The sequence below is a fragment of the Carettochelys insculpta genome, chromosome 11 (assembly GCF_033958435.1).
Source record: "Carettochelys insculpta isolate YL-2023 chromosome 11, ASM3395843v1, whole genome shotgun sequence".
NCBI lineage: Eukaryota > Metazoa > Chordata > Testudines > Carettochelyidae > Carettochelys > Carettochelys insculpta.
The window spans coordinates 39,334,208-39,478,386 of record NC_134147.1 but is presented as its reverse complement, the minus strand read 5'-3'; the positions used below and the strand labels follow the sequence as shown (position 1 = coordinate 39,478,386).

Below are 144,179 nucleotides of genomic sequence, written 5' to 3'. Positions count from 1 at the left end.
GGTGCAGCTGGGCTGCGAGATCAGCGCCTTCCTTCCTGGAGGACTGGGGGCTGCAGCAGCGTGCGGCCAGCTGCGGAGAGGCCAGGGGAAGGGGGACCTGGGGGCAACGAGAACTGATAGGGGGCAGTGTGGTGCAGTCAGGAGACATGGGAATGGATGGGGGAAAAGGGGACAGGGAGGAAGGATCTGGGGGGTGATGGTAGCCGATGAGAGGCAGAGGGGTGGGGAGGAGGGTCCTGGGGAGGCGAAGTGGTCATCATGGGGAGCTTTGGGGACATGTGGCGCCAGGGAGGTGCAAGAGGCAGTGGGACCCTACCCACGTTCTCCATGCCCCACTGCCTTGTGGGTTATCCTGGAAAGGAGCAAGGCTAAGGGAGTAAACCCTGACAGAAAATCCGGAGGGGAGTCCTAAGGCGGTTCTGCGCCAACTTCTAGCATTGACCCGGCAACGCTTGCAGCTGAGCTGGTACCAGACGTAGAGGTTATCCTCGCCTTTGGATTATATCAGTAAAGCCGAGAGGGGAACACTGCTGTCTGGGCAGCCCAGGGTCCCAATAAGTGCCCAAGCTCGCGCCTGGAGAGGTACTCCAGCATCGCTAACAGCACTGAACCAACACGGGAGGTACCAGATACCGGTTATAAGCTCTTGCTCGACTGGCGTAGAGAGCGAGTGCCAGGGGTTGCCTCCGATGGTGGGAGAGATCGTCGCATCTCACTGGACAGTCACCGCCCGCCTCAAGCTGGGCAGCCCCCAGCCAATAGGGTACTGTCCTGCCACAGTTCACCCGCCTCACTGGGTGCGTGAGGCTTAAGGTTCCCAAACCTGACAAGTGACCTGAAAGCTGAGCACCAGGCAAACCAATAAGAAAATCAACAAGAAAAGGAAACCATCAAAGTTTTAAGCTTGCTTGCTGGAATGTGCGGACCATGCTGACAGGTCTGACCGAAGATCTTCAGGATATCAGCGACACCCGAAAGACCGATGTCATCAATGAGGAACTGAAGAGGCTCCAAGTTGACATTGCTGCTCTGCAAGAGACATGTCTTGCAGATTCGGGATCTCTAAAGGAAAAAAACTACACCTTTTTCTGGCAGGGTAAAGCCCGTGAAGAACCCAGGGAGCATGGTGTTGGCTTTGCCATCAGAAACACCCTTCTACAAATGGTGGAATTAGTCATGGGTGGATCAGAAAGACTCCTTCAGGTCATACTTCAAACTCGTGCCGGTCCTGTCCACCTGATCAGCGCTTACACCCCAACCCTGTACGCCGCACCGGAAGTAAAAGACAAGTTTTATGACTTGCTTAGTGCTGCCATAGCGCAAATACCTGCTCACGAACAACTGTACATTCTGGGTGACTTCAGTGCAAGAGTTGGAGCCAATCATGACTCATGGCCTTCCTGCTTAGGCCACTTTGGTGTGGGAAAAATGAATGAAAATGGTCAGCGTCTTCTCGAACTTTGCACGTACCACAATCTGCATCACAAACATTTTTCCAAACCAAGCTAAAGCACAGAGTGTCATGGAGACACCCACGCTCAAAACACTGGCATCAACTAGACGTGGTCATCGCTGGACGTGATAACCTCAAAAACATCCTTCTGACACACAGCTATCATAGTGCTGACTGCGATACAGATCACTCGCTAGTTTGCTCCAAACTCAAGGTGATTCCCAAGAAGCTGCACCGCTCTAGACCAACTGGAAGTCCCCGCATTGATGCCAGAAAGACGGGTAACTCGGAGAGAGCTGAAAAGTTCAGAGCGACCCTTGAGGAGAATCTGCACAGCAACCCTGGGGGTGCCGATGTGACATCCAGATGGCAGCATCTGAGGGATACAATGTACAACACGGCCTTGTCGGTGTTTGGAAGAGCTAGAAACACAAATGACTGGTTCAAAGTTAACTCCAATGAGATGATTCCAGCCATTGAAAAGAAGTGCGCTGCGCTCCTGGAGTACAAACGCTCACCAAGCCAGAGTACCCTGCAAGTGCTCAGAGCAACCAGAAAAACAGTACAGCAGACGGCCAGGTGCTGTGCCAACAACTACTGGCTCGAGCTCTGCAGCAGCATCCAGACCAGTGCTGACTCTGGTAATCTCAGGGGAATGTAAGAGGGCATCAAGAAGGCATTAGGACTCACCCAGAACAAGATGGCACCTCTGAAATCCAAATCTGGAGAAGTCATCACTGACAAAGCCAAACAGATGGAGCGCTGGGTCGAGTACTACTCCGAGCTGTACTCACGCAAGAACATTGTGGTCGACTCAGCCCTCGATGCCATCGAACTCTTACCAGTAATGGACCAACTGGACCAGGAACCAACTGTGGATGAACTGAAGAAAGCCATCGACAGCACTGCAGTAGGAAAGGCCCCAGGCCAGGATGGTATACCACCAGAGGTAATCAAGTGTGCCACAGACACTCTCCTGGAATCTTTACATGAGCTGCTGTGCCTGTGCTGGAGAGAGCGAGAGGTTCCGCAGGACGTGCGTGATGCTAACATCATAACCTTGTATAAGAACAAAGGAGACAGAAGCGACTGCAACAGTTACCATGGAATCTCCCTCCTAAACATCACTGGTAAACTGTTCGCTCGCGTCATCCTCGGCAGACTCCAGAAGATAGCTGACAGGGTGTATCCTGAATCACAGTGCGGTTTCCGTGCATAGAGATCTACCGTCGACATTGTCTTCTCTCTGAGGCAGCTGCAGGAGAAATGCAGGGAGCAGAGGAAGCCACTCGATATTGCCTTCATCGACCTGACCAAGGCCTTCGACTTGGTCAGTAGGGATGGACTGTTCAAACTGCTCCACCAGATAGGATGTCTGTCATGCATACTCAAGATGATCCAGTCTTTCCACGAAGACATGAGAGGAACCGTCCAATACGACGGCACATTATCAGATGCTTTCAGCATCAGGAATGGCGTCAAACAAGGATGCATCCTTGCTCCGACACTGTTCGGGATCTTCTTCGCACTCTTCCTTAAACACGCCTTTGGATCTTCAACAGAGGGCATCTTTTTGCACACAAGATCTGACGGGAAACTGTTTAATCTTGCAAGGCTGAAAGCTAAATCTAAGGTGCAGGAAGTCCTCATCAGAGAGATGCTGTTCGCAGATGACGCTGCTGTCGTGTCACACACAGAAGACCAGCTTCAGAAGCTGCTGGATCAGTTCTCCAAAGCATGCAAGGACTTCGGGCTCTCCATCAGCCTAAAGAAGACAAATGTACTTGCTCAGGACATTGCTGTTTCTCCATCAATCAGCATTGACAACTATACATTAGAGGTCGTCCATGAGTTCGTTTACCTCAGGTCCACCTTTACTGACACCCTGTCCTTGGAGACTGAGCTAAATAGGAGGATTGGTAAAGCAGCCACAACTCTGTCCAGACTCAATGAGAGAGTGTGGAATAACATCAAGTTGTACACTCACACCAAAATGCAAGTCTACAGAGCCTGCATCCTCAGCACCCTGCTTTATGGCAGCGAGACTTGGACCCTGTATGCCCGCCAGGAAAAGAGGCTGAATGTCTTCCACTTGCGCTGCCTCAGGCACATCCTTGGAATATCATGGAAGGACAGAGTGACCAACACCGCCGTCCTCGAGCAAGCTGGAATCTCAGCCATGCACACCCTCCTCAGGCAGCGTCAGCTCCGCTGGCTTGGCCATGTCCACAGGATGAATGATGGAAGGATCCCAAAAGACATCCTGTATGGCGAGCTAGCCTCTGGCAAAAGACCTCCTGGACGCCCCCTGCTGTGCTACCAAGATGTTTGCAAGAGAGACCTCAGGGAAGCAGACATCAAGCCAGACAGCTGGGAGGAGCTGGCAGACGATCGCAGCAGATGGAGGCAAGAACTATACAAGGGCCTTGAAGGATGAGTTGAGGATCATACAGCTAGCAAAGGAGAAGCGAGCCCACAGAAAACACAGCAAGGACCTGCCAGACACCCATTACATATGCAACAGATGCAGCAAGGCCTGTCACTCTCGTGTGGGTCTTCACAGTCGCAGCCGACGCTGCAAATGAGGATGCTAAATGGAACCACAAAGGGCGCGATCCACAGTCTACGTAGACTGAAGGATACTGCTACTACTACTACTACATTAAAGCGCTCTGTGTAAATCACAGCCATGCGAGTGCGGGGAAGGAGGGGTGCTGAGGCTGCAAATGCAAGTCACGTTGCCTGAATTTTGGGGCGGGGGGGCAGTCGTGATTTACTTCTGGCAGCAGTAGGCTAAGAGCTGCGTTGATCCCCTCCCGCAGCCTCTCCAACTCCTCCTTTAAGAAGCGCCTGCAGCAGCCAGCCAGTGTGCACAGGGCTAGCGGAGCGGGGCCCCAGCTCCTCCAGTATTTCAGCACAAGGCAGCACGTTGCTTTCCACTGCAAACCTCAGCCCCGCGTGGCCTGGGCCCGCAGCCTCTGAATTAGGAGGTATTGTTCGCTGCCGAGCAGGCTCCTGGCTCGCACCAGCCATCAGCCTGGAGTTCTCCTTATCAGCCAGCACATTCATCTTAATTAACCGATCGACAGCGGCAGCACCTCCCTCCTGCTCCCCAGGGCCTCCTCCAGCTCCGCCGGTGCATGCAGCCCTGCTGCGGCGCAGACTTCACCGTTGCTCCCCTGCAGCGCGAGGGGAGGCACTGCAGCGCCTTCTGCTCCCCAACGTTCTCCCGTGACAGGGGTGTTGCAGACACCCGATGGGCACCGGGTGGGGCTGCCCCAGAGCCCAGCCCCAACTCACATGCGGGCCTGGTAAAAGCGCTGGGCGTGGGCACAGCACACGGAACTGCCTGTGAGGTGCCTGCTGGGAAGTTTGCACTAAATTCTCCCACCCAGGAGTGGGGTTGGACCCATTCTCCCACCCAGGCAAGAAGCAGGAGATCTGGTCCCTGTATTCCATGGCTCACCCAGGCTCTGGCAGCAGCTGGTGCCTTCTGCGTAGAAGGCTTCAATGTTCTTCCCACTTATCCCAGGCTTCTTGCTGATCACGGCTTCCAGCCAGGGCTTCCTTGGCCAGTTCCCCGACCCCCCACCGTCCCGCTTCTCCTTGGCCTGCAGATGGCGCATAGACGGCAGAGCCTGGAGCTCTAGAACCTTCCACAGGCATATCACTGGCTGCCGTTATAGGCCTGACCTCCTTGCACAGGTGCTGGTTCGAGGCAGGGAGCCCCACAAGGACATGGGAAGGTTTGTGGGGCGGGGGTCTATGCCATAGACATTACTGCCTGTCCTGTCCTGGTCCGTTGGAGGGATGCGATCTCTAAGCCAAACCATGTCTCCCCCCACCAGCCTCCATTCGCTACAGCAGTGCCTCCACCCAGGCTTGGCACTGATGGCTCAGGTGCTCCTGGGAGCAGGGTGGTTAGCTGCTGGAGGGTTTCGGTAAGCCAGGCTTGCTTTGTGCTGGTACCAAGGACCAGCACCCCTGGACCCCCAGGCATGGGATTGGCTGATTGGGGTGGGGGGTAGGGGACCAGCCTCTCTCTATTTTATTTATTTTAACCAAAAAGGCACTGGCAGGAACTGTCCATTTCCCCTTGGCCCTGCACTGCTGATGGCCAAGGTTAAGAGTCTGTTGGGGGTATCTTTAGTTACAGCCAAGGACAGGTTACAGGCAATCACAGGAAAGTGCATGCACGCCTGCAGCCTGTCCTTGACATTTACTGAACACGCGAGGGCAGAGGGGCTCCAGCCCTGCTCCTGTGGCAGGGACGGCGCACTACCACATCAGCCCCAGGGGGGGCTCATCCATCCCCCAGCCCCTGTTCTTGGGGGAGCCCTGGTGCTGGCTGTCTGGCAGCTGTTTGAGTGACAACTCCCTACCCCGCCCCGACCACTGCTCTGGTGGCCTTGGGACCGACTGTGGCCACTCTTCTAGCAGTCCCTGCTCCACTGTCCTGGGGCTGGCTGCCAGTCAGCTGTTCTTGGGGCCTCCAGCATCCTCAGGCTGAGACCAGCTGCTGCCTTGCACCAGAAGAAGTCACGCAGGGACCAGAAAGTCACGGAATCCATGACGCCCATGACAGAACTGCATCCTTATTCGTGGGCCGTGTCTCAGACAACTGCTGATGACCAGATTTACATTGCTAAAGCCTACCTTAGCATCCCTTGGCTTGAAATCACTTGGTTGGCCAGCATGTTGTAAATTCTCCCAGCCGTATCTCCAGGACAAAAGCAGCCCTGAGCATCCATTGGTTCCAACGCCCTGCTGTTCCAGCCTTTCCCTTTTGACCGCTGGCTGCAGGGCTGAGGCACTAGGAGACAAAAGAACGCTGGAAGGGTGGGACGTAGTTCATCTGAGCTGCTCTTGTTTCTGTATGGTACAATACTCCAAAACAATAGTGCCCCAGAGTCCGCGATCCTTCGTGCCACACCAAAGAGGTAATAGAAGCTATGAACAACAGCATGTTCCAACAGGACAGGCTACTAGGGCAAAACTTCCTGCTGGCTAGAATTTGGGCTGTAAAGCCTGAGGGTGAATCTATGCATATCAGAAGATGGACACGCTGAGGGATGAGCTGACAGGGTTTGGTTTAGCATTCCCAGTAGGGCCACATTAAATTGAACAATCGGGGCACCCCCAGTCGACGGGAGAGATTCTCTAATTGGCCTCCAGTGGTGGGCTACACAGTTGTTGTAGCTGGAGCTTATTTAAATCGACTTTTCCCCTAGTATAGGCCTTCGTTAGGGAAGCCTTTTCTGTCCTTCTGCCCACCCCCACTAGGCTCCAACCCATGATGGTTTTCCTCCGGCAGGAACAGCCATTTAGGAGTTTGAGACAATTTTTGTAACTTAAAAGGACAAGAGTTTTTGTCACAGGTAATTTGATAACAATATGAAGAAGCTTGAGGCTGTCTTCTAAAACCAAGAACTGAAAGTGCTGCAGCCACAGCCATCAGGGTCCTAAAGAAGTGGTATGATCTTTCAGAAGTAAATTTCACTGGGTGCTACTGGGAGCTCAGCATTTTTGGAAACAGACTACAGGGCTATGCTTTAGCCATCCACTTCCAGGTTAAACCCTTTTCCAATGTGGGAGGAAAAGTGCAGCTGAAATCCCAAGTCTTTGACATTAGGTGTTATCCAGCCGCAGGAGCTCTACTCATTAAAAAGGTCATAAAGGATTTTAATATGCTGCCTTAGGGTGGTGTCTGGTCAGCATCTAACTTGTCTTGACAGACTATAATGGAACTTTTGTGAGCGAGAGGCTCACTGCTGACAGAGGGATAGCCGTGCTAGTCTTATTGCCTGGATCGCTGATGTGCTGGGTGTTAGTAGGTTTGGACTGAAATAATCCTTCGGCTGGACAGACGGAGCTGCTAGGCTCTGAGGGCTAAATAAAGTACAGAATCAACAATAAAACTTGTATCAACATGGCTGCTTCATTGCTCTGTGAATTGCATTAATTTAGACAGACCCAGGATAGTGTAGTGCCATGAATACACAGAACCGGATGTATTTAGCTCACTAGACTTCAGTGAGCATTTGAGTCATAAATGTGGCTTTATAAAAGATCCCAAAAAGCTCACCAAAAGACATGCATTACGGGGGGGGGGGGGGGGAGTGGGGGGGAGATAGCACAGTGCTTTGAGCGTTAGCCTGCTAAACTCAGTGGTGTGAGCTCAGCGCTTGAGGGGGCCATTTAGAGATCTGGGGCCAATAAACTTTAAAAAAAAAAAATCGGGGGGATGGTCCTGCCAAGAGGGCAGGAGACTGGACTCAATGACCTCCTGAGATCCCTTCCAGCCCTGTGAGAGGCCTATCTTCACATATTCTATTCTAAGGCCATCAGGTCAGTCCTTCCACAGGAGTCCCGGGCCAGCTACTGAGCCCCATCTTGCCTCCCGCTCCACCAGGTTCCAGGCCAAGGCCTCTCAGAGCCAGCCTAGCTGAGCGCCAGCTCCGGGGTGTGGAGTGAGCCGTCAAACTGGGACACCAAAGCCACCTGCTAAGAACCAGACTTTACTGGCAGCTTGTTGCACGCTGCCAGCTGAGCAGCCACCACTTTTGTCCTGCTTTTCCAGCCCATCCACCCAAACGAGCACGAACATCTTCCTACGCCATCACCAGCTCTTGGTGCCCACCAGTCCCCCTTCAGAGGTGAACCACATACATGTCCCAAATCCCATCCCTGCGATTTCTCCCAGGGCCATCGAGGTGCCAGATTTCCACGTTCGTTCGGCCAAAGTCTGCCCACCGCAAGGGCAGGCTGCAGAGAATGGCTGCTGTTGCTGTTATCCATAGCTGCAGGCGACCGCGCCAGGGCCATGCTGGGGCAGCTGGGGGCGTGACCTCACGGGTCAGCCATGCTCCTGTTGTCTCCTGGGGGAAGGAGGCGGATGAGGGACAGTAGCACTTGGAGCTCGGTGCCTGTGGGACAGAAGCGGTTGGGCCCTCAAACCCTGCAGCAGTGATGCTCCTCAAGAAGAGGGGGTGCTGGAAGGAGGAGCCCCAAGTGTTTCAGGTGCTAGAACAGGCTGGGGAGCTCTTTTTGGGTGGGGGAGCCAGTGACCCACTGAAAAACAGGTTGGAGACCACAGAAGTGACACTCAAAACAAACAAAACCTCATGGATAAGGGACTGGACTGGGGAAATAAAAGAGCAGGGGAGGGTCCCCTCATGCCCCACACACACCAGCCCCAGATCCTAGGGGCCAAGGGCTACTAAATTTTGTGGGACCCTGTAGGCTCTGGGGTGGGGCCAAAAATGAGGGGTTCAGTGAGAGAGGGAACATGCAGGAGGGGGCTGGGAGGTGGGGATCTGGGCTGGAGGTGGGAGAGCTGGGAGGGGCTGGGGGAGCCGGGTGGGGATGGGGTACAGGAGCAGCTGGGGGGTGGGGGATCTGGGCAGGGGAGGGGGTTGGAAGTGGGGGATCTGGGCGGGGGAGGGGTACAGGAGGGGGCTGGGGGTGGGGGATCCAGGCAGGGGACCAGTACTGCTGTCCTCTCACTGCCGTCTCTTCCTGGCTGGATTTCCCTTCTGCAGCACCTGGCACCTGAGGCGCAGCCCTGCTTAGCCCGAGGCTCTTGGACAGCACCACAGGTTCCACCTCCGGTTTTTAAACGCTCTGGGACAGATTCTTTCCCCCTGCCAAAGCGCGGGGCTGCTGGCGGGAGCCCCTCCCGGAGCCAGGTCCACGGCTGCTCACCCTGCTGCGAAGCGCCCCACGGGACCAGCCCCAGCTGCCCAGGACTAGTGAGTGCTGCCGGCTTCCTCGGCATGCCGGTGTCCCTGCACGACCCTGTGCCGTGCCCCTGGGATGAGCCACAACCCGCCTGGGAGCTGCTGAGCAGGGGAGTAGCGGGGGGGGGGGGGGGGGACTGGTTTCTTTGGCAACCACAGGAAAAGCGGGCTGCGATTTTCTTGCTCTCACTCGCATGACTTCAGCAGCCAGGAACGGGGACCCACAAGCATCTGCTTTACGTTACCGCTGCCGAGAGGACTCGGCCCCACACTCCAGCTGGCTGGCTGCACGTTTGTTGATGGTTTGGCACAGTAAGGCAGCAGCGTGGTCCGGCGCAGGGCACGCACACCGCGAGGCTGGGCAGGGCAGCGGCCAGCGCTGCAGGCCGCCAGCACACGCTGGAGCAAGGTGGCCCTGCCGAAGGCCCCGATCCTGCAGCGTAAGCCGCGCGGGCAGATCCCTGAATGTTGGGCAGAAGAGCCACTTGTAAGTCAAAGGCCTTCGTTTCCTTCCGGACCTTCCTGCTTCGTAGCATGAACGTAGCAGCCCCCGTGCCAGAGAGGGCCCAGGCCTGAGGGGAGACGCAGCAGCCTCTCCCATCCATGCAGCGTTGCGAACCTGTGGCTGGCCGCTTCATGGCCGCGGCCAGCTGGGCACCATTTTGCAGGTAGCGGCTCAGATATGGTTACATCCGTGCAGGGCCCTGCTCGCAGGAGGCACCTGGCCCACAGGGTCTGGCTCAGGCAGCCCACGGGGTGGAATGCGCCTGTGGACAGCAGCCGTTAGGCAGGCGTTGTGGCAGGCTGGAGGCAGGGCCGTCCCACACCCGCTCGCCGCATCACTTCTTGTCCAGCCGCTTGGGCTCCTCGGGCTGCACCAGCATCCCCACCATGGCCTAGGCCGACAGCACTGGCCCCACTGCTGGCTCCTGGGCCCTGGGGAAGGGAGCAGGCAGGGCTCCAACGCCCCCATCCGCTCCCTCTGCTGTGATGCAGCACATACTGCAGAGGCAGAGATGAGCGGCTGTCCCCTTGGAGGTTTCTTTGCTCTTATGCTTACCCAGGGTGTGCCAAGGGCGGCCACTTATTACACTCACATCATCATCTCGTGCACCCATCTCTGGCTGTTGCTCCCATGGGCAGGCCAATGCTTTGGCTGTAGCCCTTGGGGAGTGCTATGTTCAGTGTATTGCACCTAGCACAACGGGGCCTGGCGTCCTGGTTTAGTCTGGCCTCTATTCCCTGGCTAAACAACACTGGGGCTACACCTCTATAAACAACAGCACCTTTCCTTTACTTACTGCCTAGCATAGGCCCAGCCTTCGCCGACTGCAGATACACAGGTCCAGCTACGGCAGTCGTGTAGCTAGAATCAACTCATTAGCAACCAACTTACCTGGCCGTCCTCACAGAGGGACATTGACGGGAGAAACTCTCCCACCAAAGTCCATTACTCCTCGCGGTGTTGCAGAGCGGTGTGCGAAATTTAACTCCAGAAGCTCCACCCTCACCGGTTCGCTCTCCCATGGCATGTAGCCACACCCTTACCCAGTGCACAGACTCTGACCGAAAACAACAAGAAGTCCTGGGGGACCTTAGAGACTAACAGATATTTTGGAGCATAAGCTTTTGTAGGCAAAGACCCGCTTCATCAGATGCATGGGCGGGGTTTCAGAGGGGTATTTAAAGGGGAGTCCCAGTAAAAGGGAGGGCCAGAGCTGACAAGGTCTAATCAAGCAAGATGGAAATGGCCCATTATCAGTAGTATGTATCAAAAGAGGAAAAACCAAGTCAGATCAGACAGGGGGAAATGGCCCATTGTCAGAGTCTAATGCGGAGCTGTAACATCCAGGGCAGAGAAGCTGGTTTTGTAAGCTGCGAGCCACTCCCAGTCTCAGTTTAATCCTTGGTTGATGGAGTCAAATTTGCAAATAAATTGCAGCTCAGAGATTTCTCTCTCCATTTGATTTTTGAAAAGTATCTGACTTATTTTTTCCTCTTTTGATACATAGTACTGATAATGGGCCATTTCAACCTTGCTGAATAGACCTTGTCAGCTCTGGCCCTCCCTTTTACTGGGACCCCCTCTGGAAACCTCCCCCCACCACCCATGCATCTGACGAAGTGGGTCTTTGCCCACAAAAGCTTATGCTCCAAAATATCTGTTAGTCTATAAGGTGCCACAGGACTTCTTGTTGTTCTCAAAGATACAGACTAACATGGCCACCTCTCTAAGACTCCCTGACTGTGTAAGATGTGCCATAGCCCCCATGGAACCTGCTGGAGCAGCCCTACGATCCCCCTGGCTGGCCATGTCGCTGGACCCTAACACCTGGGCTTGGCTGCTGTGCTGTGGATGCGACTGCCTGGTGATGCTGGCTCGTTACTAGCTGGGTTGTGGATCAGCAACATCCATCAATATGACATTAGAACAAGCAGCAGCAGGGAGCCAGGGTCAACATAGCAGTAATTAGGCTGTCCCCTGCTGTTTGCTTCCATGCTTGTGGGTTTAAGACCGCCTGTTAATGTTCCTTAATCGCTGTATTATTTTTCGGGGCTTCTTAAAGCAGAGCAATGTGAAAAGGATACAGGAATGTTGGGAATTCTTTTATAAGCACCTACAAAGCCCTATTATCGGGATTCAAGAAGGACGTTTCTAACAGCATCATAGCTAGCGAGTTCCTTTCGCCAGCGTTTTAGAAAGTTTGTCTTGTTTAGGGACCTGGGGTTTTAGGCATTAGCCACATGACTAGGCAGCAGAAAGAAGAGGCACCTTGGCTGGGGCAACCCACCTGTGGGATGTCTCACAAATAACAGCGTGTAATCCTGACCCCTTGGATGTCAAGCCAGGATCCTGCCCACTTCACTGCTCTGTGCCTCAGTTCCCCCTCTGTGAAATGGGGATGAATGTGCTTCCCAGCCTTGTGAGAGGGTGGTGAGGAGAATTATGTCACAGCCCGGGGAGGGCTCAGATGCTAGGATAGCAGGTGCATAGGGCTATTTGCTGGGGCTTAAGTTGCATACATTTCTTTCCCCTTTGTCTTGACACTACTTACTGTATCAAGCAACATTAAGCTCTGCTATTCCCCGGGCTGCTTCCCACATGGAAGTGGCCTATCGGGTTTCCTGGGGAGCGGAACAATAGCTTTCTGTGGAATGCTGCTTCCCACATAGCAGGAGCAGCTGGAGGTCCGTAGGAATAAGAACAAAAGCCTTCTTTGGAAATGTGAGGGGCTTCTAAGCCAACCTACGCTGGGCGTGCAGGGGCAGAGCCTGAGCTCGAGGCTCACCAGAGTTCTGAGTGCTGATTTCAGTGGAAGCGTTTGTGGACTAGGATTTAATCACAACAGAGCAGCTGAATATGGGCCTCAGAGAACTTCCGAGGATGACGTCCTTCCTAGCGGGCGGGATGCAGGGAGGGATTTAGCCGTTGGGTAGCGTTTCATCGCTTGGTCAACTCCTCAGTCCGACTTGTATCGGATGGTCCACCAGAATAGGCATTTTCTTGAGGACTTGTCCCACGTGAAATCTTACTTGGAAGCGAACGAGAGGTTTGCAAAGGGGCTTAGACCCACACTGCTCATGAGAAGCTACAAAGACGCTGCCGGCTATTTTTTTTTAAACCTAGAGACGAGCCCCCGCTGCCTTGTGCCATGTATGCACGGCCGCCACGCTCGGCTCTCCTGGTGCCTGCAGAGTACCGGGAGGTGTTTGAAAAGCATGGCGTGGTGCCAGCGGTGCCGAGCTGACTCGCTCGCTGTCTGTAAGTGGAAGACGAGTTTGGGGGTGTGTTCAGATGGCTGTGGTGGGTTCTGGCAATGAGACACTCACCTGTCCCTGATTTGAAAGCAGCTTCTCCACTGACCAGTACAGGTCCCACCTCCCAGATTGGGATTCTCTAGTCCAGTAGTCAGGCCAACGGATGTTACTGGACCAGAGAGCCTGGGCCATGAAGCTGTTTGGAGGCAAGCCTGGCAGGGCTTATTCACTGGGGCCAGCGCCCATGGGGCTGGGACTGCGGCAACAGCCCGACCGAGGCTGAAGCTGGTGCCACTGGGTCTGTGACCAGCAGCCTGGCCAGGGCTGCAGATGGCTCTTCAGGGCCGGTGGCTGGGGTCACAGCCAGCAACTCAGACATGTCTGGGATCAAGGCCAGCACTGACTAGTCTGGGGGAAAAGTGGCTGCAAGGGCTTGAGATGGAGTTGCGCGGAGGCAGGGGAGGCCAACGGGGTGCGGCACCAGTAGCAGGGAGGGGCAGCAAGATAGGGGAGGCACAGGGAGACCACCCTTCATTTGGCAATTTCCCTCGGTGGAGACCAGTCAGGTCCCGAGGGTGCCGGCCGAGGGAGGTGCAGCCCATGCAGTGGCCTCATGCTGCTCTTGTGCGAGTAGCACCAGGGCACTTGTGCGTGTTGTGACGGCACAGGAGAGTGAGTTTCCCCGAAGCCTCACCAGGGGAGCACTCATCGGATGAGCACTAGTATTTGTTCCACCAGGATGCAGCAACTCTTTCATCTGCCAACTTCACTGGATGTAAATACGGGGAAAGTGGAGGAGAAGGGCCACCGTTCGCAGTGGCCCAAAAGTCCTGAGTCAGTCCTGGAGATGCACATGAAAATGGCCAAGATCCATATGCAGAAACGACAAGGAGTCCTGTGGCTCCTTAAAGAATAACATATTTATTTGGGCATGAGCTTCTGTGGGGAAAACCTCCTTCGACAGATGCACTGGAGTGAAAATTACAGAGGCAGGATTATATCTGAGACGCTTATCAAGAGTAGGACCAGTGTTAAGGAGGCCAGCTGAGTCAGGGTGGATGGGGGCTCAACCCCCAGCATCTAATGGGAAGCTGCAACTACCAAGAGAAGGAAAATCGCCTTTGTAGGGAGAGAAACGTTCCAAATCCTTCTTCAGTCCTAACTTGCTTGTGTTGAATTTGCAAATTGCAGCTCTGCTGTTTCCCTTCGTAGTCTGGCTCTGAAGTTTTTCTGTAGGACAACGGCTACTTCCAAATCCGTTACTGAGCGTCCAGGGAGGTTCCCCTTACAGGGCTGTGTGCAGTGCAGTTCCCGATGTCCGATTCAGGTCAATTCCTCCTTTGGAGCAGAGTCTGTCCGGTTTGGCCAACGTCCGTGGCAGACGGGCATTGCTGGCACACGATGGCGTGTATCGCGTTTGTAGATGCGCAGGTGGGTGAGCCCAATAGTGCGGCTGAGGGGGTTAGGTCCTGTGATGGTGTTGCTCATATCGATGTGTGGACGGAGCTGGCAATGGGGTTGGTAACAGGGAGTGCTCCCTGGGGTAGTGGTTCTGTGGCGTGGGGCGGGGCTGCTGGAAGCCAGAAATCCTTCAGGTAACAGGTGCTAAAGCCAGTGACCTTCATTAACTTGCCAAAAAAGCAGGTTGTGCCAAACCCAAGAGAGCTGCTGCCGGAGTCATGCCTGTGATCTCCATCCGCCACCTGCTCACTGAGCTCATCGCCTGTCTGGGGACACCCTACGGCCATTACGGCTGCCCTGCTGTGCCCTGCAGCTGCCCAAAGGCTGCAGAGTAGGACTGAGTTCTCCAGCTGGCACCGGGTGGGCGTAATGTTTACTTGGGGGGGCAGTCCAAGAATTGGGAAAGGGGGTGGGGGGATTGGATTAAACCCCCCATCCCGGCATACGGTGCAGGAGGCTGCTCAAAGCAGCGGCTGGCAGCTCTGCACCTGAGGTGGTCTGGAAGCTGGAGCTGGCCCACGGGCCTTACCTTGCCCACCCCTGGGCCTGCAGCACAGCGCTACAGCACTGGCTCCGCGGGCCGGTGAAACCGGTGCTGCTTGGGCAGGGGGTTCGCCAGCCCCTGGACTGACAAATATGTTGCCAACAAAAATGCCAGAGGCTGCAAAGCCCAAGTCACAGCTCCACAGAGCACTTGCCACCGGGCTGAAAGAAACCACAAGCCATACCCCCGAGGCTCCTCCCCTTCTAGAGCAATGGCCTGCAGGGCATGACCATCCACCCATCAGTTCGAACTCAGCTCTATTCAGCCGCCTGGCTGGACTGACCTGGGATTCGGAGCGGACACTGGCTGGCCTTAGCACGGCAGGCGGGCTGGGTGCGGCGGTGGCTTTTGTCTCCCTGGAGCCATGTGGAGCCAGGTTAGGGGGCTGCTCCTATAAAGACCACTCACATGTGGAGCTGCAGCTGCTCTTCCCGATGACTTCGATGGGTATTAAAGGGGCTGGTTCCCTCTCAGGACTTGGCTGCTGGATACTAAGAGGATGAAAAGCCCTGATAGCTGCCTGTGCGGCTTTTATTTCAGGGGCCACAGGAGGGAGATGCCTGCCCCGGCAGCCCAGCTCTGTTAATGATTGCCCAGTTGGAAGAGCTGAGAGTGAGCTGGAAGAGGTGGAAAGCGCCCACTGCTCAGCAGCTCGGCTTTTATTCTGCGGCTGGTCTTTGATGGAGGGAGATGGTGATACAGGCCAGGCAGTGGAGGTAGGTTTGGAAGGGATTGCACAGCTGCATGGGAGCAGAGCAGCTTGGCTCTGGCGCTGCTGGAGAGCTGCAGTTTACATTGGCACGGGCAACTAGACCCATGCAATAGATCGCTCATTGTACAGTGGCGGATTTGAGAGGTCCAGCTGCAGTGCAGGCGAGGAGGGCGGAGAAGAAGGAAAGAGCAGCAAGAACTGCCCTGTGCCCCCCAGCACCTGCCCCTTCGGGTGATAAGATCTACGGCGCCAGAATTGGGCTGATCAGCCATCAACTGACTCACAAGTAGGAGGGTGACATGAAGACGTCCCACTTATGGAGCGACTGCCAAGAAGAATGGGACAGTAATTGAGAGCCAGCGTGCGGTGACGTGTCTTCCCAACGATGCGTCTCCCTTGGTCAATGTTAGGGCTAGGGAGAGTCTGGCCCAAGGACCTGGCCCTCCATACTCCACCCTTCCACCTCTCCCAAGTTATGGCCATTAAAGACCACTGGCACCGAGAACCCAGTTCTGCTAACCCCACGTTGTCCAGTCAGTTCCACAGAATACTTGGTGGTTGCTTCGTTTGTACAGACAGAAATCAAGGCAGAGTCAATTCAGCTTCTTTTGCCCAGCTCCAGCCTTCTCAGTGTGCTGGCATTCCTGGTCCTGTCCACACGGTCCAGAGGAGCTGTTGGGGGGGCAGAGCTGGAGGTTTGGGGAGCTGAGCTGGGTTTGGAAGGTCAGGACAGCTGGGATTTTAGTAGGGGAGACAGTCTGTGGCTGTAACAGCTGCCCTCAATCACAGACCTGCCTAAAGCTAAGGGGAGAGCTAAATTCCCCTTCATTCAGGCTAAATGAAAGGAGCAATTACCTCCCTTGGCGTAGTGATGGCTGAACTCCAGAGAAGCCACAGCCCGAGGCAGTGGGCTGTGTGGCAAGGCCTGAGCAAGAACTGTCTCCGGCAGGGACCTGGCTTTCTTGGGGACCACCTGAAATCAAAAGGGCTAAGGGAAAGTTTTGCCACCTGTGTGTTTACAAGAGGCAGCAAGCCGGCACTCTAGGGCTGCGTCTGCGTGTGCAGGTGATCAACAAAACACCATGGTTTCCAGATGCTTACCCCCACCCCCAGTGCCCCAGTGACAAAAGCTTTGCCAAGCCAAGCACAAGTGTGACTGCTGCTTGGGTGGCGGAAGCTCTCCCGCCCACAGAGCGAATCCTGCTCCTGACGTGCTGACAAACCACCCTCATGGGCGCTGACTTGGCCTCGCCTCTAAACCGGCATAGTGTAGACAGAGCTCCGCAGGGCCTCAGTCAGCCTGGGGCATTACCAGGGGAGTGGGGGCTGGTGCTGGCAGCAGGGTGGGCTCTGTCCCCGCACTCCCCAGTGGCAACGGGAAATGGAGCATGCTGGGCCCTGCCCACGCGGCTGGCAGCCGGGCTCAGGGGAGTGCAGTGGGCTGGGGCCGGGCCGCTCCACTGCCTGCTGCTGCCTTGTGTGCAAGGGGGGACCCAACCCCTGCTGCTGGCTGCAGGGCCCCCTGGGTCACATCACCGGGGAAGGGGGCTTGGAGGAAGAGGAACAATGGGAGGGTGTGGAGTAGGGGAGGGCAGGCCTCAGGCTTTGGGGAGGGGTAGAGGGGGGCTGGGGTGAGGGTGGACCATGGGCAGCAAGAAGCTGGGGGGGGGGTCTGAGGCCTGGAGCTGGGGGGGGTTGTCCCCCACTCCCCACCCCTTATGGATGGTGCTGACCTATCCTAGCAGCCAGACCGCAGGAGCAGCAGTCAGGAGCCTCCCCCGGGGGGCGGCCGGGGGCTATTGCTCCGCGGGGTACAGGCCACGTGAGCAGCGGAACTGCCGCGCACTGTTTGATCCCGTGTGTGCAGGGACATAGGCCGTGTGTATGTGCTGTGGAAACAGCCAGACCCGCCTGGCTCGGGGAATCACTTCCTGGCCTTCCCACCAGCCAAGACCCTGCACACAGGCCAATATCAGGCCCGAAGAGCCAAAGTGCAGCAGCTGCCTGCCTCTGCGGGTGCCTGCAAATCATTAACGAGGGTGAAAGCTCCCTTGCCCTTCCAGGTCCTAGAGGAGAGGCACAGAGGCAGGCTGGCCCAGTGGATAGGGCACTAGCCAAGCGCGCTGCATTCACAGCCCTATGTGACCTGCGACTTGTCTCCATGGCAGCGTGAGCTCCAGAGGTAAGGCCAGCGTTGCTCTAATGGTCCAGGTGCAGGCGGCTGGACGAGGCTGGACGGAGGAGACGACCGCTCCGCCGCCGCCCCAGCAGACAGGAGGTGGGCACAAGACGAGCGCGAGAACGAGGGCCAGCTGTGCTCTGCAGCGTTGCTCAGACAACTTCCTGGGTCGAATGGTGGGTGCGGTGTGATCCAGGGGCCACAGGGTCTGTCACTCCGGCCTCTCCTGCAGTGCCCAGCACTCCGCTTTTTGGAGGCCGCTCAGGACCACTGATGGTGGGACAGGGAAGGGGATGGGCAGCTGCTCCCGGACCCAGGGATTTCAAAGGCAGCAGTCAGACCTCCAGGCAGCACAACGTAGGTGCTACCGAAGAACTGGCCAAGGAAGGCTAAGCCTCACCCAGCCCAGCCCCTTCTGCCTGAGGCCCCACCTCTTCTGGGAGGGCCGGGAGCCAGCCTCTTTATCCTTCCAGGCGTCTGGCAGGTCTGCCCTCCCCCCTGATATGCCTTTACTGGCTCCCCAGTGTAACGTGGAAGCACGGGTCAACCAGAACCCCAGATTCTAGCCCTGCAGAGCCTTACAGCTGCCCTGGCTGGTCTCCCGCCCCCACAGACAGGCTCTGGTTTGCATGAGGCAGTGCTTGAAACTCCAGCCACTGGAGGGCAGGTGGTGTTGAGGCTTGACCGCTCGCGAGGCGGCTCCAGCTCGCCCCACCCCTCAGCCGCTGACTGCCTCTTGTGACCTTTTGAGGAGTGACACTTGTGACCTTTTGCAGAGCAGACGAGGCCTCGGTGCTTCAGCTCCTCCCCGTAGCAAGGGGTAAGTAAATACGACTTCCCCTCCTCACCGGGGGCCGCTCATTTTCCAGGCAACTGGGAAAGGGAGGCCTAGAAGCACCAGCCGATGGAAAGAATGGCTGGTCTTCCCTGGCAGGGCTCGCTTTCCTCTTCCGCAGCGTGGCTGATCACCAGGCGCCGGGAGGGCGCAGACACACCCTGCTGAAGAGAACTCCTGCCAGCTGGCAGGGCTAAAAATGGCCCTTCCATTTTTGCCTGGTAGGCCCAAAGGCTGTCGGGTGGTTTTTGCGTTGCTGTTCTCTGGTTTCCCTCAGCAGGGTACGTACAGCAAAGGGACAGGACGGCTCGAGCGGCTCTCGTTAGCCACACGCGCGTGTGCGCTGCTACCAGCTTCCCTCAGCCAAGCCAGAAGCAAACCAGCGCCTGGTGTGGGACTAGTGCAGAGCCCTGCCGAGGGACCAGCTCCCACAGCAGCAGGAGCAGGATTAAAGAGTGGGCCTGTGCAGGGCTGGAGAGCAAGCCCCACTGTGGGCCCTGGTGGCCCTGAGGACTCGGACCTCCGGCTGTTTTCACACCACGGCCTCTCGGCAGGAACCACCAGCGATTCCTAGAAACAGAGCCAAGTTGTCTGCAGGCAACAGACTCCTCCGTTCTGAGCCGGAGCTGCCAGTCATCACACCCCACCCATGCCTGGCGCCTTCCCAGAGCGCCCTCCCCCTCCGCCAAGTGTCATCACATTTCATGATCATTTGCAGTCAGGCAGGTTTCCCATCACTCATTTTCCTCCTTGCTATTGTATTGCAGTGACTCCCAATTAGCGCCTTGTCACAGCCTGTCACACACCCATCAAGCCCAACACTGCAGCAACAATTACACCCCTCTGGGTTTGCCAGCACAGCGCTCGGCTCAGCCCAGCACCCAGGCCAGGGTGTGCGCAGAGCAGTTCCTTAACTCCAGCCCCTGGTTTCCTTGACACGTTCACACCAAGGGTATTTCTGCTGCAGAACTGGCGAGCAATTGGAACAGCCCCACCGCCTCCTGCTCCAGGGAACCAACGCTGCCGCCAGCACATCAGCACCAGGGTACGATGACGTGGTTTGGCTCAAGCCAGCTGCTCACCCACGGCTGAGCACCTGCAGCCCCCGGCCCAGCCATGTCTTTTGCAGCCAAGGCCAGACACACGCCGGGAGCACCCAAAGGCCTCGCACGTTGTCCTGGGTGGCACTCGCTGGCAGGAGCGTCAGCATCGAGGACACACACTGGTTTTTTGCAGTGCTGGTGCAGTTGGGATGGCCCCGGACTGTGAAAGACATGGCGCCAGCCCATGCTTCTATTGGTGCTGCGCACCACATGCCTTGGTGCACAGAACAAGATTTATTCCACCCATGGATGGAAAAAAATTAGAGGGAACCCTGGACTGGATGGATGGTGGTGGGGTCAGCTCCATGGAAGAAGATTGTAATCAACAGCTTTGGGATTTGTTTGCAAATATCCACCAGTTTTGGGCACCTCTCTATCCCCAGCCCCCACACACGATCGCTCCCAGCTCACTGACACGCTGCTGGGGGCGGTTGTAGGCATGGCCAGGCACAGCTGTGAAGGTGCTGGCAGGCTTGGAGCTGCATCCTACTGGCCTTAGGGCACCTTCCCTCAGACAGTCTGTGATCCTCCTCCAACAGGCACTCAGCCAAGCAGCACATAGCACAGCAGGCACTCAGCAAATTATGAGGGGGTGGGGATTTTCAAAGATGTCAATGGGAGACAAAGACCTCAACCCCATTGAACATGTGAGAATACCCACCCCCATCCCACCCCACCCCACCCCACCCGTGTAACTGGCTTACAAGATAGTAAAGCAGCCCTGGGTATCAGTCGCTGTCTACGTCTAACCTAGTTCCTTCCCCAACAGTGCTTGCTGCGCACACAGCCAGCCTGCCAGCCAGCTCTGCTCTGCGGTCTGGGAGCCCTGCCGCTGGGAGCTGTTTGGGGTGTGGTTGTCCACAAAGTGCAGGTTTTCCTCCCAGCTTCTGATCGCAGTAAGTCCCTGCAGCACCTCCTGAGCCCAGGGGCTGTCTGGCCCATCACTGGGGCTCCAGCTGGGCGAGGTTGTAGAAAGCTGCTTGTTTTGGGGAATAAAACAGCCGCAGCCGCCCCATTTATGTACAAAACAACCCGGCAGCCAGGCAGCACTTTAAAGACTAACAAAATAATTTATTAGGTGATGCGCTTTCATGGGACAGACCCACTTCTTCAGCTCCATCTTCTTCGTCTGCCCCACGAAAGCTCATCACCGAATAAATCATTTTGTTAGTCTTTATAAAGTACTACATGGCTGCGGGTTTGTTTTGTTAGGATACAGACTAATGCGGCCACCTCTGTTAAAATTCCTTCCTGTACCGTATGCAAGGTGGTGGTGGTGGGAGCGTTTCCCTGGCAGCTGAACAGCTATGGTACAGAAAGGCAGCAGAACACCCTCCGTGGCCCATTATTTAGCCTGTCTTGAGGAAAGCAAAGTAAAGTGCTAAATGGGGGGGAGGAGGGGACGGCTGTTTCTGCTTCTGAACTGCTGTGCGACACATTTCACCAGCTAACACCCCAGCAGCCCAGGGGAGGATTTACGCCTGGGGAGGCTGTGAATGAGCCAGAGCTGCGGTCAATGGGAAAAGACCATTGCTTCAAAACTGGGAACGTCGTTCTGTGATCCCTCCTCTGAAGCTCCGTCAACAGCTGCGAATTCGAACTGCTGCAGCTAGGAGGGCAGGTCTTTGTCCTCCCTCAACCTGGAAAGCGTCAATATCGTGCTGCCCTGGGCCAGAGCTACTGGCACCTACAGGGCGAGATCTGTGCTGACAGAGAAGTCTGCTCTCTTTAGCTTCAAGGTCACCAGCATGCTAGAAAAATCACTTCACAGGCAGCTACAGTTATTTTATTTTAGAAAACTACATTGGGACCAGCATTCTCTGCAAGCTGAGCAGTTGGGAAGCCATCCAGAAGCCGCAGCCAGCAGCCTGTGTTTCTCCTGGTGGTGCACATAACACAACTTCTTCTGTCCCGGAGGGAAAAGCCTGATGGGGAGCCTTCTGAGAACTGACTTGTGGAGGAAGGGGGCTGTCTCTCTCTGCCCCAGTTCAGTGGTAACAGGGTAGGCTCCAAGCAGAATAGTTGTGATGATTATCCAGACATATCCGTTGCCAGTTCTTACTGCCTGACAAGCCAGCCCAGGTGGGTGAGCAGATGGAGAAATTTGGAAGTCACAGCTTTCTTCACCAATTCACCCTGTCGCTGAGGAAGGCCTCTGCAGCTCAACGCCTGTTTACATTGCAAACCATAGATTTTTAACTTGCCAGCGCAAGATGTAATTAAAATACTCCAACGGCTCTACCATATTCTGTGCTGCTCTGGGCGCTGTGAAACAGCGAGTTGCGCACAATGTGCGGGGTAATGCAAAGCACATGTCTGCATGTCGCATTCCTCAGGCAGACAATCTGAAGCAAGCCGTGTAGCAGAAAGCCCCATAAACAGCAGATGAAAGGCACAGTGTGGCACCAGGCAAACAACTGTTTTGATGCATTAATGGTCCTTCCTCTTCTGCTGGGTGCAACATGCTCTCTCTCTGCAGCGCGCTCGGGGTGTGTTAGGTTGCATCCCCGCAGGCCATTCTTTTTTCCTTGCTGGCTTTCTCCAGCAAACTCCCCTTCAGCCTCCAGCAGCCTTTCAGACCCTGTACATTTCCCTCCTCCACGCTGGCCAGCTCTAGGAGCTCCAGCCAATTAATATGTCCTAAAAGCTTCTGATGTGCGGTTTTCAAGCGTGAATTACATACGAAATTTCACAGCATTTAAGTGAACTCTCAGGTGACTGATGTCCAACCTTGCTGACTCACCGGCTGCCAGGAGGAAAGGCAGAGCAGCTGCTCCAGGGAATCCAGGACAAGGTGGATTTTCATAGCATAACACTTTCTAGCACTTCACATGTAATTTTAGATGTTATGAATGAAAACCCTTCTGAGCAAACAGGAAACACACACGCTGGCACAGCCTTTCAGACGCATCGGGGCAGTATCCTCCATGCTGAATGATTAAGAAAAGGAGAGAGATCAGTGCCCCAAGATGAGATTTCTTAAAACATACAGTGAATTTGGGGATTTTATGTGACTTCTTGGTTTTTGATCCTTATTTTTTGGGGGTAGGGGCAGGGGGTGTAGTTAGTTAACATTTAAAGACGATCCTCTGGAAGCAAGAGGGCTCGAAATTTTGTATTTAAAGGAAATGAGAGTTTCAGCACCAGAACTAGCTGGGACCTTAAAGAAAGGAGTAAATATGAGACTCACGACAACATCATGAGCTGGCAAGATGCCAGCTGCCATATTTTCCAATTAAAGCCAAAGAGCAAAGCAAAGAAACAAAGCTTGGAGATATTGCTCTGTATTTTCTCACCATCATGCGCTTGGCTGTGACTATATTGTTGGGCCTTGTAAGATACACGTCACACCTCATAGAGCTGGAAGGGACCTCAGGTCATCGAGTCCAGTTCCCTACTCTCTTGACAGGATCAAGCACCATCCTGGACAGGTTTTCCCCGCCCCCCCCAAGATCCCAAATGGTGTCCTCACAGATTGAGCTCAGAACTCTGGGATTAGCAGGCCAATGCTCCAACCACTGAGCTACCCCTCAGCCAGCTAAGTACTAACCTTTTTCATTTTGGAACATCTCACATTGGTTTTTGTCACCATTTTACTTACACCCCATTCCCCCCACACCATTCCTTTTGCAGGTACTACTTAAGGCAAATGTTTGTCTCTCTGATGCCTGTAAGTTAGATATAATGTAACAGGGTAGAAGATTTCAAAGGATTGAACCACGTTAGATTCAATCCATCCCTGGAGAGTGAGTTCTTGTATAAAGCAAACATCACCAGAGTAAGAAGAGTAATAGGTCGGTATTATTTGGTTTAACAATCATAGAAGTAAAAATAGGATTACAAATCATATAACTAGTATAGAAGAAAACCACCAACGTACAAAACACACACACACACACACCCTCTCCAGGCAAACATTGTAAATACATTATTTCTTTGGTCTTTCAGCAACTCTGCACAATAGCACGAACAAATCAGAAGTCTCATAGATCACAGTGTCTTCCCTCAGATGTGGGCTTCTGATCATCTTTCTTTTTCACAAGTATTTGCTGGAGATTAACTGCGCAACCTGAGCTGCAAATCCTCCTTTCCTTGCAGCTTTCCATGCTATACTTCCACCAACCTCAAGTGTTGGAAAACTCCTTTGGGCTCAGTGCCCTATCGCAGAAGAACCCTCACCACTTGGAGGCCACTCTTCCAGGCTAGCATCTAGGTAGGTGGGCAGCTAGTGATGTCTTCAGGAGCCTCCTGAGCACATGGCTACCACATAAAGCCCCATTCTGAGACCAAATACACAAAAGGCCAGACTACTTCTTTGGGATAGACTGATGTTCTCTGAGATGTGTTGCTTGTGTCCATTCAATAAATGTGTGCATGTTCACCAGAAGTTTTGTCCTCAGCAGTACCCACAAGGGCCATCTCCAGTGCCCCTGGGAGTGGTGCACACATACCATCTTATATAGGATGCCAAACAGGCCCCCTCCACCCTTGGTTCCTTTTTCCTGGAAACTCTGACAGTGGGAAAGGAGAGCAGGATGTTGAATGGACATGAGCAACCTATCCTGAAAAGCACCAGTTACAAAACAGGTAACTGTTTTTGCTTGGTTGGGTGCTCGCTCACTTCCATGCAACGTAAGTGACTAAGCCAGAGGTGAGCAAATTTTTCACACTGTGCCCTACTTTTCATCCCTGCAGTTAGCAGGGCTCCCCAAAGCTGTCCAATGTCATCCAAACCGACGGACATGTCAGTTATGTTCTTATAAAACTTCGGCGCATGTAAGAAAATAAGTATCTAGAATGTAAGAACTTTTAGACAGTACATAAACGTGAATACACAGGCATAAGTCACATATTTCAACATCTGTAATGAGAGGGATGTGTCCGAGACCCAGCAGCTGACAGTGCTGCAGCCTCTTTACCAAATCTCATCCCCACACTTGCAACGCAGTTCTGCAAACACGGCATCTCTTGGTCGTGCTGTGTGAAGGCCTAGTGCACTGTGAACGTACGACTGGCACCCCTCCTCAGTGACAGCCCTGAACTCCTTCCTCAAAGTTTCCGGAAGGGTAGATTCAGATTTGGACATGGTCTGCCACATTTCCACATCAGCACGGGACATCAGGGCTTGGTGGTTTCCCAAGTGCTCCTGGAGCCTAGAGGATGGACGAGTCTGTCTGACAAATTGGTTAAGCCTCTCTGAGTCTTTGTTGTTTGCTGTGCTTCCTGGTTGCACGTGGCGTGCCTGGTGGTTCACTGCCTCCACCACAAGAGAGTTGGGAGCTGGTCGTGTATACAAGAGCTCGTGCCCTTTTGCGGGGATAAAGTACTTCCACTCCGCCTGTTTGAAGAAAGGGAGCTGGGAGGAGCGAGGCTGCCACAAGGCTTTTTGCAACCCTGTCACTTAGGGGCAAAGCCTTCCTGGAAGGGGCCACCAGGCCAAATACCACAAAAAGGGTGTCCGCAGGCTCTTCTAGGCCTCAGCCAGAATACTCAGAATACCATCATTTTCAGGAACTCCTGGTAGGCCCATGAGTTGTCCTGCAGTACCACAGGGGAGGGCCCCATTGGGTATGAGAAGGCCTGGGCTGACAGGACCGCCCCCCCCCCCCCCCGGCAAAGAGGTGGAGGTGCAAGAGGTTGCTCCTCTGTGTCTTCCTACAGCTGCTATTGTATGGCCCATACCTGTTCGAAAAGACCATGCCCCCTTCAAGATCGTTTCAAACTGGGCATGCAAAAATGGAGGCATCCAGCCTGATGTGAGAAAATCTTGGGACACTGCACTGAAGGAGGCTACGCATAACGGATGGAGTTAAACCAATGGAGTTACACGCTCCAGATGATAGCACATAGCAAGCTCTGCCAGTCAGCGATAGCCACACGTTTGTATAAGTACACAGAGCGGACAGCGCTGAGTTTATTGACATGGAAACATGCCCAAAGCCACTGAGAACAGAACTGCACACTCAAAGCAGAATTTAAAAAGAACAGCACATCCTCCCGCTGCAAGCTGTCCTTGCATTAAGTGGAACAGAAGGATAGATAGCACGATGCTGTTTGAGTTCACGTACTCCAACCAACAGTACCTCAGCAGTGTTTCCAAACAAGCTGCTGTCTGCTTGCTTTGCACCTACCTGTTAAAGAAACTGGAGTTCTTTTGTCAGCCTGGCAAGGAGGGACGGGAAGCAGCTACAATCCCAATGACAAAAGTGGCAGCAATTTCTTCTCGGAAGGCAGCGTCTCCAAGGGACTCTGAAGGGTTTGCCTACAATCTGGAAGGAACATGAACCCTGACTTCTGGTGTTTCTTATTTGATGCGGAACTCCATGGTTTGTAACCCAACACCTTGCTACAGCTGGGGGAGGGAAAAACTGCCATTCGTCACATCTGTCACCTCTTTTATAGACAATTTTCAGGTGAAAGCCTGCAAGCTGCAATTCTTGCTTCACTGCACTAGAAGTGATGCTGGGCACATGTAATTAATCACTATGAGGGTGTCTGTGTAGTTGTTAAATAGAGTAATTCTGCTGTGGGTTTCTAGTACTTACCCAGTCTTCAGGGGTATCTTTCTGGGTTAATTATCCTGTTAGCTTCATTATGACTTTTTTGTTCATATTTAATTAGTGAGGCAAGTTCTTTTAACAGCAAATGCCACCCTCACACTCTTACTCACTGTATTATTATAAAGCTAGAGCAGCATTCCTGCTCATTTCGTGCCATGTAAAGACTGTTTGATGGTGCATCTGATAAATGGGCTACACAGCCCTGGACTGAAATTCACATGGCTTGACTGCACAGATCTTTCAAACTGGTTGGAATCTATTCCTTCATTAACCACTATTTCCTTTTATGAATATAAAATTATGCAATATTAGGGCACAGGCAAGTTTCAAAACATGGCTCTTGGCTACTCAGCCTGCATGCTCAGACTAACTCAGTGAGTTTGTGGTTCTGTAATGAATGCTGAAAGCCAACATCAGGACCTAGAAAGACTTCTTCTAATGTAGATCACAGCTGGTGCCTTTTTGGTGCATCTGTCCATATTCTTCTCTACAAAGCCAGTAAAGAAAAGATTTAAACTTAGCTGATGTACAAGCTTATGAGTGTTATCACATTTATTTTGTACGATGAAATAGTAGACTACTATTTTCTAATCATGTCCAACATACTACCTTAAAATTAGCGACATTTTAAGGCAGAAGTTGAACTGTTGCTAGGATCTAGAGTCCTGCATGCAAATACATCTGGCTCCCCCCACACCCCAACCCCTCCTAGAATCAGCAGGTTAAAAACACTCATTTGATGCATCTTTCGAGCTGAGTAAATTTCTCAATAAAAGTGATCCTGTTACTTCAGTCCTCACCTTCTCCTTTCTACTGTTACTAGCAGAGCTTACTTGAGGCTCCATCCTGCAAATGATTATGCTGACGGAATTGTTTGAAGGCTCAGGCCTTAGACTGTTATTTGAAGCAAGGCCTGTTTCTTCACATTTTTTTCTGCAATACACCAAGCAACAATGCTTCTGGGCTCTCTAAAACTACTTTCCTGTTGCTACCTACCTGTGCCACACATTCTTCTGAAACATTTCCAAGACAGATTAAATATTTAAACAGATTGCCTCTGTGGACAGTTTTTTGTTTTTTTTTCTTTTGGTAACTTCTAGTTACACTAGTTAGTTTAATAGCTCTCCACGTGAATTAGGACAAGAATTTTAAGGTGAGGAGATTGCTATTCTGTGTACTATATGAGTCCTAAGCCTTCCAATTTAGCATTTTTCCTGCACAGTACTACTAAATTACACAAATCACTTTAAAAATAGCAGTATTTTATAAGCCAAAAGTGTATCTAGATATCCAATTAAAGTCTTATGAAATTTACTCAGAGAGTTTGGTTCTTTGCACTAAGCTTCACGATAGATGCAGAAGTAAAACACTTTAATCCAAATTCTGCAAACACATCTGAAACTTTACTCTAGCAATTAGCCAAAGTGAGCAATATGGTGTTACTTGCATGAAATTAACCATGTGCGTCAGTGTTTGCAGAATTGGAGCACAGCAACTGTCTTTCCCGTGTGTCATTATTCTGTAAGTTCTGCAGAAAAGCAGCTAGCTACAATAATACAATCTCTTCACCTTGTCTGAATACTGGCATCTCCCAAAGACGAGAGCTTTCAGATTTAATTAAATTTTACTATTTTATTTGTGAAAAAACTACAAGCAGAATTCATAAATAGACATTTCTATTTAAAGCAGAAAAATGATAAAGTGGCTTCTAATAACAGTCGTGCACATGCCAGTAACAGGAATATATTAACATCTTTTATTTGCTAGACAAAGAGCAGTGTCCAATATAAATTTCCCAAAAACATTTAAGACCTGTGAATTTCTGACCAGTTCACAAAACCACCATTGACACTTTAGCATGAAGATCAAAACAAACCTAACAGGACTGTCAGCTCTAAAGACTTTACAGAGCAGAGAAACTTTCAAGAGCGTTATACAAGCTGTCTTTCTGGGCAAATGAAAAATATAGCTCGTATAATACATTAACATAAAAATTCACAAGATAAGATTATGTTTTGACATACTTAAACAAGCATTCTATATTTGTCTCCAACAAACAATGCTAAGGAAATAATGTAACCATCTTTACACAGTAAATTAAGGTTACAAGTCATACACAAGAACAGAACTGCTTGCGCATTAAAAACTGTTCAGCTCCATTGTCATACTCTAAATGTTGGCTCTTAAAACCATTTTTCGGTTACATACAAGCAAAGGTTATTATATAGTCAGCAATTAATAAATTTTCAATAATTTACGTTTCTTGTAGCTTAAAAAAGTAGACTGAGAATGATCTTAATAAGGCAGGTGAAAATATCTCAGTGGAAATAAACTCACAGAAGCTACTGCCAAATTTCAAATCTACCCAATTTGAAATGACCGAAGTGTTTTGATTAAAATAAATAATTTGTTTCTGTTAAAATTATTTCACTTTTTCGTTTGCACGACTATGTCAAACTGAGCAAGTCAGGCAAGCTGTGTTTGTGTGTAAAAGTTGAAAACTTGCAAACATTAACACTGTGCTTTTCTTACCTGCTTTCTGTGCCACTGAATACCAAGCATTTCTGGTCTTTGCTCTACACTAGTGTCTTTTTTTTTTTTTTTTTTTTTTTTTTTTTAAAACATGCTTCCTGATGATGGCAGGGTAAACTGAAAATGCAGAGAGTAAAGGGAATTTCATTTCCAGATACATGCCGTAGGGGTGTCATCAATTTCAGAAATTAAGCATAAAAGTAAACACTATCCTCCAAATCCACAATGCATCCGCTAAAAATGTGGCCCGGTTGGGTTTAAATGCTTAGCTAGCAATTTCTGCTAAAGGCAGATTTTCAGTTCACTTTTACCAAAGCAATCTTCCCCTCCATCCTTACAATAAGCTAATTTATTGTACAACCAAAAATTCTCTTACTGAGAGGCACACCCAAAAAAATCCAAAGCAGATTTCACTGATTTAATCAGTAGCCTCTGAGTAGCTGGTCACTGTGGGTTAAAGCTTTTTGAAATCATCTGTGGGTCCATTCATTTAACATGAAGCAAATTTCTGGTACATACAATGCTTTTTTGCACAAAGTATGACAGCCAACAAAGAACACAAGCAAGTGCGTAACTGTAAGCATCAAATGTGGCCAAAGGCAGTAAGTGGGACTAGACGCCTGCTTATATGCTTTGCTGGATCAAGCCAAATGCATTCAATCTAATTGAGTCTGGCTCATTTATAAAGCAGTGCAAAATATACAAGTTCAGGGGCATCTTCAGAAAAATCTCTCTTTAAAAAAATTATTCCAATATATTTCCGTAAAATAAATAAATATGGCTGACCAGTTTACCCTCCCTGAGACCCTTAAAGGAACATTAAAACTTGAAAAGGAATGTCTTTGCAATGTTCCACTAATGTTCAAATGTGGAGTGAGAAATTCATAGTATTAAAACTATGTATAACATATTGTCTCGATGCTCATAGGTAGCATCTGATTTCCTTTGGTTTTTCAATAATTATTTTAAAAACGCAGTTTAAAAAAGGTAAATATAGCTTTTATCCCGGTTATAAAACAGAATTAAAAGGGGTGCCCAGGTTAACATGCTCCGAATAAAACTGCAACTGTAAAGGCACTGCTTTGCAACTTACACATGCAAGCAGAGCTGAGAATGGATTAATTAAACACAGAATAATTTTATTATTAGTTTGAAAGGAACCTATATGTCTGCTACTCAAAACCAAGCTGATTTTAAAATTAAATTTCACTCAGTTGCCTCCACGGACAGAAATAATTTTTGCCAAGCAGCTAATTCACAATGAAAGAAGCTGACGCCAAGTTACCGAGAAGTGGCCCTCTTTCCAAGTGTAACACCCTAAAGCTAGCCTCTCAATGTTCAATAGAGATATGGACTCTGTGCGTGAAATTACTGCAAAGCACTCTGGGCCACATAATTTTAAGGCTAAAAAGACAAATAGAGCTTGAATTAAAAAAAAAAAAAAAGTTTTCTTTCACCTCTTCAGATTATTGTTTTAGCAAGATAATGCACACAAGGTAAACGCAATGCTAACAGACTAGGAAAAAAGTTTATATTCTGAAAGATAGGTAGGAAGAATGAAAGAGACACAGACCATCAACATGAGCTGCACTTGTGTTTGGCAAGTGATCATGAAAGTTTTTCTCAACTGCAGCTTCCACAGCAGAATATCCAGAAGTGTTCAAACATTAACAAGCCTATATATGTCATCATCATCATCATCAGATATGCTGTTCAGAAATTGCTCTTGGAATACAAACCCAACTCACACACAAAAATAATCCCTACAACAGAGGAAAGAGACAGAAATTAAAAGATTTGACTAAGACAGAACCAAGCCACATCAGATGGAAACACAATGGCTTGGTTCCCCAGCTCAAGAGAGCTTCCAGCTTTAGGGCTCGCTACTGCCTGGACTTCTAAAGCAAAGAGCTGCCCCACAGAATTTTAATGTCACCTCAGTCGCTGACGCAGGTCTGGACAATTGATGGAGTCCATGAAAATTACAGAATACCACATTTCTGTGTGATTGGCTATGAAAGAAAAAGCCATGTCGGCAAGCAACCACAATATACATTAAACGCAGGGCGTTCTGAAACCGGCTTGCTTACTTTTGAATAAACACACTCCAACTGGAGATGGACTTGTGATTTGTCATTCTGAGTTATTCTATTGGGAATGAAGACTAGGCTATCTGGAAGTGTCTTCCCATTATAAATAATGATGCATAATAAAAACTATTTATTCAATACTGTTTAGCCAAAAGTTGAGGGGCTGGGGAGAAGAGGGAAGGGAAATTAGGTCTCATCTAGGTTTAAATCTTCTGAAACACACATTTGTCTAAGCCCGGTTCCATTTCAGTATCAGCACTTTCACAAATGGGAACTGTCCCAGATCTTCAACTGTTCAACATTTTTGTTTCACTTCACAGTGTTTCAAGCACCAGCGTTTCCATGTATTGGTTTCAAATAACCCTTTATATATATTTATTTATATATATATTTATATATAATTTATATCAAAACTGATAGTACACAGTATAACTGGAAGAAGAAAGAACTGAACTTAAAGGATATGCTGAAGGAGGATGGAGTTTGTGAATGCAATAAATAAAAGTCCCCTTCCCCTCCCGCCCCCCACCCCCCCCAAAAACAGAAAGTTGTAATGTTCATGGAAAATTGTGCACAGCAGATATTATAAAAAAGTAGATTCAGGAGCACATCCAATTATAAATGATTGTTAGGAAAATTATATAAAACAATGGAATACATAAAAGTGTCAAGAGTAATTGTCAGGGTGCGAAATTCCTTGGTGGCCAGATGCCCATGACAAGCAGAAATTTTCCTGGTTGCATCAGTAAAGGGTTGATGTCCAAGAAAGTGTATGTTCAAGCACAGAAGAGGCTCTCCAGGATTGACTCTCCATGGGCAGGTGGAGTGTGTGAATTTCATACCCTGATTCATAGTTTTCTACAACTCCATGTGCAATTTTCAGAAAGATTCATCGTTGACTGCTGACATATCGCCCTTTGGCGTGGAGGAACGGGAAGAGCCCTTGTCTGTGCTCTCAGAGCCAGAGCTGCTCTGATTCTGCTGTTCTGATCCTGCACTGGAGGTCACTGTAGATGAAGATGTGGAAGAGGAGCGAGTCTTTTCTTTAAAGTCTGTGATAATTACTGTGACATTCCCCACCGTGACTGCCAGCTGTTGTGCGGTACTTCTGTCCACATTTTTCAGCCTGGGCCTAAAGAATAGGAAAGTGGGGGGGAAAAAAAAAATTAAAAGAAAAAGAAGTTTATTAGAGACCATATTTGAGAAACAAATATTCTATTAAGTGACATGTTCTGACAGATCAGATTAGCTTGGAAGCGTGTGCTGATACCAGCCAGCCCAGCACACAGTGCTGTGTAGTATCATGCAAAGAACCCAAGTGTGATATTTTGCTCCCTGCAACATCACAATGGGTGACGGCTGCAGCAGCAGCCCCCTGAGGGAAGGGCTGCCTTGCAAAGCACAGCAGAACAGACTTGGATATTAAATCATTCTGTTAGTCTTGAAAGTGCTACATTACTGCTGTTTTGTTTTGTTAGATGTGGAAGTGGGGAGTTATCTTCAACACCATCAGCCAGAAGGACCAAAGCTGGGACACGCCTATGGAACTGGGAGACAGATTTTCAGAATCTCCTCCCCATGAGAGAGATGAAAAAATTCTGTTATCTGAATTCTCTATCTCATCGCCTGCCTGGACATTCTAAGACAAGGCTGTGACTTTGCAATACAAAACCACATTAAAGATTTTGAACATGGACATTCATTCCTGTGTGGGGAACACTGCAGCTGTAAACAACTCAGGAACTGGGACAACTCAAATGTGTTGAGATTATGCAAATAAAAGTCTCCATCAATCCAAGTATAAAATTGCTCAAAATGCTGCCTCCAGAAGAAGGCTGTTAAGTAAAACCAAGGACATCTCTCAGTGTTAGCTCTTCTCTGTCAGGAGACAAAACAAAGCAAACACAGTGGTATTTATAGCTCGGGATTATTTCAGTAATGTTTTGTGTGCTCTTGCTAGCAAGTGAGAATGTTGGCGGATGCCATGTCTGCTTCAGTTACTACCTGTGATTTACAGTCAACTCTTTCCCCTTCCAACTGTGGGTCAGACTGATGAAGCAGAACTGTCCCCACTAGGCAAATTAGAGGGGTCGTTCTCCAGGCCTCAGATAGGACTTAGCTCACTAGAAATAGCCTTTTTTAAAGAGATAGAGGACACAGGGGTTTTTCTTCAGTGTCAGTCCCCAGTTTCCCAACTGGGCAGAAAATAACTCCCTCTTCTACATGTGGTTCATATAGGGTCAACTCAGAAGAGCGAGTGAACAGGAAGTGGACCTGATCTTATATTTTTGATGCATATGCATAGCGTAGGGAATTTGTACATGATCCCAGTGCTACCCCTTTCAAGATAATCCTTTAAAATCACTGAAATAGATCCAGATTCTATAAAAGAAGCATCTAAAGTAGAGGCAAGAGGGATGACAATTGATTTCAAAAGGAAAATAAGTATATTCATGTAAATTTCAACCTTTAACAAAGCGATTGTAAATTTCTCACTCTAAAATTATAACTGTTTGGATAACAACCTGGCACAAAATAACTGTTTTCTTTTTCCCATCCACTTAGTCGTTATTTTTTTCAAAACAGTAGGTGCTGTCAGTAAGTTCGAATGTGAAGCCACACTCACACGTATGTCTATGTGCATTTACACACCCAAGAGGTTGAGATTTGAATATGTAACCACAGACTTTGATGAAATGATTAACGTAACCTGTCTTGTGGTGGGGATTCTAAAAGCTAACTAGCTCAGCATATCAGGGCAGTTCTGTCAGCTTTCGGACCTAGTAGGCTGAAGCTACCCTAATACTGATAGATCCTTTGTATCTGCAGTAAATATTCCAGGAAGTGTAGTAGGCTTATTTATTTTTCTTCCCCAAAGCCCCATTTCCTATAGGAAACCCAGTTCTTCCTGTAACTTCGCAAACTCATTTGTTTTTTTCATGTACTCAGAAACATATCAAAATCCTGGCCCGGATCTTGCCTCCGGGATCCCAGTGCAGAGGTCTCTGCCTGCGCCCTTTCTTTGCTTCCGGGGAGCTGGAACAGAGACTGGTGCACTGAGCAGATTATTCCCTCAGGGGTCTGCTCAATATGGCCCTAAGCCAGTCAACTTCTGCTCAGAATAACTCCATGCTATCAAACCACTTCTGGGGATTCCTGAACAGCTGCACCTGGGAGACACCCTGTCAGCATGGCTGCACTGGAACATACTGACAAGAAAAGAGGAGAGAACTGACATTTGAACTAAATGAAGCTTAAAGCTGCATTCTCTCTTATACAATTATATTAAATATTCAAAAATAGCTAACACATTCAGAGATTACGCCAACAGTAGAGCCCTGGCACAGTGGGGATCCAGGCTTGGGACCAGAGGGGCCGCTGGCCTCATCTACAACCGGAGAAGCAACTACCGGTGTCATCACAATGGCATCTTACGCTACCTGCAGAATAAGCAGGTAGGCAGGGCACATGTATGCTTACCAATATGCTTTAGTGTCAGACGATGTGGTAAAAATGGCAGTGTGTGCAGTCTACATTAGTGCTCCTAAGGTAACTATCGCCAGTGGAGTTGAAAGGGTAGCAAGAGCCATGGAAGGACTTGTGTAGACGGACTTGCCAATACAGAAACTTGGAATATTCATGATATTTTAAAACGGACCTTAAGTCTATGTGCAGTGTTTCACTCCTGCAGTACAATTCTGTGGAGTTTCTATTAAGTCTGCTCTAGCAGGACCAGATCATATTTTTGCATGGCATCCTTTCTGCCTTATATTGATATAAAGTGGTGAGCATATCAACAGGGCCAAGGGGAGATACCACATAAAGCAAGATACCCTGGCACTCCCGTTGGTAGGATATCACAGAAATGTGTGTGCATTTCCCAAAATTCCCAGACATTTTAAATTCCCAGTTTTCTGACTAAAGTTAAGAGATCTGAGCAAGAGCAAAAACTGGCAAGTGACAAACAAATACAAGGGATCTTTTAAAAAGAGTAGTAGGATTAATTAGCCTCATCCACAGTAATAAAATGAAGACGAAAAAACGAAAACAGATTAACGATGGGGGTGGGAGGAATGGTAAAGTTATAAAATAGTTCACCAATGGAAACAGCTGTATTGTCACCTGCACTAGACATATTCAAAATTAGGCTGGACACCACCAGTCAGGGATTATTTAGGAATAATGACATCCTAACACAACTCATAGTGAGGATGGGGGGGGGGGAGGGGGAAATCCCAAATGTATGTTGTATGCTCCTTAGGTTCACCCAAAAATGCTGTATTGTGACCCACTCCTTGGGCTTGTGTACACTAGCTCTCTCCTTTGAAGGGGACATGCCAATCCGCCCAACTGGAGGAGGCTAATAAGGTGCTGCGATGCCTATGGAGCACCTCATTAGCATAACGGCCACCACAGGAACTTCCAAGTTGCTAACTCTGCAGCACTGACAGGCGGGGTAGCTGTGGGCACTTTGAAGTACATGTTGACCTCTGAAGTTCCCTTACTCCCAAAACGTTTGGGATTTTGCCTGTGTGTTAGTCCTGTCCTCAGTCGGACCAACATTCTAGGTTTCTTACGAAATAAAAAAATTTATCTTTGGACAAAAAGAAAGATAATGAATGCCTGATTTTTTTTAAATGAATCTCTCATGTGGTCCCCTAAGAACACAAAGAAATTTGAATTCTTCTCATAACTGCAGTGCTTGAATTAGAAGGCATGAGTACCGGCATCTATAACTTACCTACTCCTTACACTGTTTTTAGGTATAAATGGACAGAAGGCAAGAAGAAATTGGCAGGTGCCCTTCTTTGACGAGATTAATATCTATTTTCTACACAGCAGTTTAACTGCCTAAAAGTAACAACCACCACAAGTAACACATGACAGCTTTACCAGAAGGCCAAGGACTGAGTATCTAGTGAGTCAACTGCTTCCACTGTTTGAAGCGGCTCTTTTCCAGGTAATCACTCACTTGCACAGGCAGAGAGGAAGCTTATACTACTGACGTTCATGCCATACCAAGTCTGTGGATGAATCACACTCTTCGGTCTCCAGGGTTGTCTACCCAATTAAAACAAACGCACTACTTTGGAGCAGTCAGTTCATTTCTCAGATGTCATGATCTAACTAAATTAACATCAACGAATTCTATACTGGAAGTTACCTTGAAGTGTGATTTGAGTCGCTGGTCTTTGTTGTAGTATTCCCAGATTGTATACTGTTTGCTTCACTAGGAGGATCTTTTACAATATCTGACTTTGGTCTGTAAAAGGAGGAAAAATTATTATAACAAGTTTTCTAGTTGATTCGCGTGCACTATTACCTGACAAGAAAATAATCATTGACAAAGCTTAATCAGCAAATAGCTAATCATACACCTTTATTAGTATCCCTGATACTTACTTAGTCTTTTTGTTGGTGTTCTTCTTCGTAACACTTGGACTGATTTCTTTTTCTTTGTCAGGCTTTTCTTTGTCTTGCTTTTCCACTTTCTCTTTCTTCTCCTTTTTAGGTGGTGGTGGTGTGGCATATTGCTGGGCAACTTGTTGAGCAACCAGTTGAGAGTTTATTCTAGGTTTTCTATAAAGAGGGAAACAATAAGACCCATCACCAATGATTTCTTAAAGGACATGTCATTGCAAATGTGGCAGAAGCACCAATAACATCTGTTTCATCATTCATGAAAGGATACTTGACTTGCCAGCAATGAGTCCCTCTCTTTGTATCAATTATTCCCAGCTACCAACAAGTAGGAATATTTCCAACTAAAAATCTGACAGCCCTGTGAACTGGAATCTTAGAGGAGGTAACCACAGACCATTAACTCTTGTCAATATTTCTAATAAATACTGTGTAATGTTCTTTTTCCACATGCTTCACAAACTTACACTCTTAAATCTTTCAGAGTTAAATGCACAGAAAGCTTTTAAATATCCCAGCCTTAAAGTGCTGTCTCATTTTATAGAAGAGACATTAATAATATGTTCAATATTGAAAAATAAAATTAGTAAGGTGTCATGCACATTTAGATTTTCAGAATAAATTCTATTTCCTTGAATCTTTGGACTTGGACTGGACAACAGAAAAAAAGCAACAGAAGGTTTACTGATAAAAAGTAACTAAGATTTACTGTGTTCCACCAAAGGCTGAGATTGTAATTCATTGCAAATAACAAAACAAATGGAACATTCACAGTACAATTACTGTGCCAATCTCCAGCTGGCACTCACCCTTAACACAATTGTTTACTCCCAAGTGTTCAGTAATCTTTACAATGTATAAGAACAGAAATGGAAAGATGCTTTTTCTGGAATACAATAAGGTTCTCGAAGACCCTAGCGAGCTGACTTGCTGTAACTGGCATCAAAAAATCTAAAAGGGTCTATTGCTGACCAGATGAGGGTAAAACCTGGCAATGTGAGGTGACATGGTGGTTTCTACTGTGACTAACAGGACATTTGATTTTTTGAGAGAGGTACTATGATTAAGGTGGTTTGCAGGCAGAAAAAGAGAAAAGGCTACATCAAGGAAAGGAAATAGGAAGAGAAGAGGTAAATGAATTACTCATCTTTTTAAGCAGCTTTTCATTTCAAATGTTTCATGCAGAAATCTAACCTAACAGATGTAGTTAATAATTTGCTGCTGAGTGCTCTCAGCAGAAATTCATATATTCATCCCTTCTGCAATCCTCATTCATGCCTTCGTCATCTCACACTTGACAACTGTAGTTTCCTTCTCTCTGGCCTCTCCAAATTCTAGCATGTGTGAAAATTCTGATGTCCTCATACATTCAAAGCAGCATTAACACATCCTCTCTATTGTCAAACTCCTCCATGGACCTCCTATTTTTATTTCGGGTTTCAGTTAAAAACTATTCTTGCTTGTAAAGCTTCTCTGTGAACGTCCCTTTGGACAAACATTTTCAAAAGCATTTAAATGTCTTAGGATCCTCAGTCTCACTGAAAATCAGTACAACTCAGGCTCCCAAATCACACAAGGGCTTTTGCAACTTTTACTAGATCTACTCTGGTCTAACCTGCCTTTCTCTACTTCCTTACCTAGCACCATCCATCCCTCACTCTTTGCAAACTCCTTGAATAGAGAGAGCATTCACCTTTGTAACTCTAGCTATCTCTAACAGTCTCCTACAGACTGCTAAACTCTTTCTAGCTTTTGCTACCTATTGTTTTTCTCTCCTCATCCTTTAATTCTAGATGTTTAATTCTAGATACACTGAGACAATACTTTTATATGAACAGAATATAAAAATAAAGTTTAGTGTACAGATATTAGCACATTTAAAAATTAATTTTTTCATAAAAGCAGAGTTAGATACATTTTAAACTTATCCCCCATAGATATAGGTGTGCAAGATTCAATCAAAACCAAAAAATAAGACTCCATAAATTATTGCACTCAAGCAATATATAAAAATTTTAGAATGTTTTACCTGACCCTAAGTAAAAATAAATAAGTGACTATAACTCTAAACTAGCCATAACTTTACAAGAAAAACAAACTGCAATATTTGCTGAACGCAACTTTTTGGGATTCAGACATCTCCCTAGTAGCATGCTAGAGCAGAACTCGATACTGAAACTAACTAGAAACTAGAAGTGAAATTAACTAGTCTATTTTTGCTGTCCAATCTGAACTGAACACAGAGTGAAACAGCACAAGTGGTAAAAGATAAAATTTAAAGATCCTTCCAGTTTTAATAATGACATCCTAGATTAATGAAATGCAAGTTTTTTTTTTTAAAAAAAACCACATATAAACTACACACACACAGGACCATTGGTAGGAGGTTATGTGTCTGAAATATTTTGAAAACAACTCTACATAGCACTGTCTCTACTACCCCATCTCTACTATCCTGTACTTATCTAGTTTGGGGTCTGCTTATTTAGTCATACACAGACACAGTACAGGAGTAGAGATGTAAACGTTTAACTGGTTAACCAGTAAGCCTCATCCTAAATGGAGGAGATGGATCAGTTAGGGTTATCCGATAGAGGGTGGAGTAGACCCCTTCCCGACATAGGTGGGTAGTTGCTCCAGCGCCAGGTTGCTGCTGTGGCCGGGGGCGCTCCAGCTTGGCTGAAGCAGTCCCCATCTGCTGCAGCTGTGGATGAGATTTGCTGCTGGATGGGTAGGCTGGGCTGGAGCATCCCTGCCCATGGGGTGCTCAGGGCTGCTTCAGATGGGGGGCTGCTCCGGCTGTCCTGGAGCACCTTCTACCCGCAGCAGCGCCACTGGCATGGAAGCTTCAACCAGGCTGGAGCAGCCAGGGTCTCCAACACAGCCTGTGACCACATTAACTGGTTAAAGCTACTGTTTAACTCGTTTTATATAGGATTTTACATCCTATATATGGGCATTTTTACTTTTTGTTCCCTCTTTCTTTTCTTTTTGCGTGTGCATGTGTGTGCACGCGTGTGTGTGTGTGTGTGTGTGTGTGTGTGATGTTTCAGTATTTTTGCTTCCTAGAGGGTAGAAGAGTATCTACCTAAGGGCAGAAAAGTATTTTTGCTTCCTAAGAGTTTGTCAGCCCAATAATTTAAATAGTAGAAGTTAGAGCTCTGTAGCTGGATCAGAATTCAAAGATGACTTGGTTGTACAGATATACAAAGAGAAAGGTGACTGTGCATGTTGTGATGACCACCGGGGCCTGTCTCTGCTCTGTATAGCTGGTAAGATCCTGGACTGCACATCCTTTACAACTGGCTTTCACTGTGTGTTCAAAAATGGTATCATTCCTGAAAGCCAGCGTGGATTCTGTGTTGGTCAAAGCACTGCCAATATGATATTCACAGCCAGACAGATACAAGAGAAATGTAGAGGACAACATCAGGACCTCTATGCAATCTTCATCAACTTGACAAAGCCATTTGACACAGTCAAAAGAAATGGGCTCTGGAAAATACTTGAGTGAATTGGCTGTCCTGAAAAATTTATCAGCATTGTTTGGTCTTCTCAGGATGTCGTGCTTGGTCACGTCCCAAACAACGGAGAGACATCGGCACCTTTTGAAATATCAAACAGTACAAAGGAAGGATGTGTCCTTGCTCCTCTCCTGTTCGACATCTACTTTTCAATGATGCTGTTAGCTGATTTTAAGGACTGCCCATGGGGCATACCTATTCAGTTCTGAATAGATGGCAGTATTTTCAATCTCCGGAGACTTCAAGCTCGCACTAAAGTAGTTACTACAACTATGTGTGACCTTCTGTTTGCTGATGACTGTGTGTTGGCTCATTCAGTGAAGGATGCACAGGAGCTTTTTGATCATTTTGTTATTTCTGCTCACTGCTTTGGATTCAGAGCGAGCCTCAGACAAATTATATCTCAGCCTATTTAGAAACGTGATGTATCCTAGAAAGTTTTCTTTGTACAATCATTGCTCATATGGACTGCAGTATTCACAAGGCCTAAGTTATGAACAATAGTAGACAACATTACATCAAACAGCCTCCTTATCAATAATAGTCCTCAGAGGGAATAGAGGGTAAAACCTATTGATTTTTTTAATCCAATGTTTCCCAAGCTTAAAAGATTGATGTAACCCTTTGGACGCTTTGGCTTTATAGGCATAGCCCCTCTCCCAGTGGCACCCCAGTGCTTATCTCCTGATTTTCAGTAATTTATTTTCTGCCGCGTACCCCTTAAAATCCTTTCACATACCACACTTTGGGAAATACTGTTTTAATGGAATATTGGAGGCAGTTTTGCATCTTGTATTTTAAATAAGGATTCTACAGCTGTGACTGCATAACAACTTGTGGATGTAAACATGACAAACAGAGCAGTCTGGTTATGCATGCACAAATCTTGCTGACTGAACTGCAACCTACTGATCTTTTAAATTGTACATAACTATAGAATTTTGCAACTGAAAATTTTCCATCTTGCTGGCTCAGGGGAACCAACACACTTGCCGGACCCCTGTGCAAGGTGGCGGGGGAAGGGCACTTCCATGCTGCAGGAAGGGACAGAACCTCAGGGAAAAGGGATGAGGTAGGGCAGCCAGCCATGCAGACTGCCTCTAGCAGTTCCAAGAACCACCCATCGCATGCCACATGGCTCTCTGGAAGCGATTTAAAGGATGCTGGACTCTGGCCACCCCCACACTCACGGTAATGGCAGCCAGGAGCCCCAAAAGCCCTTCTGAATCACCAGGTTCAGGGCAATTGCCCCCTTTAGGCTTCCACCTCCCAACTCTCCAGCAGTGGGCCTGCATCAGCTTGTACTACTGGATGGAAAACATGTTCACACATGGTTTCATCTTCACAGCTCTTCTCCAAAATGGATCTCGCAATAAAGTAAGACTTAACAAATCCTCTTCAAGACTGACCTCGCTGTTGCCTTTCCAGTAAGGACTGCAAGTTCTAGTTACTGTGCTGCTTACATAACTAACTAAATCAGAAGCTCTTACATAATTTGTGCTTGTACATTTTGTCCACACATCATATTAGGGAACTCACACTCCAAGAATCTCACAGAAAACACTGTTTAGTAGCACTCTGATCAGTTCCTTCATGTTAGCCAAATGTGGAATTTTCCTCCAACTTTAACAGCTGGCATGCTCACATATTGGTATATTTATTTATAAATCCTCCCAATCCACATTCTCTATTGAGGAATAACAGTACAGCACCATATAATTTGAATTATAGCGACTTGAAAGGGGCACTATAAACTTGAAAATATCATCTGCCTCTGAGGACTGTCACAGGTAACTTCCACAAGAAAGAACACAGAAAACAACACAATTTTTCATAAGATTTCATATTTTTTAACTCTGTGCACTTGACAGCACTGTATGTACAGTCAGTTTTACTGTCTTGGGGATGGTCAGTGACATAATTCTCATGCACAGCTCCAGCAAGGTCACATACATGCTCTTCCCTACTCCCTGCAAGAGATTTTGTGTGACTGAAGAGCTGCAAAAACCAGACTAATTTAAACAAAAATACTTAATTTTTTAACAAGTTAGCATGAGAGCAGAATGACCTGAAAAGAAACTGGTCTCCAACATACATTTGTTCAAAGAAGAAAAAAACTACCTGAAAAGTGAAGATTAACTGTTTTGTGCCCAAATCCTGCTGAGACAGACAGGAAATTGACCTTAACACACTTCAAATATCAACAGAGAGGAAGCCCTGCTAGTAGATACACTATCAAAACAAAAAGCAGTCAAGTAGCACTTTAAAGAGTAGCAAAATAGTTTATTAGGTGAGTTTTCGTGGGACAGACCCACTTCTTCAGACCATAGCCAGACCAGAACAGACTCAATATTTAAGGCACAGAGAACCAAAAACAGAAAGCAAGGAGGACAAATCAGAAAAAGATAATCAAGGTGAGCAAATCAGAGAGTGGAGGGGTGGGGGGGGGGGAAGGTCAAGAATTAGATTGAGCCAAGTATGCAGACGAGCCCCTATAGTGACTCAGAAAGTTCTCATCTTTCTGAGTCACTATAGGGGCTCGTCTGCATACTTGGCTCAATCTAATTCTTGACCTTCCCCCCCCCCCCCCTCCACTCTCTGATTTGCTCACCTTGATTATCTTTTTCTGATTTGTCCTCCTTGCTTTCTGTTTTTGGTTCTCTGTGCCTTAAATATTGAGTCTGTTCTGGTCTGGCTATGGTCTGAAGAAGTGGGTCTGTCCCACGAAAACTCACCTAATAAACTATTTTGCTACTCTTTTAAGTGCTACTTGACTGCTTTTTGTTCAAATATCAAGATCCTGTTTGGGTGCCAAAACCAAAACACAAGGTGATCTGGGCTCTAAGCCTTCTGTCCAGCAAAGATGCTCAAGGAAAAGGCTCGACTGGCACCATGAAACTGAGGAACCACTTGATCAAAATTCTTTACAATAAGCAAAAGATGATTAAAAATGAACTCTCTGAACTTGAAATTCTCATCAACAATCAGGCATCCACGCAAGACCCCACAGAAGGAGGCTTTACTTGTACTAGACAAGAAATTTACAAAACACACTTCCTCTTCCTACAAAAAAGAAGAGAGAATGAATTTTCTAAATTACTTCATACTTCAGGGTATTACTACTACAATAATGACAACTCAACTAACAACATTGTTAACCTTTCCAGCTACCAACTCAGTTCAGCAGAAGAGTCGCTCTTATCCCAGGGTCTTTCCTTCCGCCCTACTTCCTCCACGAACTTGATACAATTCTGTGGTGCCCTTGAAGCCTTCTTTCGCTGCCCCCGTCTAAAGAAATTCTTCCAACACAACTTTGAACAACAGTCTGACTCTCTCGACCCCCGCCCCCACCAACACCAAAAGAATAACAACTCTATGTGGACTCCCCAACGGTTGTAGTGAAAGTCTGTATTTCTATGTACAATGCTTCCGCAACCATGCTCAGACTGACATTATACACAAACAATGCCAAATGTGAGAGACAGTCTCACCTATGCTGAGTGCTATGCTGTCCAGAGTCTCAAAAATAACCCAGGCATTATAATCAAACCAGCTGACAAAGAGGGTGCTGTTGTCATCATGAATAAGTCAAACTATGAACAGTAGGCAGCCAGACAACTCTCCAACACCACATTTTACAGACCTCTCTTCTCTGATCCCACTTTGGAATTCCAAAAGAAATTACAACAACTACTTAAGGAACTCCCTGCTGCTACCTGGGACCTTATTCACTCAGACACACCATCTGAGCCCCATCCTGGATTATTCTATTTCCTTCCCGAAATCCACAAACCTGGGAACCCTGGACGACCTATAATTTTGGGTATTAGCACCCTTACCACCGGACTATCCAGTTATGTGGACTCTCTCCTCAAACCCTATGCCACCAACACTCCCAGCTATCACCGAGATATCACTGACTTCCTGAGACAATTACAAAACATTGGAAAAGTACCTGACAACACCCTCCTTGCCACCAGAGATGTAGAGGCTCTGTACGCTAATATTCCACACGAAGAAGGATTACACGCCGTCAGGAATACCATCCCTGATGTCACCACAGCCAATCTGGTGTTTGACCTCTGTAACTTTGTTCTCACCCACAATTATTTCCAATCGGGGGACAATTTATACCTCCAGATTAGTGGAACTGCCATGGGCACCCGCATAGCCCCACAATACGCTAATATATTTATGGCTGACCTGGAACAATGATTCCTCAGCTCCCATCCCTTATTACCCCTCCTCTACTTTGATGACATCTTTATGATTTGGACCCATGATATAGAGACTCTAGAAGAATTCCACAGAGACTTTAACAATGTGCACCCCACCATCAACTTATACCTTGATTACTCCACAAGAGAGATACATTTCCTGGACACTACAGTACCAATCAAGGATGGCCTAATCAGTACCACTCTCTACCGGAAACCCACTGATCGCTATACTTACCTACACACTTCTAGCTTCGATCCTGAACACATAACTAGATCCATTGTTTACAGTCAAGCCCTTAGGTACAATCACATTTACTCTGATCCTACTGACAGAGACCAAAAATTACAAGATCTTTACCAAATATTCATAAACCTGAATTACCCACCAGGAGAAATAAAAAACAAATAGACAGGGCCAGACCAATACCCAGAGAACAGCTCCTCCAAGATAGGCCCAAAAGAGCCAAGAACAGAACACCACTGGTCGTTATCTATAGCCCCCAACTCAAACCACTGCAACACATTATTAAAGACCTACAACCTATCCTTAGTCAGGATGCCACACTCCAGAAGGTCCTAGGTGACAGGCCTGTTCTCTCCTACAGACAACCTCCAAACCTTATGAGGATTCTCACCAACAGCCACAGTCTATGCTGCAGGAACACCAGTCCTGGGACTTTTTCCTTGCAACAAAGCCCACTGCCAGCTCTGTCCACATATCTGTTCCAGGGTTACCATCACTGGACCAAACTAGGTTATTCTCAGAATTACAGGCACATTCTCATGTTCCTCAACTAACATCATATATGCCATCATGTGCCAACAATGCCCAGATGCTTTGTATACTGGACAGACTTCAAACTCTCTTAGACAAAGAGTTAATGGGCACAAAACAGACATAAAAACACTTGATCCACAAATCGGTCAGCCAACATTTTAACGGAGTGGGCCATTCTGTTAATGACTTAAGAGTCTGCGTCTTACTGAAGAATTTTCACACTACTTTGGAAAGAGAGGCTGCTGAACTTTTTCATATGCAAATTCAACACATTAACACATGGTCTGAACCGGGATGGAAATTTTATGGGTCACTACAGGGGCTCCTTTGCATACTTGGTTTAATCTAATTCTTGACTCTCCCCACGATGATTTTTTTTCTGATTTGTCAGCCTTGATTACTATTTTTGGTTCTCTGTGCCTTAAATATTGAGTCTGTTCTGGTATGGCTATGGTCTGAAGAAGTGGGTCTGTCCCACGAAAGCTCACCTAATAAATTATTTTGTTAGTCTTTAAAGTACTACTTTACAGCTTTTTTGTTTTTATGTGCAATTCTAGTGTCTTTTACGCAAGCCTGATCTATACTATAAAATTACCTAGCTACAGTTGCCCAGAGGTGTAAAAAATACACAACCTGAGGGACATAGTTAAGCCAACCTAGCTCCTGAGCATAAACAGTATTGGGTTGACGAAACAATGCTTCCATTCACATAGTCCTGGTCTACACTACTGCAGACAAGACCTCAGACAAGGTTCTCACTCACAACAATGAATGTATAAACACAGCCTGCGTGAACTAAAAAGAAATATCAGGATTTATCATTATCAGAATTTTCCAGATCCGAAGTAGTGGGTCTTGCGCATGAAAGCTCATCACCTAGTAAATTATATTGTTAGTCTTTAAAGTGCTATAGGACTGCTTTTTTGTCCCCTCCCTGCTTTTTTTAGCCAGAATGTCAGATTAATAGCACTTATACATGACACAGGTAATGTACTGCAATATCCCCCTGAAACAAAAATTAAAACAGAAGTGATATTACAGGAATGTGTGAAGCTACACTCACACAAAACTGTTACACGTTAAATACAGTGGTAACTGCAATGTCCTACCTGTTTTTCAGCCTAATCTGAAACCTCTCAGAAACACGAAAGTAAGATGATAATGCATTTTAAGGAACATTCACAAATCTGTTGCAGAGAATTTTCCCTTTGACTTAGCTGTCTGGTTAGGTTGCATGGCCAGCACAAGAGGCCACCAAATATTTTTATGTGCCTCCATGAGATTTTGTCCTGTGCCAAATCTGGTGTATTATGAGGTGGTAGCCTATGCAGAACAAGTGTTTACTGACACATCGCATTTTAGGAATCCTTGAGGCAGCAGAAGGGATGGGTGGTCTTTTCCATCCTGCTTTCACTGTATCCAAGTTGAAGGTGATTTTTGCAGGGAAGCTGACAGACGCTTGGAGCTGATGATCATATTCGTGAAAAAGCACTGAGTGACCATTTGAGATGAGACAAGTTTACTAAGGAAATGTAGTGGACCTCTCAACTCAACTTGAACTGGCTGGAGACCACTGATAGGAATGAAAAGGTAAACTAATATGCTAGACTAGCATAAGGAACATAACAAAAGGAAGATATGCTCCTGCCAGTACCAAAAGAGAGGCTGTCATTACGCTTTCCTATTTCAACTGAACAGATCCTTAAGACTGAAAGTAACTGAATACTGTAATGAGAGTTTAAACCACCAAAGCAGGAAGGTTACAAAAAGCAAAAGCACAGAGTACAAACAGATGTGGATGCTACTTTTGAGCAGCGAAATCTCACTTTCCTCTTCAAGAACAACTACATACAAGTAGGAGCTTTCCTGTATTTTGACTCTCTGTACCTTTCCCCTTTGCATCACTTGATGCCATGACTCATTTCTAATATATGAGAAGAGATTCATTTGGTGCCCAGTTAGGCAAGTCAGATACTTCTTTCCCAAACAGGCTTTGTTTGGAATCTGTTGTCAGAAAACACACCTATACATGACTTTGTAATCAGGAACTCATTCCATACACCCCAGATTCCTGTATTAAAAATATAAATCTTAAAATGACATGCGAATTTCACAACACCTGCAAGTTCTTTAATATTTCCAACATATTACTACTCTGGTAAAAAGACCAAATTCTGACTCAAGCATCTAAAACATTTACGTTTTTCGCAAGTCAAATACTAAGATCTTGGTTATTCCTTACTTGGCCAAATGCCTACTGATTTAAGTGAGAGTTTTCCTGGGTAAGGATTCACTGTCAGATTTGACACTGGTGTGACTAACACCACATAAGATAAGATTCCACTTTCAGAAGCAAGTAAACTTGAGAAATAATACCTACCTTCTTCATTTAAGACACTAAACAAAACCAAATCAATGTATGTTTTGAAAATTATCACTGGAGAGCTGTAAAATATTTCAACTAAAATTAGTTTGGCAGCCTCTGGTAAGCTGTACTTCATGTTACAAAACAAAATGTAACCCGTAATCTTTGTAAGAAGACAATCTGAGGCATGATCAGGCAAGCTGAAATATAATCACCACTCCAGAAAGCAGCTCTGGCATGTAGGTCTAACGAATTAAAAAAATGTATTACCAAAAAATGATACCCATGATGATATTTTTTGATCATGCAATAATTGAGTTTCATATCATCATAGATTCTAAAGGCTAGAGAAGATTGTAGCCCAATGGGGTTTTCTAGTTCAACCTGTCTGACACAAGACAATTTCCTTAAAGTAATTCTTAGACTGTAACTTTTAGAAAAATATCCAATCTTCATTTAAAAACTGTTAGTGATGGAGAAACTATCATAATTCTTGGTAAATTATACCTATGGTTAATTACACTCACTGTTAAAAATTTACCTCTTACCTACAGTCTAAATTTATCTATTTTCAACTTCCTGCCACTAAATCTTTTATACATTTCTCTGATACAATGAAAAGCCTGTTTAAGCATTTGTTCCATGTGTAGATACAGAATAATAATCAAGTCACTCCAAAATCTTGTCTTTGTTAAAAAATACAGATTGACATGTTCAATAGTCTATGTTTTCTAAGGATGTTTTCTAATCCTTTAATCATTCTCCTGGCTCTTCCCTGAGCCCTCTCCAATTAGCATCATTCTTCTTTAACTGTGGGCTCCAGAACTGGATGTAATACTCCAGCAGCTGTCACACCAGTGCCAAATACAGAGTTAGTGTGTCTTGATTTGATTTTAATGACTGAGTGGCACAAAATTCTTCAGTGGAGAGCTTAGTGCACATGTGTATAATTTCCAAGAGTTACTGATCCATGCTTTTGGGACACTAGTAAGTTCTTACACACAAGAAGCTCAAGAGGAACCCAGGGAGCATGGTGTTGGCTTTGCCATCAGAACACCCTTCTACAAATGGTGGAATTAGTCATGGGCAGATCAGAAGGACTCCTTCAGGTCATACTTCAAACTTGTGCCAGTCCTGTCCACCTGATCAGCGCTTATGCTCCAACCCTGTATGCCACACCAGAAGTAAAAGACAAATTTATGACGTGCTTAGGGCTGCCATAGTGCAAATACCTGCTCGCGAACAACTGTACATTTAGGTGACTTCAATGCAAGAGCTGGAGCCGATCATGACTCATGGGCTTCCTGCTTAGGCCACTTCGGTGTGGGAAAAAAGAATGAAAATGGACAGCATCTTCTCGAACTTTGCATGTACCACAATCTGTGCATCACAAACACATTTTTCCAAACCAAGCCACAGCACAGTGTGTCATGGAGACACCCACGCTCGAAACACTGGAATCAACTAGACGTGGTCATCACTAGACATGATAACCTCAAAAACATCCTTCTGACATGCAGCTATCATAGAGCCAACTGCGATGCAGATCACTCGCTAGTTTGCTCCAAACTCAAGGTGAGACCCAAGAAGCTGTACCACTCTAAACCAACTGGAAGGCTCTGCATTGACGCCAGAAAGACAGCAAACTCAGAGAGAGCTGAAAAGTTCAGAGAGACCTTCAAGGAGAATCTGCACAGCAGCCCTCGGGGTGCCAATGTGACATCCAGATGTCAGCATCTGAGGGACACAATTTACAACATGGCCTTGTTGGTGTTTGGAAGAGGAGCTAGAAACACAAACAACTGGTTCGAAGTTAACTCTGATGAGATGATTCCAGCCATTGAAAAGAAGTGCGCTGCACTCCTGGAGTACAAACGCTCACCAAGCCAGAGTACCCTGCAAGCACTCAGAGCAACCAGAAAAACAGCATAGCAGACTGCCAGGCGCTGTGCCAACAATTACTGGCTCGAGCTTTTCAGCAGCATCCAGACTAGTGCTGACTCTGGTAATCTAAGGGGAATGTAAGAGGGCATCAAGAAGGCATTAGGACCCACCCAGAACAAGATGGCACCTCTGAAATCCAAATCTGGAGAAGTCATCACTGACAAAGCCAAACAGATGGAGCGCTGGGTCAACCACTACTCTGAGCTGTACTCACGCAAGAACATTGTGGTTGATACAGCCCTCAATGCCATCGAGCTCCTATCAGTAATGGACGAACTGGATCAGGAACCAACTGTGGATGAACTGAAGAAAGCCATCGACAGCACTGCAGTAGGAAAGGCCCCGGGCCAGGATGGTATACCACCAGAGGTAATCAAGTGTGCCACGGACACCCTCCTGGAACCCCTACATGAGCTACTGTGCCTGTGCTGGAGAGAGGGAGAGGTTCCGCAGGATATGCGTGACGCTAACATTGTAACCTTGTATAACAACAAAGGAGACAGAAGCAACTGCAACAATTACCGTGGAATCTCCCTCCTAAACATCACTGGTAAACTGTTCGCTCGCGTCATCCTTGACAGACTCCAGAAGATTGCTGAGAGGGTGTATCCGGAATCACAGTGCGGATTCCGTGTAGAGAGATCTACCGTCGACATGGTCTTCTCTCTGAGGCAGCTGCAGGAGTAATGCAGGGAGCAGAGGAAGCCACTCGATATTGCCTTCATCGACCTGACCAAGGCCTTCGACTTTGTCAGCAGGGGTGTACTGTTCAAACTGCTCCACAGGATAGGCTGTCCATCACAGCTACTCAAGACGATCCAGTCTTTCCACAAAGACATGAGAGGAACCATCCAATATGACGGCACATTATCGGATGTTTTCAGCATCAGGAGTGGCGTCAAACAAGGATGCGTCATTGCTCCGACATTGTTCGGGATCTTCTTCGCACTCCTCCTGAAGCACGCCTTTGGATCTTCAACAGAGGGCATCTTTTTGCACACAAGATCTGACGGGAAACTGTTTAATCTTGCAAGGCTGAAAGCTAAATCTAAAAGGTATGGGAAGTCCTCATCAGAGATATGCTGTTCGCAGATGACACTGCTGTAGCATCACACACAGAAGACCAGCTTCAGAAACTGCTGGATCAGTTCTCCAAAGCATGAAAGGACTTCAGGCTTTCCATCAGCCTAAAGAAGACAAATGTACTTGGTCAGGACGTTGCTGAACCTCCATCAATCAGCACTGACAACTATTCATTAGAGGTCGTCCACGAGTTTGCTTACCTCGGGTCCACCATCACTGACACCCTGTCATTGGGGACTGAGCTAAATAGGAGGATCAGAAAAGCAGCCACAACTCTGTCCAGACTCAGCAAGAGTGTGGGGAATAACATCAAGTTGTACACCCACACCAAAATGCAAGTCTACAGAGCCTGCATCCTCAGCACCCTCCTTTATGGCAGCGAGTCTTGGACCCTGTATGCCCGCCAGGAAAAGAGACTGAACGTCTTCCACTTGCACTGCCTCAGGCGCATCCTTGGAATATCACGGAAGGACAGCGTGTCCAACATCGCTGTCCTTAAGCAAGCTGGAATCCCACCCATGTGCACCCTCCTCAGGCAGCGGCGGCTCCGCTGGCTTGGCCACGTCCACAGGATGAATGATGGAAGGATCCCAAAAGACATCCTGTATGACGAGCTAGCCTCTGGCACAAAACCTCCCGGACACCCCCAACTGCGCTACAAAGATGTTTGCAAGAGGGACCTCAGAGAGGTAGACATTGAGCCGGACAGCTGGGAGGAGCTGGCAGACGATTGCAGCAGATAGAGGCAGGAACTACACAAGGGCCTTCAGAAGGGTGAGATGAGGGTCAGACAGCTAGCAGAGGAGAAGCGAGCCCACAGAAAGCACAGTAAGGACCTGCCAGACACCCATTACACATGCAACAGATGCAGCAAGGCCTGTCACTCTCGTGTGGGCCTTCACAGTCACAGTCGATGCTGCAAATGATGATCCCAAATGGAACTACGAAGGACACGATCCACAGTCTACGTAGACTGAAGGATGCCTACTACTATACACACATATCCTCCAATGCACTGCACATATTAAGGGGGGAGCTATCCAACATTCTGAGATCACGTGTCGTTTACTATTTAGATATAAGCTGTTCACACTTTGGTTTTTAGACATTCACCGAAATACTGAAAATAATCAGGATTTTTTTTAACTTTGCAATTATAACATCAGGAGCCACAAAGAAGCACTTACAGAGCTGCATGCAGCACCAGAGCCGCAGGTTGCAGACCCCTGCAATATATACAAGTGCTACAAAATTCCAACCTGCCTTGTGGGTCTCACTGTTTCTTCAAAGGAAGCAGAGATGTCTCATATGCAGTATACCAGAGTACAAAGCAGGCTGTAGGAGCTGTTCATAAAATAATCTGTTCCAAGATCATAATAGAATAAAGGAGCACTCTTTTAATATCAATGCACTGCAAAAAGAGGGTAGACACTAACCCTTCAAAACATTACTTCAAAGAGCAAGTTCTATTTTCTCAAAACCTTGTTTGTTTTTTTCAAATATAAAAGCAGCAGAAGTTTCAGAATATGTTAAGCCGTGTGTGAATGCTGGATCCAAGTATTCATGCCTTTACATGTATTATGAAACACACTTCTTGTGACCCCACTGTCATTTGTAGAAATCAGAACTCTCCTTGTATAAATTTGTACAACATTAATGACTTCAGTGAATGTATACCTATATGAGGGGAGATTTTAGTTTCAGCTGTGTATACTGAACACTACACCCAGAGGAAAAGGTAACTGGATGGCTGCAGAGCACTAAAAGATAACACAAAACATTAACAGCAATAGGAAGAGCATGAATGACTAAAAGCACAGCAAACCAACTACTTCAAGAAAATCCAGGTTTTTTTATTGTTTCAATTGCCACTAGCCAAAAGTAAAACAAAAACTAACACAAATGACTTTTACTTGTAGATTATAAGTAACAAGAAGTAGTTAATTAGCCTAAGAAACCCAAGAGTCTGATACATACGATCAGAAAGAACATGGCTTTCTTAAGTGGAAAAAAAAATACTGTGCAACAGCAACCTCCAAGACCCTGTCTCCTTTAGGGTAATAACCCAGACAGAGTCTGGCTCAAGTACAATTCTGCTTTGCCATATAGACAAGAACCTTAACAATGTTCCATAATTGGATCATGGAACAAGAATGTTATAGCCAGTTCCCTTGACAATTATAACCAGAGTGTAAACAGGGCTTTAGTTGTTCTTTATACTACCATACCAATATGGAGAAGTTATTCTTTAGATGTAGAAAAAAAAAAGTGAATTGATATAAATCTAAAATGTAATATATAAGGAAATACAGGAAAGTTACCTCAGGAAAGCTGCATATAAAGCTTAAGTATCACCGATAACATTTTCCTAAATGTAACAAAATGTCAAAGGGGAAAATCATTTGACAAAAGATACATAATATTCCTAGTTAAATCAGAAAACCCCAAACAATTTAAAGTACATTTAAGCATTACACAATAAACTAGTGAATGATATCAAAGCACCACTTACTGATTCAAACTTTTAGCTATGTGATAGCAACTGAGCTGGAACACCTGTTTTTGTGAAATCAATTTTTCTGGCCTCAATTTTGTATGTTGTCTCATCCGTTCCTTTTACCAAACTATACAATCATGATGCTTGTAGTTAACATTACACACCAAGCTGTATCAAATAACTGAGGAGTGTTCAATAAAACTTTAAATTTCATAGAACTGAAACAGTTTACAACCAAAATACAAATTATATGGGGATGCAACTTTAGATCCACTTTTGCAAAACTGAGCCAACCAGCATTAAGGAAGTACACATAGTAAGGTACATTAACACACTTCCTAAAAATCATCACTATGTTACATTAAGAATATTACCTAAAAAGAAGTTGCTTTTCAAATCTGAGAACTCCTTCTGATTTTGACATTGACCATTAGCAGAGATATCGCATGTGATGTAATTAAAGATTACAAATTTTTCAGCCTGAAGATCAAAGCTTGAGCTTTAAGGAAGTAATTTCTCTCTTAAATGTGTGATGAATGAAAACTGTATCCTGTAGAACTGGGAGAAAAAACTGTACAGATTGAACCTCTCTAATCCAGCACCCTCAGGATCTGAATGGTGCTGAACAAGAGAATTTGCTGGACCATGGGACATCAATATTTTGCGGCAGCATTACCAACACTTCCACTGCTTACGGGGCTCTAAGGAGACATTTAGAGGTAAATCAGAGCTAAATAACAGCACAGAACACTGAGAGCCAGGACTGGCGGCTGGAAATAAACTTTATGGGACTGCAGGAAACTTGGCTATGACAAGTGGGCATCAAGCTAACTAAAATCATACCAGATTACAGATATTGCCAGATGAAAGCGTCACGGATTAGAGAGGTACAACCTGTCCTACAAGTGGAATTCTTGAGAAACTGAGTGAAATCTGCTCACAAGAATTCTTAAATGTTAGCACAGTTGGACGTCACCTGAGGCTTCTAAGTAGTTAAGGAATAATTTAGGTACCAGAAAAATTTTAAAACAGGAGTTAAATCCCAAACAGGCTACAGAGTAATTAAGGGAGAAAACTATAGAAAAAGGAACTGATGGCCAACTGATCTCAAGCATAGGATCTGGAACTGTTACAACTCAAACCTTGTCTCTTAAAACAGAAGCATGCAGGAGTTTCTTCAGGTTTCTCCTATGAAGAAATTGCTGAAGAAATGTTATTTTCCTAATACTATTGACTGGACAGATTCACAATGAATACTGAATATTCCAACAGCTCACCCCAAAAGTATTCTATCAGAAAGTTCAATAGGTTTGAGCACAATAAATCAAGAATTTAACGGCAGAAGGTGGCCTGCCCAGTCCATCTCTCTTCCCCTGATCTAGCACAGGGTCTGGGTCAAGACCTCAATCCCTAGTGCTCCCTCCTCTACTCTCAGAAATTTCAGAAGAGACGAGGGTCTCCCAAACTCCGCCCTTTGACTGTCCTCAGAGTCTGGTAGATCCTTAATGCCACAGGAACCACACAGTTTTGTGATCTCAACTCTGGGTTTTACATTTTCATTCTCTGCTCAAGCTCCCTTACCACCAAAATTCCTTGGAAACCTGACCTCCTCCTGCACAGTTCACCCACCTTCCTCAGCCTTGCCCACCCTTTTACAAAATATAGCAGCTTGGAATTCCCAGATTACAGAGGGTCCATTTTCAAGAATGCATAGAGGAAGAGGGTCTTCAGGTATCCCCACCCACGATGACAAAGTTGTGTTAGAAAGGAGGATGGTATTTTGAACTTCACATATGTTGATCAAAGAATTTTATACAGTTGCCCATCCCCTAGTATGATCATCTTCCATATAACATCCATAGCAAAGTCCCTAGTAGACTTAACAGTCTCTGCCTCTCTCCCATTTTAAGGGATAAAAACTCTGCTGTCTTTCACATAAGAAGAGTTTTTAAATGAGGACTGTAGGAGAGAGAGCTTATGAAAGGTAAATTTTCATTTCTCTACCAAATCAATGTAACACAGTCATTAGGGAAGGAAGCATATGCTAGTAATGGGCTAGCCAAGTTCTGCCAATTTTGTTATAATTAATATACTATCTGAGTGCCCTTAGGAATCCGGATAACATCATGCCACCAGGGATCCACATTTGTTTTATTTAAGGAGTGCTCTTAACCACAGTATTTAAGTACCAGGATTAAGATTCTAAATTTACAATGGCATATCTTTCATGACCAATAGCTATCGTCTTTCACGTTGTATGAAAATATAAGTCAGTCTGTCATTCTACTTCATGAACTTGCTACTCAGCAACATTCCTGCGTAATTTACAAATCTATCTTTTGGTGGCCTCCTTCCTGCATAGTAAAATTTTGTGTTTTTAAACTGTTACACAACATTTTTGTTTACTTATACCTATCTTGTTGAGCTGGAAGGGACCTTCAGAGGTCACCAAGTCCAGTCCTCTGCCCTCACAGCAGGACCTATCACCATCTGACAGTTGTTTTTTTTTTAAATCTATTTGCCCCAGATCTCTGAATGGCCCCCTCAAGGACTGAGCTCAGAACCCTTGGACAAGCAGGTTAATACTCAAACCACTGAGCTGTCCCTCCCCTGTTATTAGTAACCCCATTAGTCCCAGGTTATTAGAAAGTCAAGTTGGGTGAGTTAAAATCTTTTATTGAACCAACATTTGTCAGGAAAAACACACAAATGTTTGAGCAACACAGAGCTCTTCAGGTATGGGAAATATATTACCCATCAAGCTTGTTTCTCTTATACAATACTGTGGTTTTTATAATATTAAAGAATGAGCACCTGACTCTTACAACTTTTATTACAAACAGCTTATTAGAATATTGTATGACATGACTTCAAAACTAAAATTATTACCAGATTGTACTACCAGTACTCAGGTATTTGGCCATGACAAACAACCCACCTAAAAGTGCGATACCCAATCAAAATCATGCATACAGCTTCTCACAATTGGTAGCACAGGCACTTCCACAAGTCTAAACAAAAATGCTAAGCAGGACAGTTAACAGCCAAACCAAACAAACACTTTGCATCATCCTCTATAATCTGCCAAACTGAGGGTCTATTAGATGGCCACTTGGAATGAGTTCCAACGTTCAGGCCCTGTGCTAAGAAAGTCCAAGCACCAGTTCTGAAAAGTCTGACACCAGGACCAAAAGTAAGAAATCCCAGTTGATTTTATCTTTATAACTAGTGTGAAGTACTCCCAGTATACGCCTACGCTTTAAATGCTACAGCAGCACGTTAAGACTTTGTCTACGCTTAAAGACTAAAGCACAGCCGTGGCAGCGCTTTAACGTGGGTGTGTGGTTACCACAGGGGCACTGTGAGAGAGAGAGAGAGAGAGAACTCTCCCGGAGTTCTAGGTAAACCCACCTCCACTGAGGGGGAGTAGCTACCCAGGCAGGAGTGAAGCTTACAGTGGCACTTTAGAGCACTGTAACTTGCTGTGCTCAGGCTGTGTGTGTTTTTTCTCACCCCGAGCTGGAAAGCTGAACTTCAGTGAAGTTGGTAGTGTAGACTCAGCCTTCGCCGGGGAGATGTGAATCAGCATAGTTACTCTCATCAGGGAGGTGAATTTTTCATCCCTCGAGACACAGAGCCATGCTTTGGTTTTCATTGTAGACCAGCCCTTCAGACTGCATCTGCTAAACTTGGACTACATAAATATCTAACTTAACTATTGGGTCCCACAGCACTCACTAGCAACCTTTAAAGGCAAATGGAATCTTTAAGTGTAGCCCTAACAGAAGGACATTACAGTTATCACGTGTGGAGGTAACAAAAACATGGATATGATTGAGGCTTGCATTAAAGCAGTATGGCCACGGCCTCTTGGTAGTTACAGAGGGAAAAAGGCAGTATGCGCCACTGCTGCTATGTGAGAACTACAAGCAGTGATGGATCCCAACAGGATCCAGAGGCAATGAATCACGTTAGCGAACAGAAGATAATTCCAATACGGAGCGTATTCCAGATGCAAACATTAAATCAAGCAAGACATGTCAGACATGCCTCTTGAGACACTGCTCCCGACCAAAATCAGTTAGTCTGTTCATTTGAGACGGGCTCCAAACCAACAGAAAACACCAAAAAGCTTGAATCAGCTACCCTCAAAGGAACACACCTACTAAGGTACATAACCAAAATGAAAGGACTCCATTTACCCATTTTGAACCAAAAATGGCAACACACTAACGAAGGTGAAACCAGATGAGGTAAGCTGTAAACTACTCATTAAATGAGTTTGTGCTTTAAATTCCCATCCCTCCCTCCAACAGTCACGAGTAGGGCTGCAAGTTGGTCGTGGCATTAAAAATATCACAGAGACCATAGGTTTATCTGTCATTTTTCTTGTGCCTATAATTTCAATAAACCCACCCTGCAGGGCTGCTTCTGGTGTGTTAGGTTGCATCTGGATTCCTGTTACAGGTATTATGACTTGGCACAGAGATGCAAAACTGCTCCCATCTGTGGGTCAGGACTTGACACCTCTTTCCTCCTGACTAGCTCCACTGCTTTAAATGGTGCTCCCATGACACTATCCATGACTTTTTCCTGCATAGTGACTTTTATTAAATTCACCACGATTTTGGTAAATACCATCACATACCTGCATTCTCAACCATGCCTGGAAAGTCACATGGTATTTTCACTATGCTTACCTTCTGTACATTCTTACACATAATGAACTCCAGAAGTCCTTTAATCAGCGTGAATAAAATGAACAATATGGCACACTATTTTACCTGTATGGGACTGGCAGCTTCAGTTACTCTCACAGGCCAAGGTCAAAAGGCACTACAAAGTGTGTTTTCAGAATAGCATGGGTCAAGGCTAGGAGCGGCCAAATTTTCTTCCCTTCATGAGATATTTCACACAACTGTTAAATGCTGCTTGAAACAATAGTTAACCAAGAGTTATTTTCTGATTATTCTCCATCACTGTTCTATGCCGGGGTGAGCAAAGTGGGGGTGGTGGTGACATTTTGTAAGGGGAGTCTGCAGCATGATTGGCTATCCCACCCCGCAGTTTAGGCTGCTTCACCAAGGGACTGCCCCCCTCCACTGCTGGGCCAATCAGGGAGAGGGGACAGGTCCTGGGGCTCCACCATGGCACCGCAGATGGCCCAGCCCCACAGTTCATCCACCCTCTCTTGGAAGGACCTCTTGCTCACCCAGCACCTGAGCCAGCACCCTCCACCCCCGCCAGCCAAGCAGCTTGGCTGCCCGCTGCCAGCTAAAGGGAGGTGGGCACAGAGGTCCTGAGACAAGCAGCAGGGGCAACCAGCAACTTCCCAGCTTGATAAGGTACTCTTTTGGGGTCCCTTCTGGGATCCTCCCCACAAGCACCCCCTCCCTTCAGGGAACCTTCTGGAGCCTCCCAGCACTGCCTTCCTGAGCGTCCCATCCCCTTTCAGAAAGCCTCCTCCCCCATCCCTTCCTGTGGTCCTCCCACAGGTTGAGGGGGGCTCAGCTAATTGCAGGGCTGAAAAGGGGGGAGGGGCGATCTAAAATGTTTGCTCACCACTGTTCTATGCCATTCGATACATGAGGTCAGGGAGGAGGGAAAGGTGGTGGGGAGGAGATTCTGCTCTGGGGTATTAGGGAGATGGATGATGAAGATCAAAGAAAGTACAGAAGAACCTCAGAGAGATCGAACAACAGAGCTACAAGCAGGCATGGGTGTAACTGGAGGGTGACGGACCTGGTCCCCATCCTCAATTTCTGCGGGCACCAAGCCGCCCAGGGATTGCCCTAATAGCTTGCTGGAAGGTTGGGGATCTGCTGTTCCCACACCGCACCTCCCTCACCCCGCCACTCAGAGGCAGTAGGGACAAAGCTGAGGGAGGGAGGGTGGCCATTCCATTTCACTGCCTCTGTAGCTGGACCCACCACCTCCTGGATCCTAGTGCCAGTCATCTTCTCCTTCTAAATGGGTTGGTGCAGGGCCATCATCCCATTTCATGTGCAATGCTGAATATCTGTCGTGGAGCAGAGTAAGGGAGGTGGGGCAGTGCAGTGGAAATGGGGAAAGGAGAGTAGGGAGGTGGGTTAGGGTTAGCATCTTTCTTCCTCCTTAATACTTCAAAGCTGTAAGTCAACGGTCAGTTGTAAGCTTTCGAAAGAACTGCAACATTTTGCTCTGAATGCCCTGAAGTTCTACTGTACTTCCAAATCTAATCTCTAGTTGCTAACAAAAGTGCTGGTGTGAAACCCAAGTTACCATTCAACAATTTGAGGGCGAAGCATCCACCTTCTTTGACATGCCTAGTGTCTTGACCAAATTTCAACTGAGCTAATGATCCCTGCATGGGTGGGTGGAGAATGGGAAAAGAGGAGGAAAAGAAGGGCAGTGCCACGAGGAAACTGTCAGGGATTGGTACCTTGAATACAGAGCTGAGGATTGGTACTGACTATCCTCTGACTGCAGCCAGTGCACTGCTGAGTGGCTGTCATGCCTCGGTGCCAGCTCTGCAAAAGCACCCTGGAATGGTGTTGCTTTCGGGTGACTGGGAAAGACAGAGATGCTCTCTCAATGCCAGGCACTCAGGCCCATGTCAGAGAGTGCTACAGCGATGGAGACCTAAATCGATACTGGGCTTAGTACTGGTTTGGTGTCGGGGAGCATCACATCATTGAGCGCCTGCCTCTTGAGTGAGCCAACACAGGCAGCAGCAGCAGCTTTTCTCTGATGGCTGGGGGGCTAAGGCTCAGTCATCTCTTTGAGGTCTTTAGCTGCCTCAAAAGCATACAGAGTGGAGGGGGCTAAAACACCTCCACCAGGCTCTGCCCACCCTCCCCCCGAAAGTTATTACGAACTGGGCACAATAGTATCTATGGGGTGCCCGAGTTCCTGATGGTTGGTTGTAAGTTTTTTCTCAGACACAGCAAGGTCTCTCCTGAGGGCCTAGTAACTCTCTTGGGAGAGCATCCTCTATCTGCCTTCTTGTGGTGCTTTAGAGGCACCAAGGATGTGGAGCAGTGCTGGTGACCTTCAGTTCCAAAGTCGCTCCCTGGCACCGTTTCTCAGACTGACATCAGGGCACACCCCACCAAGGTGAAAATGTAGGAAGGCGGGGTTGTCAGGATCATATGTTGAGCACCATGAAGACACCACTCAAGGGGTCTTCCTACCTGACTCGACAGGAGTTGCAAAGGGGAGCAGTTTCTAAAGACTGTACAAGCAGTGTATGCACACCTGATTGGAAACCATGTGAACAAGCACTTGAAGAACAAGTGTTCCTGTATTGATTCTAATTTATTGTTATTAGAAAAATATGATTAAAAATGCAGCCACCAGTAAAGCATCCCCAGAATCAAAATACTGCACCACTATCATTTTACTAAGTACAAAATATTCTTCTGGAAAGTGGAATTTTAGGGAACTTTTGGGTCACAAGGACAGCATTACTCACATATCTTTGTACTAAAGATAGTCATTGAAAAAGTGCCTGCACTTTGCCCATCACGCAAGGGAAATACTGCACTGCTGCAACCTTTGCACAGGCTCAAACTCATGGGATCCAGGAACATTGCACAGAAATGTTCTAAGTATAGAAGACAGAATTATTTGCTTCTTGTATAAATATGTTTTCCATGAGTGGATCTGTAAATGTTAAGCTGTATGTCAGGAATCATTTACCATTCTGCAGGAACTAACTGATATACCACCAGCACAGTCGTCATGCTCAACTACTCTTCTGACTGACATTCAAACTGGGGAGAAGAAAAGACAAGAATACAAGACACCAAAAATGGTTCAGAAACTCTTGGACACTGTCTTCAACTCAATAAGTTAACAGAGAGGTAGCCATGTTAGCCTGTACTCCAACAAAACAAGACAGCAGAAATATAGCAATTTAAAGACTAACAAAATGATTTGTTCAGTGATGAGCTTTTGTGGGCTAGACCTGATGAAGTGCGTCTGCCCCACAAAAGTTCATCACCAAATAAATCAATAATGTAATCAGTAAGCTACTGTTTGGGCTGTATATTGAGTACTGAAACTCCAAATTGGTACTTTGCATTAGAATAGGTCCGACCATTAGGGTGAGGTTTTTTGGGTTATTTCCACTTCTAAGACTTCCTCCAACATGGATTAAGCAAATGCTGAGAATTATTTAACACTCTTCCCTCCAAAAACACATCACTTTATTTCAGACTCATTATTTATGATGTCTTTCAAAAAAATCACTAAGAAAAATTACTAGTCTTGGCATAAAGTTCACATGCCTACTTACTGCTATCATTATGCAAAATGAATGAGATTTTACTTGACTGTTAATAAAGGGGCTCTTGCCAGCAGAATTCAGCTAGGTTGTGATAGAATGAGGTGCTACCAGCAACTGTGATGAACATAATTAAATGCTCAGGTTACAATACAAAGAGGTAAGAGATTTATTTTAAAGTAGGACTGTCAAGTGATTAAAAATAAATCATAATTAATTGTACTACTAAACAATTACAGAATACTGTTTATTTAAATATTTTGGATGTTTTTACATTTCCAAATATACTGAGTTCAATTATAACACGGAATCCAAAGTGTACAGTACGGACTTTATTTTTATTACAAATATTTGCACTGTAAAAATAAAAAATAGCATTTTCAATTCACTTAATACAAGCACTGCAGTACCATCTCTTTACCAGGAAAGCTGAATCTACACAGAATTATATTTAAGAAAATTGCATGTAAAAATAAAAAAAATATAAAACCTTACAGCCTACAAATCCAGTCAGTCCCACTGCTTGTTCAGCCACTCACTCCGACAAAACAAGGTTGTTTTTATTTGCAGCAGATAATTCTGCCTGCTTCTTGTTCACTCTGTCACCAGAAAATGAGAACAGGTGTTCACATGACATTGTGGTAGCCAACATTTCAAGGTATTTATCTACCAAACGTGCTGGAGATTCATATGTCCATTCATACTTCAACCACCACTGCAAAGGATAAATGTCCAGGCTGATGAAGAATTCTGATCAATAACAATCCAAAACAGAGTGGACTGACACATTCATTTTCATAATCTGAATCAGATGCTGCCATCAGAAGATTGTCTTTTTAGTGGGTTGGATCCCAGAGTTTACGTATGGGTGATGGCTCTTCTAAGATTTCTTAAAGCATGCTCCTTAACTCACCCCGCTCAAATTTTGGAAGACATTTCAGATTCTTAAATCCTGGACTGAGTGCCGTAGCTATCTTCAGAAATCTCACATTGGCACCTTCTTTGTATTTTGTCAAACCTTCAATAAAAGTGCTCTTAAAATAAAGCGTAACATGAAATATATGACAGAATGCAGATAAAACTGAGCTGGAGACATGCAATTTCACCTCCTCTTTCCCCCAGGGGATCATTTTTAACAAGGATCACCAGCATGGCAGTCTGTCCTTTGGAAAGATGGCCAAGGCATGAAAGGGAACACCAATTCCAGCATATTTGGCTTCCTCTTTCTCTTCGGCACAATCGTGCTGCTCATCCCAGCTGCTGTGATTGGGTGGCTAGAAATCGCAGACCCCTCACCCGACTACGGTCACTTTACTGATGCTACCTGATCTCCTCGCATGGACCCGCTCTTGCTCACCATGAGGAAGGGGCTGGTGTTGCTAAGCAGGCTGGTCGGAGTGCGGCTGCCTGCTCTGCTGGGAAGAGTTGCCCGGGGAGCATGACGGAGCTTGAAGGGTCCAAGTAGCTGGACACCCTGCCTTTACTCAGCCAGTGAAACATGAGCCACTAGCTGGAATAGCGCCTGGTGCTCCCGCTGGCCCCGCATGTCCCACAACACAAGCAATTTTACCAATAAAGGTGTAGAAAGCAAAAAAAAAAAAAATACTTTGCAATGTCAGCTACAAAAGTCCCGTGTGAATGCTCGTTCTCACTTTCTGGGGAAACTCTAAATAAGAAGCAGCCAGTATTATATCCCATAAATATAACCAAATTATTTGTTTCAGCAATTGGGTGAAAAAGATGTAGGATGCGCGGGGGGGGGGGGGGGGGGGGACTTGCAGGTGCTATAGTTTTACATTGTTTTGTTTTTGAGAGAAGTTATGTAATAAAATAGCCCCACATTTGAGAGTTAGTGCACTGTCACGATAAGAGGGTGCAAGATCATAATGAATGAGGTGAACTGAAAAATACCATTTTGTTTATAATTTTTACAGTGCAAATATTTTAATCAGTTGGGATTCTACTGCTTAACAGTGTGATTAAAACTGATTCAGCATGATTAATTTTAATAGAGATTAATCATGTGAGTTAATTGTGATTAAACAATTTTAAATATTTCCTCAAATATATGACTCTTTAGTTGAGTGAACATTCTGAATCAAAAATTAGAACACAATAATAGCAATTTGCATTCCACAATAGAGAGTACAAGTGTATCCAAACAAAGCCAGCTGTATCACACAGGTTTTAGGGAAGTCTGCAGAACTACTGTTAATGGCTAACACTGTACGTCACTGTTTTAACTCAAACTCAGAACTGAGAAGTCTACATGGGGTCTATTACAACATTAATCATACAAAAAGTACAGTGATATTTGAATTAACACTATTTACACAAATACTTTACAACAAATTCTAGCATATTTCAGAATCTGAATTCTCAAGTTTAAAAATGGATCTTGTCAAGGTTATCCCACTTCAATTTATCTTCACAGTCACCCCATCTGGAAGTATTTGCCTCAAGGATTTCAGCTACTTGAAACAATAAGGTTCAAACTAATTTAAAATGCTGCAGATCAGTGTTTCTCCAACCTGGCCTTGGAAGGTGACAGACTGCATCCCTTTTGACTGTACAGGAGCCCCATGCCTGTTCAGTGAGAGGAACGTATACCGAAGAGGGATGTGAAAGGCTGCATGCGCTCATGTTTTTCTCTTATTGCAAATGCACTCCCACAGCTTTGAGTACAGCAGTGGATGGCTGCTTAAAAGCTGCCTGGCTTCCCTCCATGATCCCACAGCTGTCCCTAATACAGTGGCTGCTAAAGAATTTCACATGTAAGCCGCAGGCTCTGAGACAGCAGCCTGCCAAACTTCTCTCTACTCCCATGGCACTCATCTCAGTCATTAGAGCACTTGCAGCTCAGCCATGAATGAACAGTACCAAGTCCCCACTACAAACTGCATATTGCTGTCTGAAGAAGATATAGGAAGGAGAAAGAAAACAGATTTAGAGGGAAAAGATGGCAACACTATCATCCGGGCGAGGTGGGAGGACAGGAAGAAAAAAGGACAGGAGACAGAGAGACTACTGAGAAAAAAATAAATCCTGATAATTGTGCCAGAGCACAGTGAAAAGGTACTTTGCCATTCCTAAACATCTCGCCCAAAAGTTGCTATAATGAAACTGTGTGTTCTTCTCTAGATTCCCATCATAAATACTTCCTATTTTAAGTCTTTATTCACAAAATAAAATTCGTCTTTTAAAAGCACCTTTCTTAGAAGTATAGTCCTGAGTTACTGCTTATGTACTGATGAACTGACTTTTTTTCTCCTCTCTTGATGTTCACAACTCCACATTAACCGCCGATGATGGGCCATTTCCACTCTGACTGAACAGACCTTGTCAGCTCTGGCCCTCTCCTTCACTGAGACTTCCCCTTTAAGTCTTCCTCTGGCACCCCACCCCCCGCATTCATGAATCTGACAAAGCGGGTCTTTGCCCATGAAAGCTTGTGCTCCAAAATATCTGTTAGTGCCACAGGACAGCTTGTTGTTTTTGAAGATACAGACTTAAACAGCTACCTCTCTCTGATACTTATGTCAAAACATACACATGATATTCCAGTTTCAGTATTGGAATATATCATTAGTACTTTAAGTAGTATATTAAGTTGTGATCCTTGAGAATTACTCCTACTCAAAAAAGATGTAAAAATAATTTAACAGGGTATAATCTATAGAACTCTGAAAATCCATGGATATCCTCTATATTGCCACAAGTATCCACGCCCATGGAGATGCACGCAGATATCAATAGCTCTTTTTTGCAGATACAGATGAGGATACAAATTTTGTATCCACCCAGGGCTCTAATGGTTTGTAGGCATAAATTAACAGAAAAGCAATAAAGCACAGAAACCATGTCTAAATAAATATAACAAATGTTAGATAGGATTTTGAAGGAGTTACAATGATCCCACTAAAATTACTTCATCAAGGTTATTAGGTCCACAATATGACATTTATAACATACATGGATTCCAGATATGCACCACTTTTATTACTAAATTTAAGGATGGATTCAGATTACAAAATATAGTGAATTTATTGCTCTGGAGAAAGAAATCTCTGTGAGCACTGAAGTCAAATACAGCGTTTACTCAAACTTCCCTAGCCATGTGCCCCAAACCCTGACCCAAGGGTTCACTACTTAAATTCCTGCCGTACCCACATTCTTAAATATTGGCTGGAAGTCAATGCAGGGTGTGAAACAGCTTTTGATTTTGTCATTTGTGGTCCCTGGCAGGAACATCAACTGACTGTTCCACACAAGCCAATCACTCTTCGAGATCCATGGTTAAAAGTTACACACTACAGTAGAGTCTCAAAGTTATGAACTGACAAGTCAATCACAAACCTTGTCTAGAACTGGAATTATGCATTCAGAGAAAAAAATAAGCAAACACCTTACAGCACAATACTGTATTAAACACGAACAAGTAAAAATATAAAGGGAGAGTTATGAGTAACATTCATTCCCAAGTTGTTTATAAATCTGAGGTTCTACTGTACATACCTTTGAAGAAATAAGGATACTTCAAATATTTACATTTTTGCTTCCAATGTACACACTTAAGTCATTAAGTCACTACAGATATATTTGCTTCAAGTAACGGGTAGGTTTTGCTTAGAATGAATGAGAAACAAGCATGAAGACTGATTTATGCTGCAATGCTAGGGCAAGCTGGCGTGCACAGGGAGATCATAGTAAAGTTTTATCACATTCACAAAATGTGGGGACAATTTACACATCTAGATAAACAAAAGAGCACTGCCTTCACCTTATGATTCATCATTAAGGGCTAAATTAATCATGAACACGTAAAACTGGAAAGTCTACCTGTTCAAAAACAGATATACCAGTATGTTTTCCTGTTTTCCTACATCTATTTGGATTCCATTTCAAAACCAAGAAAGCACCAAACACATTTTCTCCAGAATCTCAGGTGCCACAAGTCTTACTCAAATGAAAAATGTTCCGACTTCAGAGTAAACAAAAACCTATTTAAAAGAGGATCAATGATAGATTTACTTTAATATGAAAAGGAATCTTCAGTCCTTCATGTAACAATTTTATAAACAAAGTTCCAGACAAATGTATGTCACAGACTTCTGGAATGATTTGTAAAGAAATTTGATTTATCAATAGTTATTTTTAAAAGGAAAACTTACTCCTCAAAAACCTCAGTGGTGTTCTTCCAAAAGTGAAATGTGTCCCCTGTATTTTCAAATTGGCACCAATGCATTTAACTACCACCAATATAGGTGTTACTAGAACAGCTATTAGAAATACAGGACACAGTGAATTCCTGCTTCCACACTTTATTCTAAGTGGGCCTGAGGATGTGGCCCAGTGTTGGCTTTCAAGGAGCAACAGAGCACATTGCTATGCTGAACTGAAAGATTTCCTGTCCCTTTCTTCTTGTCCTTTTACTATGGGGCAACAGAACAGATTTGCTTCCTAAGCCATGAATTCCTTATTTACAGAATCTATAACCCTAATTGTCCACATATACCAAAAAAACTGATACGGAAAAACAACTATTTTCATTATTTTAAATAGCTTTACAGAAAAAATTAGCATGACAGAACAACCCTACACAACAGAAAGCCAGGAACAATCTAAAAAGTAGCATTTTTGAGTGCACGCAGAAGTAAACTGCTGATCCATCAGAACAGCCTACTGGGTCTGAGCAAAGGTCCATCTCGCCCAGTAAGTATCCTGTGTTCCAAGAGTGGCCAGGGTCAGGTGCTCCAGAAAAATGAATATGAACATGTGATCAAGAAGCAAGAGCAGCAGTTCTCAACCAGAGGTCCAATTAGCATACAACTGTCGTCAAGCTGTGGGCTAAAAATAATTCAAAATGTGCAGTGCTGGCAAAGTTGGGGATTGGGCTAGCTGAGCGAGACAGAGAATACAGCAGCCCTTCAGATGTAGTGCTGCCTGCAGAGGGCTGAGGAGTGGGTTTGGGGATAGGTTTGGGAATAAGGCTGTCTGGGCATTAAGAAGCTGGGGGGGTGGGGGGGGAGAAAACGGACTAGGACTGAGTTTTACCAGGGTGCTGCAGCATCTCCAGGTTTTAGGTGGACTCAATTCCAGAGGCTGGTTCAGATCCAGGTCCAGCTGCTGGTCATACAGCAGGATCTGGGGCCAGCTGCTGGCCAATCAGCCCATGGAGGCTGGAGGTCCAGTCTCCCAGAGTCTAGCCCACCAGCCCAACACTGGCAGGTGTTCTACAGCCCAGCTACCCAATCACTCACAGGGGTAGAGTATCTGGCCCTGCTTCAAGGTCCATCCACCTACTCAGTTCCACACAGGGGTCTGGGTCTCCACTACCCAGCCCAATATTCTGCTCCTCATCCACTCTGGGTAGGGAGTGCTAGGCGTATGGGATTGGGTGGGGCGGGGGCAAGCAATGTAGTTCTTAGTCTGTGGCCCATGTAACACGCTGATAAACAGGTTGAGAACCAATGGGCCAAGGACACCATTCCTGCCCATCCTGGCTCAAAGGCACTAATGGATGTATCCTCCATGAATTTAGCTAGTTCTTTTTTGAACCCTGTTACAACGTTGGCCTTCACAACACCCTCTGACAAAGAGTTCCACAGATTGACTACGTGTTGGGTGAAGAAGTCTTCCTTTTGTTTGCTTTAAACCTGCTGCCTATTAATTTCATTTGGTGACCCCCCCTAGTTCTTGTGTTATGAGAAGGAGTAAATAGTATGTCCTTATTTAGTGTCTCTAAACCAGGTATGATTTTATAGGCCTTCAATCATATCCTCTCTTGGTTCTTTTCAAAGCAGAAAAATCAGTCTTATTAATCTCTACACATATAAGAGGCATTTCATATCCCTCATAGTTTTTATTGCCCTTTTCCGAACATTTTCCAATTCCAATATAACATTTTTGAGGCGAGGCAATCACATATGCATGCAGTCTTCAAGATGTGGTCATACCATGGATTTATAGAGGCTCACCTAAAAGTGAATTTAAGCAGTAAAACATTGTCTAACAGACCAAATATTTGAACATTTTACTTTACATCACTGCTTTGCCACCATTAATACACTAAATACTCCAAATGCATTTATGTGCAACCTGTATAGCATCTTTATCTGAGAGGAGATTATCCTTCATTCCATTACATGTTCTAAAGAAGAGGGGAAGGGGAATTTCAGACTGAAGTCTTGATTTCTTTTCAATTCTCAAAAGCACAATTCTATTGCTTATTCTGAAGTGGATAGTCTTGGTGAGAACCACCAGTTAAACTATGAACTTGTGCCAGCTGTAAATCATACCAACCATCCTGGCACCATCATTTAAAGTCATTTTCCATTTAAAGAGTCTTACATCAATGCCAGTATAACCTTTCATTACCCATCCCACTTAATACCCGCAATCTCTCCACAGATGACTGGTTCGGTCTCCACTGACCAAGAAGTATACAGAGACCGACGTGTGGATTATTGGAATTCCTAATGCTGTTCCCCCTGCTGGCTAAGTGCTAAGCACTTGGCAGAGTGCCCTACTCACAACATGTGTGGAATTGTCAGTCCAATACAATATGTCATCTGGAGAGTCTCAGCTTGACGTAGAACTAAATGCCTGCTTAGCAACAGCCTCAGTCTTCCAAAACAGTTTCAAATACTTGCCCAAAAAAGATAGGTGCATGAATATTTGAGATTTTCGTCTTCTAGTTTTATGTGACGGATTAATAGATTGAGAAGAACATTGAGCCCTATTATACTCCTATACCTTCAAACATATTAACACAAATATACTGTGTTCAACTGTAATTTATTTCCTTTCAAAATCTGGAAGGAAGAACTCTGTTTTGAAATTATGTAACTCATCTTATTAATTGTATAGAGAAGAAGTTGAATGGGATGATCTCAAAAATGAATTCTGACAAACAACAAGAAGTCCCGTGGCACCTTATAGACTAACAGATATTTTGGAGCATAAGCTTTCGTGGGCAAAGACCTGCTTCGTCAGATGCATGTCTGACTGAAACAGTTATCACTAACTGAATTAAGATGCAGCTATTCAAAAAAGTTTTCATGCTGTGCCTTGATTGGGGGTCCAAGAAGGAGAGAGAAAAATTTTGAGTACAGATATGGTCCCTGCCATTAAGACTTTACAGCTGAAAAGAACTTTTAATACTGGGTCAGACCAATGGTTCAGCCCTTTATCCTCTTTTATAACAGTGTCGAGTGCCAGATGTCTCAGAAGAAAGGAAGAGAACAGGGGAATTCCAAGTGATTCAACCAATTCTAGGTAGTACCATCTCTAATGGCATGTGGAGCTTGGTGTAATCACCCCAGGTCCTGCTCCGCTGCTTCTTATCTCTGCCCCTAAGCTATCCCCCCTTCATGCCTTTCCACCCCTGCCTCAGCCCTTCCCACAAGCAATGTGGTCTGGGAGATTAGCAGGACCCCCAGCCCTGCCCCAGCAGCAATGGGAAGCAGTGACCAGCCCCAGCCCACTCCACCAACTCCCAGCCATGTTACCCTACCTCCAGCCACTGGTGAGTGTGGGGGTTGTTCTACCTCTTCCCCCAAGTTCCCTCCACTAAGCAATGCAGCCTGGGAGACTAGCAAGGGGCCTGGCGGTAGGAGCAAGATTTTGGGACTTCCCTCATACTCACTGGCACTGGCAACAGGAAGCGGAGCAATCCAGTTCCAACCCACTCTTCTCCCACAGCTCCCAGGAATACTGCTCTGCTTCCTGTGGCTGCCAATAAGTGCAGGGATTAGTTCTAACTCTTCCTAACCCCACTCCTTGGACCAGGGAAAGCACAGTGGTCTGGGGCCAGGTTGCTCCATTTCCTGCCCCCAATGATGACTGCAGGACAAATCCCAACACACCTCCATGGGAAGCCATGGGCCCTGCAAGGTGCTTTCTCCAAATCATCCAATGGATGGGACAGCTCTGATCCCAGGGTCTGGCTGTCAGAGTTTTAGGGACACCCAGAATATAGGATTACATCTCGAGCATTTTGACTAATAGCCATTAGTGGACATATCTCCCATGAATTAATTTAATTCTTTTTTGAAACCAGTTACAGTTTCGATCTACACAACTTCTGTTGGAAATGAGTTCCATAGTTTAACTGTGTGTTTTGTGAAGAAGTGCATCCTTTTGTTTGTTTGTTTGTTTTAAACGTGCTCTGTATTAATTTAATTGGATAGCTCCTGGCTCCTGTGTTATGTGAAGGGGCGAATAATACGTTCTTATTTACTCTCTCCCACCTTTCATGATTTTACAAATTGCTATAATATTCCCCTCTTAATCAAGTCTTTTCTAACCCAAACAGTCCAAGTCTTTTTAATCTCTCTTCCCTGACTCATTTTTGTTGCCCTTTTCTGTGTGTTTTCCAATTCTAATACATCCTCAACACCTCTGTGAAAGAGAAAAACTATTACCTGCATTTTATGGATGGGAAACAAACAGACTAAATGGTTTTACCTGAATTTCACACAAGATTTTGTGGAACAGAGAATTAAACTCAGATTTCCTGAGTCCCAAGCTACTACTCCTGGACCAGAGGTCAGCAACCTTTCCAAGGCAGAATGCTGAAATTTGGCCTTTTGACCTCTTTGTAGGGGCTGAGTGTCAGTGATATTTTGTAAAGTTACTAATAGTGCTACTCACAATTAGGGGAGTATCCTGCTTGTGACCCCAGCATTGCTGGGATCTAAAATGTTTTTTCCCCCCACAATTACAAAAAGGTGCTGACTCTGGTAGGGGCTGCATGCTCCAGCAGGGGCCTGCATGGGGAGAAGAGGGTGAGGCTGAGCTCCTGCTGCATGCCACTCTAAATCTGCACATGTGCCGAGAATGGTACGCATGCTGGGGGTTGCCAACCTCTGTTATAGACACCCTTCTTCAGGTTTGGACAATTACTGCAGTCTGCAGCTTTTAACATGAATGAATTAGTGCGATTCTACTAACTCGTGTTGCTTCCTATATTAATTTCTTCTGAGGTCTGGACTGCTAATTACTTTTTCTTTTTTTTTTTAAACTAATTTCCTGGATATTGTGATGATCTAGAAACAGTAACAAGTTCCTGCTGCATTATTTGTTAACGGATCATACTAGGCCTGATCCAGTGACATACTGAGCACCTCCCAATAGGACTGCATGACCTAGCTCAGGTGTCTGCAAACAAAATACAATAAACCCCAATATGCGTGATTTTGACCTGTGCTTAAAAATCATGGGGTTCCCAGGGGCTCAGAGAAGCTGCCATCTGGTTCCCGGCTCCCTGCAACTCTAGGAGCCAGGAAACTGACCAGCGCTGGTTCAGTGGGTCAGCTTCCCAGCTCCAGCAAGCTCAGGGAAGCAAGGAGCTAGGCTGCTGCCTGTTTCCCAGCTCCTCCCCATCTTACATGAAATTTGAGTTACATGGTGATGTGCAGGAGCGCAACCCCCACGTAACTCAGGAGACTACTGTAATGAGAAGAGCCCCTTTTTTTTTCCCCCCAAATTTGATTACAAAATCAATACTTCAAGAACTACAATGGATGTGAATATGAAACAGTCCTTAATAAAGAACGTCAAACCTTATTTTTTGTAACCCCTATTTTAAGACCAGTGCCCACATAATGATTGGTAATACGATCCATGTAAACATTTAACCCTTTTCTGAGGCCTAATAATTTCCAAGATTAGTTCTATCTAGTGGCAATGAGTACCAGAAATTGTCATCCGAAGAGGGTCAATTTGGAGCACACAGTATAGTAATCTTATTTGCAATGGCTGCTCTTTGCATTTGTATAGAAACAACAGCTCATGACCTTACATTTCTATTTCATTACAGAATTTTTCTTTGAAACACGCTATTAATTTTCTCCTACTCCCTAACTTCTTTACTGCACCCCATTACACCACTTACCCATCCCTCCTTTACTTCCAGTTACGAAATCACATTCAAAGACAATTAAAATACATTAAACACATTACTAATATTATTTTTCCACATAAGCAATTGATGACTCTGCCAGAGAAATTCTCTTTTCACAAATGCAAGGGTAGGTGGTGGTCCATGAAAAAATTTCTCTTTTCACATGTGAACCAAACACATTTGAGAATGCGCATTTTAAAATTAAGCAGGTGGAAGAGACAAGCAAACTACTCCACATCTGTCTGGAATGGGACCCTGCTTGCTGCAGTCCACCGCACCATGCTCCACTCGCGCCCAGACAGGATCCACAACCTGCACAGAGAGCTGAGCCAGAACACACAGGTGCAGCAATAGGACCAGCTTCCACCCCCTGCCTCCCTGCATCTGCTGCCCTGCCCAGATGTGAGAGGATCAAGAGGATGAGTAGAGTACTGGTCAGCCCTGCCTCCTGCCCTGCTGGCCCCTGACCTGGCCAGATGAAAGAGGAAGGAGAGACAGAATGTTACTGGGGAGGGGGAGGTGGGGGGCGGCGGGCGTGTCGTGCCAGTGCCTGGAGCCACAGAGAAGTCAGCACCAGTAGCCGCAAATGACTCCTTAAAGACCCCTGCCCTAGCTAATATTATCATCAAATAGACTGGGGAGTGCCTAGCAATTCACACGTTGGCCCTAGCTGCATGATATACATTCACATTATAAACAAACTGAAAAGAAAGACTAGAAAAATACTTTCTCACTAACTTCTCAGTTTTAATGATCTCAGGGCCCTTTTACCAACAGCAGATATAAACATTTCAGACAAATGTGATTTCAATATGAGTGGCTTCCCTTTAAGTAAATTAGTAATTACTGCCCAGTTTTCAAGTAAAACTTCAACAGTCTACTTTCCATATGAGTTTCTTCATGAGGAAAATAGTCTGCAAGTGATCTAATCACCCAAGCAAAGTACTTGGAAATCTATCTCATTTTCAAATCACTAGAACTATTTAAACAAAGACACTAGGTTCCAGGAGCTAAGTCTTACTCTGTTTCTGTTTATGCCACTGTTTCCCTGTTTATACAGCCTCTTCCCTCCTGTGCGGCCCCCAGAAGCCATGGAGCTATCTGAAGCACAGGACAGGCTGCTGTATCCAAAAACAAGTGCCTCTCTCAAAGTATTCATCACACCATACCACTGGGCTCACTTCACACAAGACTCTTAAAAACTCAGGTAGCTACTCCCCTTTTACCATGTAGGTTTCAAATGGTTTTTAAGAAGACAGAAAAATTATTTCAATTCAAAACATACTAGTATACTAACTAAAGGGTTTTTTTAAGCCTCTGTTAATTTCATTCCCCCAACACACACAATACTTAAGACTGAATTTTGTTACTTAAAGAATTTAAATCTGAAATACTACTTATGAAGCTGAACCTGCATTCAAGACTTAAAGCAGTAACAGACTTCTAGGTATTAAAAAACTGTGCATCACTAAAAAACATTTTCCCAAGAGACCCTTTATTCCAGGGGCAGGCACGATCCAGTCCCAGCCTGTCAAGCTGCCGGATTCCAGCCCACAGGTTGCCTCAGGCACAGAGCAGCCAGCCGTCACTTTAAGCGGTTTCCTGCTCCCAGTAGCTCTCTGCTCTGCAGGTCTTCCCCTTGTGAAATATCTCAGCTCCCACTGGGTGATTTACAGTTCCCTCCTGTACCCCAGTGCCTTGCCCCAGGTCACAATCCCCTCCTGCCCCAGGTCACAGCTCAAACGCTGCACCCCAGACTCCTGCCCCTTGCCCCAGATCACAGCTGCCTCCTTTACCCAAACTTCCACACAGACCACACACTCCTTTCTACACCCCAAACCCTTCCCCCAGCTCCCTTCTGCACCCAACCTCCATGCCAGACCCTGCAACTACTCCACTCATATCATGGAAGAGTGCAGCATTTGACCACTTTCCAAACATCGGGGAGTGCCCCCGCTCATCAAAAATTATTGCCCACTCCTGCTTTATTCATCCTGCTATGGACTAAATGCTGGATATAAGTTGTATTTCTTCAGATATTTAAAAAAAACATTTCAGTGAAGTGTTATTGGTACTCAGTAAGATCCAGATTCTGTACACACTCATCCTCATACTTGACTCGCAAATGGGTTCATTTACCTCAGTGGGGCTTCTCATATAGGATCAGGGCTTTCCTTTAGAGTAAGGTCATAACCAGTTAGCTAGAGCCAAAACAATTACTATAAATTTGTTCGTATGTAACTTGGCTGATGAACATCCCTCCTTATTTGCATCATCATTCCTATTTTAATGCGGTAGCCCTTTCACACACAGATGACCATTTCTGAAAAACAGCTTTGACGCACACAATCAAGCCTTGTCTCTTTACCTATCCTAGGGCAGAATTCCAGTTCTGCCATTCTTAGACTGAGTATCCTGCATATTAGCCATGCTTAGGTAGCAGCTTCGACTCAGCTCATTTCTTCCCTTTGGGAAACTGTAAACAGTGACTGATACAGCAACTAGGCCACTTTTAAAACCAACACTGTTTATTTTAACAGTAGGAACAAAGCATTTAGATTTAGAGAATTCTTTGAAGCTTACTTCCCCCGTTCTGAGTTGAAGATACAAGCAAACCTATATCCCCAGTTAGTGCCTGCATGTCAGTCTGGTTCTCCTGAATAACTTCTCCACCCTTGAGAATGTTTTAACCCAGCAAAAAGTTCCTTTGAACTTGCAAGCTCCTGCACTTTGACCCTGCCTGTCAAATCCAGTTCTGCATATGGGCTGGTTCTAGGTGGCAGAATCTTCAAAAACAACACTTTGGGCATGATTTCTTACAACCTGTAAGAGTTTACTGAAGGTGAGCTACTGTTTCACTTTCTGCTTGTTTTTCCTAACAACTCCATCACTAAATTAGCAATCACACTAAACACCACAATAACCATGTCATCCTACTAAGCTCGAATTATTTTGGAGCAGATGCAATTCCATTACAAGCTGAAATAGTTGCAGAACAAACTCATGCTTCTCCTGACCTCAGCCAGAATTAGCATGAGGGTTCTACAAAAAGGATTAGTGAAATAACACTGCATCGGAGGGACAGCATTAGTTTAATTCTTTAAAATTGACTAGGTTTCAAAGTAGTTTTCCATGTAACACCTACCAGAGTACTCATGCTGATTTTTGTGGTGTTAAAATTACATATTATTCTTGAGTGCTTCTTTTGTCAGAGTCTTGCACCCAGCTGCAACAGAGTGCCACAAACTATACACAAGTGCTATCAAAATCCACAGCAAAAGTAACCTAAATCTTGAGTAGTACTCAAAATAATAAAGTTACAAATCAGTTGTCCGGCATGTAATTTAAAGGCGATGACTTTAAATGATTGATATGCATTTACTGGTCGCACCTCCCTCATCCAGCACCCTTAGGACCTGACAGTTCCTGAATGAGGGAATTTTCTGGACAAGGGGAAGTCCCCTGCCTCTTGCCCCCACCGCCTGCTGCCAGCTCCACTTCCCCTGCTGCCTCCAGCCCCCCCACCTCCAGCCCTCAGGCCCCCTTATCTTCTACTGGGCCATGGCCACTGCTGAGCAGACAGGAGCCCTGGCGACCACCAAGATGCTTTCCAGCCACAGGCACATTGCTGGCTCTGACCCTGGCTCCGTGGAAGCCAGCTCCGGGCTGAGCTGCTGCCTATGCGGAGCAGAGGAACTATTAAGTAGGTGTACATAATGGAGGGGTGAGAGTGAGTGAGTCAGGAAAAACCCCAGGCCTCAGGCTATTTATCCCTAAGTCTTCCCTTTCATCAGTCTCTAGAGAATCCTGCTTGAACCACTATATGCAAACTACTCCTCAAGTGGCGGGGAAGGGCTTCAAAGGGTTGACAACCAGAAAAAAAATACTTTAGCATACAAGCCTTCCTCCTTGAGAACCCCCCTAATCTTAATCATTTACATTGTTTTAAAAGGACTTTGAAGACACTTATACAGTCCCTTCTAGAGACTGCATTAACTTTAGCTTTTTGCTAAAGAAAATCCATACAATCGCACAATAGTCTATAAATATTTGCATGTTAATACAGTGAACTCCAAAGATGTTAAAACTAATTCAGTAAAGTTTAACTTAATTCAATAAAGTTCATTTGGGTTATTGCCAGTCTGTCAGATGTGGCTTCATATGCTTGACTGAACTTCTCCTTTAGTCTTTCACTTAACTTCAATGAGAGCTGGATGAACTCGCTATATAGCCCATGTTTTTTCTGGTTATTCAGGAACTGATGCTCAGATATAAACAATGCTCAGAGCATTAAAATACCTAGATTACAATAACCTGCTATGAGTGCAGAAGCACATGCATCAAAGTTGGACTATGAGCTGACAGAAAGATTCCACCTTTTAGTTCAGCTGAAGTATGAATCCACTTTAAATGGCTGTACTTTTAGTGGCAAGTGATTCTAAACTCTTATTACTTCTTGGTTTACACCACATTTCATTTCTAATCTCTGTTGTGAACACACAAAAGGACAGCACTACATTTACTTACGTTGGAATGAAAGGAGAAAACCCTGGCTTTCCTAAACTCGTGATAAATATTGGCAGGGCTTTTCTTCTAGCGGAATATTTCCGCCACCTTTTTTCCCTGAAGCCACCATTTTTAAAAGGTGGCTGGGCAGCTCTGAGCTGCAGCTGACTCTTTGAGCAGCCACTTGCAGCTCCCACCGCTCTGCCTCGGCTCCCTGCCTGCTAGTGAAAGAGCAGAACTCAATTTAAATTGGTTTAATGGCCAAGCACCAGCCAGTCAGGGAGCTGCCTCTATTGTGCTGGAGCTGCGCGGTCATGTGGAAGGAAACATGGCAGCCGAAGAAGGTGCTAGAGCACATGGATCTCCTTTTGAAACATAAGCAAATACTGGGTTGCGGGGAAATAAAGCCTAGCAGTGGACTGGGGCCACAGGGGGTCGGGACGTTAACGCTGCTGCAGGTTGGGACTGTGGGGGCAGTTAAGGCTGCAGTGGGTTGGGGCCGGGCGGGTTAAGCACTGCAGTGAGTAGAGTTCAAGCACCTTTTTTCCTCGGGAAAAAAAGCACTGAATATTGGTAATGTTAAATAATCAGTACACGAACTAATAGTACTTCAGGTACATGCCATTTTGAGTGACATACTTCCAGGAAACGAATGGAAGGACAGAGGAGTCTGTGAATAACAGATGTGCCGTCTGCTTCAGGAAGTGAGTCAATTATTTAAAACAATAATCCAATTATTTTCCCTACTCCCGGAGGCACACATTAGGGTGTATGTCATATGTGGGAGGCAAGGTATAAAATCTCTCAAGTGGCAGCAATATGTAGGAGTAAAAATAAGTCGCCCCAGGGAAATACTACTAGTTGTGACAAAAAAAATATATCTTCACTTTAATCCTTTTCTGTCCTGGAAACAAAAATTGTTTTACTCTTAACCACACAACATGCAACCAATCTTACGAACTCATCTCTTTCATAACAACCAGAATTTAGATGAGCATCCGGTTTTCAGTTTAACTTTACAGAAGTATTATCAGTTTAATTTTATTCTAAGCAGTGGCTCTGAGAATTGATGTGGCTTATCCATCACTGGCTCCTAAAAAGCCTGACAAACTCTCCTAGCAGAGCAAAGTGGATGATCAACAGCTGCCTCCTCAACTGCTGAGTTCATCCAATAAGCTACTTGTGAATTCAAAAGATAGAACAAATTTTATTGATCACTTTTAGTGCTCTCTTTCTTCCATCATGGAATATACAAACCTGGGCAAGTTCTTGCTAACATACACTGGTGGAAAGCACAACTGGGACAAATGGCTCAGAGAGTCTTTTCTTGATGCCTGAAATGGATTTACTAAGTATTCCATTTCTTGGCGTCAAAGCAGTAGATTAAGACTATGTGTTATTTTGAAAAGAATAATGAGGGGATCCTCGCTAGTTTATACTGTAATTCCTAAAATGACATAAGTAATCAAAACAAATCTGCACATGCTCTCTTACTTCCATACAACGAATAAGAAAATACAGGTTGAACCTCTCTAGTCTGCCACCCTTGAGACCTGACTGGTGCCAAACAAGAGAATTTGCAGGACCACAGGAGGTCAATATTGTCTCGCAGTATTACCAACACTTCCACTGCTTACTGGGCTCTTAGAGACATTTAGGGGTAAGTTAGAGCTAAATAAAAGCATAGAACACTGAGAGCCAGGACTGGTGGCTCATAATAATGTTGCCTGATGAGAACATGCCTGACTAGAGAGGTTCAACCTGCACCCAGAGAGCATTTAAAGAGGATTATGTTAAGTTTTCCACTCTAAACGCCATCTTTCCCCTGACATGTTTCTCTTCTCAGAGTGCTGGATACAAGGTTGGAATTCTTTGTGAGAAGACTATAAACTCTTTTAAGAGCTGGAATTGAGACCACACACTGTTCTGTGTCACTCGTATTGCAAATCAAAAATCACTTTCATTAAAGGCAGTCCATTCAACTTCTTCTCCCTGAAGGAGTTAACTTCTGTGATGGCATTTTATTCAGTGAGAGCTGCTGCCGGACTTGTCTAATGTATTTAATAATTTTTTTAAAATCAAACCGATTACACAAGTAGTAAGACCTACAGAAGGCAAAAAGTGATAATTTCCATAATAAAGATTATGCATCATTTCAAATAACTGAGACCCTAATAAAAAGGCTAAAAACTAAAAACCTTCTCCCCAAAGATTTTCAAAGTCTTCAGTCAGTCACTGTTGGTTTCAGAAGTCTGTAAAAATCAGTGGTACCTCAAGGACATCCCATATATTTCTGTTTAGGTTGTATACTTCAGGTTCAGTAATTAAGACTGTATCTATTAATTACTTGCCTTGCAGCATTACCCAAAGACACCACTTGTATTCAGCACCACACTAAAGCTGCGTCTACACGTGCACACTACTTCGAAGTAGCGGCACCAACTTCGAAATAGCGCCCGTTGCGTCTACACGCGTCGGGCGCTATTTCGAAGTTAACTTTGACGTTAGGCGGCGAGACGTCGAAGTCGCTAACCTCATGAGGAGATAGGAATAGCGCCCTACTTCGACGTTCAACGTCAAAGTAGGGACCGTGTAGACGATCCGCGTCCCGCAACGTCGAAATTGCTGGGTCCTCCATGGCGGCCATCAGCTGGGGGGTTGAGAGATGCTCTCTCTCCAGCCCCTGCGAGGCTCTATGGTCACCGTGGGCAGCAGCCCTTAGCCCAGGGCTTCTGGCTGCTTCTGCGGCAGCTGGGGATCTATGCTGCAGGCACAGGGTCTGCAACCAGTTGTCAGCTCTGTGTATCTTGTGTTGTTTAGTGCAACTGTGTCTGGGAGGGGCCCTTTAAGGGAGCGGCTGGCTGTTGAGTCCACCCTGTGACCCTGTCTGCAGCTGTGCCTGGCATCCCTATTTTGATGTGTGCTACTTTGACGTGTAGACGTTCCCTCGCTGCGCCTACTTCGATGTTGGGCTGAGCAACGTCGAAGTTGAACATCGACGTTGCCGGTCCTGGAGGACGTGTAGATTTCGATGTCGCAACATCGAAATAAGCTATTTCGATGTTGGCTGCACGTGTAGACGTAGCCTAAGTGTTTTACCAACAAATGGAAAATAGTTGTTTCCAGAAGAGCTTCTAATCTAAGGGACTGTCCACAAAGGACACAAAGAAATTAAGGTGAATCAAATAAAGATATTAAGTGCAGATATCAGTACACATATTAAAGCACATTAAACTCCTTGTGGATGATATAACTCAAGAGTACAGTGATCTTGGTTTGCTCAAGGGTTTCGCAGTGTGGTCACTGCCATTCAAGCTAGGCTACTCTGAAACATGAACTAGAGTGTAGATGTGCCCTTCGAGAACAGGCCCTTGATCTTCCATAGGGTCCAGTCTCGGTAGGTGGAGAAAAAAGCCTATCTGGTTAACATCCTCAGAGCCTACAGCTACAAGGTGCAAATCTATGCCCTGATTGTCAGAGCTCTGGAAACTTGGGATCCCACTGACAAGCCAGTGTTGAGAGCAGGTGGACTTGGTTTACATTTCAGTAGACCCCCCAATTTACAGGAGGGTTGTGTTCCTCAGAGCCCTGCGCAACCCAAATTTCATGCAAGTTGGGGGAGATGGGCAGACCCCCTGGGCTTATAGGAGCAGGGAAACTGACCAGCCAACGAGGGCTGGTCAGTTTCTTGCCTCCCAGAGCAGTGGGGCGAGAACCAGGTGGCAGCCTGGTTCCCATCTCCCCACCACTAGCAGGACCCAGGAAACTGACCAGCTGGGGAGAAGCCGCACCACCATGGCTATCTGCCCTCACCCCCACCCCAGCTGGGCGAGCAGACAGACAAGCTGGCGCGGTTTCTCCCAGCTGATAGAAACTGTGTCACAGCAGCTCTCTGCCCACCGGGCTCCCCCAGCTGCAGTGGGGCTTCTCCCCTGCTTCCCTCAGCTGGAGAGGGGGCTGGAGCGCTTTCTATCTGCACTTAACTCACGTTAATACAAGTTAAGCGCAAATCAAAATTGTGTATACTGGGGGATTACTGTGTATTCGTCTGATGAGGCAGCTCATGGTGTCAGATGCCGTCAGATGGTCAAGGGACATTTACATGGAACATAATCGCAAGATATCAACAGTATCATAACAGATGAGCAGAACTGCGGACAAGGAACACCATTAGGGAAGTAGCCCCAATTCTTCCTCAACAGACAGCATCTTCCTACTCAGAGCCTACTAACCAAACCCGACAGACTGAGGGACAATCCCCACCCAGCAACATATCTGCTTTCCATGATTAACTCTGTAAAACATCTAATGGGGGACTAAACTGCTAAACTTGCATACCTAAATCTGGGTCAATGCTGATTATGTATGGTATCTTGCGACTTTCTAAGCAAGACTTTTAATTTTAGATAATCCAACCATGAACCCAGTTATACAGAGTCTTTCCTCCAAACCTGTGCACCAAGTGAATTTTCATTTCAAACATTAGCTTAAATAAAAGCTAATCTAATACTGCAGTAAAGATAAACCCTGTGGTCAGAGAGGATGGCTGGCTCACACTTTGCAGGTTCTGTTTTTTCTCTAAATAAATGAATATTTTGTAAGATAAAAAGAGATGGGCCATAGAAGGAGAGGAAGGAGAACAAGGCTAGGGAGATTGATATAGAGAGAGACCGAGTTGGAAGCATAACAGTCACAGGGAAGGAGCTAGTACTTCCTTGTCTCTGATTGTTTTTGGAAATTCAGGTCTTAAGACTGACCGACCAAACCTTCTAAATCTGGTTAAGTTTCCTGTTGCTTTACGATGATGCCTTTGCCCTTCTCCCCATAGCCTTTTGTCAGTGTCCACTCCATTTTCCCCTTATGCTTCCAGAATTTAATGTGGGCAACTTGCAATGGATATTCTCTGCCCCTGCCTGATTAGAGAGCACTGCCAATTTGTCCTGGAGAAAGAACAATTTCAATGCACCAACATCTGCTCAGTGCAGCTATGGCATAACCTCAGAGACAAAATGAATCTGGTTCAGTGAACAACTCTTGTTATCTTACAGTATCACTGTACTGGCCTGTGACAAGAACAATTAATTCAGTAAGGAAGGAAGGATCATCTATAACTTGCCTTGCAGACTAGCTTTAGTTGGAGATGAAACAAAAGCACCTTGTACAATTAAGATTTCGCTTTTTGAAGTCCTTGAACACATTTACAAATTTCTTTAATCAAGATCACAGAGCACAAAATGATGGAAGCTGAAAGCTGATGTGATACCTAACATCCTGGCTAACACCAGGGACCTACACAGCTGAAACCACGAGTGAGGCTAAGATTCAGTTGTGGGTATTTTTTTAGTGAAATTCATGGCTAGGTCATGGGCAATAAACAAAAATTCATGGTCTGTGCCCTGTCCGTGACTTTTACCCATATGTACTCCTGACCAAATCTTAGCAGCTTCTCAGACCGCAGGGAACCACTGCTCCAGTGCCACCCTTGGCCAGCCCTAGGGTCAGTTGTCTACTACAGCTGGCCTTCGGGCTGCTCTAGTAGCAGTTCAGTGTGGTTGTGGAAGTCATGGGGGTCCTGGAAAGTTGCAGACTCTGGGACTTCTGTGACAGACTTACAGCCTTAACCACGAACAAAAAATTGCCAGGGCTGTTACATGACTCATCTATGCATTAAGCACAGAGGGGAACAGGTACCGAGTAGTATCTAAAGGGTTACACATTTCCTTTAGAACAGGGGTGTGCAAAGTGTTGGGTGGACCCCCTCAGGTGTAGAAGGGGGACGCAGCACATTCGGCTGCTGGGTCTCAGGTTTATCCATCTCATTATAGATGTTGAAATATGTTACTGTTTTTATATATGTGTATTCACTTTTATAAACTGTATAATAAAGTTTTTACATTTTACATACTTATTTTCTCACACATGCTGAATGTTCTTTTTTTCTTTTTCACCTATGAACATGACCAAAATTTCCGTTGGTTTGGATTACTTTGTACAGGTTGGAGGTCCCTGCTAATTGCAGGGAGAAAAAGTGAGGCCCAACGTAAAAAGTTTGCTTAGCCCTGGACTAGACAGAAGAAATTTGTCTTCACCACCCGAGGCCCATCGCAGTTTGAATCCCAGACAAGCTCCCACTTATCGATGAACAGGGAGACATGCAACACAGTGAATAGTAATTTACAGTACTGAAAAAAGCTGTATAAGTTTCTCAAGTTAGTTCTTTTCAGAGATAGTAATTCCTTTTCTAACCATGTTCATCCTCTTGGAAAATCCTGGGGTCTAACCAAGCCAAGTATCAGCTGCAGTTTAAATACCCATCTTTAAAATACAGTCTTTGGGCTTGTAGGACAGCACAAACCTTCCTTCAGTTGATTACAGAAGATGACTTTTTAGAAGAAAATCTGAGGCTGGGTCTACGCTTACCTTGAATATCAACGGTTGCTATACATATTTAGGTGCGCCAATTGCGTACCAAAAATCGATTTGCATCCGTTGAGTTTCATCTCTGTCCCCACTGCAGAATGCTGATGGGAATGCTCCTTCCGTTGGCCTTCCTTAATCCTTGCAGCTTGCAAGGAGTTCCGGGAGATCAAACCTAAGCATTAGATCTTCCATGGCAAGTGTAGACCCAACCTCAGGCATTCAAGCAGCTGTTCAACATCATTCAATTATTGCTCCCTTTTTCCCTTCAGAAGTACGGGTTGAATATGATCTTTTTTGATTATCACCACGAATTATAATAGTAATCTTGGAGAACACACATGGACGGCATCCACCCACTTGGGTTTACACCTTTTAAGAGTTTAAACCCGAGAATGACACAGAACGGTCAGTATTACCACCCAAAATAAAAGCTTAGTGTCTCTGTGAAATCCATGGCTTTTCCAGACACTAGAGCCTGTCAAACAGTGGCAATTGCTTTGATAATTTGACTAACCATTCAGACAAGGACATGCTGACTAAGTTTTACACATGCTCAATTAAATCAAGGTTTTGTACAATTTCTTCAAATCTCCTAAACAACAACAAGCAACACAATAGCAGCAGGAAAAAAGTAGATCATATTGTAATGAACAAAACGGTTTACTTTCTAAAAAGAAAAAGCAGTCAAGTAGCACTTTAAAGACTAGCTCCCTTTTTCCCTTCAGAAGTACGGGTTGAATATGATCTTTTTTGATTATCACCACGAATTACAATAGTAATCTTGGAGAACACACATGGACAGCATCCACCCACTTGGGTTTACACCTTTTAAGAGTTTAAACCCGAGAATGACACAGAACGGTCAGTATTACCACCCAAAATAAAAGCTTAGTGTCTCTGTGAAATCCATGGCTTTTCCAGACACTAGAGCCTGTCAAACAGTGGCAATTGCTTTGATAATTTGACTAACCATTCAGACAAGGACATGCTGACTAAGTTTTACGGATGCTCAATTAAATCAAGGTTTTGTACAATTTCTTCAAGTCTCCTAAACAACAATAGCAGCAGGAAAAAAGTAGATCATATTGTAATGAACAAAAGGGTTTACTTTCTAAAAAGAAAAAGCAGTCAAGTAGCACTTTAAAGAGTAGCAAAATAGTTTATTAGGTGAGCTTTCGTGGGAGAGACCCACTTCTTCAGACCATAGCCAGACCAGAACGGACTCAATATTTAAGGCACAGAGAACCAAAAACAGAAAGCAAGGAGGACAAATCAGAAAAAGATAATCAAGGTGAGCAGATCAGAGAATGGAGGGGTTCGGGGGGGGGGGGGAGGTCAAGAATTAGATTGAGCCAAGTATGCAGATGAGCCCCTATAGTGACTCAGAAAGTTCTCTGTTGATAGAATTCTCTGTTGATAGAATTCAGAGCAGAAGATGAGAACGAAGTATTGTGCATGTTTACACTACAGAGTTAAGTCAAGTTATGTAAATGATCTTAAACCAGTGTAATTACATTGTTTGTGCATGTTCATATTACGCTCTTTGGGCCAGCAGAGCATGCTCACAGTTGTTGCACTAGTACTGACAGAGCAGTGACTCGCTACCTTCTCCTGCCATGAGTTCTGAGAATAGACTGAATGAATCATGGAGGGGTGGAATCACCCTCCCCATGAAGCAGTTTTCTCTCTTTCATATTTCCAAAGGCTTCCAACTGCTTTTTCAAGTACACCTGTAAACTCTATGTCTGAAAGCCTGGATCCTGCACTGCTCACTAGTCTTGCGATAAGCATTACGAACACAACACAGCTGATCCTGCAGTACTTCATGAGCTGAAAGTCTGAACAGGAATCTGTGCTGTCTGCCCAGCTTTGTGCCATGGAAAGAAACAATTCAAGACCGATGTTGGCATTCACTGAGCAACTGCATATGGTGGACCATCATTATGGGGTTTCAGAAATAAGCACTGACTGCTGGGATTGAAAATGAAATAACAAGCATGGGATGCAAAACTTTCATATATGCAAAGCCACCTTCCTTGAACTGTGTTTGGAGCTTGCCCTTGATTGTGGTGAAGAATATGTCCTAACAATGGAAAATCTGGCAACTCCAGGCTCCTACAGGTAAGCAGCGAATCAGGTTTAGCTGGAAAAGTCTACAGTGGGGTTGCTGTGAAGAAAGCATTCAAAGCTATTAACTGCCTCCTGCTATGAAGGGCTGTGACTCTGGGCAGCATGCATAAAATAGTGGATGGCTTTGTGACAATGAAATTCCCTAACTGCAGAAGAATAACAGATGGGACGCATATCCCAGACCATCTAGTAATCGAGTATATCAACAGAAGTGGCTACTTCTCTATGGTATGATTGACACTATTGGATCACCAGTGTCATTTCACTGACATCAACACATAGTGATCCAGGAAGGTGCACAATACAGACAAATTCAGAAACACTGACTTGAACATAAAACTGCACGTGGAGACTTTCCAGAAAATTCTAAGAGGGGACACTGAAATGCGCATCATGATCCTGGAAAACCCAAACCACCCCTTACTGGTGGGGCTCATGAAGCTATATACTAAAAACCTGGACAGCAGCAAGGAGCACTTCAGTAGGTGCAGAATGACCACAGAATGTGCATTTGACAGATTAAAAGGGTGCTGGTGCTGTCTTTCGGGCAAGTTAGACCTCAATGAGGAAAATATTCCTATGCTCATAGCAGCCTGCTGTGCACTGCATAGCATTTGACACACCAAGAAGGAAGTTTCCCTGGGGTGGAGCACAGAGGTGGATCAGCCTGGAGGCTAATTCTAAGCAGCACCAGGGCTCTTACAGGGGCTCAACAGTGGGCTATTCAAAATCAGCCAGGATTCAAAATAGAATTTGAACCATATGCCCTAGTAACATATCTTTCTGTAAATAATTGAACCAGGCTTTGTTTACTTGTCACTCAATGATCCCTGTAATGCTTCCTTCCCTGAGTGTTAACTATAGGCTAAAAACATGCCAATTATCATAACATATGTACTTTTGTTACACCCAGCCTGTGTAGATCACAGTAAAAAAAAATCTTTGCAAGACTAAGTTTTTATTAAACAGCAATACACAGATTAACAGTTCTTATAAGGGGCCTGACAGTGAGCAGCACTGTCTGAAGAGAAGGGCTGGGAATAAGCGAGAAACGTGGAACAGGGACAGTTGGTCCTCTATGACCTTTATTATCCATTCCTGACCCTGTTGCCTCACCTGGCTATCCATTTCTAGTCCTCCCTTTATTGTCAACTCTCCATGCTCCGTGCTGTCACCTGCAGCACTTCACAAAACATCCTACTTCCTGTTCTTAATTTGCCTACTTATCTGCAGAAAGTGTTCCATGGGTGGCAAACACACATCACACCTGGCCAGTAGTTTACATACATTCAGTCTTAAAAAATAAAAATTACATGCATCTCTTCCTCACTTTCACATAGCAAGCATGCAGCACAGCCAGAACATGGTGAATCTGGCCAGAGGGAAAGGGGAAGGCAGTGTGCTGTGAACACATGCAACATGGCACAAAGGATCTGGATGGTTTCGGAAGAGGATCAGTGCAAGCATGTGGGGACAGTGGTCTGAATACTGGCACTGTTTTCCATGGGTGTGGGTGACTAAAGCTGAAATCACACTACTGAGGGTAACCACAGATGCAAAGCTGTATTGCCTGCATAAATCCAGCTTCAGATCAAGTCTATAAGCTGCCTGCTTGTGTGATGCTTTGGTTCCTTTGGAATAACTGCTGATTGGCATGGTGAAGTTTCCTACAAAAAGGGAAGAAAGAAAAGTAGCTCTCTACCAAACAGCCTTCAGCAGAGGACTGCAGAGTATCTGCAAAAAAGTTTCCTACACATCTATATGCGAGATTCTCAGGAGATCTCGGTGCACATTAACAAACTTTTCTGCAAGGTCCCACTGTATAGCTGAATGGGAGAATGTGAAGCAGATGCAGATGGTACCTAGTGTTCTCAATTCTCATTCCTTCTCTCACTATGTAACAAGATAAAGGACACCTCTATTTCACCTCTATGCACTATCAAAGAAAAATGAGGATTTAGAGCAACCTTTTTCTGCTTCAAGCATGCAAGAACCAGACTGCTGGGATTCTCTAGCCCCCACTCTGAAGTCAAAAGGAGGTCCTGGTTCACCAAGTCACTGGATGATCCTGTCGCGTATCCTGTATCATTCTCCAACGTTACGTCATCTACCACTTTGTCCTTAGGGTTGACTCCAATGGCCACTGCATCCAATCCCCACCAAGTATCTACAGGGCTCTTAGAGGTGAAGGTAGGGTCACTGCTGAGGATGGCATGCAGTTCTTTTTAGAAGCAGCATGTTTTCAGTACCACAGCTGAGTGACAGTTGGCCTCCCTTGCCTTCTGGTACGAGTCTGCCTCCAGCTCCTATATCTTGGCAAAGCACTGCTGCATGACCTTTTCGTGCCCCTTCTCAACCACACAATGAGCAATCTTTGTGTAGGTGTCAAAATTACTCTGGCCTCCCCTCTCAATTCACTCAAAAACATAAGGCAACTCTAATGTCCGCCACATGGGAATCAACTGCAGAAATCTGGCATGGTCAGCTGGGAAGATGCAATGCAGGCCTTCCATACTGAACAAACAGGAAGTTGACTTTCAAAAATTCCCAGGACTTTAAAGGGGCACCTCCCCTTGTGCCTGGCTGCAGGAGAATAAAGCAGAAACTGCTTACTAGAGTTGTCCTGATGGGCATCGTGGAACATACCCTAGAGGCCACTCAGGGTACCATAAGTATGTGCAGTGTCTATATCATGCGTCAGCAACCCCCGGCACGGGTGACAAGAGCGGCACACAAGCCAATTTTCATCGGCAAATGAGGCAGGAGCTCAACCCCTCCCCTACTCCCCCATGCAGCCGGGAGCTTGCTCAAAGCCACGTCACCTGTGGATTAAAAGATGACCAGCTAATGCTACCAACCATCACTTAAATAGTAAAGCTCTGCATCCTGATGTATTTATTAATGAAGCTGTTGTAAGTAAAACCATTAGTCATTTTGGAAAGTATCAAGGGCACTCAAAAGGTCAAATTTCAGCATTCCACCTTGGAAAGGTTGCTGACTGCTGACCTACACTGACACTGCCTTGCTCTAACTGCCACAAAAAGTCCAGGATGGTTTTATTATGTCAATTTAGCAGAAGACTTCATTGGTGGGAGGAACATTGTTGAGTATTTACCTCCATTATTTTGTCAATGAAATCTAACATTTGCTGACAAAATTGTGTTGTGCCGACAAAGCTTGTGTGTGACTTTCACTCCCTCCTTTGTCCTCAAAAGCCCAGCTAATAGCATACAAGGAAGAATCAGCCGTATGGCAAAGAATGTAATTGAAATGTACAGAAATTGCAGGAGCTCATGTGAGGAAAAGTGGCTGGCCATACACAGCCAAGAGGAGAGCAGAGAGCCTGGAGAGTTTCCGAGCAACAGATGCTCTTCAGATATGCACTACAGAGGTTAAAGGGATGCCTGTAATCTGGAGGGAAGAGGCAGAGGAAGAAATTTGCTCTTGGAAGCAGAGCTAATACAGAGGATGAAAGGCTTCCATACTTAAGTTCTCTGAGCTCTCATGACTCAGGAGGAGGCAGAGCTACTGCAGGTAATTCCACCTGACTGCATTTTCTCCTATGACTCCTGTGTATTAACTTCTCAAAATATTATTGTCTCATTCCCTCCTGTGTAACTCACCACAATCCAGCCCCAAAACTAGATCCCAACCAAAAACTAGCTGAGTTCTTAGAGAGAAGCCCTTTTGCCCAAATCCCAGCACAGCAGCTAGTTCACCATCTGTTGTCTCTTGTCAACCCCCTGCTCCTGAGTAGAGACAGGGCTGGACAAATCCTAAAAATAATCCGAAATTAAGCTACAATGCAGCTACACCCAAAACCTCTGATTGGTTTTTTTTTTTTTTAAAACTTCTTTTAACAATCTATTATTGGTTTAAAAAAAAAAGTCAGGCCAACATTTACTATGGTAGTAAACTAATGACACTAACGACAACTGGTTTGCTAACAGACCAAGGATACTCTTTAGGGAGGAAGCTACCTTGCAGCCAGTAAAAGTAATAGAAAAATGTTTGCAACCCTTCTGCATCTTAGACTTCATCTACACTACAAAATAAAATCGACTTAATATATTCAATTTTTAATTTTGATCTTACGAACTCAAATTTAATTGTCCACAAATGTCCCAGAAATTCTCCATGTCAACTTACCACATCTCCACTGCCTTCTCCAAGTTCAAATGCACGAGCAATGCATTGTTGATACCTATCCCACAGCACCTTAGACCAGTGGCATTGGGGAGTGGAGCCGGGGCATTCTGGGGGGAAAAATTGCCACAGTTGCTTCTGGTGTTTGATAGCATTATCCTCGAATGTAAAGCACCCTCTCAGAATTCAGAGCACCCACTAATCATGTGGAAACGAATGGGAGATCACACCATTTTTTCCTGGCACAGCACTAGGGCAAGCATGGATGCTCTAATGCTTCAAGTTATTGCACAGATTGTTATGGCAACTTCCTGGAATGTCATGCACTTTTTCTTTTGACTACAAATGCAGTGGGCTGAGATGATGGTTGAGGCTGATGATGAAGATTTTGAAGAGGAACTCGCTCAACTGTGGGCCAAGAACTTAGAATTGCTGGCTGCCCTGGATGCATTGCTGACAGTGGAGCAGCAGTTTTGAACTCAGGAAACCAGCACACACTAGGGGACAACATAATTTGGAGTCCTGGTACGACCAGGAGTGGCTGCAGAACTTACTCATGAGCAAGTTCTCTTTTATGGAACTTTGTGATTTGCTGGCCCCAGCCCCGATGCACAGCAATACGAGAATGGGACCAGCTTTAATTGTTCCCAAGTGAGTGCCAATCGCTCTATGGAAGTTTCCAACACCTGACAGTTACCAGCCAGTGGCAAATAAATTCAAGGTAGGAAGGTCTACAGTGGGGGGCCACGGTGGTGCAGGTAGCCAGTGCAATCTCTTGGCAAGTCCTGCAGAAGACTGTGACCCTGGGAGAGATGTACAGACCATGTGGATGCTTTGCTGCCACAGGGCAATAGATGGTATGGGTGGTGGGGCAATAGATGATATGCACATCCCCTTCATGGCCTCAGACAACCTGGCCTCTGAGTATATAAACAGAATGGGATACTTCTCGATGGTGTGGCAGGTGTTCGTAGATCACACAGGTTATTTCACCAACATCAATATGGGATGGTCTGGGAAGGTTCATGATGCACGCATCTTCAGAAATTATGGACTTTACAAACAGCTCCTGGATAGGACTTTTTAACCAGAATGGAAAATCAAAAATGGCGACACGGAAATGCCTGTAGTAATACTGGGTGACCCCACTTACCCTCTGCATCTTTGCCTCATGAAGCTATACACAGGCGCCCTGGACTGCAGCAAGGATTACTTCAATTTCAGACTCAGCAGGTGCAGAATGGTGGTGGAACACACGCCACCCTGCGACTAGAGCGGAACTGCACTGTGTGCACCGTGCCACAGCTAGGTCAAAGCCGCCCCATGCATCTCACCCCCATGGCTGCAGCCAGTGCCTCAAGCGAGGAGAGGCTACCAGATCTGCAGGAAGAGTAGCCTCTGCCACAATGCACTTGTCCCACCAAATAGTGGGATGCATGCACAGAGCAGCAGAGAGCGCTCCATATGTGTGGTTTTATGAGCTGCTTCGCCACACCATAGTGTCCAGTTCGCCACATGTGGTGAACAGAAAGCATATTGGCCACCACAGCACTAAGAGCTTTGAACTGAGTCAAGAAAATGATCTGATGTACCAGGACTGTGTGCACTGTATCTTCTATTTATCTTTCTTTGCCTTTCATCCACTCTTCTGGCATGTCTTCCTTTGCAATCTCCAACATAATTCTATATGCATTATTTATTGCTTCTGCAAAGGCATGAAATGGAATAATTATTGAAATATTTCAATAATACTTCGTAGTGGTTGTGTTAGATTTTTTTTATACTCTATTACTTGACCGGATTTTCTGGGGACTGCTTTTGCCGCATGGTTTGAGCACAGAAAAAGTATTTTTTCCCTCCTCATTTAAAAAAAAAAAAAAAAAAAAAGCAAAGCTTAAAAAACTTTTTCTAGGAGTAGACCATTGGAAGTGAATTTTCAAAAAGAAGATCCTAATCTGAAAGGTAATATTTTTAATTAAGCCAAAATTAATGCATTATATAGATTTTCACATTTATCAATAAGCACTGAACATGAGCTTAGTTTTGCAAAATGTCTAATGAAATGTTGGGAAAATTATGAAATTCTTTGTGATTTGCAGGGCCTCATACAATAGAACAGTGAAATACGTCAAAGTTGAGAAATCTATAGCATTTCTATTGATTAACAAAGAATTAACGAAATAATGAAACCAAGACATATATCCTTACTGTAACAGCACAATATACACTTTACTAGGACAAATACTCAACTGTCCATGAAATAATCAAAAAATAAATTCATTCTCATCGAAAACTTAACATGAAGGACGCTGCATTGCACAACAGCCCAATTAGACATTTACAAAATAATTTTAAAATGCAATTTGAAAAATTATCCATGTCACTCCTTTCCCCAAGGATACTCTTTCCTGCTACACAGTGATGAGATAAAGTGACCCTAACAAAGAAAATTAGTGTTTTACATTAGAAGTTTTATGGATACAGCTACATGAATTAAAAATCAAAACAAAACAACAACAAAAAAACCCCCACAACCTAGAAGATCAAATTTAGTAAGGGAATACTGATATCCCACTTTGCTCCATGCCAGAAATTCTTTTGTACAAGATCACTGCTTTGCTGCTACTGCACACAGCACATATTTGACCAAGCACAGGCAGCAGCAGGAAACTCACAGACTTCTACTCTATTTTGGCTCACTCTAATTATTGCACAGGCATGATTCTCTGCAACTGGGAGCCACTGTCTTAACTTATGATCCAACAGAACATACATGTGTTTAGTCAGTATGTTCTACACTGTACGCAATAAAAACATGGAATATTACATAGAAACCTGATTAAGAGAAAGGATAATGTGCAAAGCCTATGCCCTTGATTGTAGTTACAACTATACAAAAAAATGAAAATTAGACTTTTACTATTATTTCTTTTTTTAATAAAAAACTCATTTTTCACGCATTTTAACTATGAAATGTCCCTACGAGACCACGACAGAAATAATTTTGCATATTTTGAGTTATTAAAGGTGTTGAAACAAGAAGAGGCTGTTAAAAGCGATATATCCTAGATTTCAATCAACTTCAGTTCTCTTCTGAGAACAGCAGTAGTATTTTCTATCTAATGCCTGGTCCATGACACGCAAAATTCCTATACTGTAATACCATTGTTACAATAAACAAATTTTTATTCCAGAGGTTGAATTATTTTGAAGTCGAGTGCAAGCTTAGAATTAACAGTCTTTTAAATGAGATTATACTGAAATTAAACTAAATTTAAAAAAAAAAAAAATTGTGGCAGAAACCCAATCGATGTCTTGGTCAAGTATCCATCTATGACAAAAGACTTCAGTGGACTTTGGACAAGGTACACAGGAGATTACGCAAATGGCAAAAAAAGAAAAGTAGTTTTTCCTAGATCTGTGAACTGACTGTCTAACCATTATATTTCCAATGACTTCTAGGTAAGGATCAAAAGTTACCAACAAAACCAAGAGAGAAAATTAATCACATTTACAACACAAGAGAAGTGATAGGAAATGGCCAAACAATGAAGAGAAGCAAAAAAGAACGGGATTACATCTAAGGCAGCAGTGTCCAATAGGAATTCAAAGCTCGCTACACTTGTGGTTGTCATATTTCCATATTAGCCACATTATTATATTATAAAACTTTATTAAATAATAATATAAGAATATTGGGAGCACACCCACCCCGCCCCACCCCTCATTTTAATTCAATGCCAGTGACTCACCAGAGCTGCTGCTGGAGCTGTTGCAGGGTCCACCACCAAGGCCCCTGCTGGGGGGGACTCACCACCGCCACCACACACTTCTCCCACCAAGCAGTGAGGTGGGCAGATGGTACTCCCCACATGCGGCTCTCAGGAGGGGCTGCCTTTAAAGATTCCAAGAGCCACGTGCGGCTCAAGAGCCATGGGTTGGCCATCCCCATCTTATGAGTTAGGTATGCGTGCATTTGCCACAACATAATGTCTCATTCACCACACATGGTGAGAAGCCGATGTATTGGACACCATGGATCTAAGGGTTTTGGGGTTTTATTTTGTTTTTTACCCTCCCAGTGAAGGACAGATCACAGAATTGTAATCATCAGTACAGAATTACCAAAAATACCTGCTTAGGATTCATTTTCTATGATTCACCTTGACAACAGGTGAGAGGGAGCTGTTAAAGAACAGACTGAAAGGATGTACCAAAATTCAAGATCTTTGGGAATCAGTACGTGCTCCAGCCATTAAAATGATAGGGTGTGGTCTCCCATATGCTTAACAGCTTGAGATTGCCACGACGTACGGAGTCTAATATTCTAACACGCAGGCTGACCATCACTATTATTCTACTGTCATTAGCGAAGTGTTACAAGACTTTGAAGTATTAAATCTCTTATTTTTCAAGCATAGTAGATATGTTAATTTACATTTCTCCATGTTCAAGAAATCTAAACAAAACAATACTAAGAGGATATCACAATTGACTGACTTCCATATATACATTTCTTGCAGTACTGTGGATACTTTAGTTGTGAATTCAAAATAAAACTCAGACCATAACTCTTGAACTTAAATACTTAACCTGATTTTCACAGGTGCTATAAATCTGCAACTCAACTGAAATAAATGAAAATGCCTAAATACAGATATCAGCCCTTCACAGTTAAGATGCACAAACATAAAATTTTGGCCACAGCTTACGGCAATAAGAAATCTGTAATGGGGGTATTTATACATATTCTACTTTAATTTGCTGAAACCCTATAGAAAAAGCTTTCAAATATACGAAGAGTGCCATGATTTGTTTGAAATTTTACTTTGGGGTAATCTGGTAAGCCTCCCAAACTCCCTCTAATCTTTCCCATCCACAAGCAGAATAATTTTTGTTACGTGCACCTAAGTATGTGAGGATGTGCACCCTGAACAGAAACATGCTGCCCGCTGTGGGTGCTTAGCTAATCAAAATCTCTCCTAAGTGGCCACACAAGCACTCAGCTTTCAGGGAACACTGCAAGCCTCCTATAGTAACTATGCAAAAAGTTATCCAACAGAACCTCAGGATTAAGAGCTGTTACACTCACCCAGAACCCCAGTGATGCTGAGGTCTCTTAAAGGTGAAGGGGGTCTGCTTAATGAAACAGCTTACAGAACCAGGGCTAATGAGTCTAAGGTTCTTTTCATTTTTGGTGCTCTAAAATGAATGACATTTGGCTGCCCATATCTATTTCCAGGATGTGATTTTATAATCTGCATTCAGAACTACAGTAAGCTGGCAACTCTGGGACCTGAAGGTAGCTGGATATGAAAATATTCCAGTTAACCAAGAGTAGCTAGGGGGAGGCACAGGAAGGGGTCAGTGTCCCCCACGTAAGGAAGTTCAGCTCCTCATGCCCTCCCACATCCCCTTAGTGCTGGCTCCCCCCAACCGCTGCTCCATTTACCTTTTGGTGGGGACAGTGGGAGGCGCTGTCAAGGCTCAGAGATCGACACATGGTGTGACTGCAGCACTGCAGCTAGCCCTTCTGCCTGGACAGCAGGGTCCCATGAGCACCCCGGCTGGCACTTGAAGAGCAGCCCCGATGCAGCGGGACTTGCCTGGCAGCTCCAAGCGGAGAGCTACTAATAAACCCACTCAGCCTGGAGGGGGAGAGCAGGGGCTCACACAGCACTCAGACTGTCGGGGGAGGGGAGGGAGGTGGAAGGAGGGGAGCTCCATCATGGCTCAGGCTTTGCCAGTGTTATGCTGGTTATCTTAGAGTTCTGGCTGATCAAATACCAGATGAACAAGAGTTTACCATAATGATCCTTAACTGTTCCCAGTATAACACACTGTACTACCATTTTTAAGTGGATTTCCCTACTCCACTCCCCTGAACATAAACATGTAAACCTCCACCTAACAATCACCTTCCCGTTTAAAAGTAAATATTAAACAACAAAAAAATATGTATCAAAAAGGTAGTTAGTCTGTATCTTCAAAAACGAGAAGTTGTCCTGGGGCAGATATTTTGGAGCATACGCCTTCATGGGCAAAGACCCACTTCATCACTCATGCATCAGAAAAAGCAGGTCTTTGCCCACAAAAGCTTATGCTCCAAAATATGTTAGTCCAAAAAAAATGTATGATATGAATATGTCTGAATTTAAACCTTTGTAAAATGTTAGAGAAATTTCATTTCAGCACATACAACAAAATTCTAGTGGACAAATCCAACTCATGTGTTTAACTACTGGCCATGCCACACCACAAATAAATTTACTGGGTAATCATCTCCAGCCCTCTGGAAGTCCAGGGAGCGTCCCAGCCACTTTAGAGGTGTATTTGTATAGGTTGGAGAATGGAAAGTCCAAAGGTTATGGCCAAACCTAACCCTGCTTACATTTGTTTCAAAACAGGATTGTAGGGGAGAGGGAGACGCTTGGGATATACTTCCCAAACATTAAACAAACATCAGAACAGCCATTTGTGGCCTGTTTTTGCAGGATAAACTGGAACACAAAGAAATTAGGCAACTGCCCCTGGTCAAAGCAAATTAATAGAAGATCCAGAAACATCAATTTTTAATTCCTACTTTTATGATCTTTGCTCTAACCATGCCCTCCCAAGTCTCCCTCCCAATGTGTAACTCCTAACATTAAGACCAAGCAATTAATCCGGCTAAAAGCTTGTTAAATTCTCCTTTTTTCAACCAGTGTTTATACTCTCCTGCTGCAAAGGTGGGGGTAGGATGTGAGGCAAGAACACAAAGAAATGAAGTCACAAGACATTTGGCCTCCACACACATGAAGAATTTTCATCCCTTGTCTCTGTAGGCAGGACTTCCCCAAGACATCAAGATCCTTTAAAATAACCACCCCTTGGTCTGCTCGTCATTTGAGACAGATGACATCCAACTGAATATGCCCAAAATGTACAGTAAGTTTCTAATTTCTTGTAATGGTAGAAAGTACAAGAGGTTTCTAATAAGGTCTGAAAATAAAACAAAGTTTAAACAAAAATGCAGTGTTATGAATTAAATAACTCAGATCCATATCTTAACAAAACTTTCTAGTACACTCTGCTTAATGAAATAATGAACCTGACACTGCACAGTTTAGGTGCTACACTGAGGTTTTATTTTATTTTGTTTTTCCTATCTTTCTGTTAATTTAACAGGATTTTCCAGATCGGAAGGCATGAGTCTGTCCCATGAAAGCTGATCACTTAACAAATTATACTGTTAATCTTTAAAGTGCTATAGGAATGCTTTTTTGTTTTGAGTACACAAAAAAAACCACTCCATTTTTGACCCACCATGATTGAAACTGAGCTCCATCAGGTTGTATTATAACAGTTATTTTACCTAGAAGGCTGGATTTAATTATTTGCTCTGTGCTCCCACTTCTCCTTTGATAAAATTTGTCTTTTGATGAAAAAAATGTACTGACCACAGGCAAACAGGAAGTTTCTCCTCAGCAAAGTGAAACTAACAATAATGATATCAGCCTACACAATACCCCTCCTCCACCCCTCAATCTAACCTACTCAACTTCAGCTATGCTATTTGGGTAGCTGAAATCAATGTAGTTATCATGGTGGCTTCGGAGCTGCTCTCCCATCAACTATAGCTACTCCTTTTGTCTTGATGGAGCAGCCGAGTCAATGGGAGAGTGTTCGGAAACCTTTCGCCTAGATGTTGCCGCATAACTTGTTGGGACATTTCCTGTCCTTGATTCCCAGCTCTGACTAACAGGTGTCAGGTAAATTTTTCACACCCTGATCTTTATCACTGGTAGAAAAGGCATCACAAAAAATTCATTGTAATTTTTCTGATGTGCCAGTATTTAAACAGTCTGTAAAAAGCAGTCTGATAAACTGTCTCACCACATTCCTGAAACCGATGACATTTGTCCCAACAGAAAAAAAGTGCACTTAATGTATTCTGTCATTTATACTGTTCAACACCCTAACATTAGACTATTTGCAATTAACTTACCAGCCAAAACTTCTCCATTTGAAAATGTTTGTAAACTCGGAACAGTTTATAAACAAAAAACCTGAATGTTCAACAGCTTTAAACAAGCAATTTACATTATACTTCTTGGGAGGAGTGGAAAGAAATTTTTAAGAATATGACCTTATTCACAACCTCATTCCATTTACTCTGTGTTTCAGTTTCCCTTTTCACTTTCTCTTTAATTCTCTACTGGACTAGATACTAGAGGTTGGACCTCCCTCATCTGGCAATGTCAGAACCTGGCTGGTCCCAAACAGGAGAATCTGCCAGAACAGGAAAGGTCCCTTTCCACTGGCCTTTAAGCCCACTGCTTGCTGCCAGCAGGCTCATTGCCATGGCAGGCACCCTGACTCATCCCTTTCCCCCACAGCCTGGCTGGGTTGCTCACACAGCTGTTCCCAGCTTCCTGGGTAAGCCAGTCTGGTTCCCGCTGCAGAGCTGCCACGGGGCTCTGGCTCCATAGTCCCCAGGGCTGCTGCTCCAGCCCTGGCCCCATGCTGTGCCAGCCAGGCTACCGACCCTGTTGTCCTTTGCCCTCGCTGGCACTCCTGTCCTTAGTCTCCCAGGCTCTCTGATCTGGGAGCAATCGTGGTCCTGGCTCAACCACAGATGTTGCCAAACCAAAGAGAATGCTGGTTTTTGGAGATTTAACCTACAGAGTTACACCATGAATAATTCCTAAGTGATACAATAAAGCGTTATGGGGACTCAGCTGTCCTCTGATATGGATGTTTAAAATTTTAATACAGATTGAAGCTCTCTAGTGGAGCACCCCTTGGAGGTGACCTGGTGCTGAACCAGAGAATTTGCCAACCCGCAGGAGGTCAATATTGTCTAGCAGCATTACCAACATTTCCACTTCTTACTGAGCATTTAGAAGGGACAGCCATGTATGTCTGTAGCATCACAAACAAAAAGCAGTCCTATAGCTTAGACACTAACAAATGTATTTGGTCACAAGCATTTGTGGGTAAGATCCACATCTTCAGATAAAAAAGTGAAAGCTAATAAATTTGTTAATTTTAAGATGCACAGGACTGCTTGTTTTTTGTGGCCTCTTAGAAGACATTTAAAGGTAAATTAGAACTAACCAATAGCACAAAATACTGGGAACCAAGACGGGTGACTGTAAACAAACAAACAAACAAACCAGGACCACAAGAATCTTGGCCACATCCATGATAAGCGGACATCTGGCTAACTAAAATCATGCCCGACCAGAGAGTGCAAAATTAGAGAGGTTAGATCTGTACTAAAATTTTACTAGATAAGCAAAACATGTAACTTTTCATTTAAACATAAAATACAGTTTAATGACAAGCCAATGTTTGATATAGTCATGTATTTTAAAAAGGCAAATCACTTCTGCTTCATTTTTTGTGTTTATAATAATACCAAGCCAAAAATTCTATAACTGCCAATACCTGAACAAAAAATACTGAAAATATTTTAATGCATCCTTACTTCTTCCACATTCTACCTCTAATATAAAACTAACCATAATCATCAAAATTATTCTTAAGTACGTAAAGCAGTTTAAAAACCCAACCTGCCACAAACAAAAGAAAATATGCATTTTTGGATTTGAGCATTTTTTAAAATGTATATGTTTGTGACATAGCCATGCCACTATTTATGAGCATTTCAATAAGGCTCATTGCATATGCTAAACTAAGCAATACACTTGCTTTTTCAATATTTAAAAAAAAATGAAAATAGGGAAAAAAAAACCCAAAGTATTTAGAACACAACATAAACACCAGGAAAGGGATAGCAGAAATTCCACTCTCTATTATCAGCACAGAGGAAGAGCCCTGTTTCCCACAGCTAATGAGGTGCTCCATCCGAGTATCCCCAGGAGACAAATGACTGTACCGGCTGATTGACTCAATCACAGGCCATCGTTCATCAATGTATTGCCTCTTCTGTTGAAATCTCATGAAGTGTTCAGTGTTGTTTCAGAACACAACAGTACGAGTATTTTCAGAATAAGAATTCCAAATACAGTTGCTCAAATAATTAAATTAAAATATTTGAGCAGAATCTAAGAACACAGCTTCAAAAGTTTTAGCACACGTGAATGCATTGTTCAACAAATAATGTTATATACCCTCCTGTGCACTCGGATTTTTCACAGTTTTAAAAAAGAGAGAGAAACGTTTTGTACATAAATGATTTAGAATTATATTCATACTTCTTACCTATCTTAACTAATTAGCAAATGGTAAACTGGGGATAATTAAGGAAAGACTAGTTGATCCCCTGATATTTTAAAACTTCTGCTCTTTTCACGTAGGTTCAAAATGCACTGGATACTCCATTACCTTGATGGCCACTAAAGATGGGATTGAGAGAGAAATATAAAAAGTACGAGAATTTGTATATTTTTACTGTTAATCTCATATGGAACATTATATATCCACAAATTCCCCTGCCCTACACTCACTGAATATTTTGTTATGGATTAGGCCAGGAGCACTTGATAATCCCAATTTCCAAACCTCTAGAACTTTTGAAAAATATAGTACAAGCTTTATTATCCAACATCCCCAGTTTCCTGGGGGATGCTGGATTATAAAATGTGCCGCTTATTCAAACAGGGGCTGAACTACAGCCCCATGCTGGCAGCCACAGCCTGGCAGACAGCCTGAAACCTGCTGGTCAATGAAATGTGCCAATTATCTGGATACCAGATAACTGAGCTTTTACTGTAATGCAAATCAATTAATTCTGGTCTATCTACATCTCCTAACCAAATAGGTTACAATGAATAATGATTGTATTACTTTCTCTGTTACATCTAAATATTTTAGGTAACATCACCCAGCATAAATCAACTGCTGGACAAATGAAGCCAGCAACTTAATTCAGAAAATAAACAGCATTTTAGATTCCACTCAGTTACAGGGTTACCCACTATAAATCTGAGGAAGATGGTTTTATCATAGGCAGGATAATTCACATCCCTCAGAACTTCTGCATGCTACAACCAGATCTATCATAACTCAAATACTGAAGAATACAGTCAGGCTTAGTGAAAGACCGACAAACATAAGCCTTTATTCAGCTTATACTTAAGCAGAAAGCAAACTACCTTGTACATAACAAGAAGTGGAACAAGCTTAAATTAAAAAGAGCCAAAAGATACCACGGGTTTTAAAGCAGCTAAAACTTCCTTACATATTTGAACACAAGTTGTAAAAAGGATTCCTGGAGGTATTACAATTTCAAATTAAGAATAGTAATGACAGACCAAGAAAATGCACTGCCGTGTTTACCTAGCAGTGGAAATTTTCCATCAAAACACCGTAAATTATACACTTTGATCAGATATACAGTAATCTAAATTCGAATCTTTCAGAAATGTGATCAGCTCAAAAATAAAACACTTGTGCATGTCTATTTCAGTTCCAAGCTGGGAATCTCAAAGGGCATTATAAATACAGGTTGAGCCTGTCTCGTCCGGCACCCTCAGGACCTGACTGGTGTCAGAGGAGAATTTGCCGGACGATGGGAGGTCAATATTTTCTACCACTTTACCAACACTTCTAGTGCTTGCTGGGCCCTTAGAAGACATTTAGAGGTAAATTACAGCTAAATAAAAGCGCAGCACACTGACAGCCAGGACCGGTGGCTGTAAACAAACTTTATGGTATCATGGAAAACTTGGCCACACCCATGATAAGTGAGCAATCTAGCTAACTAAAATCATGCCGGAGTTTGCTAGACAAGAGAAAGTCCCATCTTAGACAGGTTCAACCTCTATTTAGCATTAATGCCCTTGTTACACAGACCTATCACCACAATACAGAGGCAAGAAGAAGAGGAGGGCCAAGTCCACACTGAAGACCTATATCAGTATGATGTCACTACATTCAATGCTATGAAAGATCCACACCCTTGAGAAACGCAGTTATGCCATCTATACTGGGGTAGGTCAGTGCTGTGTCCATGGGGGAAGAGCTTCTTGGAAAGTTGGATTAACAAAGCCAATAGGAGAAGCTATAATCTTGGCTTATGATCATCTTCACTGAAGTGCTATAGCAGTGTGGCTGCACTGGCACAGCTTCCCAACTACAAAGCGTTATTGAAGACAAGCCCTGGAGAATCAGGGATCAAACCAAGGTCATCTCATGAGCGCAAGTTCATTGCTTTACCTACAAATACAGCATTCATCTCAAGGATTCCTAGCAACAATCATTTGCAAAAAGAGTGCTGTCCCTGGACATACCACGTCCACTTCTACTTACATCAGGCCTTGTTTACAATGGAAGTTAAGCCAACAGTTCAAAGCCAGTACAATTACATCACCTATGCGTGTTCACATCATGCATCTTTTGTTGGTTGTACACATCTATTCTTAGTGCTCTACCATCAACAATGACAGAAGTGCTCTGTGGGTAGCTATCCTACAGTGCTACTTGCCACCTCCTGCAGCTAAAAGTTGTAGGAAGACAGAGTGGATCACAGTGCATCATGGGCTTGGGCTCAACATCTTATGATTCAGTTCTTCCCATATCAGAATTCCATGGCCTTCCAACTGTGTTTCATAGTATTTTTCAACAGTCCCTTTACTGTACCTTGTATTTGTGTTTTAAAAGATGGGTCCACACAGATCTCTACTGTTATGGTCACTGTTACAAACACTGCAGATGGTTATGCAGTATATCATGAGTTCCCAATCTGAACAGGAATCAGTCGCCTAACCTGCTGTGCACCAGAAAAAGAAACACCACAGCTATGTCTACACTGAATTCCACTTTCAGAAGCAGAATGCAAATGAGCGAGATCTGAAATGCATGAAGCACAGATTTACTTATCTCACACCTCATTTGCATAATTTCCCAGAAGCTAAAAAACAACCGTGTAGATGGAGTTCCTTTGAAAACAAACCCCTATTTTGTTTCAGGAAGAAGGGTTCTTTCCAAAATGGCATTTGTTTTCGAAGGAACTCCATCTACACAGTTGTTTTTGCTTCTGGAAAAGGCTCTACTGGAAGTGAAATTGCATGAGATCATGCAAATGAGGCACAAGATATGTAAATCTGCACCTTATTTACACTTCTAATCTCACTCATTTGCATTCTGCTTCTGAAAGCAGAATGCAGTGCAGATGTAGTCCACCAGATTATTTTTGGCATTCACGAAGCAACTGAACGTAGCGGACTGTTGCTTTGGGGCTCAGGAAACAAGCACTGAGGTTGCATCATTATGCAGATCAATTATGACAAGCAGTGGCTGCAGAATTTTTGGAATGTGGTGCAAGGACAACAAAATCAGAGATGCCCTAACTTCAAAGAAGTACACAATTATCACTGTGTGAAACTTGGTGATTCCAGACTGCTACCAGTCACTCATGAATCAGTTTGGAGTCATGAAATTGACTGCTGGGGCTGCATTAATGCAAGTGTGCAGGCCATTAATAGCATCCTGTTAAAAAGACAATGACACTGGGCAATGTACGTGAAATAGAGTTTTGCAGTGGGATTCCCCTACTGAGGAGAGGCAACAGATGGAAAACACATATTCCACTTTTGGCCTCAGTTTACCTTACAGTGAAGTACATCAACAGAAAAAGCTACTTCTGTAGAGTAATGAAGGTACTTGTGGATCACCAAAGTCATTTCCATAACATCCACAAATGGTGGTCCAGAAAGGTGCATGTTACATGCATCTTCAGGAACTCTGGCCTATACAGAAAGCTCCAAGCAGGGACTTTCTTTCCAGAACAAAAGATTCCACTGGGGATGTTGAAATGGCCACAGTAATGCTGAGAGACCCAGTTTATCCCTTACTCCCATGGCTCCTGAGGCTTTACATAGGAAATCCACCACAGCAGCATGGAATGCTTCAACTATAGGCTGAGCAGGTGCAGAGTCATCCTGGAATGTGCCCTTGGTCATAATCAAAGCATGCTGGTAGTGCTTTTATGGCAGGTTAAACGTAAATGAAGAAAACAGTCCCATCATCAGAGCAGCATTCTGCATCCATATTATTTCTGGGTCTCCTCTGATGTGGAAGCAGATCTGCTTGACTGCTGAATCTGAGCAACCAGATAGCAGAAGCACAAGAAGCAATACACAGAAGCACGATCGTTAGTTCATGTACAGCACTGATTCATTAAAGTAAAATATGCCTCTTTTTACAAATAAATCACTTTCTCACAGTCTCTTTCCAAGCAGATGTCTTAGTGAATACCATAAACATCAAAAGTTCAGGTGAGGGCTGGGTATTTAAGATGGGCCAAAGCGGGGCTTGGAAACCTTTGGCCCTGGACCGCAACTTGCCTGGATACAGACCTTGAGGCTCAGAGCTCCCGCCCCTGGAATCTGGTCCGACACAGGGTGGGGAGCCCCCAGCCTCACAAGTGGGATCCAGCAAGCCAGCAACAGATTTGGCCCATGGTCTCTACCTGGCAGGGGCAGGCAGTGGCTCTGCATGCTGCCACTGCTCCTCCTCCTGCTACCCCAGCTGGGGAAACGGCCATGCAGTGCTTCCTGGACCCTGCACCCACAATACTCTGCTTGGTGAGAATTCCAGCTAATCAGAGCAGCAGGTGGGGGCACTGCCTGGGAGCCAGGAGAAAAGCCTCTCCAGGGCACTTTTCTCCGCACTGCGATGCCCCCAAGCAGGGGTGGGGTAGCAGCAGTGCACAGAGGTAAAATGCTTGTCCCCACAACACTCAGCCCACTTCTGTCCTGCCACCCCCAGGCTCCTCCATGTCCAACTTGCTCCTGTACCTCCTTACCCCAAGACCGCCATTCCCACTCTGCTCCTGCACTCCCCTCATCTCCAGCCTGCTACTAAGCCCCCGACTCAGTGCTGCCCTAGCCCACTTACACACCTGACCTCCCACCCAGACAAACCACCCTTTGCCCGGTCCTAGACCCTTCCCCTTACACTCAGACCCCATACACCCACCCCAGCCCATTCCTGCACCCTCCCTTGCTCCTGCCCAGACCTCACATTGGCTTCCCAGCTGCCCCTTTTCACACAGTGAACCCGTGAAGGAAGTGAGGTGTCCCAGTCAGAGGCCACATCAGTGAGGGTTTGGGGGGAGGGCAGTTTTGCTTCTCAATTTTATGTGGTCTCCAACTGATTCTTTTGCGGGTCAGTGACCCCGGGCCCTAAAAAAAGTTACCCCACCCCAGGGTAAAGGCTTGATATGTCTTTTTAAAGGTAACCACTGAAGTTGGTTAGGAGAATTTGCAAAATTGTCACCACCATATTCCACAGCAGGGATCACTGAAATTGATACCTCACTCTGGAGAGTAAGAAAGGATGCCAGGGTGCATCTTCCCATACTTATGCAGATTCACACACCATGCAGCTTGCTTTTGTGCCGCTCTGGTCCCTGCCGAGTGGCATGAGAAAGTTTCTTACAAGAGGATGAAGGAAAAAAACAGCTCTGCCAAGGAACTTTCAGCAAAGCACGGGCGAGTACCCCTAGGAAAGTTTCCTAGAGAGTTCTCTGGAGGATTCCCACGAAATCTTGGTGTGCATTAACACACTTTTGTTCCACCAATTGCTCAGTTGTACAAGAAACATGCAACACAGTCAAACACAGCTAGTCTTGTACATTTCCGTCTTTATATCCAAGTGTACAATACACAGAGCAAAAGAAGTAACCGAGTACCATTAACTCAAACAGATCACTTACCAGAGGGTTCTCTCCCTGCTGCATTGTGCGTCAGAGAGAGAGAGCTGGGTCTAGCAAGATCCTCTAAAAGGCCCCGATCCACCATGTCACCAGATGACTGTGTGCTCAATATCATCCTGAATCTTGACCTCCTTTGTCCATAACTTTACTCTCAGGGTTAGGGACACAGTACATCACCACCAGCAGCCTTACCAAAGTATTCATGGAGCAATGGAAGTGGGATTGCCACAAAAGATGGTATACAGCTCATTACAAAAGCGTCTGGTTACTCTGGTGCCTCACAAAAGACAACGGGCCTTTCTTGCCTCCTGGCACACCTGCCTCGGTTTCTTTACCTTCACATGGCACTGCTGTTTGTCTCATTCACAGTCCTCATTCAACAAGACATAAGAACTCTGCCTTTAGATATCTACGGTCCTACATCTCGTGCGGTGCTGAGAGTGCACAGCCTCCTTTCCCCACCCACAGTGCCAGCAAATCCAAGAACTCAAGTGTGGTCCAAGAAGAGTAGTGCTTGCAGTGTGGCCTGCCATTATCAACTGAGAAGAGCTCTCTGTGCCAAGCAAACAGTAAGTGGATATCCTCGGGCCTTTAAGTTGTGGGAAAGGAAAATGTCCCTGTGCCTAACTGCAAAATAATGGAGTTCTAGAGCAGTCAGAATGGGTACTGAGGGACACATTACAGTGACCTAACCAAGAATGTCTGTGTTTCACAGAATCATAGGGCTGGAAGGGACCTCAGAAGGTCATCGAGTCCAGCCTCCTGCTTCAAGCAGGATCAATCCCCCCTAAGTCATCCCAGCCAGGACCTTGTCAAGCTGGGACTTAAAAACCTTGAGGGATGGAGAATCCACCACCTCTCTAGGCAACGCACTCCAGTGCTTTACCACCCTCTTGGTGGTGGTGGTAGGAAGTAGTTTTTCCTCATATCTAACCTACACCTCTCCCTCTTCAACTTCAGAACACTACTCCTTGTTCTGCCATCTGACACCACTGAGAACAGCTTCTCACCCTCCTCTTTAGAGCTCCCCTTCAGGAAGTTGAAGGCTACTATTTAATCACCCCTAAGTCTTCTTTTCTGTAAACTAAACAAGCCCAAATGCCTCAGCCTCTCCTCATAGGGTGTTGACACTTTGTGAGACAACTTTACAACAAAAAGCTCTATGCCTCTCATCAATGTGGTAATATTCTATTGGCAAAAGGACACTGTATTGTGTACAACTCAGAAACAGGCAACATGTTCAGTGACAAAAGGAAAATGCCGCACAATACAATGAGAGTTGCATCCAGATAGTTAACCAATTCTATCACGTTTGTGTTAGTTTTGATTTCTGTGTTTGGAGCAAACTTTATCTGAATTTTCTGATGACACCACTACTAAGTCCAAAGTGAAAAGAAGCAAAAATAGATCCAATTTTTCAGTCCTCAAATGAACACTGGGAATTATAAGAATTCTAATCCAAACTGACATGGTTACAAGTTTATTAACTTGTCAATATTCCAGAACGTGCTTCTAATTTGCACCTGTTTTATGGAAGGGCAGGTGTTATGTTTAGGGAAAACTGAAAGGATGAGCTGTGCTTTTAAGTCGGGGTAGACAATTTTTGATGGGGGGGGAGGTCACGCCAAGAATTTGGTAAGCAGTCAAGGCTGCATTGTTCCATGATATTAATAGAGGGAGGTCAGGATCTGGGATGGAGATTGGGTGCAGAAGGGAACTCCAGGTAGGGGACTGACATGGAGGAGGGGATGTAAGTTCCTGAAGGGAGTCTGGATGAAGGAGAGTAGTGTGACTAGAGGCAGGACACTGGGGTGCAGAAAAAGATGCAGGAGAGGATTTTGCTTTGGAAGCGGGGAGGGGGGGGGGTGGAGGGTATTTGAGGAGGTGCAGGGTCTAGGAGTGGATTGTGGACAGAGGGTAGGGGTAGAGAGGGCAAAGGGTTGGGGTGCCAGGGCAGGCTGTGTTTTACCCTGGAAAGCTCCTGGCTAGGAGCTGAGTGGGAGCCTCTGGTAGGCTCCCTGCTTGCAGTGCCTCTGCAAGCCAATCAAGGTGGCCAGCTGCATGGGCCATATGCTCTCTGCATATCGTGCCTTTGTGGGGAGCGCTAAGTGCGCTGCCTGCACCAATTATGCTGGGGTCAGGGGCAGTGCTTTGGGCAGCCTAGGGGGACACAGCAGGCACAGAGCCTGCCTGAGGCTCCCACAGGGCCACAGGATGGTGGCGTGCCAGATCCAGCAGCTTAGCAGGCCATATCTTGCCTGTCCCTATTATAGGTAAACTAAAGGTGTATAAGCAGAGCGCTGGCTGTGTTTTACAGAAACATTTTGTTTGCACAAAACATTAATAGATATAATAAGCAGATAGAGCCATGGAGCAGATTTTGGGAGATGAGAAAAAAAAAAAAATCACCACATTTTTTCCCCTCTGGAATACTGAAAATGTGCATAGTGTATTCCATACAGAATATCAATAAATGTTTCTGTGATTTTGCTGAGTTTTAAATAGAAACCATGGACCGATAAGTACAAACTGTCCTTATCTGTTTATCTAAAATATGCACACAAAGGAAAATTTAAATATGTCCTCAAGCCCTTTTGTAAAAGTGATCCCATCCAAGAAAATCCAAAAATTCTTTATAGTACCATAGTGAGAGGAATAACAGGACAAACATACTATGTTCTACCTAGTATTGCTAGGGAAAAAAAAACAGTTGGATTCATAGCAGGGGTAAATTTTATTCCAGGTCAAAAGCTACTCATTACAGAAGCACTGCACACCTTCCAAGTGACCTACATTGTCAAATGGAAACCTACTGACCTACAGAACTATCTGAACGCCCACAAAGTAGGTCATTGGGTTCCTCTCTTTAAAAACAGTGTTTAATCATTGTGAAAGTGACATGAGTGACTACAAATCTACACAGACAAATTTATATGTTTCATGCAGCAGAGCAAATACTCAAATGAGAACACTTCACAGTGAAAACCTACCTGAAGTGAACTCAAGAATTCTGCATTAAGATCTAAACACCTGGATTAGTCTAACGTACGTGTGTGTGTGTGTGTGTGTGTGTGTGTGTGTGTGTGTGTGTGTGTGTGTGTGTGTGTGTGTGTGTGTGTGTGTGTGTGTGTGTGTGTGTGTGTGTGTGTGTGTGAGAGAGAGAGAGAGAGAGAGAGAGAGAGAGAGATGATTTGTTTGTTGTGCAGTTTGCTGAGATGCGCCATGATTCTCTCCTACAGAACAGTGGGATTTGTCTCTCCTGGGCACACAGGGTGGAACTGTGGGAATGCACTGGAAGAATATCAGCACTTGAGTATGAGCTCAATTCTGCAAAAATGCGCTCTGAAGAGGTGATGTGATCTGGTGTTTCCTAACTACTGGTATAATGTATACTTTCTGCCTCTTTCAGGTGCACGTAAGGTTGGATTTCATTAATTTACAAGGCCAACACAAGAGATCGTTCAGGGTCCAATGGGTAGAAGCCACTCACAAATCTGATCAGGTTTCCAGTTTTTGACCAACCCACAGGAAACAGAAAAATCAAATCAGTTTAAGAAAAGCATACAGGAACAGGGACTTTGCATTCCACTGCCTACAGAGGAGGGAGGGTAGGGTAGAGAGCACAGAGGGTTGGGCTGGCACAAGACTCTACACACAGAAGGCACTGAAGCCCAGCTGATGCAGGACCTGTTTACAAGAGGAAATGCATGGATTTTTTTTGCACAGCTTGGTTTCAGTACTTAGTCTTAAGAGAAAAACAAAGAAGGGAGTGGGGGTGTAGACAATCCACAATGTATATCTCTGGCGCTGGAGGAGAAGGCTCAGTGCCAGAGGCAGGGGCTCACCAATGGGACCCTCTAAGTTCTTGTTTACACTAGGAATAAAGTTGAGTCACACCCAAAACTTCTCCTCCCCTCCCCCAGCATTTACCTGATCATTGTTTTAATTTATTGCTTTACTTCTAACCTGGTTTCAGCTACTATGTAACTAACATGTGAAAACTACAGTCTTGTGTCCAAAATAGGATTTTACCACATCAGGCAACGTAACAAAAAACATTTTCCCATTGTGGAGATATACCAAAGGATCTATTTATTTTGTATGTATAAGGTACTCAGAAATGGGAAGAGAGCAGTGGAGAATTGAGGTAGAAAACAAACATCTCTCTGACAGTCAGATGGCACATGCTGCATTAATCACATGTAGCATTTCAAATGTCGAAGGCAGGGAGCTAAAGACCCAGACAGGGGGTGTGGACTATCTCTCAGTGTGCTTCTTTGTAAATCAGTGCCCAGGACACACTTCCTGCTCAGTTTCCCAAAGGTGCTGGATTTTCAGCTATTTGGAGGGGAGAGAGAAGAGACGGGAGAAACTGAGTAGTTCAGGCCAGGTTTGCGAACATCCAATATTTTCTGCTTTACAATGCCAGATTCATGGAAAGGTCTTCCTATTTTTAGCTCCCGAACCAAACAGGGCTTGCCAGTCCAAGTATAATAAGAAGTCTGTATTTGCAATTCAGTTAGACAACATCCAATTACACTTGTTATGTGCTTGGAAATAATGCATTGGAGTGGGAATGAAGTAATCCACAGAGAATATCCAATTTCTTATAAAACCTTATATAAAAATCCTGCATACACAGAGATGAGTGTGAGACTAGTATCTAAACAGAACTGTATTGTCTTGTTACTTTTCAGCTAAACTGTTACATACAGAGGACTTCCAGAAATTAGTATTTGGAATATGGAATATTTCACCTTTAAATTCAAATCCAGCCCAAGCTCATAGTAACCAAACTTCATTACCATCCCACCGCTGTTTAGTCATCAATGTGAAGAGTTGTTTGCAGTGTATGTTCAATGAAGAGGAGACCATATTACAAATTAAAAAAAAAATTCAATCATCATCGGATCCTAGAGTAGAGATATTAAAAACTATATAGGGAAGGAGAGTAATTTATATTCCTTTAAAAAAATCAAGTGTATCCATATATTTTGCCTTAAAAGAAGCTAAGTGTCATTATTCTCATTTTACAGGGGTACAGCTGTAGCCCACTGGAGTACAGAAATACGCATATGTTGGAAAAAAATCAAACACATTTTAATACATGTGAGAGACATTTAACTTATTGGTAATGAAAGTAGCTTCCTTCTGAACAGAACGAAATAAAAGTCTTCAGAAAAGCACTTAAATAAGAAGAATGGGACAACAATCAGATTTCAGACCCTCACTCCCAGAACTGGGCTACGTAGCAACTATTCCAGGGAGCTCAGGACTTATGTGTGTGTTTGTACTGGATAGAGAATGAGGAAAACATTTTTAAATTGGATGGACTGGAGAGCATCGGGAGGGTCATGAGGAAGTGTCAGCCTGAGGGAGAGAAGGAAGGTAATTTTAGATTTTTGTCCCAAACTATTAATTGTGTACCAAATGCTTTTATGTATGATCTATAATCAGCCATTACCAAATAAGGATCTAGGGGAAGCATCGTAAATCTGTGTTTCACAAATGCACTGGACTGGAATGAGAGATAAGATGCTAACATGAGACACATATTACCCCAAGTACAACAACGATATCCAATCAGATACATAAGTGCATACCTCATGTCTGCAAATACTAGAGATGAGAATTACAGAAATGCCTATTAGTAAACACACACCTTCTTTCAGGTTATTTACAGAGCAACTTGTTGATCTTTTATTCAAAAGTCATTTACTCTCAAGAGTAAGTGGCAAATTGATTGCTGCTCTCACATTTTTCACATGTAAAGAGCGTGGAGCCTTCTCTGTTTAGCCTACGTAACTTTATAGGTAGAGTCCAGATTTGGGAACAGAGAGGAAAAGAAGGAACCTATCCTAAAGGTTTAAGCTGAGAAAGTTACCAGACATCCTGGGTTTTCTCCATCACTCTTCCGCACTCTCCCCAGTCACTTGAGCAGGAAAATCCAAAAGAATGATAAATATTGTTACTAAATGGCACTTTTCTGGGAGTACCAGCAGCAGTGTGAAACTAATTATGAAACTGGGCAAGAGGAAGGGGCGGTCTGGTTGAGAATACATGTGCACACACCAATATAGAAACAAGTGGAGGGGCTGCTAGTACCTTTAAGAGAACTAGTTGGAAACAATGAACTAAACTTCTGCCCTCAAACAACTCACATTACTATCAAGGAGAATAAAACATGGCCCTAGGATGTCCACAGTAAATATTCCTTCTATATTCTGAAATGGTACTGGAAGGGTAATGTGCATGGAACAAAACCACCAAGTAGCAGTTTTATTGCAAGACCTAATCTGTTTCCAGCTACTATATAGCTATACCAACACAAACCCCTTAGCAGATGCAAGGCACCAGCTTGGCTTAGCGCAGCTTTCCCTAGTTTGAAATCAAGATAAACGGTGTCACTGCAAGTTACACATGAGCACCACACCTACACTAGCATTCATATTGATGTGCTATAACAGTACAAAAACCCAGTGTAAAAAAAGCTTCAGTCTACTTTGCCTGATGTTGCTACTGTTTAGTTTCAAGTCAGTTTTGACATTTTCACTTCACTGAAATGAATAGTGACTTTTATGTAATTTGCACCTTTAATTTTCTTATTGTTTACTGGAAACTCCTTAGGAAACTCAGAACTCTTGTTACTAGATACACTTACTGAAGAAAAGGGAGAGAAAGTTTAGGAAACTTTTAAGTGAGAAGACAACTCATGAAACCAAATGGTTGCATGTTGTGACCATTCCAGAATTTACATCAGTGTTATGCAAACCATAACATTTATGAATTCTCTTGGACTGAATGTGCCCCCTCACCCCACACACACTTTAAAATATTTTGTAAAACATAATTTACAGGGGACCCACCGAAAAACTGTTCATTAGTGAATTTGGAAGTCACTGTATCTGTATGTAAAATGCACTTTTTAGGTTCCTAAGGTAAGGACACTAAATCAGACAGTAAGTGAAACTTCTCACTGAAGCCAGTAATCCCTCCCACACAGCAGACAAGAAATATAGCAAGTCTGTAAAAACATAAACACTAAAGTCCAAACTAGTGCACAAAACAGAAAAATTCCAATATTCCAAAAGAAATTCTACAGTAAATCACTTACTTCATTGTGAAATTAAGAAGAAAAAAGCTGATTTTAGGCCTAAATAACTTTGTGGAAAATAGGCATATTTTAACTGCAGAGTTAAAAGATGAAATAAATTAGCTCCCTTCATGTCTTTGAAAAATATTACAAATTTGTCCAAATTCATTTTAAATATAAGCAATATACTTCAAACGTTAATGAAACTCACTAGCATTTGGTATAGCTAACTGTCATCAATTTCTCAAATTATAAGTTAAGTTGCTGATCCAATATCTCAAAGGTTAACCACAGTTTTATCTGGATAGAATTTATATAAAATCACTCAGATTTCGTCATCACGCAGAAATATTCCGAGTAATAAATCATCAGCCATAAACCACTACATTTCCTTAGTCACTTATGAAAAAAACTCTGAAGAGTTTCCCAGCTATTGACTTATACGTCACATACAGTAAAACTCAAAGCCAAACCACAATAAAGAACTCTGACCTCTGAGGTCTTCTACATACGCACACAAACAAAAGTGCACTCACAACAGACAGTAACTACTATTTTCGGTTGGTTATTCATAAGTGACACTATAGCAAATCTTTTTTTTTTTTTTGAATACTCTGTACCATACATCAAATTCTACAATGTGAATCAAACAGCAACACACAAACTTTCTAAATTAAATAAGATGCCCACAAAACTATTCATGGGAAAATACTGTATGATATTCTCCAGTCAAAAAAATCACATTTGTAAATCACGTAGCATTTCTTAACATAAAATTGATTCTTTCAAAATTATTTTTCATTCTTAACTGGAAGAGTAATTGTTCTGGCTGAACAACCATTTTCAAATGTATCATTTTCAAAAAGTTTTATATGGATTTTCCATTTCTCAAAGAGGACATCAGAATCACGGTCAAATTGAAAAGAGTGCATAAAATGCACCAAGTTAAGTCCGTGCGCCAGACTTGAATTCCTAGTCTCACAAGACCCCTGTCCTGCAAGCACTTATTCACTCTTGAACTTTACGATCATAATGACACTCACTGAATTTAAAGACTATTCATGGGAGCAAAGTCAGGTCTTAATCCTGCAGAAGGATCCATGAATATGCCACACAAGCCAACAGCACTTTACACAGACTCACCTGTACAGGTTAACTGCAGGACCTAACAGAACAAGACTTAGATTTAGGTCCACATGCACATGGCTTTGTATATACTCTTCACACTTTCATACCTAAATGATATGCCCATTTCAGATAACACTGTTAAGGTCAACATCTTTCTATTGTAAAGCACACACACACTCACAGGTGATGCACAGGGGAGAAGTTGGGGAGAGGATGAGGGGTCGCAGGCTCCCTTGGATGGGTCAAGCGTTCCCTTAGATTTTAATTGCTAAAGCTAGGTGCCCTCACTCTTCCTTCTCCCAGCCACTTGTCCCCCACAGGACACCACTGCTTGTTACACTTTAATCAACAACAGCGTTAAAATATGCTAATTATCTAATGCAGTGTTTCTTAAACTATGTTCTGTGAACAATTCACAGGTGTGCTGTGAACGTTTGGAGAAAATACACTGATGGTATATATTTTCTGCTGTTAAACCCAATTACAATGTTAGTTCTTCATTGCTATGATACTTGATTAATAAATGATAAATGATTACTTAATAATTAATAAACGATAAATGATTACTTCATTTTGTTTTTACTGTATATGTTGCTGTTTGCACTTTTTTGTTTTTGGGGTTTTTTTGGTCTGAAAACAATTTTTGAAGAAAATTTTCATAGGTATTCCACATAAAAAGTATTACTGTTTGGTGTTCTGTGGTCTCAAAAAGTTTAATAAACACTGATCTAATTGATTATGAAAATACTACTACACATAGCTTTATTGGTCACCACCCCCAGACTCAAGGACCCAACAGCATCGTTCAAATTTAAAAAAAAAAATGTTTAGAACTTATGACACTATGTTGATGAAAGCACTATATAAATGTAAACTAACTGAATACATGTTTAGCCTCCTCTGTCAATCAACTTAAAGCACCAGAAGTCACCAAGAAACTCACAAAAACATCTCTACATGCAAAGAACTATCTTAAACTTCAAAAAAAAAAAAAAAGAGACCCGAATTTTTCCTTCAGAGACAAAAACATGAAATTAAATTTAGGAATGTACTTGTCCACTTTTCCAAAATATGAAAAAAATAAAGTGAGTCAAAGGCATTTGACAAGAGATTTGCAAACAAAAGAGTAGTTCCATATTCACAGTCTAATCCTAACTCTGTCAAGAGTAACTTTCCAAACCCAAGACAGGAGATGGGGGGATTCCGTGTACTCCATTTAACTAGTGTATGGCAGACTCATCATCTTGTAAAAACTTCCATCATGCATGGAGAACCAACAGTTAAAGATTTCAGAAAACCACATTATTTCTGCATGAAATTCTGAGGCAAAACAACTCATTTCAGACGACAATAGGCTTCCACAGATCAACAAGAGGACTTTTTTTTAAATAAGCTGTGTCTGTGGCATCTTTGATTTCAACTATTTCTCTCCACTTCCTTTATTATCCCCCAGAATGCATAACAATATTTCCAACAAAACAGCAACTGTTTCGCAAAATGGCAGAGAAATGTCCACCCAAACCAGAACTGAAAGGTTTTAAAAAGAGCCTTTGTACATCATCAACTTGAACACAGGAAAAATATCAGGTCGCTATAACGCCTATGAACAGTTGTGTCCAAGGTATACTTATGCCTCCACACAGAATATTTTTAAATACACAATAGTCAGAGCATGGCAGGGAAAATTATTTCCTTTAGAGAGGGGGGAAAACCTGAGCATGGTTCAAGGTGGCATGGTAAAATCAACAAGACAGAATAAAAAACAATCAAAAGCCATAGCTTTGTATTTTAATAGAGACACGTACCTTGTGGAGGTGCCTTTCCTGACATCGCAGATGCTGCATTTGAAGGCTTCAGCGCTGTTCCTAAAGGTGCAGACACTACAATCCCAAAAGCCTTCGTCTGCTGCAGGTTTTGCTTGCCTTTTTGGCCTTGACGAGAGAGCGAGTGAGCGAGCGCGTGTGCGTATGTGTGTATGGGGAGGAGGCAAAGAGGAGGAGGAGGAAGAGAGGAGGAGGAGAAAAAGAAAACACACACATTAGAAACCATATTATCAGGCGGTGAATCCAGGGCTTTCTGTAATTCTCAACTTGCCTCGCCACTCTTTCTCCTCCCGGTCTACAGAGCCCCCACTAGCTGCTGGGGGGGCACTGTTACAAAGCAGTACCCCCCCTTCGCCTTATCCTAGCCCCCCCCCCGCACCCCGCATGACCTAACCACCCCCACCCCCTGGAAGGAAAGAAATCGGGGGGCGCGTCCCCCCGCCAGCCAATGTGTGTTCCCACAAACAACAGCGCAGCCGGGAGGGCGAGCCCGGGGCAGGGGAGGGGGAGAGCCCAGCGGCGCCCGTCTCCCCCCAGCCTCCTTTTTTGGAGGGGCGGGGAGGCGGGTCCCCCCACCCCCGGGCCTGGCTGTCTCCTCCACCTTGGGCGCTCTCCCTTTGTCTGGCAGAAGTGCGGAGCGGGGGAGAGTGTGTGCGGGCGAGGAGCCGCCATAGCTGCTCTCCCACCCGCTCAGCCCTGGCACCAGCCGCGCGGCGACACCAGCCCTGCGCCCTCCTCCTCTTGCCCTCACGCTCCCTCCATCTTAGGAGCCGCGCTGCTCGCCAGCCGCCCCCCGCCCGCCGCGGCCAGGAGTTTCTCCACCTGGCCGGAGGGGCGCAAGGAGCCTCACCCCCCACCCCACCCCGCGCCGCTCCCTCCAACGCAGGCCCCTCCGCCGGCCTCCCCCGGGCCTAGGCGCCCCCGCCCGCAGGGAGGCCCCGCACTCCTCCCTGCCCCGGCCGGCCGAGCGACCGGCCAGCCAGCCAGCCACCCTCCCTCCATCTTGGGAGCCTCTCGCCGCCCCCCTCGCCCCGCGCGGGGCCTGCCCTGGCCCGCTCCTCACCTGGTCGGGCTCTTCTTGTCGCCCATGGTCATGGATCGGGGCGCCCCTGCCCTGCGCGCGACGGGAGAGGAGGCGGCTCGGGGCTGACTCGGTCCAGCGGGCTCCGGCTGCTCCTCAGCCGCCGCCGACGCTCCAGCCGCTGCCAGGCTCCGCTCCAGACTAGCAGCGCAGCCCGGCTGCCTCCCTCCCTCCTACCCACCCACGGCACGGCGACAGCGGGCGGAGCTCGCCGCCCGGCCCGGCCAATCCGGGCGGCCCGGCCCTGGGCTCCGCCGGGGAGGGGAGCGGGGGACGGCGCCCCCCGCCAACCACCCGCCGGGCGGCGGGGCCCCAGCCAGCGGCCCGCGGGGGGGAGGGGAACGTGCCCCAGCCGCAGCCGGGCTCCGCGGGGGGCGAGGGAGAGCGGCCACCCCCTGCGGGGACTAACAGCCAGCCGCCGCGGCAGGGGAGGGAGCGACGCGCGCCCCGGTCACAGGCAGGGCCCCCGGCGGGGCAGGTAGATAGACAGACACCGCGGGGAACCTGCCCCCGACCGGCCGCCGCCGGGGAGAGAGGAACGTGGTCCCCCAAGGGCGCGGCGGTGTGTCCCGGGGAGTGGAACTAACCCCCCACGGGGGAACCTGCTCCCCCAGCCAGGCCCCCCACGGGTGGGAGCAGCCCCCTACAACCAGCCCCCCACGGAGGAACCTGCTTCCCCACAGGGGAACGTGCCCCCAACTAGCCCCCCCACGGGGGGGAGCAGACCCCTACAACCAACGCCCCACAGGGGAACATGCCCCCCAGACCAGCCCCCACGGGAAACCTGCCTCCCCCCAGGGGAACCTGGCCCCCCACCAGCAGCTACCAGGGGGAGAGGAACATGCTCCCCCAAGGAGAAGACGGTGTGTCCTGGTGAGTGTAACCAGCCACTGCCCCCCACAGGGAGAGAGGAACATGTCCCCTCAGACACCCATCCATGGGGCGAAGGGAATATGCCCCGCCCTCCCCCCACAACCAGCCACTCACAGGGGAGGAACTTAGTCCTGCACAAACAAGTCACTCTTCCACAGGGGAGAGAGGAACATGCCCCCCACAATAGCCATGGAGGAGAGAGGAACATGGTCCCCGAAGAACAGGGCAGTGTACCACTGGGAGTGTAGCTAGCAGCCCCCACAACCAGGCACCCCTGGGGAGAGAGGAATATGCTCCCCCAGCCACCCACCCAGAGGTGAGAGGGGTATGTGCCCCCCACAACTAGACACCCACTGGCAGAGAGGAACATGCTCCCCCAGTCAACCCCCCACCACAGGTGAGATGGAAATGTGTCCCCCACCAGGCACCCGTAAAGGAACATGCACCCCCAGTCACAACCCACTTCCCACCCAGAGGCGAAAGGGGAACATGCTCTTCCCATCCACCCACCTGCCCACATGAAGAAGAGATGAGAACGTAAGAAGGAGAGATGAGGCCAGCCAGGAAAAGGAAACTCATCACTCAAACCACCCACTCATAGGGGAGTGTGGAATGTGCCCCCGCAGCCAGCCAGCCACTAGAGAAAGAGGGGAATATGTCCTACAGCCAACCCCAACCTCCTCAAAAGGGGGCCCAGCTAACCCCAGAGAAAGAAGATCTGGAGACGGGCTGAGAAAGTTGCTCCTGAGAACAGATACAGAACAACAAGCTAAACCAACAAAAAGGAAAGACCACAGCCTGAGCTCAGGAAAAGGGTATTCTTGAGTCAGCAGAGTGGGGTCTGCACCCACCCAAAGTAGGGCACAGCCACCTTATGGGAGCAGTGGGGGGACAGCAATGCAGCTTGTTTCCAGCTGTAACAGACAGGACTGTCTTTTAAAGAGCCAGGACGACTGGAGCCAGCCAGCTCTGTTCAATTAACTGAACGCTGTCATGCTTTTTCTATAAAGGATGGAGAGAGATTAGTTACGGGCAGCTGCGGAAGGTGAGGGACTTTGCAGCAGGTCCTGAAGCAGGGAGATGGAAGGGAAGGTCATCTTCTTTTGCAACAACTGTGTTGCAATGGTTTTGCCTGCATAGCATGTTGAAAGAATAAAACTGAGCCTTGGGGCAAGTCCTGGAAAGTCTCAGCTACAGCAGTGAGCCCTTCCTGGGCTTGGAGACAGGCCAGCAACCTATGCTACCCATCAGCCATCTCAGCCCCTGTGAGAAGAAACAGTTGAATGTGCCCCATCCAATTCAGCTGTCTGGAATACAAACCAGCTCGGGGAAGTAGGGGAATGGCCTCCTCACTGAATCCAAAGCAATTTTAAAGCTGAGGGCTGGAACGATAGGGGCTTCCCTAGTGAATTTGTAAGGCCACAAACCCCCTCTGTTCAATGTGTGGTGGTAAACCTGTCCCTTGACTGAGCGGCTCCTCTCCCCCAAGCCAATAGTCCAGCTAAGTGGGTAGAGTGAGACTATAGGGAAAAGAAAGGGGGACTGTGTCCATATCCAGCCCAAACAGAAAGCCAAGAGCTAGTCCACAGGAAAAAGGCAGGTGGGAGTCCTGATGAAAGAACAGAGGTCTACTCCCTTTGATTCCATGGAAGGACCAGGGTCAGGAGATCTCTGAAGAAGGCATTGAGGAAATACCAGCACCACCCCAAGTCAGCCCAGTGAAAAGGTCACTTGTGCAAGAGGACAGTGGGAGATGTGCTCACCCTCCCATCCACCAAAAGGAGGACTCAGTGAGCCCAGAAGAGACAGAGGAGGTGTCTGCCCAAAGGACAATGCAATAAGCCCCAGGGAAAGGGAAAAAGAGTCTGGTCCCATGGGAGCAAAGCTGAGTATCCCAGACGCAAGGGCAATGAAAAAGAAAGATGAGCAGGCGTATCCCCATTCCCCAGCCAAGCGTTCCCTGAGATCCTGCAATGAGCAGCATAGCCAGCTCAGGGAGAGTGGTGGGAGAGCCAGTCTCTGCCCCCATACGCATATGCAACTTTACCTGACTGATTTCAATGGACTTTGTCCTGGTGTAATGGAATGTGGAATTTAGCCTGGAAAGAGAAGCAAAGTGTGTAGGGAGTTTCTTAAGAGAGGCATCCATATTGAGCCCAAATATCCACACCCAGTCCCCTACTCCTGAGTGCTTGAGCTACCTCTGAAAACGTCCAGACCTACCTACTTCATTTTTTCTCCGTGTTGCTCTTTGTGGTGAATCGTAGATCCACGCTGGTATTTGACTATTGTCTTTATGCCATATTTGTAATTTCTTCACTTTTCAGAAGTGATATATACATTTATCCATGATTGACTCATGAACCGTTTGATATGTTTTCAAATCAAATTCGGAACATAGAGTAGTATATTCAGCAAAAGCTGTACATCCTCTTCCCTTCCCCCCAATGTACATGCAAAGGGAAACACAAGGAGGTGCAGCAATAGTTACTAGCCACAACCATAGTTCTGCAGCAGTGTAGCCGCATCATGGAAGCTGTAGTGTGCACTGGCCTTTATACCACATTACCAGGGCAATGAACTGGTAAAAACGTGTCTGTCTACATTAACAGACTCCACTGCTGGAGAATTACGGCTGCCAAATTTCCTAGTGCAGCCAAGGCTGCAGGATGCAACATAGTCTAAAGAGCTGGTCTCCTCTTAAAATTTACACTGACCTGTCTGTGACATATGTCACTCAGGGGTGTGAAAAATCCACACCACCGAGCAATTTAGCTACGCTGCTCTAACCAGGTATGTTGACAGCAGAATTCTTTTATTGCCCTAGTTATCACCACTTGGACAGGAGGATTTTTCTATTACTATGGTTAATCCATCCTGTCGATGTAGGACACACATATGTTATGACCACAGGGCTCAATGGTAGCGTGTGTCTGTGCAGCGTGTCACTGTACAGCCTGCAGGGTAAGCCCAAAGGAGTTTAAGTGTCACACACTGGGCCATTCCCAGTAATACAGAAGGGAAAAGATCAGTCAGCAAGAAGACAGGGCTTGAGGCCTGCGGTGGTAAAGGATGACAGAGCTAGAGCATGTTAGCTGGTGACAAAGATCCCCAAAAGAGAGCTGTTCCATGATTTGAAAAACAAACCCTTGTAAATGACCTAACGTAGCATATGCTCGTTTCAGGAAGAGGTAAGAGCGTGGCTGTGCTTTGCACTTAAAAGCCTCAGTGACGCAGGCTCATCCCTCAGTGGTTAGAGTCCTGCCCACATGCCCATTCAAAACCAAGCCTTGGGTATAATTTAACAGATTCAGATTGTATTTACGGAGCAGTAGCCTCAGCAGTCACAGGTTGCAACCTAGTTCCTCCCCTAGCCCTTCCTACATATGAGAGCTTCACAACCTAAACTCTTTGCCCACAGGAATAGCAAGAAAAGCTCAGAACACCACAACATTCTACTTACTCCTAACACAAAGCAAAATTACCAACCCTTTAGGTTCAAATCCCATGAGTCAGGCCTGTAAAAATCATGGTAATTTAAAAAAGTAATAAACATGAGATTGTTTTTAATTTGCCTTCTGGCTTTTGAGCCTTTAGACATTATGTGTTCAAGTTTTTTTCACAACCTGTAGGGATAGAAAATTATTTTTTTAAACAGAAGCTCAGGTTCTCATGTAACCCCATGACTCCAGGAGCTGTGGCTTTGAAGAAAAAGACCAGCGAGGAGATTTGTGATAAAATCTGTGGCATTAGCAACACTGAAAAGTTCCATGTTATCTGAATCCACCATAACGTCAAATTAAGATTTCTATTTGTACAGCCTGTGTAGCAGCAGTGATCTGCACAGTAATTGCTGCTGATTGACAGACCGCCACCCCTCCTCCTTGTTTCCAGCTGCACAATTACAATTAAAGAGGCTAACAATACACTAGGGGATTTCCGAAAATTGCTTTCTTGTATTTTATACAGATCACAGATTCTGTCTTCATCCACCTCAAGGACTAAGACAACAGGATGCTCCTATCCCTATCAGGATAAATTTAAGGTTATGTGGATATATGTGAGAAATATCTTATTTCCTGTTTTCCTGGTATTTGCTGTTTACTCTGTATAATAGCTCTCATGCTCTTGTGAGTGATTTATGATGGAACACAAACACAGCAGCATTCATTAAAGACATGGTGAGGTTGTCTCCACACACAGTGAAGACACCACATGTCAAACCTCTCTAATCCGGCAACATCTGTAATATGGCATGATTTTAGTTAGCTGAACAATCACTTATCATTGGTGTGGCCAAGTTTCCTGCAGTTCCATAAAGCTTGTTTCCAGCCACCAGTCCTGGCTCTCAGTGTTCTCTGCTGTTATTTACCCCAAAGGTCTTCTAAGAGCCCAATAAGCAGTGGACGTGTTGGTAGTGCTGCTACACAATATTGACCTCCCGTGGTCAGCAAATTCTCTTGTTCGGCACCGGTCAGGTCCTGAGAATGCCAGATTAGAGAGGTTCAGTCTATACTACACCAATAGGAAAGCATCTCTCATTGGCATTGTTAACCACCTCCCTCAGAGGCAGTAATTATGTTGGCAGGACACACTCATGGGGGGTTAGGCTGGTATTTTTCACACCCCTGAGCACCACATCTTTACCAATAAAGGTCTGATCAATAATTGCATGGGACCAGATCCTCAAAGGAATAGAGACCTAACTACAAAGTTAGGTCAACCCAGCAATGTTGTTCAGGCCTGTACAAAATCCACATTAAGTGACATAGTAAGCCGACTTAATCCTTAGCGTTGCCAGAGCTGGGTTAATGGAGGATACCTAACCTTCATTGATTTCAGTGGGTCTGGGCAAAGGATGACTGCATCAAGAGCACTAGCATACCAAAGGTTTTGCAGGCATGAATGAGTATTTTGAGTAGCATCCAATACACGAAAGCTTCAGACCTTCAAGTTAATAGCTGATCTATGCAGAATTTGACTCTAACATTCTGAGATACCAGAAAAAAATGACATTTGCCACTGCTTTTTGCTAAAGACTCAACTCAGAGTGCCTGTACTATGCTAAGAGATAGTCTCTGCAAACAAAGAGTAAGTTGCTGTTGAGAGGTACTGAGGAGCCATAGCACATCTTAGAAAGCAATTTATCTCCTTGAAAATTTAATTTCTTTTTCTCAAAGAAAATTGTTTTTTTCCTAAAACCTACAACATCCGTTATGTAAATTGCTCTGGACATCTTCCTTCTTAGCAAATAGTGTTTTCATAGTCACGTTGAAAGCTTGGCAACCTAACGATAGTGTGACTTCATTTAATCATGGAGATACAACAGGAGGTAATTATTCCCAGTTTATTAAATGCTTTTCACATGGCAATTAGTAGATTCTAGATTCCTAGATTGGATGGAAAGACTGCAAAGGGTCACTGAAAAGTGGCACAGGCTAGTGGCTGGGTTATAGGACGCTTCAGCAGGAAGCTTGATGTTGCCACATCCTACTGGACACTATTTCCTGGTGACCTACGCAGACCCTCTAACACAGCGAGGAGCGGGAGGGATGGAACCAGTTGCAGAGAGGCGTTAGCACAGTATTTACTCCATAAATTGTTTAAATGAGTTTAATAAAAGTTATCCTAAAGACTGTCTCTGAATTCACTGAAATACAAAAATCGCTAGAGCACGAAACTGAGCATGAGGAGACCTGTATTACGGTCCAGGTTCTGGTGCTAACTCACTATATGGCCTTTGACAAGTCACTTAGCGTCTTCTTTTATTAGCTCCAGCACTACTGATTTTAAGAGCTGAGGAGGCAGATTGCTTAGCTTACATGGGACAGCTGTGGCACCCATTTCAGAATCGAACAGTGCCCATTTGATATAGGGGGGCTTTACCAGGAGTCACCCCACAGATCCTATAATTTGGGACACACCTGCTCTGCATTTCTAACCTGTAGCTCTGTTGTGTAATTAAAGCAACACATTGGGAAAAGCTCTGAGATCAGACACTTACAACCCTCTACCATGTTACTGTAAGTTCTTTGAAAAATTCCTCTGTAACTAGTCCTTCTTCCCTCTGGATCTGTCTTTTTACACCTCTTCCTCAACTAGCCAGGTTGCCACTTCCGTACTGTCCCCAGTCAGAGCCTCCCTGGGCGTAACTGCAGTTGTTATTGTTTATCACTCCATTGGCTGCTCCTTCCCTAGGGCTCTAATGCTGCTTTCCTGCCTGTCCACTCCTGCCAGCTGAATGTCCGAATCAGTGTCCATTAAATAGTTGTACACGAACCCAGATCTTTGCATTCATGGTAGTTATTACAGTCCGAAGTAGGTAATTTCTTGGGGTGTAGATGGAGAAAGTGCAGTTAAAGTATATATTATGTACATGCAAATCATAAAGTTGTTATCTTTATCTGGGCAGATCAAACAGTTTGCAGTTAGTACTGATCCGTCTTTGTTCTATGATAGTCACTGGACGAAGAACCTCAATACCACTGGTGATGGGCACATTAGAAAGGCCAGATGAACAGACAGGTTTAACAAATGATAACCACTTCCTTTGCACTTTTGTTCATTAAGGTCATGTTGACCCTGTGTGAGAGGAATGCTAGCAAGTGCATCTCCCTCTACTCTCCAATATATAAGAATCATCCACCCTAGAGAAATCTAAGCAACCCATTTAACTCTGCTTTTCCAATCCCCCTCCCTCCAGTCACTTAACTCCTGATTGAACAATCTCTCATCCTCAGTAGCAAGCAACTGCAGCAGCTCTGGCTTCTTTGCTTTAGTTGAGAAAGTGGGTTACAGTCCAAGGCTACTGTCCAAGCTTCTTCATGAAGCAGCTGGCCACGGATGCACCAGTAACTTGCACCTTCTAACTCAGTAGCCACTTCATAGCTTTTGCAGTGTGGGTGGATTTCTCCAGCCCAAGGAGCAGAGAATGTGAGATGATTTTCATGCACCTTGTCTATCAGAATGAAAGGCTGTAATAAACAGGTGTGAAACACAAGGAGCCAAAGTCAGTATTTGCATATAAAGTTGGATGCCAGATATAAATATTAACTCAAGCTTATTAGCCCCCAATGTAGTAAATATGTACTTTTAAAATTTCACATCAGATATGTGTAACTTCTGAGAAGAGATTTGCTGTGCACAATAGCTGGATTCCAAACCACTTACAAATGGCTGGTTTTGTTTGTTTTGTGGTGGTGGGTTTGTTTTAGCAAGATAGTCCTTACACTGAATTTGGGAACAAACTCAGGACTTGTAGCTCTGTATTGAGGTGTGTCCACACTACAGCATGGACAGGGTGGGTGAGGTAAGATCTTCTGCTGGTGAGAAAGACCAGCTTTTGAGCTGTACAGAGCTTCCCCTCACATCTGAGAAAGGTACTCAGTGTGTTGCAGCTAAATACAAGTTTATGCAGATTGTTTAGCATAAGTAGGGTGACCACATTTCCCTCTGCTGAATATGGGACATCTGGTAAAATTACTTATCTTCAGGAGAGTTCAATGTCAATGAGAACTACTTCAAGAAGTCCTGTGGCACCTTACAGACTAACAGATATTTTGGACCATAAGCTTTCGTGGGCAAAGACCCGCTTCATCAGATGCATGAGTGAGGGGGTGGTTCAGAGGAGGGTATAAAGAGGGAGTCTTAGTCATGGGGAAGGCCAGAGTTGACAAGGTCTCTTCAGTCACAGAGGATGTGGCCCATTACCAGCCGTTCCTGTGGAGTTGTGAACATTAAGAGAGGAAAAGTCAAGTCAGTTCAGTCAGGGAGGATGTAGCCCATTATCAGTAGTTAATGTTAATGTGAATGAGAACTACACGGTACAAATTTTCAAATTAACATCAAGGTGACTGATCACCTGTTAAAACCAAATACTGCATAGTTGGAATCTTTCTACTTACCTTCTTGTTGTTGGGGTTCACACGGGGAAGAGATACACACACCCCCATACCCTCCGCACGCTCCCATACATCACTCTTGAAATGGGCAGGGGTGTGACTAACCAACCTGATCCTCCCTGCCCAATGCTCTGCCCTCCATGTCTGGCTGGACCGCTGGACAGATTCACCTTTGCTGGTATCTGGTGCAACATCTTCCTGAGAAACGCACTGAGGGGTACACAGGGTCACATGCCCCTCAGAGTTATGCCAGGAGTCACACAAGAACAGGGCCAGCAGCAGCCTTTGGACACTGAGGGTGGGAGGAGAGGGGGAAAGGGCAGATGACGAGAGTGACACGCTGCCCGGGCAGCTGATGGGAAGTCTGCAAATTCTAGGCGGGAACATGTTGGAAATTCCTTTCTTTGCCCCCCTCCCTCCCACTCCAGAGCTTAGCTGAGGGAAAGAGCAGCTTCCCTAGGCCAGCGCTGCATGAGGCTTTGGCACATGCAGAGCTTAGCTCCTCCTGACCAGCACCCTGGGCGGGAAGGTGGTGGGCCCTCTTGGGGCACTCGTCCAGCCAAAGGGAGTAGGGGGAGAAAGGAGGCTGCTGGCGAGGCTGTTGGTGAGCTGACTGCTCCGACCAGGGGCTGGTTCTCTGCACAGCACTAGGAGTGGGACGCGCCCGGCTGCGGGATCTGTAGGAGCAGCAGGGCTTGTGGGGAGGTCAAAGGGGCAAAGCAGGGAGAGGACAGTGAGGGGGGAGCACTTAAAGGGCCAATAGGTGGTCAGTGGATGTGACACGTAACTAGCCACCATTTGGTGCCTGCCCGAACTCACCACAGCTCAGAGTGCACAGACAGTGCCAGCCAGAAAGGGGATGGGACCTTGCTGGCCAGGAGCCAGCATGCAGTAGGGGGCTGCACTGACAGACCAGCAGGGGGAGTGGCTGGCCCCGAATGCTGCACCTTTGCCCCACCACCAGCCCTTGCACGCTCAAACCTATTGTTGGCCGCTGGAGCCTTCCTCTACCTCACTCACGACTGGTGGGCAGGTGGCTGTTGAGCAGGGATCTGGCCAGCAGCAGGACCCGGCCAGCAGCAGGACCTGCCCGTACTGATGAGGGGGAGGCAGAAAACACAGGACAATTTGTCTGTTTTTAAGAAAAAGTCAGACCATTTGAAGGAGTGTTTAAATACAGGACCGTCCCTTTAAAAACAGGATGTCCAGTCACGCTAAGCATGAGTAGATAGCCCATATTCTAGAATAGCATTCAAGGTGATAAGTCTCTTTAGCCTCTCTGCAGTCACAGTACAAAAGCTGTGGGGGCAGGGGAGGTCAGCGGGTCACAGGCTGTTGTAATAAGCCATAAATCCAGTGTCTTTATAAAGTCCAGGATTTTAGTGTCGAGCAATGGTATGAATGTCAGACCCCAGGCTCATCTTTTGAACAGGTTGTGCAGGTTTCCTTTGAGGATGGGAACTGATGGGTGAGATGCCGAACGATTGCTTTATGAAAAGCATTTACCCGCAAGTGATACTGTGTTTTTGTCTATTACTGTTTTCCTGAGAGAGTCTACTTGAGATTAGAGCGATTGTCTCGTTTCTTCCACTTAGCCATTATTGGGGCACTTACTGTGCTCAGCACAGTGCACCCCACGTTGTGATAGGCATGTGTAGGACGCACAGACCTTGAAAGGTGTGTTGTGGAAGGCTTTGATAATTGTAGCAGGGGTGATACATCTCCAGGTTTTGCATGTTGTTCTGGCAGGAGTTAGCACCGCTTGGGGATGGTGTTTCCAGATCTGTGGGAACGCTGCTTCCGATGGTGAGTCTGGAGCCCTTGGGAGTTATTTGAGGGACAGAAGAGGGGATCTGAGAAAGATTTCCTTCAAGATAGTGAGCAGATTCATGTGGGGTGCTTGGGTGGCCTGTTACATGATGGCATCTCCTTCTCTGGCAGAGTATTCTTATTGGGTAAAGGCAGTTTTGTGTGTTAAGGAGCATATTCTGGACTTTCTCCTTGGCCATATCTTGTAGTGTCCAAGTACCTGGCTGCACTTAATAGATTTCTTGAAAAAAAACACTGAAAAGTCCTGTGGCACCTTATAGACGAATAGATTTTTTTTTGGAGCATAAGCTTTCGTGGGCAAAGACCTGCTTCATCAGATTTTTTGGTGAATTTTGTGTGCTTGCTTTCAAGATCCCTAGGTCCTCCATATCACAACATGTGGGATCTCCCATCAAGTACACTTAAGTGACCCCAGCCAAACCACTAGAAAAGTGGGATGGTTTATTAACAGCTGTGGACCTCGCACACATCAATATCGTGTACTCTGGCCTATGATCACTCCCTGGGAGCTGTGAGAAAGACATGCTCAGAAGCATGAAAGACTCCACAACAGGAAAAAACACCAGAACAGAAGTCTGCCCAGGTGACTTCACCTTCTGTAACAGTTGCATGCTCTTAAAAATAGCACTCAGCCATATCGATCTTCAGTTGCTGAGTTCCATGAAAACTAGACACGTAAGCTCAGATCCTCAAAGGAATTCATTCATCTATCTCCCATTGAGATCAATGCCTCAGCACCTTTGAGGATCTGGTAGGGTCACCAACTTTTTGATTGCAGAAAACCAAACATCCATGTGTAAGCCTCACCCTTGCTGACTGAGCTAACCTTGTTATCCCCACCCTTGCTCTGGCTTATTTATACCTGGCCCTGCAGATTTCCAAGACCAGCATCTGATGAAGTGAGTCTGTGCTCATGAAAGCTCATGCTCAAAACTTTTCTGTTAGTCTATAAGGTGCCACAGGACCCTTCATTGCTGTTACAGATCCAGACTAACACGGCTACCCCTCCGATTCTAAAATATCTGTTAGTCTGTAAGGTGCCACAGGACTTCTTGTTGATTTAGGGGTAAATTACAGCTAAATAACTGCAGAGAACACTGAAAGCCAGGGCTGGCACCTGTAAACCAACTTTATGGGACCACAGGAAACGTGGCCACACCCATGATAAATTGGTCGTCTGGCAAACTAAAATCATACCAGACTACAAATGTTGCCAGAAGGGAGAGTCCTGGATTAGAGAGGTTCAGCCTGTAATTATAGAAGCCTGAAGAAACTACAGTGATGATCACAAGACCCCCTAGAGCAAAGAAGCAGGAAATAATTGAGGAAGCATTAAGAGAAACTATGGCAATTTGTGAGGAGGACATTGTCAAAGGAGGGAAGAAGAATTAAAGAAATTAAAAATTGAGACAGTTAAAATATAAAGGTGAGGAGTAAGTCTCAAAGAGAGAAGACCAGACTGAGAAATTCACCCTAAATAACACAAGTGCTCTTGAATCACCAGTAGGAAGTGGAGGTGTCATTCTGAATTGCTCTTTGATCCTCTTTTATCTAAGGGATTTTCCACAGGTACTCAGCTTCAGCAGCCCTGCATCACTGAAGCTCTTTAATGTAACTACACCAATGGGCGACCTGCTCCTGTCAGCATAGTTAACCCTCCTCTATGAGCAGTGGTAGCGCAGATTCTTCACACACCTGAGCAAAGAAGAGTGACCCTAGAAAAAATTAGAGAGAATTTGGTGTCTGTTGGGTAAAGACACTTGGGGTTATAAATTAATCCTCCTCCTTTTGGTCTTGGTTCTTCCTGTGTTCCGAGAATTAGAACTTTGCACATTCCTTCTAAACCAGGGGGTTGCAAACTTTTTTATTCGCGGCCCACTTGAAAACTGCTCAGGGCCTCCACAGGCCACTTAATGATCTTTCCAAATGTTTGTATCGTTTGGTAATGGTTGTAAAGTGCTATATATAAAAAGCCTTAACTATAACGATGGCTTTCTTTGTTCTAGAAATAAAAGCACACAACTCATTTTTTTAACATCAGTGGGGGTCTCTCCCCTGCCCTGGCAGCCATAGAATTGAGGCTGGGAACCAGGGACATCTCTCCCCAACAGCTGCAGCCCTGGAGGTGGGGAAAGTCACTCTCTTTCTGGTCGCCACAGCCCTGCAGATCCCAAATCCCCCCACCCCACTCTCCCCATCACCCCATCCCCTGCCTTAGTCCTGTTTCCCTCACCTACTCCGTTCCCTCCCAAGGCCACTACCTCACCTTATGTCCAGAGTCCAGACACCTAATTAGTGGTGCAATGCCTGCAAGCCACTAACTGGGTGGGTAGTCCTTCCATCTCTTGTGTACAGCTCCCCAGGTGTACATCTTAGTGGGAACTATCCATGGACCACCTGAATGGTGCTCACAGACCTCTTCTGAATAAACAAGACTGCACCAAACAAAATACCAGAAGCCAACACTTTCTACTCCCAAAAGGAACATCCCTGGGTCCTGAACTTGGACTAGCCACTCTAATCAGAAAGGAGACAGTGATATATGTTGTTTTATACCCTAGATTCTTTCCTGCAAGGCATACAGTTCTCTGACTTAGTTCTAATGAACAGCATTTAGGAGATAATTCTACTGCTAGATAGCTGCAACCTATGTGTCAAGGCATGGGGATTTAGAGAGGAGAGAGAGACCTGATGGTTATATGCGCCTAGCTACAAATGCTATTTGTGCATTGAAACACCCAGCAGTTGGCTTGTTTTTACATTCAATTTTGTGTTCTCCAGGAAAACAAATTAGTTTTTAATAGTTTATGTCTTCCATGATTCTTTAAGAACAATAAATAAAATAACTAATTAGAAGCAAATTAGCAAATGATCAAATCCATGTAATCAATAACATATTAACGAGCCAAAACTTTCTGTCAGTAACACTCTACCACAAGCAAAACACAGTGTAAAAAAAGCTTCAAGAGGAGGTGTAACATGCAAGCTTCAATCAGTGCCATGAATCTACAAACCTGGTCTTATGTGCCCTTAAACGGCCAAACACTCACAGAGGCTGGAGTAGAAACAAAATATGAATAGGTAAAAAGATGCATGAAATGCTTAGCATGGCAAAGTCAGATCTGAATCTCAGCTGACTAGCAATGAAGAGAAAGCTAGCTAAAACTAGGGACCCATGGTAAAAGCACCCTACGTTCTGTATTCTGCAGACTCTGTGCAGTTTAAATCTGTAATCCCTTCCCCACCAAAGAGGTTGCTTGCAACAGGACAATCTGGATGTCACTAGTGTATAAATAGGCATCTCGGGACTTCTCTGGGGAGCAGAGGTCAAAGTTTAGTGATGTATGTAGTTGTCTTTCTAATGGGGCTTATTGATTATTATCCATAGAAGCAACAAAAAGCTCTGAGTCTTCTCCCCTCCCTCCAGACACTAGCAACTCATGGAAAAGCACTTTTGCCTACCATCCCTAAACAATTTGTTGAATATTCAAGCTTGCAATGTGGAGAGACACTAAGGCACTGAATGGATTACCACAACAGGATAAGTGGAAAATGATAAATAGATCTGTGTAACATCTGCATAGCAATGACACCTAGCAGCAAAACACTGGGAAACAATAAATATCCTACACAATACTGAAAAGCAGGGGAGCATTATGGAGCCCTCAGGGATCCAATATTGCAACTCAACCAGCTGAGCAAAATACGCTTGGCAGGAACAAATCGAGAGCACTAGTGCGGAGAGAACTTGAACCCATGCTAGCTCCATCTCAGGCCAGCTCTACACTAAGGGAGAAAATGTAAGAGTGAAATAGCTAGAGTCGATATACCTTGCATCCAGCAGGGCCATCATCTACCCTGAGTCTGGGGGCAAGTTGGGGGGGGGGTCCACTCCACACCCCAGAAGGGGTGGAGCCTCAGGCAGAAGGGGTGGGGCCAACAGCAGTCAGCCTTTAGCACGGCCCCCAGCCAGCCCTCAGAAGCCCTATAGAACAGCTGAGTGACATTCTTGTGGTCTTTCAAAAGGATCCAGAGCAGCAGCTGTGGTAGGTGGGAGCTCCAGGCTACCTTGAAACACCTGGCCCCTGCAGTTGCCCTCCTTGCCCCCCCCCATCCCCCATTGGTGGGACCACTTGCATCAATTTTCTGCACCAGCCTCACAGTGGGAGGTAGGTGGAAGAAACTCTCCCATCGATTTCCCTTACTCCTCACGACTGCAAGGAGTACAGAGGTCAGTGGGAGGCATCCTCAGTGTTCAATTTAGCATGTTCCTGCCAGGCCTGATAAGCTGAGCCCTGGAAGATCAACCTCCAGAATGTTAGCTCTCCGGTAAGTATAGACAAGCCCTCAAGTACTTCAGCAAGGGTTCAGCAGTACTCTGATGAAATCTCCAGGGTCACAGTACAAAATGCTGGGAACAGGCTGACATGCTAGTCACACAGAGTCAATCCTGCAGTTGGGATTTCAGTGGGATTGGTGAGGATGTTTTCAGGGTGAAATAATTATTTGCAGGACTGTCTGAGCTAATAAATGCTATCTAGAATCTACAGCCTTGGCTTTAAACTTGTCAGGGCATGATTAGCAAATAATGACCCTTTCATAGCAGACTCAGACAATACCAACCTTCTGGCCTCCTTACCAGAGGTCAGATCCTGCTTGTTCTACTCTGATTAGCAGGGGTAGGGAGCCTGCAGGACTTGGCCTCAACTTTCCAAAGGAGAGCAAGGAACCCCTTAGAAAATGGAGAACAAACTAAAGGGGAATTTACCTTTGCAAAGACCTGTCTCACAGAGTGCTGCTGGGGTTCAGGTTTAATTTAGAAAAACAAGCACAAGTACAGATGCTTATCTGAACCATCAGAACTTCCTGAGTGTGCTTGCTCAAGCTTGGGAGGGCTAATGTGCTCACAAGATTTTCTAGCACTTTCAATTTCTAGCTGTGACCAGACATGGAAGTGAAAAGGCCTTATCCACAGATCTCAGAATCTTCCCAAAGAGTCCATTTGTGTTAACGGTCTGTGGTGGAGATAGGGGTCTTGCTTTCTCTTGATTACTTTGTGCACGGCTAGGCCCAGCTGATACTAGCGTCCTGGGACTAACAGGCGTATGAAACAGTCTCCTGGAAGAAGTAGCATCAGACCATTAGCAAATCAATGTCTGTACCTGAGCAGAGAAAAAAAACTGGAAAGGGTTGTTTTGACGCCTATATTTTTGCAAATTTTAGAGGGCTTTAAATTCAAAAGTTAAGGTGGCCAGGACAGTATCATTCCAGAGGGATGGGGATAAATAGGGCGTGGCTGGACCCTATCACTGGTTTCTTAAATGCAATACCTCGCACTTGCATTTTTCCCTGGTGTTGTACACACTCATGATTTTATCAAGAGTTTCACAAAATTGGGGATTTTAGAGCCTCACTGCCTGGAATTTTGGCACTAGGTGAGAATCTGAGCTTGCCAACCGTCTAGGATTGCTCTGGAGTCTCTGAGAATTAAAGATGAATCTTTAATAAAAGATTATGTCATGTGATGAAACCTCCAGAATATGTCCAACCAACTTCAGCAACCCTACATTCTGAGGGTGTTTTTTAAGTACATTTCTAGTCCTCATGGCTGCACAGCTGGCAAACATGAACACTAGAAGCTCAAAAAACAATGACAAATATAAAGAAGCTCAGACTTAAAAAAATCTAGTAATTTAAGACAACCTCACAAGTTTCGAATGCTTGGAGTTGGCACTGCGCTGTCCTTAATATTTCTGTTGGGGAGTTGGCAACCCTGCACTCAATCTAAGTCCCCTGTCAATGGCACACTTTTTCAGACTGAAGAAAGCTGAGCCTTAGTAATTGGCCCAAGGAGCAGACAGAGTGCAAATTGAAATATCTTCCTCTAAGCAAAAGCAGAGGCCACATCTCCGCTGCAGGCACTTCTTCTGCTATGCCACAGGAGCACCATAGCATGGATGTTTCCTTCATCAACAGAAGGGGCAGTGATTTTTTTTATGCCGGTACTTAGTGGCACTGAGTACCGACACCTCGGCGACCTTAGTTACAGGATTGGCTTGGGGACAGGGAGCTGAGTACCAGCTCCTGGTGTTTTTTTTTTTTGGTTTTTTTTTTTTGCCATAAAAGCACTGAGAAGGGTTATTTCCATCAATGCAGGTGGTAGCTAGACTGAGGGCAGAATTCTCCCACTGACCTAGTCCCTAGTCCCAGCACTGGGGGTTGATTGCTTTAACTACATGGCTCAGGGTTGTGAATGGTAAATGTAGACCCTAATGCATGTCCCCTGAAGTACACTCAGTCCCCACTGCTCTGCAAACAAGAGCAAAGTCCCCGCAGAAGCCCCAAGCATGGACTCCTATTGACTTCAATGGGAGTGCCCCACACAGGGCTCTGAAGAACCAGGTGTAAAGAGAAGCAGCTCCCGTCACTAGGATTTGAGCGCACAATCTTTGCAGGTAAGATTTCTACTGCCCCAGAGGAATGGAGCAATCTCACTGCTCCATCAGCAGCAAGAGGGCTTTGTCTCCATGGGGACACTCAGGAAAGTTAATCCAAATGAATTTTGGTGCGTTCCTCAACCCACATTACACCTCTGCGTGGGTGCTGGTGTTCAGAAGTAAATGGCCTTAATTCACTGTCACTTAGTTTGGGCTTGTCTACACTCTAAATGCTGCTGCTGTGCTGCTCTAGTGCTTCGGTGAAGACACCGCCTTTGCCAGCGTAAAGTCTCCCACCCATGTAGGTACTCAACCTCCCCGAGGAATGGGGGAATTCTCCCACTGACCCAGCTCTGTCCACACCAGGGGTTAGGCTGGTTTAAGTGTGTTGCTTAAGGACTTGGATTTTTCATATACCTGAGCACTGTAATTATGCACTGGTGTTTTGCCAACAAACCCCACAGAGCGCCCAGATTCCCAAGGCGTCCTGTCGACAGGAAATGGACAGAATGCAGCACTTTTGTTGACAGTCTTATCCCGCTCCCCACAAGGAATGGGCTGGGCATTCCTGGGGGCTTCTGTCAACAGAAGAGGCCTCCAGGGTGCTGTGCAGGTGCCTCAAGGGACACCCTGTCCACAGCAATCAGTGCTCTATGGTGCTGGCCTCTGGCCGTTCTTAAAGCTGCGGGGAGCCCGGGAAACCCTATGGCAGGAAGCCGAGGGTGTGGAAGTAGCAGAGCTACAGACTGCAGTTCCCCACGCCTTCGCAGCCTCTCCTGTCCAGCCAGAGTGACCAGATGACAGAGAGCCAGGCATCCCCAGGGCCCTTGAGACAGCAGCCTGAAGGGTCCCAGGACCCACCCTGGGACACCAAGAGGTGGGCCCCCTCCTGGACTGGGCTCGAGGTCCAGGCTCTGTTGGACCTGTGGGACAAGGAAGAGATCCTGCTCAACTCTGAGGATAAGTGGCGCAATGCCCCGACCTATGCCCGGCTGACCACCGCACTTGGGGAATGGGGGCACCCTGCACGCACCATGGAGCAGGTGCAGGTGAAGGTGAAAGAGCTTTCGCAGGGCCGTGATGCTGGCTGAAGATCAGGGGCAGGACCTGCCACCTGGCCCTACTAGGAGCTGCACCACCTCCTGGGGGCTGCTGACATATCCCGTCCGACCGCCCCTTCAACGCTGCCCAGGAGGCTCCCACCCCAGCCAGAGCCCCTGGAGGAGAAGGAGCAGCAGCACCCCGGGATCCAACCCCTGCCGGAGCTGGAGGCAAACGTGGAGTCTGAGGTGAGCAGGATCACCCTTGTGACAGTCCTTGACTCGGTCCCCAGGAGCCAGGCCACCTCCAGCACATCATGGTAGGTAGGTGAGGGTCCGTCCGGTAAGTACCCCATAAATTCCGCCCCCCCGGGCATGGGAGGTGGGTGCAGATGGGGCACGCTCTGAGTGTCACCAGGCCAGCTCAGGCCGGACCTCGCGCTGCAGTCCCAGCACATGGAACCATGTGCAAGGTAGCGTGTGCCACCTGGATCCAGCAGGCAGCTCTAGGGCATGGGTGGCAGCCTGCTGCCAGCCTCACAGGAGGCCGGACGAGCAGCAGACCCTGGCCGGGGGGCAGGTGGGAGGTGGCCTTCCAGCACCAGCCAGGGCTGGAAATGGGTCAGCCACATAGGCAGCAGCCTGATCCCAGACACGCCGAGGAGTGTGGTTCCCAGCATGCGGGCACCCGCTTCTGCAGACAGCGCTGCGAGCCACAGCAGTGGGGCGGGGGGCAGGGAAGGGCTGGGCTGCTCCTGGCTCACCTGCCACCCATGTGGGGACCTCTCTGTGGCCAGATACTCACCCCTTGGCTGCTAGCCCATTGCCCCAGGGCTGTGAGTGGGGCACACAGCAGTCAGCCCAGTCCTGGACACACTGCGGAACCCCCGGGTGACAGGGCCCGTTGTGCAGGCCACACATGGCTCTGGGGCTGGGACATTCCTGTCCCTTGGCCCGGGGGTGTTGGTTGCTGCTCTCAGTGGGGGACAGGGCCTCAGGGGCTATGTCGCATGAATGACTCACTGCCTCTCCTCCTTGTCTTCCATGCACCTGGACCTGCACCGTCCGAGGGCCGGGGTGAGCCAGCCCCGCACCCCCACCAGGCCGAGCCAGCCCCACCAGAGCATAGGGTGGGCCTGCAGCTGGAGGGGCCATCGCCAGGTGCAGTAGGACCACCAGAAGGACCATAATGTGGGCCTATGGAGGATGAGCGAGCTCCTGGTGTGGCAGGTGCGGAATGACCGGGAGAGGCAGTTGCAGGCCTCTTATGTCCTGCTTTGATGCTGCGACCGGTGTCTGGTAGGACATGATGGCCCGGCCACCTGCAGCTGTCCCCTGCACCTGCCATCCTCCCCGCCCTCTGCCCTGTCCCATCCCCTCCCTCCTGAGCTCTCCAGGATGCCCCCGTGAGGCTGACCCCCCCCCAGCAGCAGATCTGTTAGAGGGTGGGACAGCATGGGTCCCCTGGGGATATGGCTGCCCCCCCCCACCCGCAACACTGACCTCACTTGACTCCATTTCCCGAGGTTCTCTTTGGGCGGGAGACACACACTCCATGCGGGGACTGCTCCCGAGAGTGCCAGAAGGAGGGCCCTGATGCTGTACTTCCCCACACTAAACTGGTTTCCCACGCAGGCATAGCTGTCAGGGGTGGAGAGCTTCCAGAGGGCGACTGCGACCCACTTCTCCTGTCTCCAGAGGGTGGGGACTAGCCAGGCACAGAGCTCTGGGATGTGTACGTCTGGAGCTAATGATGGTTGTCCCACTGCCCCATGGCCAGCTGGTCCCACCAGTCGGAACTGATGCTGTGCCTCCAGATCAACCTGTGCACATGGGGGGTGGGCGCAGGTGGGACCGTAGGACAGCAATGGCGAGTTCCTCAAAGCTGGCGTCTGGCTCGCCCTCCCAGAGGAAGATGGGGAAGGCTGTGAGGAGGAGCCGCAGGTGCTGAAGCACCTGTGGGTGGGGCCAGTGCAAGCCTAGGGGCTGTTCTGGCACTGTGGCTAGCAGGACAGCACTGTGTGTCTCAGCAAGCATCGAAGCCCTGCTCTGGTAGCTGTGCTGTCCTTCAGGGAGGCAGGCACGCCTCGGCATGGGCAGGGAACAGCTGCCTGGGAAGGGATTGCCGGCTATGTGACTCCGTCTGCTGGGGTTCCCAGGGGCCAGTCTGTCGAGAGCGCGGCCGAGCAGTCAACGAGCAGATTGGAAGAATGATCCACTTAGCTGTCCAGCTGCGATCTGTTGACAGACGTTCTGTTGAAAGATACCTTCTCACAAAACCTGCTGGCGACAAAAGCCTCTAGTGTAGACGTAGCCTTGGTTAACATGAATTAATTTTCCTGAGGCGATTTCTACACTACACAGTCTATGCTTGCATTGCTATTATTAGGCATAGCCCCAAGGTATACGTTCCACACACGCTGCAAGCGGGAGGCCTACCAATCACTTCCCCTATGCCAAGAGGACCCCTCTTCTGCTGTCGCAGCTGCGTCCACACAGCGGGGCTGGTGGCACCGCTCCGTCACCTGGGGCGCGTGAATTTTTCACAACCCTGACCAATGTTTTGTTCTGTGCCCCAAGGCATTTCAGATGTGCACCACCCATAGACACACACACTGCCAGCTACAGGTGGCTGTGCGTGCTCTGCTAATCAGATGGACAGCGCCTGACTCGCTCCTGGGCAGCTGCCCAAGTGCTCAGTGTACAGGGAACACGGCCCCTGACCAGCATAGCTATGCTGGTATAAGTTTTAAATATAGTCCAAGCCTGAATGTCATTTTGAATGTACTCCACCTATGCTCCATTCACCCTCACAGACAGCGAGCATCCAGGCAGGCAAGTCCTACAGCACTTTTCACCCACACTGAGGCTGAGTGCGTTGACGTTGTAACACTTTCTGTCAATGCAGGCACAAAGAGACCAGTAGTCAAAGCCAGGTATTTTGCCTGGCAGCACAGGACACCATAACTATTAATTATGCCAAGTCAGATGCTTTGAAACACACATGTACAAAAAGTCTTTCCTCCCATATGAAAGCCTTAAGCTAATTTTTTCAAATTGGAGACTGAAAGTGAAGATCATATGCCCAAATGGCAGCAGCTGTGTGACTGAGCTTCCAGGTGCTGGATATGCAGAGGTAAAAATCGAGCCCTTTTATTTGGACTCTCTTGCCTACCTTTAGGTCTCCAAGTTTGAAAAGTTTAGTCTTAGAGCCAGAAAGAAAAAAGAAATCAGCTTGAAAGGTAACACAGAGTAAATCTGGAATGTGTCACCTGAGACCAGGTCTGGCTGCATTCAGTTCAGTGGAGTCACAGCAACATTACAACAAAGCTGATTAACAAGCCTGTTGCATGGGATGATGCAGAGATTTCCAACCTTTATTATAGGTGCTGTAAACCCAACTTGCTCTGGGATATCGTAAAAAAGGACAGATGTGGGCTCTGCACACCTGCTGTCATTAATATTAGTAGTATGTGAAGTAAGTGTACCTGGATGGGACTCGGTGTTTTTAATGAGTCCTTGTTTTCCTCTGACTCCCTTCTTTAGCCGGATCCTCAGCTGGTCTTCCAGTTCTAGTGTTCTATGACTCTATAAGTGTGTGTAGTTCTATAATGTTTGGGTTACACCATCTGCCATTTATGGTAGTTGAGTCCCATTCCAAAGGGGTGGATGTGCATTTTTAAATGAACTTAGTTTAAACATTTTAAACAGCAAAGGCCTTTTAAAGAGAAAACTCCGAGCCAAGGGACATTTGCCAACTTTCAGCTCCATATGAATTTTCATGGTGGGGTAATAAAAACCTCAGTCTAGAAGTTCAACATGAGAACGCAGGGAGAACTTTGCTTCCAGCAGCCCCACCCTGAAAAAAACTCCAAAGCAAAAGTAGTTTTTAAAAGAAGAAAATTGGACAAAGCCAAAGGGCTGTTTTATAGTCAGTGCTTTTTTCCTAGAAAAAAAGGGGCTGGAATTCAAGTCTGATGATTCCTCATAAGGATTAGGGTGTTCAATATTAATGAAAATATGGTAAACCCTCAATTTAATGGACTAATGGGGGGAAGGGTGTCTGCTGGATCCTGCTGCTGCATGGCTGAGGGAACCCCAATGCAGCTGGGGGTAGGGGCCCACTCTGTGTGGCTGGCGCTTCCCTGTTGCATGCAGCTGGAAGAAAGGTGCTGAGACTCCATCCTGTGGGTTCCACCGGAAATAAAGCCTGTTCAAAGTCCTTCCATTTTTTTTCTAAAAAAAGAGGGAAGAGAATTGAAAAAGTAATACAGAAAAAACCACGGCCATGACACGTAGCTGTTGACTAGTGTCTTGTTCCTGCCGGAGGACCCCTGGAGGAGCAGTGATTTTGCCTTCTGTGAACTACAACCAGGCTCCACCAGGTTGTAAAGCCTGTTCTTATGTCCAGCTCCACTGATCGTGGCAGGTAATGCTGCTTTCTGTGGTGTAATGCCTAACTTCCTCTGGCGCAATAATTTATTGGGTCATTGGAGGCATTCAAACTGGAGTGCCTGGGAGGTACAAAGGATGGCTGGTGATAAAGCATTCCCCATGAGGAGTCTTCAGCTTTGGAATCAATTCCCCTGTTGGATCGAAAGTAGCCAGGTTTGTTGGTCTTCAAGGCATATTGGGGAAGGAAGGGCCTCTCCATTTATCTGGGCCTTTGAAGTGGGAGGGTTTGATGGGGGCTGAGATGGGTGTGGAAGGTGGGGACTTTTGTGAGAATTCCTTGGCTGACAAATTCTATTGTCTGTTGTCAGGAGAGCTGCTCATTTGTTTGAGTTTGAAACGCACGTTGAAGGCACCCCAGAGTCCCAATACGCAACTTTGAAAATCTCTCTATTCAGAGCATGGCAGCTGCCTGCCTTGCATCCTGAAGGGATAACTATATCTGCAGAACCATCCACAGTGGGATCACAGCAGGACCATGGAAGCAGAGTCAGAAGTCGCCAACATGCATGGGCAGATGATAGGCTAAGAGTCAGAGAGTCCAACAGCCATCATGAGGCAGAAAAACAAGACGATTAATGGAGCGAATGAAGCACTTTTCCTAAAACCCCAAGATACACAAAGTTCCTGAAAAAAATCCTCAATTTCAGACTTCACTTCTATTCGTTTTCTTTTGTGGATAGAAGTTTTCCTTTAACACGCACTGTTGGTTCACAAACCCAACCCCTTTTCAAACACCAGTTATACAAGAGCTAATTTTGAAAATGTTACAACATCACAGCACTTACTGCCCCTCACCAGCCTTCCTCAGACTGGGAATATCTCCAGCCATGAAAGGGAAAGCAGGGGCCACTGGCCCGGTACTCCCAGAAGCAAGCAAGTGGAAATGGCAGGGGTGGAGACCCGTGGGAGGACTAAGTGCCCTATAGCTCTGAAGTCCTGCCAGAGCACAGGAAGGCATAAAACGCTGCACAGAAAGGGGAGAACCAGCTGGGGGAGTGAGGAGGAAGTAGGACTTTGAGTCAGTCCAGTCTCTGGTCTGCTTCTATGGTGGTGCAGCAAACACCTAAATCTTCCACAGAGCTGATTGGCTCATCACAGACCGACAATAACCCTATCCTCTTCTGAAGAGGAATCTACTTTGAGGGCTGACGGGGATCAGTGAAACTTGTCCAGATAAAGTCAGTGGATGTTTTTTTTGAGGCTGCCAGTAAAATGTTTCTTTAGGATCAACTCAGACAATACAGATTGCAGCATTCTGAGTTCAAATTAATCTTATGCCGTGAGGATGAATTAAAAACTACCAGGTTGCAGCATTTAGAGCTAACAGTTAGTTTGGTGCTCGGAGCCTCTTTCTGCTTTCCAACTGGCTGCTTTGCTTTCCTTCAAAGAAAAGACTGAGTGGAAATATGCTTCCAGGTGGTTTTGGTTAAAGCACTCAAGACCAATGAATTCTGTCCCTGTCTGGTTTCAATCACAGGATAAGGTGGAGGGTTGGCCAAATGAGAGAGAGCCACTGATGCCAAGATACAGTGACTGGACTAATTAACAAGAGCAATTCCACCTAATTAGTAATTAGATTAATTACCTAATTAACTGAAATTGCTGTCAGACAAAGGCAGGGAGAGCATCAGAGGTGATAAGTATGATACCAGGGCAAGGTTATTCCCTGATTTATACTGATTTCTTTAACAGTTCAGTAAGTCCCAGGGTCTCCATATATATTTACCTTGATGGTCGTCCTCTAGGATACTTGTTAAATTATGAAAATTGTAATTAAAAAGGAATTCCCAGCTCAAATTAATCTCCATTAAATCACCTTGTGCCAATGAACATCCAGGATTCAGGGTCAATACACATAAGAAGAGGACTGGCCAGGACCGGCGGTATGGTAATATCTCCCTTGCTGACATGTGCAAGCACTTGTGAATAGTAACACTGTCTATGTCCTGAACATTCTGTGGGAATTCCCCTGCATCCCACACTGAGTTCCATGGGCCACCCCAATGCCCTTTGTCTTCACTGGGGAGGCCGGAATGCACAAACATGTCAATATGATGAGTTGGGTCAAACCTAGTTGCTGTGGGTTGGGCATCACCACTGTCTTACACTCAGGAGAAATGGGGAAAAAAAAAGGCTGAAACAATAGAAGCAGCACCCAAAACACACACAAGAAAAGGCTTGAATAGAAGCTGAACCATGTGGCTAAAGGGCTTGAAAGGCAAAGGCTAAGGCTTGGATGAGTGGAATGGTTTTTATCTCTGCCTGAGGCTCAAAATGTGCAAGCAGCAGGACCCACAACAGAGAGACAGAACAGGCCCTCCCCTGCCTGCTGTCCTATCACTGGCCACGGGAGATACAAGGTGCTAGCAGAAAGCCGCTACATACCAATCAAGGCAGTCTCATCATACCATCCCCTCCACACACTTATCAAGCTCTGTCTTGAAGCCAATGGGGTGTTTTGCCACCTCTGCTCCCCTTGGAAGGTGCTCCAGACCTTTGCTCCATTGATGGTTAGAAACCTTTGCCTAGTCTTTTCAAGCCTACACTTGCTGATGGGCAGCTTATATCCATTTGTTCTTGTGTCAACACTGGCACTCAACTTAAATAACTCCTGTCCCTGATATTTGTCCCTCTAAGATTTTTATAGAAAACAATCATATCTCCCCTCAGCTGTTTTTTCATTAGGTTAAACAAGCCAAGCTCCTTGAGTCTCCCCACATGATGTTAGTTTTCCATTCCTCAGATCATCCCAGGAGCTCTTCCCAACATTTGTTCCAGTCTGAGCTTATGTTTCTTAAACAAGACCTGAACTGCACATAACATTCCATTAGAAGTCTTACCTGTGCCTCGTATAATGGTACTAGTGCATTGCTATTTCTAACCTTTCCTGCCTTTCTTAAATATAGAAACTCTCTCTCCAATCACGGGGTACAACCTTTGAGTTTACAGATTCATTTATTTATTTAGCATCTGCAGTCGTCTACCCAAGCCATGGGATCTTCAGAGGTGTGATGCAGTTGTTCTGGAGCACCTCTGAACCTAGTCAGCTGGCATTCATCAACAGATTCATTAAAAATCTGATGCTGGGTTTCCAATTTCACGCACCAGTTCCTTTGATATGCTTGAATGGCGATTATCTGGACCTCCCCAATTCAGTCCCGTTAAACTGTTTGAGTTAGATTTCAACTTTGGATGTGGTAATTTCTACCTCTATGTTTTTGTTCCTATTGGCCACCCTGGCGCTGCCCCTACACGCTTCATTAACTTCATTAAAAAAAAAAAACTGAGGCCAAATATTTGTTTAGGTTTTTGGCCATGCCTAAATAACCTTTAGTCTCCACCTCTCCCCGAGTGCTTAGCAGTCGCTCTTCTTTTTTCCTTTTTTTTCCTAGATGGCTATTGAACCTGTTACTATTGGCTTTTAATTCTCCAAGCCAGGTCCAACTAAGCTGGGCATTTAGCAGTTCCCACATTTAGCCCTATGCTTTCTGACCTATGAATCGTAGCTTTCCTTGTTGATCCCTCCCATCTTCCATTTCTTGTAGGTTTTCTGCAGTCTCTTAATAACCAGCTTTAGATCAAACAACAAGTTAGGGTGACCATCCATCCTGTATTGGGTGGGACAGTCCCGTATTTGGGACGCCAAAAAGGTGTCCCAACTTATTTTTTAAAAGGGTCACATTTTCCCATATTTGGGCTGTCCCTGTTCCCCCACTTTTCCACCAGCAGCTGCGGAAGTCACTTCCCTGAGCCTCAGGAAGCGTGGGCAGCTGCCACTTCCCCAGGGCTCCCAGGGAGAGCTGGGGGCTGCCACTTCCCTGGGGGTCCTTGGGGAGGGCTGTTGGTTGCTGCTTCCCTGGGGCTCCTGCAGGAGGGCTGTTGGCTGCCACCTCCTTCCTGGCTCCCCAGGGCTTGGAGGAGCTGCCCCCACCCCCATCTCCCTGTCCCGTATTTGGGACAGGGAGATATGGTCACCCTACAACAAGGAGCCCAGTGGCACTTTAAAGACTAACACTTTTCTTATGATATAAGCTTTGGTGAGTTGCAACTTACTTCATCAAATGCATGAAGTGAAGGAAAAAGAAATTATCTGGACAAATTGGAGTAATGGTCTGAGGTAAATAGGATGAAGTTTAATAAAGACAAATGCAAAGTGCTCCACTTAGGAAGGAACAATCAGTTTCACACATACAGAATGGGAAGTGACTGTATAGGAAGGAGCATGGCAGAAAGGGATCTAGGGGTTATAGTGGACCAAAAGTTAAATATGAGTCAACAGTGTGATGCTGTTGCAAAAAAAATCAAACACGATTCTGGGATGCATTAACAGGTGTGATGTGAACAAGACATGGGAAGTCAATTTCTGCTCTACTCTGCGCTGGTTAGGCCCCAGTTGGAGTATTGTGTACAGTTCTGGGTGTCCCATTTCAAGGAAGATGTAGAGAAATTGGAAAGGGTCCAGAAAAGAGCAACAAGAATGATCAAAGGTCTAGAGAACATGACCTATGAAGAAAGGCTGAAAGAATTGGGCTTGTTTAGTTTGGAAAAGAGAAGATTGAGGGGGTGACATGATAGCGGTTTTCAGGTATCTAAAAGGGTGTCATAAGGAGGAGGGAGAAAAGTTGTTCTCCTTGGCCTCTGAGGCTAGAACAAGACACAATGGGCTTAAACTGCAGCAAGGGAGGTTTAGGTTGGACATTAGGAAAAAGTTCCTAACTGTTAGGGTGGTCAAACACTGGAATAAATTGCCTAGGGAGGTTGTGGAATCTCCCTCTCTGGAGATATTTAAGAACAGGTTGAATAAGCGTTTATCAGGGATGGTCTAGACAGTACTTGGTCCTGCCATGAGGGCAGGGGGCTGGACTCGATGACCTCAAGGTCCCATCCCATCCCGGCATTCTATGATTCGAGGGGTGCTTGCTTATTTAGCTTCGTATACAACCCTTCCCTATGCGTTTTTCCCCTTGCTTGGGATACAGGTTTCAAAAGGTTGCTCCAGAATGGTGTTGCCCACGCAGATCCTTTCCATCCCTAGGATGGTTCATGGCAAGCGCTCCGAGTCCTGCACTTGGTGTGGCCCCATTCTTCAGGCAGACATGGGGGAGCAGAGCCAAGGACGGGGCCTGGGCTTAGCCGGGGAGCCTGGCACTGGAAGCTGTGGTCAGGCCTGGCCTGTACTCACCAGCAGCAGCAGGAAGTAGAGCAACCCAGCCCAAGCCCACTCCACAGGCTCCCAGTGGCACTCAGGGAGGGGACTGGAGGGAAGAGGTGGAGATGGAGGGAGTGGAGTGGGTGCAGGAACAGGCAGAGAGGGCAGGGTCTGGGATGGAGCAGGAGACTGTCCTGTCCTCGGCTCTGCACCTCCCTAGGGCAGGCCCTGTGCCCACAAGCCTCATGCGGCAGCATCAGTGAATTTAGATCCACCAACGACGGGAGAAAAGGGGGCAACTGCCTTGGGGACTGGTGATTCAAAAGAGCCCAGGACTCCCAGCTGCCACTACACCGACAGCCGCCGCGAGTCCTGAGGTAAGCTGGGAGGGGGGCCCAGCTCCGCACCCTGGAAGAGGCGGGTCCAAACGTGAAAGGGGTGGGGCCTAGGGCAGTCACCTCTCAGTGCCACCCCAGCCGCGGCGCTGCCCACCCCCACTCCCTCACAGCTGTGTGCACTTCAAAGTTGT

General features: G+C 45.7%; 1 protein-coding gene across 1 annotated transcript; it reads right to left on the bottom strand.

Moving 5' to 3' along the window:
• Window positions 1-31,521: 31,521 nt before the first annotated feature.
• Window positions 31,522-116,262, bottom strand: RYBP (RING1 and YY1 binding protein). Its single transcript, XM_075005368.1, has 5 exons — window positions 115,948-116,262; window positions 114,867-114,992; window positions 36,371-36,547; window positions 36,132-36,230; window positions 31,522-32,099 (listed from the first exon to the last, which is right to left on the bottom strand). Exons 1-5 carry the CDS (start codon window positions 115,977-115,979, stop codon window positions 31,847-31,849), a joined length of 687 nt encoding a protein of 228 aa, XP_074861469.1. The 5' UTR covers window positions 115,980-116,262; the 3' UTR covers window positions 31,522-31,846.
• Window positions 116,263-144,179: the final 27,917 nt, after the last annotated feature.

What these genes read in the sequence shown, in the direction of transcription:
- RYBP (XM_075005368.1), bottom strand. Translation starts at nt 115,979, where the DNA reads ATGACCATGGGCGACAAGAAGAGCCCGACCAG. An exon ending in AACACCAACAAAAAGACTAA is followed by an intron (nt 36,231 to 36,370) that starts GTAAGTATCAGG and finishes CTCCTTTTACAG; the next exon opens with ACCAAAGTCAGATATTGTAA. An exon ending in GACTCAAATCACACTTCAAG is followed by an intron (nt 32,100 to 36,131) that starts GTAACTTCCAGT and finishes CCTATTCTTTAG; the next exon opens with GCCCAGGCTGAAAAATGTGG.